General features: G+C 33.8%; 12 protein-coding genes, 3 non-coding genes and 3 pseudogenes across 24 annotated transcripts in view; 9 read left to right on the top strand and 9 right to left on the bottom strand.

The window, feature by feature from the left end:
- Window positions 1-1,168, bottom strand: part of LOC145620453 (wax ester synthase/diacylglycerol acyltransferase 6-like) — a 4,295-nt gene extending 3,127 nt beyond the window's left edge. Inside the window, exons 1-2 of the mRNA XM_081675129.1 lie at window positions 916-1,168; window positions 37-633 (exon numbers count right to left, since the gene is read on the bottom strand). Coding sequence (XP_081531255.1) covers window positions 37-633; window positions 916-1,143 — 825 coding nt within the window. The 5' untranslated portion in view covers window positions 1,144-1,168. The remainder of the gene's footprint in view (window positions 1-36; window positions 634-915) is intronic.
- A 7,057-nt stretch (window positions 1,169-8,225) lies between these two features.
- On the bottom strand, window positions 8,226-11,509 carry LOC145619866 (wax ester synthase/diacylglycerol acyltransferase 6-like). The gene is made up of 5 exons (XM_081674555.1): window positions 11,282-11,509; window positions 9,826-10,422; window positions 9,237-9,587; window positions 8,787-8,924; window positions 8,226-8,548 (listed from the first exon to the last, which is right to left on the bottom strand). The coding sequence occupies exons 1-5, from the start codon at window positions 11,507-11,509 to the stop codon at window positions 8,375-8,377; spliced, it is 1,488 nt and encodes a 495-aa protein (XP_081530681.1). The 3' UTR covers window positions 8,226-8,374.
- Window positions 11,510-19,704: 8,195 nt separating this feature from the next.
- Window positions 19,705-37,569, bottom strand: LOC145619865 (wax ester synthase/diacylglycerol acyltransferase 4-like; annotated as a pseudogene).
- A 21,430-nt stretch (window positions 37,570-58,999) lies between these two features.
- On the bottom strand, window positions 59,000-60,578 carry LOC145618917 (desmethylxanthohumol 6'-O-methyltransferase-like). The gene is made up of 2 exons (XM_081673532.1): window positions 59,805-60,578; window positions 59,000-59,344 (listed from the first exon to the last, which is right to left on the bottom strand). Exons 1-2 carry the CDS (start codon window positions 60,576-60,578, stop codon window positions 59,045-59,047), a joined length of 1,074 nt encoding a protein of 357 aa, XP_081529658.1. The 3' UTR covers window positions 59,000-59,044.
- Window positions 60,579-62,157: 1,579 nt separating this feature from the next.
- On the bottom strand, window positions 62,158-64,435 carry LOC145621350 (pentatricopeptide repeat-containing protein At3g49710 pseudogene; annotated as a pseudogene).
- Window positions 64,436-74,266: 9,831 nt separating this feature from the next.
- Window positions 74,267-86,674, top strand: LOC145619400 (uncharacterized). Its single transcript, XM_081674085.1, has 15 exons — window positions 74,267-75,037; window positions 75,225-75,280; window positions 75,975-76,033; window positions 76,271-76,342; window positions 76,618-76,701; window positions 76,927-77,034; window positions 77,946-78,008; window positions 78,822-78,902; window positions 79,665-79,730; window positions 80,860-81,015; window positions 81,587-81,661; window positions 82,822-82,860; window positions 85,411-85,493; window positions 85,872-85,944; window positions 86,222-86,674. The coding sequence occupies exons 1-15, from the start codon at window positions 74,367-74,369 to the stop codon at window positions 86,387-86,389; spliced, it is 1,854 nt and encodes a 617-aa protein (XP_081530211.1). The 5' UTR covers window positions 74,267-74,366; the 3' UTR covers window positions 86,390-86,674.
- Window positions 86,675-87,110: 436 nt separating this feature from the next.
- Window positions 87,111-92,471, bottom strand: LOC145621539 (ATP-dependent 6-phosphofructokinase 3-like). The gene is made up of 13 exons (XM_081676270.1): window positions 92,033-92,471; window positions 91,370-91,416; window positions 91,222-91,261; window positions 90,781-90,843; window positions 90,547-90,684; window positions 90,116-90,274; window positions 89,972-90,025; window positions 89,810-89,878; window positions 89,577-89,706; window positions 88,704-88,969; window positions 88,238-88,283; window positions 87,977-88,131; window positions 87,111-87,588 (listed from the first exon to the last, which is right to left on the bottom strand). Exons 1-13 carry the CDS (start codon window positions 92,213-92,215, stop codon window positions 87,451-87,453), a joined length of 1,488 nt encoding a protein of 495 aa, XP_081532396.1. The 5' UTR covers window positions 92,216-92,471; the 3' UTR covers window positions 87,111-87,450.
- Window positions 92,472-94,180: 1,709 nt separating this feature from the next.
- On the top strand, window positions 94,181-99,032 carry LOC145619524 (pentatricopeptide repeat-containing protein At1g51965, mitochondrial-like). Of its 10 annotated transcripts, none has more exons than XR_014108147.1 (4): window positions 94,181-94,936; window positions 96,454-97,716; window positions 98,001-98,061; window positions 98,293-99,032. XR_014108147.1 is itself a non-coding variant. In XM_081674235.1 (2 exons), exons 1-2 carry the CDS (start codon window positions 94,193-94,195, stop codon window positions 97,657-97,659), a joined length of 1,950 nt encoding a protein of 649 aa, XP_081530361.1. In that variant the 5' UTR covers window positions 94,181-94,192; the 3' UTR covers window positions 97,660-99,032. The 10 variants fall into 10 exon arrangements, 1 of the variants encoding a protein (XP_081530361.1); XR_014108144.1 differs by having other exon boundaries at window positions 96,454-98,061; window positions 98,293-98,384; window positions 98,489-99,032; XR_014108148.1 differs by having other exon boundaries at window positions 96,454-98,384; window positions 98,489-98,591; window positions 98,707-99,032.
- A 4,361-nt stretch (window positions 99,033-103,393) lies between these two features.
- Window positions 103,394-105,017, top strand: LOC145619053 (scarecrow-like protein 18). The gene has a single exon (XM_081673652.1). The coding sequence runs from the start codon at window positions 103,494-103,496 to the stop codon at window positions 105,015-105,017; it is 1,524 nt and encodes a 507-aa protein (XP_081529778.1). The 5' UTR covers window positions 103,394-103,493.
- Window positions 105,018-114,004: 8,987 nt separating this feature from the next.
- Window positions 114,005-116,337, bottom strand: LOC145621308 (acid phosphatase 1-like). The gene is made up of 3 exons (XM_081676048.1): window positions 115,925-116,337; window positions 114,386-114,595; window positions 114,005-114,182 (listed from the first exon to the last, which is right to left on the bottom strand). Exons 1-3 carry the CDS (start codon window positions 116,335-116,337, stop codon window positions 114,005-114,007), a joined length of 801 nt encoding a protein of 266 aa, XP_081532174.1.
- Window positions 116,338-121,408: 5,071 nt separating this feature from the next.
- LOC145620750 (acid phosphatase 1-like) lies at window positions 121,409-124,011 on the bottom strand. The gene is made up of 3 exons (XM_081675458.1): window positions 123,545-124,011; window positions 122,365-122,574; window positions 121,409-121,723 (listed from the first exon to the last, which is right to left on the bottom strand). Exons 1-3 carry the CDS (start codon window positions 123,958-123,960, stop codon window positions 121,546-121,548), a joined length of 804 nt encoding a protein of 267 aa, XP_081531584.1. The 5' UTR covers window positions 123,961-124,011; the 3' UTR covers window positions 121,409-121,545.
- A 2,886-nt stretch (window positions 124,012-126,897) lies between these two features.
- Window positions 126,898-127,044, top strand: LOC145621790 (small nucleolar RNA snoR135). Its single transcript, XR_014108587.1, has one exon. It is a non-coding gene; the product is annotated as a small nucleolar RNA snoR135 (small nucleolar RNA).
- Window positions 127,045-127,137: 93 nt separating this feature from the next.
- LOC145621774 (small nucleolar RNA Z103) lies at window positions 127,138-127,233 on the top strand. Its single transcript, XR_014108572.1, has one exon. It is a non-coding gene; the product is annotated as a small nucleolar RNA Z103 (small nucleolar RNA).
- A 257-nt stretch (window positions 127,234-127,490) lies between these two features.
- On the top strand, window positions 127,491-127,630 carry LOC145621792 (small nucleolar RNA snoR135). Its single transcript, XR_014108589.1, has one exon. It is a non-coding gene; the product is annotated as a small nucleolar RNA snoR135 (small nucleolar RNA).
- Window positions 127,631-127,683: 53 nt separating this feature from the next.
- Window positions 127,684-127,767, top strand: LOC145621775 (small nucleolar RNA Z103; annotated as a pseudogene).
- A 2,570-nt stretch (window positions 127,768-130,337) lies between these two features.
- On the top strand, window positions 130,338-132,737 carry LOC145619864 (uncharacterized). The gene has a single exon (XM_081674554.1). It carries the CDS (start codon window positions 130,338-130,340, stop codon window positions 132,735-132,737), a length of 2,400 nt encoding a protein of 799 aa, XP_081530680.1.
- A 1,097-nt stretch (window positions 132,738-133,834) lies between these two features.
- Window positions 133,835-134,460, top strand: LOC145619863 (heavy metal-associated isoprenylated plant protein 2-like). Its single transcript, XM_081674553.1, has 3 exons — window positions 133,835-133,846; window positions 133,963-134,038; window positions 134,129-134,460. The coding sequence occupies exons 1-3, from the start codon at window positions 133,835-133,837 to the stop codon at window positions 134,458-134,460; spliced, it is 420 nt and encodes a 139-aa protein (XP_081530679.1).
- Window positions 134,461-134,972: 512 nt separating this feature from the next.
- Window positions 134,973-140,291, bottom strand: LOC145620748 (uncharacterized). The gene is made up of 8 exons (XM_081675456.1): window positions 139,912-140,291; window positions 138,622-138,689; window positions 137,511-137,577; window positions 137,267-137,415; window positions 137,109-137,179; window positions 136,367-136,435; window positions 136,123-136,223; window positions 134,973-135,402 (listed from the first exon to the last, which is right to left on the bottom strand). Exons 1-8 carry the CDS (start codon window positions 140,179-140,181, stop codon window positions 135,103-135,105), a joined length of 1,095 nt encoding a protein of 364 aa, XP_081531582.1. The 5' UTR covers window positions 140,182-140,291; the 3' UTR covers window positions 134,973-135,102.
- Window positions 140,292-144,179: the final 3,888 nt, after the last annotated feature.

Raw genomic sequence — 144,179 nt, 5'->3', positions numbered from 1 at the left:
CATGCATAAGCAAAGGTTTTAACACAATTGTCTTACCACTCTGAGAAGTGATTTGATTCTCTTGACATCACTAAGAGGTAGAGTAACTGAACAAACTCTAGCCGAGCTTGGAAGAAGCATGTTGGTAGTCCCGGACCTAATCGGAGTACACTCGTCTTCAAACGACACCACCCTAAGAGTTTGTCCATAATCGTACACCGAAGTAAAAATAGAGGATAAAAACCTAGGCACAACGCTTAAGGTTTTCATCACATTGTGAATAGCCTTTTGTTTTTCTCTTGAAGTATTATTGCTAGTTTTAGTAGGGAAAGTGAGAGGAAGTGTAGGATCATCGACTCTCCGAAGGCAGGTGAAGACAACTCCCATTAGAGAGGTACCATCACCAACAGCATGGTGAAACTTAACAAACAAAGTTGAAGTTGCATTGTTTGTAGGGTAGTTGAATGTGTGAACTTCCCACAAAGGTTTGTTTAGTTGAAATGGTGTTGTAGCTATTTTGGACATGTAATCATCTAAATGCTTACTATAACTTTCTGTTGAAAGACCTTCTGGCAAAATTGGGCCTTTTATGATATGATCTTCAACATTTACTTCCACTTTCTTCCACATATTTCTACCTTTTTTTCCTTTAATCTGCATACACACACGAGTATATATTGGGCAATCAAGAACATTTGTTCAATTAACTATACGACAATTTGCTTTTTATGTGACTTAACTTCTAGATAAAGGTACAACTCTATTGATAACATTATTTTTAATGACAATATCAAAATCTTAAACCTATCATATATAGTACACACTTATTACTATACATCCATAGTCTAACTTAAACTATAGCAGTGACAACTTAATCCAGACAGAAGCAATTTTACTTGTAAATAAGGTTCAAAAATGATAAAGTAGGAGTGTTACCGGAATACAGGAAAAACGGGGATGACTATTGAGAAAAATGCCGTTGAAGAAAGCATAGATACACGAAGTATCAATAGGGATTTCCAATTCGAAAATGGAAAGAATATAGAGTGTCGCAACCTCACTCAAGAAGTATTCTGATGTTGGACTCGCAGGCTCTAACTCATCTAGCTTAGAGCTTGTTTTCTCTAATTTGGCTTTGGTCTTTACTTTCAAATTATTTTCCATATCTAGAAATTCTTTTGAAATATGATTATAGATGTTAACTATCAACTTATAGTTGCATGTATTTATATGCATGTCATGCGTTATTAGAATCACAAATACCATGCCATCGCTATCACGCCAAAAAAATTGTACTACGTAAATCATTCTAGTGCACATAACATAATATTGTATGATATACAATACAATAGCTTGTGGACTATAAGTCTATAACTTACTTTTGTGAAACCTTCTTTACTTCATTAATGGTAGTATATTGTACATATACCATGACTTATTTTACAGAATGGTCACTTAACACATACTTCCTCTGTTCTTTCTTATTTGACCTATTTCTTTTATCACGCATGTCAATACAAAACTTTATCGATCAATAACTTTGATTCTCCATAAGTAAAAATTATAAAAGTTGTATATTACTCGTATGATAGTATTGAGACGAATTTATAAAGATCCCATATGAATATATTTGTCTTTACATATCATTCACAAAAGACGGTCAAAGGAGGGTGAATAGTGTAAAAGTCAAAGCGGAGCAAGTAAAAAAGAACGGAGAAAGTAGTACTTATAACTGTAATATAATTATTACTTTATTAATACAATCACTCAAAAACTTAAACATGTAAACATGTGCATATGTACTCATTAAGGCTATGTTGTTTTGGACTTGGTGTGCACGCAGAAAGAGTGAATTTCGTTGATAAATAGTTCATAGCAATGGTCATAAAATTAACATTTTTTTAGGAGAGAAAAAAAAAAAAAAAAGGCAAATTGAGCCAACTATTGTTTTTCAAAAGTATTAATAGTTAGTTCAATTATTTCTTAATTAAATGAAAAAAAATAAGGGCTTTAACGTGTAATGAAAGTAATAGTTAAGTTTTGGAAGGCTCGTGAGCTCGCTTTCCATTTCATAAACTAAATGTAATTTTCATAATTTAGTTAGGTATCTTTATCATAACATTAATTTGGTGGCAACTGTCTTAAATTGATTAATGAGCTGTCAGCAAAATTAAGACCTAATATATGTATGATATATATATATATTTTGCAAATGTATAGGTGTCGATTCTTCTAAGTTTCAATGTTATCCAGCTTATCCCCTTCACTATTGATTTCCTATTCTTATTTTCACCTATTTCAAATCTAATTAATTCAAATAGTATAATAAGAAAAGATACCAATGCAAAGTACTTCATGAATCATATAAAGGTTAATAAGTTCCAATAAGCTCTAAAAACAACTTAATTAAAAAAGGCATAATAAGAGATGTATGCTATAATAGTAATGCAAAGTACTTCATACAAACAAGTACAAGATAAGGGATGTTAAGTTCACATAAAATAATATTAAGAAAATTGATCTGAATGACAGATTATACATGGTTACCTTTAATTGAACTGAATTAAACTAAAATTAACTAAACTGAAATGAATTTTTTTATGAGAGATGGAAATTAAGAACTAAACTGAACTAAACTAATTGGAGTTGAACTCAATTGAACTGGAATTAAGTTGTAGAGAACAGGCCCTAAGATGAACCCTTAATTTTGTATATACTTCCAAAGTGTCCTTTACTCAGACAGAGCAAAGCGAAGAGGTTCTTTAGCGTAGGCTAGTCAATTTACTTGGAGTAGCTTTCCTGCTGCCCTTGCAGTTGAAGTCATAAGGTAAGCAAGCCTCTCTAGTGAGAGTTCTTAAATTGAGAGTTGGGGGCTATTCATCCCAAATTCCACATGAAAGATATAAGAAAGGGATCACTTTTTTTTTTTTTTTTTTTTTTAAAGCAAGAAAGGGATCACTTCCTTATAAGCTTAAGCACACTCCTTTAGTATGAGGCCTTTTGAGAAGTGTCAAGCCGAAAAACAAATTTGTGCGAACTAAGCCCAAAGCGCACAATATCATAACTAATGTGGACTTAGGCCGACAAATGTGGGTGACCCAAGCCCAATACCCTTGTATTTGTATAATGGCCAATTTTGGTGCCTTATTGTTAGCTTTAGAGTTTATTAAAAAGAAATTTTTTTATTACCTTTTAGGTAAAGGTGAGTTGTTTTAAGTGGGTTGGCGGTGAGGTGGGTTGTTTTAAGGTTGGTGGGGGTGGTTTCAGGGTAGGATGGATTCAAGGCGCGGGGTTATTTGTTGGTTATGGGTGTGGGTGGGTGGGTGTGATTTTGGGAGTGGGATGGGTTCAAGGTGGGTGTGATTTTGGGAGTAGTATAAAAGTACGTTGAAGATATACTAATCTCCATTTCTTTTAGTTGACACATATTTTTTTTAGGAAGTTTATTTTTAGTTGACACGTTTCCTTTTTAGGTAAGTTTATACGACCTTACATTTACTAGTGTACCTATCATTCTCTCGCACTCTCTCTCCTCTCCTTCATATGTGTGTCTGAATTAAACACATCAACTAAATAGAAACGGAGAAAGACAGAAAGTAATACAAAAGCAAATGGTCCCTTTATATGGCCAAAAAAATTTATTCTACATAAATTTTGCAATAATTAGAGGCCATCAAAGAGAATGTCTCTAATTTCAAATAAGATAAGTTCAAATTAATGAGCTTACGCACATAAGTGAGACATACATCTCATATATATATATATATATATATATATATATATATATATATATATATATATATATATATTATATATAGATCATTTATTATTTATTATTTCTTATAACAGTGCGAGCTACAATAATGTATCAAATGTTAACATATAACTAAATTTGCAACCATTAAATTAATAATGTTACACTTGCAATTATAATGCAACAAATATTAATTTCGATGTTGTAGTCTGGAATAATATGGTTTTCAATGTTGAGAAAAGCTCCCTTAACCTTGATGCATTTTCCTTTTTTATTTATAAATATAGGACTTCTTGTCGAAAACTATCTAATAAATCACATATTTTGTGAGAAATTATCTACTAAAAAATGTTGTAATAAACTACCAAATATAGGTAAAATGTTGTAAAAAACTACATGAGAAAAGGTAAATGTTGTAATATACTACCTAGCTGGCTAGCTATACCGGATTTCCACCGTTGACCGACCTCAAAACACTCTCAAAACCACCATTTCATTCCCAAAACTAATACAACTTGCTTGAAAGCGCCTCCACCACACCTAAACCGCCTTTCAACCCTAAAACCACCACCTCTAACCCCTAAAACCACCATTCTGAAGCACTAATAATCTACCCTCACCAACTCGATTAGAATATCTATCCTTCAACCACCCCGAAAATAATCTTACCACCTTAAAAAATAACCCTCACGGTTGGGGGTGTTTGAAGGTGGATCAACGTCTTAAAATTAAGTCAACGGTGGAATTTTGTTCAAAAGTAGAATCTTGCAATATTTTACCTTTTTATTATATGGTAGTATCTTACAACATTTTTTTAATTTGGTAATTTCTCACAAAATTTCGATTTTATTAGGTAGTTTCTTACAAAAGTCCATAAAAATAATAAATTGCTACCTCTTCAATAATCTCTTGAAATAATTTCATACATGAGGTCCCCCTTTTATTTCCCAAATCCAACAATAATTTGGTGTTATATTCTCGGAATATTGACATCTCTCCCGTCTGTGCCCTATGTAATTCTTTCCCGAATCTCAAGACCATCTTTTTCTTTCGTGCTCCTTTGTTAGGGATGTTTGGTCTTCTATGGCCGTACGTAATTGGGTTGACTCCATTGTCTCTTCTTCGTCAGTCCAAGCCCTTTTTCGCTCTCTTAAAACTTCTTCTCACAGGGCTGTTCCTAAGATAGCCATTATGTTCTGGAGCATTTGGAAATGTCGAAATGCCCTTATCTTTAAGAGCTCTGCCCCTACCGCTGATACCATTTTTTGTCATGCTTTTACTCTTTTTCACGAATGGCAATCCCGCTCTCTCTTGGATAATCTACATCCTACTAGTCCACCTGTTCACTCCTCTCCGTCTCCTCCTACCCCTTCTTCTATATCCTGGTCCCCTCCCTCTCTGGGATTTTGTAAACTTAACTTTGATGGCTCTGCTTTCACTAATTCAGCTACGGCTGGTGTGGTCCTCCGTGACCACCTAGGTAACCACATAGCTAGCCGCACTTATAATTTAGGCTCTTGCTCGGCTTTTCTGGCTGAAGCTATTGCTCTTCGTAATGGTCTACTTTTAGCAAGAACCCATAACATCTCCCATATTTTCATTGAAAGAGATAATCTAACTGTTATTAATAATTTACAGGGAAAATTCAGGTGTCCCTGGAAACTGCATCTGCTCATGGACGACATTAAAAAGATTCTGGAGTCTTTCTCAGCTTTTGATTCTCAGCATATATATCGTGAAGGAAATCGAGCAATAGATTATGTTGCCTCTTTAGGCTATTCTACCTCGACACATCAAGATATTGACCCCTTCATAGATAGCAAGTTTTCTTATTTTTTACTTTTCGATAAATTAGGTTACAGTCTTGCGAGAAGACGTTCCTAATTTTCCTGTATCTTACCTTAAAAAAAAAAAAAATCAGAGTTCGTAGTCATGCTACTTTTGTACATTGAATTATTGAGACAAAATATTTAAAGTACATATGCTTCCTTGTTGCATTTTATTTTCACCTTTTCAAATTCTGACTAATAAAATGAGACAGAGAGAATATACCAATTTAACTAGAAAGGATCCTTCTCTTTCTTTATATCTTAATTGCTTTTTTAGATGTTAGTTTTTGGTAAAATTTCCAAAGAATAAATTAAAGACCATGGGAAGAAAGTAAAAGTAAGAAATATTGATCAAGTAATAATAGAGATTGGTGTGCATGTAAAAATATGAGTGAGGGTAAGTAAAGGTGGATAAAATAAGAAAGAACAGTGAGTGAAAATGCGTTAATACAATTACTTCGTAATGTTAAAGCAAATTATAAAATGGAGAAACATTATAAAAAGGTTGTAGGCCGGGTCTATTACTTCCCCCAATAGTTTAAAGGAAAAATTGTTTAGAATAATCCCACCTTTGACCCGTCCGTTCAAAATAATCCTACCTTTGGATTATATTTAAGTAATCCGACCTTTATATATAGCAACTTCGCTCCAAATGGTCCCTGGTGACTTGTAACCGGTTGAGTAGGTAATTTTTTTAATTAAGTTTAATTTACACGTGTCATCATGTGATTAGTCAAAATAATTTTCTATTTTAATTTTGTTTTAAGAAATGATTATTAATATTTAATATTAATTAATTATTTTTTCTTCAAAAAAAAATATTAATTAATTATTTATAATTTTTTAACAAAAAAAAACCTAAAATTAACCCCAGACCCTAGCCCCACCGCGACCTCAGCCAACTCGCCGCCCCTGCCACCAGCCAAACGAGGCCTAGAGCAGCCAGCATCACCGCGCCGTTCTCCTACTCGGAGCTGCTCTCCAAGCCTCCCCTACCCTTTTACCCACCACAACCCGAAATCAAGATGTGCGAAGAGGAGAAGGGCCAAAATTGAGAAGTTGGAAGGGGATAAGGGTCGAAATCGGAACGTGGGGAAGGGGAGGTAGCCGGAAAAGGGATTGGGGAAGGGGAAGGGGGTTGGGATCGGGACAAAGAAAGGATTTCGAGAGTTGGGGGATAGTTTTTACTGGGTTTCGTGGCGGTGGGGAGGGAGGTTCGTGGGGGGGGGGAGGGGAGGGAGGGTGTCAGCGAGAGAGCTTCTGGGTGGTCGGCGCCGCAGGAGAGCTTCTTGGCGGTCGTCGTCGGTGTTGTGGGACAATGGAATCCGGCAGCTCAGCCGGCGGGAACAACGGCGAGGAGGATGGTTTTGGCTAGTGCGGTTTTTTTGAAATAATTAATTAATTTTTCTGGTTTATTTTTTTAAAGAAAAAAAAACTTTTGTTAATTTTTTATTTTAATTTTTTTGACCAATCGTAGGCCAACATGTGTCAGGGCAACTTGTTATAACAGGTTAGTTGACCAGTTGGGACCATTGGGAGCGAAGAGGATGTAAAGGTCAGATTATTTAAAAATAATCTAAAGGTGGAATTATTTTAGGCGGACGGGCCAAAGGTGAGATTATTCTGGACACTTTTTCTTAGTTTAAATTCTTCCCATTTTCCTTTGACATGCCACACGTGCGTATGCCATGCACATTTTAGATTATTGTTAGTATTTTTAATTACATGTTAGCTTAATTAAAATTATAAAAGATATTTTGAAAGTAATTAATTAGTGAGACCAAAGAAACAATCAAGATTTTTAGATTAGGTAAAGTGTATGTTTGCAAATTTTGAGGTTCAAATGCACAATAAATGTACGCATAAAAAAGTTCGTGGTTCTTAAGTTTAATCAAAGCAATCCTAGGATCATCCCGTGTTGTACATAGGGACATAGGGTTAAATCAATTTTTGGTACAGCACATAATAATTATAGCACCTAACAACTACTTGTTGTTAGAGTGTTAGGAATGCTCTCTTTGATATTTATTGTCAATTATTACTCGTAGTTTTTCATTTGAATATGTATATACCTGGTACATAAAGATCACGTAGAAATAAAGTAATATAATTACTAGTTGTCACGAGTCTCCTGCCATTATTGGTCTCTTGATTGTAGTTTTTTCAGCATGAATAAATCAAAATACATTTCATTTTGATGCATAGTAAATGGGAAGTACATCGTAGATTAATTAGACTTTAGAGATGTTTGGATGTGCGATGTCCTAGAAAAGGCACTGCCTGAAAATGCATCTTGTCCGATATATATATATGGTCTCATACACTCATGTCAAGAGGGTGCGGGATTGAAGTTACGCAAGGTTCTGCTTAAGTGTGGAGAACAATTGATAATAATAAAACCTATTAAGACGTCTCTAACAACATTTCACATGTATATATTTATCTCAAATATAAATAAATTACAAAACATCGTTAAATGAGAATGTAGATAATGCAAAAGTCAAATTAAGTTTTCATATCTCAAATGTGTGAAATTTGATTGATCGGATAATAGAAATAAATAGAGCAAGTATGCAAGTACAAGCACTAAACAACAATAATGATTTAATAAGAGTACATTTTAGACAACGAGATAATTATGAACACATCATATTCTTGCACGACAAAAACAACTTGGATATAAATGCAAAAAGCAAAAACCAACAACCCCCTCAAAAAAATTAAAAATCTCGTACTAGTAATAATTTTGTGACAACATTCTCTACTCATGTAACATAGTACTGTAATATGAATGTAGTAAAATCTGAATTAATCATATCAATTTACAGTGCACGGTAGATTCTGAAGAAGAAGTGGCAGCTTGGAGAATTAAGTGATAAGCCTTTTCCACACAAGCAATTAATCTTTGGTGATCGATGAAGCCATTCTCAACTACTAAACCAATTCTTAGATGATCCATGTAGCTCATCACCGAAATAGTTAAACTCTGCAATAAAAACATCGATATTCGTAAATTGTTAATTAATCATGCGTATATACACATCATAAATAAAAAAAAAATAAAAAAAAAAAAAAATAACGTCCTATTAAGGCTCTGTTAGGCTACTTTGATGTTATTTATTTTATCTGAATTGAGCTTATTTTATTTTATGCCGCGTGAACATAATTTACATATCTTGTTTTAGCATTATAATATTTGAGAAGAGAATTAAGATGAAACTAACCAAGTTCATTCTGGTTGGTGCGAAGTAAAAGCCACATACAGGGTGATTGCCAATACTGATGTGCTGAGCTGGACCAGCCAAATTTGTGATTGTAAAGCTTGAATTTTTCCAGGTTTTTTCAAAGATCCGAGCTGCTGCCTACAAGGGTCATTAATTCATTATCACTTGTGTAATTAAAGTAACATATGTGTGTGACGAGAAACGAAAAGCAACTAAACATAAGTTAAGGCGTGAACAAACATGCATGAATTATTGAATTGTTGCAATGTTACTGGAACAAATGTAATAGACGTAAATAAACTAATAATAAGGCAATGGTATATAATTTATGTGACTATGTATGTATATTATGAAATTAGATATTAAAGGTCTAAGACATGGGTCAATGTATATTTAAGTATCTAACAATAGTATAGTAATCATAAACGTAGATGCATATAAATAACAAACCTTAAAGCCTCCGAATATCCTTATAGCATCAAGGGTCCATGCCGCAAGATAAATGGCACCAACACTTTTGACTTTTCTCTTCATAATTTTATGGACATTCATGACAAAATTGAGTGGATTTTTAAGATCATCCTCCTTAAATTTTGGGAGTGATAATTCAATAACAGAGATTTTATTTCCCCATGTATTACCCTTACGCATTTCTTCTGAAGTTGCATATCCCTTGATACTCCTAATGTTTAAAATTATTGATGCGGTCATGTTGCTATTATGTGTTCGTCCTTGGTCTACTTCTTGGATATACAACCGAGTTGCAAATGATATTATTCCGGTTATAACATCATTAACAGTCTGTAAAAAAAAGTCACAAATTAACATCAAAACAAATATATATGTCAATATCTAGTTATCTAATTCTGCTATATTCAATAAATATGTCGTACAAGACTTGCATAAAAAGTACGTAATAAATGTCAAAGTAAATATATTGGAAATAATAAAGCCACAAATTAAATATACGTTTAAAATCACTTATCTTTGGTGACTCTATAAAAATTATAAATTATAAATTAAACGTTAACTGTCTTACCACATTTAGAAGTGACTTAATTCTCTTGATACCACTGAGAGGTAGATTGACTGAACAAACCCTAGCCGAGTTTGGAAGAAGCATGTTGGAATGCCCAGACCTAATTGGAGTACACTCGTCTTCAAACAACACCACCCTAATAATTTGTCCAAAATCGTATATTGAAGTAACAATAGAAGATAGAAATCTAGGTACAATGGCCAATGTTTTCATTACATTGTAAGTAACACTATGTTTTCCTCCTAAAGAAGAAACGCTAGTTCTCGAGGGTATAGCAATAGGAAGCGTAGGATCATCGACTCTTCGACAGCAAGTGAGGAGAACTCCCATGAGTGAGACACCATCAGCAATAGCATGGTGAAACTTAAAGATCAAAGTTGAAGTTGCATTGTTTGTAGGGTAATTGAAAGTGTGAACTTCCCACAAAGGTTTGTTTACTTGATATTGTGTTGTAGCTAATTCAGACATGTAATCTTCTAAATGCTTACTATAAATATCTCGTGATAGACCTTCTGCCAAAATTGGGGATTTTATTATATGATCTTCCAAATCTACTTCCACTTTCTTCCAAAATTTTCTTCCATTTTTCCCTTCAATCTGCTCATAAAGTCATAAATGTACATTCAATATAACACATGCATGTAAAATTTAAATGTCCTACGGAAGTATAACTATGCAAAAAGAGATTTTTACATTACTTTTTTCCTAATTCCGAGCTCAATTTGGAATCTTATGGAACCAAATGACCATACCCATAAAATATAAACGGAACATTTTTCCACACACAAATCGAGAAATTTTTTTTAATGATTGGCCACTGACGGGAACAATTAAGTGGTAGCAAAATCTTTTTTTTTTTTTTTTTTTTTTTTGTGTTTTTAGTGATAGTAAAATAAAATAAATTTTAAATAGATAGCAAAAATCAAAATGTTGCTTTTTAGCAGTAGTAACAGTCAATTTTTTCTAATTTTTTTTTATTACGAGGATTGTTTCAAAATATAAATTCATCTAGGACTTGCAAATGGGAAAAAAATCTATAGACGTATGTTACATATCTTTGCAATTTACCATGAGTGCAACTTAAGTTAGTAATATGACTACTAAATTGGGCTAATAATAGTACAATAATATACGGAGTATCTATTATTAATAAATTAAATTAAAATTATAAAAAGTTGATATTTTGAAAATATAAATTATGACTATCTTTTTTTTTTTTTTTTTTGACAAAAAAATTATGACTATCTTAACAAGTAATAATTGCATGACTATTTAATCTTATCTAGTGTACCTATTAACATTGTCAAAGTGTTGTAATGTTGTATATGAATAGTACAAAAGTGAAATTAAAGTACTTTAAAAAAAAACAGAGGAAGTATTATGAGGAAACAAGATTGTAGAAAATGAGAGTGGTTATAGCAAGGGAGAGATATAAACTATAAAGTATGAGTATTACCGGAATACATGAAAAACGGGGATGACTGTCAAGATAGACACCCTTGAAGAAATCGTAGAAACTCGAAGTATCAATAGGGATCTCCAATTCAAAAATTGTAAGAACATAGAGTGTTGCAATCTCACTCAGGAAGTATCCTGATGTAGGACTTATTGGCTCTAACTCATCCATCTCAATGTTTTTTTCCTCTGTTTTGGCTTTGATTTTAACTTTCAGACTCTTTTCCATATTTACTATTTCTTTATACCAAATTGTATTTGGAAAGATTAATTGTTACCAAATTGTATGTTCTCAGACCAATTTATAGTTGCATAAATTTATATATGGGTGAAGATTAACGTGTTCATTAAAGCTGGGAGAGTAGCGTTGGATCACAATCATAAATGATTAAATTCCATGATCTCTCTGTAACATGAGCTAAAATTATTCTAGAGCACGATATAGATTCAATGATTACAGGTTACAGTGACGGATCTAGAATTTTCAAATAGAGTAGCACATTAAATTAATCATATAATGATCCTATATATACTTCGCATTAATTAACCAATGGAATGAAAATTGGGGATCAAGAAAGAAATATATAAACTAAACAAACTAGACGTTAATTCCCATAGTAGAGTTCTTACTATATTGGCACTAAAATCACCATTTGGCCAATGTTAGTATATCTTGTCTTAAAAAAACTAGTTTATAAGATGTTTGGTTTAGGTTAGTGCCTGTTTTGATTTGTTGAACTAAACTACTACGTAAATTGTTTATGAGAGAAGGAAATTAAGTGCTGAACTGAACGGAACTGAGCTGATTGGAGCTGAACTAAACTGAACTAAAATTAAGTTGAAGAGAACAAACCATTAATGTATAATTAGGGTGTTAATTGATGTTCAAAGTTTTACATAAGTCAAAGAGATCAATTACTCTGTAACTATTAAGTAATACTCCGGATGAAACAGATAGAGTATATAATTGCATTAAGGTATATATGAGGGAAATCCATCTGTAATGCTAGCTGCATCCGCCCATGCTTGATGTTGGTGTACAATTCAATAAATCAATGAACTTATTGCATGCCAACATTAATAACTCATTTTAGCATATCTAGTTATGCGCTTCTTTATGCTATTAATGCTAGCATTGCAAAACACAATTTACCATTATACATTTATACTACCTCCGTCCCTTATTGATAGTCCCTTATGACCAGTTTTAAGTCTCAAAATGATAGTCCCAAAATTCTCTCCAATTTACAAAAATATTTGTGCAAATTTAACTTTTCTATGTAAATTTTGATTTCTCATGTATTTTAATCACTTTCTCTGTCTACTTTTTTGTATACCCAATGTAAATTTTCTTTTTCAATGTACTTTTACTATTTCTTATTCATGTTTATTATTTCTCGTGAAAATTGCCCATAAAGAATTATCAATAAGGGACGGAGGGAGTAGTAAACTCCAACAAATTTTAGGCATGGAATTTAACATGGCAAAAGGTAATAACATTTCAAAGGCGTTGGATAAGTTAACTTAAAGTAAAAATATTACTCCCTTCGTCCCCTTTTGTTTGTCACTTTTGAAGGAAAATCACGGGAATTAAGGTGGAGAATTTGAAGTAATGAAAGTATATGGTAAAGTGAAATTCTCAATCAGTATGTTAATAAAAGTACATAGGAAAAAGACATTTTCAAATAAAAAGTACTCCCTCCGTCTTCTTTTGATAGTCCCTTAATGGGCAAATTTTAGTCCCAAAATGTTCACCCCATTTAATTATTCCAACAATCATTAATATTATTTTTTTTTACCAGAATTCCCTCTAATCTGCAACAATACTTGTGCAAATTTAAACTTCCCATGTAAATTTTGTTTTTCCATGTACTTCTATTACTTTATCTCTCTACTTTTTTTTGCATACCCAATGTCAATTTACTTTTTCAATGTACTTTTACTATTCTTATTTGTTTTTATTAATTCCCGTGAAAAATGCCCATAAGGGACTGTCAAAAGGGGATGGAGGGAATAATTAAATTACATGGCCGGGAAAGATAAATTGAGAGATTCAACAGTGTAAAACATTAAATTAGTCAAAAGTTGACACAAATTTTATGGAAAATGTTAGGGTAAAATAAAATAAGAAGAGGACTTAGGGCCTGTTCATATTTACTGAACTGAGCTGAACTGAACTGATTGGAACTGAACTGAACTGATTGGAACTGAACTGAACTGATTGGAACTGAACTGAACTGAACTGAATTGAGCTGAAATGAATATTTTATGTGAGAGGGAAATTAAGAGCTGAACTGAACTGAACTGATTGGAACTGAACTGAACTGAACTAATTGGAGCTGAACTGAACTGAAATTAAGTAAATGTGAACAGGCCCTTAATAAGGACAAAAAAAATTAAGGGTATAAAAGTCTTTTTATATATCTTAATAATTATGAAAATATGAAATGTGAGAAATATTTTGGGTCACCTAAAATGGCATAAGTGACAATCAAATGGGGACGGAGGGATTAAATTATAATGAACCTTAATTACACCGATTGACGCGTGATTTTAGCAAAAATTCATAGCTAAATCATTTAAAGCCATGTTTTTTTTTCCACCTTATTTTTTGCTGAAATGAAATTATTTCTATAATTTGAAATTATATTTGTTGAACTTAATTTTTTTTTAATAAATTGAAATTAGTTTAAAGATTCAAACTAATTTTTACTGTTTTTTTAAATTTACTTTTTCTTTAAATTTATTAATTTTTGTTGATTAAAACTTATTTTACTTCTTATTTTTATTTAAATTTATTAATTTTTATTGATTAAAACTTATTTTACTGAAATGAAAATATTTTTAAACAATAAGACTTTTTTTTTTTTACTAAATTTAATTTAATTTTACTTAATATTACTCCCTTCAATTCATTCCATAGTAATCGACACGCTGACTTTTTTAGATAACTTTGACCATCTTTTTTTTTGTTATTATATAAGTTAAAAGGTTCAAAAGTAAGTTGTTGGTTTTATGTAATGTATATTATTGGAATATTAAGTTTTTTTCTTTTACTAATATCAGGTTCGTTATTTAATTTGGGATTCTACTTTGAATCGAAAGGGCTTCTCAGAATCGAAGCATAAAATCGAATCATAGAATCGGACATATCAAGATGTCATATCCAAATTTAATTGAAAATATTAAAATTTTAAGTTTAAAACCTAATTATTAGTAGAAAATAGTTGTTTATTCACTGAGTAACCAATTATTGACAATATATATTTATAAATAAAGTTGTAAGCATGTTTTAAACTTGTAAGTTTTTCGCTACTTAAGAGAAATACGTAGAATCGTAAATCGAATCGTATGGCATACGTAAATCGTAAAATCGTAAGATCTAAGATTTAAATCGGGATTATAATAACTTAAAGATATTGATAGTCAAAATTGAAGAAGAAAAAAAGTCAGTTGTGTCAATTATTATGGAATGAAGGGAGTATCGTTTTCAAATGAAGAAAACAGCGGGGCTTTAGTTGAGCTTGCATTCTGATTGATTTATCTAAATTTAATGTGGTTTGCATGAATTAGACTTTGTTCTCTTCAACTTAATTAGACGGTGTTTAGTACTATAATATAATTTATTAAAAATAACTTTCAGCTCAGTAATATAATAATTAGGGCCTGTTCATATTCACTGAACTGAAGTGAACTGAACTGAACTGAATTGAATTGAGCTGAAATGAATATTTTATGTGAGAGGGAAATTAAGAGCTGAACTGAACTGAACTGAACTGATTGGAACTGAACTGAACTGATTGGAGCTGAACTGAACTGAACGGAACTGAAATTAAGTAAATGTGAACAGGCCCTTAGTTAGATTTAGAAAAAATAAGTCCCGTTTAGTAAAAAAAAAAATCATTAATGAATTTTAAAAATTACAAATATAATAGAAAATCAATAAAAGTAAGTATTAATTAGTAAATAAATTTAAAGTTTAATAATAATTAAAAAAAAAAAAAACAATAATCGTATAAGTTTACCAAAAATACTACTTATCATTCAGAGCCTTGCATGACACAATTCCCTTCACTTTAATTTTGCTGAAATATAATTAATTTATAGAAATTCCATTAATTTTTTAAACTTCAATTTTTTTTTTTTTTTTTTTTACTGAATTTAATTTTTTTTCCTGGTTTCTATTTTAATTGTTCTTTGAAGTTACTCATACGTGCCAATTAAAATATATCAAACTGAACTAGAATTTATCTTCACCTTATTTTAGCTAAAAAGAATTAATACAATGAATAATCAAAGGTGTTTTGTTAGGTTGACGATTTGTTGTACATAATTAGGGTGTTTATTAGTTGAAGACTTACGTTACTTATGTATTTCTCAATTACAAATTTTACAATTGACATGGATAAATTTAATTGTTGAAATTGTTTATCAATTGATATTTGAAGCTAGTATTTTTAGTGCGGATGGGAGTAGCAATTAACAAAAATTAGTTTATACTCCCTCCGTCCCTTATGGCCAATTTTAAGTCTCAAAATGATAGTCTCATTTGCTTCTTTCAAGTACCATTAATATTAATTAATTTTTTTTACCAAAATTCTCTCCAACTTGCAAAAATATTTGTGCAAATTTAACTTTTCCATGTAAATTTTGATTTCTCATGTACTTTAATTACTTTCTCTGTCTACTTTTTTGCATACCGAATATAAACTTACTTTTTCAATGTACTTTTACTACGGAGTACTTCTAATTCATGTTTATTAATTCCCATGAAAATTGCCCATAAAAGACTATCAATAAGACAATAAGGGACGAAGAGTATTTTTAATTTGATAAAATTGAAAATTGATTGATTGATTCAAGTCATTATAATTCAGCATAATTACATTTCTTTATCTAATTCAAATTGTGACTACTGAAAAGACAAATATATGAGAGAAATTTCAAAAAAAACAAAAAAATACAAAATTACTACATAGCATGAATGATAATGATATGACAAATTAATAACAAAACATGAAAATTTAAGAGCTATAACTCTCAATTAGTACTCCATCCGTTTCATAATGTTAGTCTCATATGGAATCAATCACATAAAATAAAAAAAGAAATATATTTGGAATCTAACATTAAAGTACAACATAATTCATAATTAGTTTACCTTATTTAACTTTTTAAATTTTTTATTAGGAAATCACAAGTCATAATTGCATAATTTAAGGTAAAGATTTCCTTACCTAGAATCATGTCATCAATCCACAACTTATTAATTAAAAAAAATAAAAAATCAAGTTATAAATGAAATATGTTAAATATGAGTATATCTTTTTGAAACGCCCAAATTTTTTTTTTTTTTTTTTTTTTTTTGGTGTTTAGAGAGCCACAAGGGCGGGGGTGACAATCAATCCCAGGATCTCCTGGAATCGGGAGGGAAACTCTAACCACTTGAGTTATCCCTCACTCTCAACACCCAAAATAATATATGAGACTAACATTATGAAACGAAGGGAGTAATATTTTTTATCCATGCAGTTATTATTGATTGATATGTGGTTGGTGACCGTTAATTGGTGACCCAGCGATTGTACATAAAACATACCAGATTATATATGTTGATCATGCACAATAAATGAGTAAGAAATTTGTGGTGTAGAAGTTTGATGAAAACAATCCTGGTTGAAAAGAAAGATCATGTTAGTTGGACCAGTTGTTCAATTAATTATCTTTGGTCGCACATACTTATTATAGCACCTAGCAAACTACTTGCTATTAGAGTATTAGGAGTGCTCTTTAATCCCATGCTGGCCATGCATATTAACATTTCAATGAAATAAAAGTACTATATACCAAATAAGAAGTTGAGAATATAGTGTTTTGTTCCAACTCAAGCCACACAATTAATGTCTAAGTTCAACGTACCGATTTTTGAAAAGGTTATAAGTCTGGCCTGGTTGATTATTGACAATTCGACTAGGTGATGGGTGCATCTATTATTAAGCATCGATCACCAAGGTCATATGTGATCATGCACGCTAAATTTGTATTAAACTTAGGTCTTAATTTGTTTAACTAAATTGATCTGAACTAGAATGAGTTGAAATAAACTGATCAGAATTGAACAAATAAAGTTGATAAGATTTATAATGATTTGATCTAGATCAAACTAATCCAGTCTAATATCAACTGCTGCGAATGGAATGAAATTGACAATATTTACCCTAACTTTTCCACCAACTTTTTTTTGTCCTTTCTTACAATAATCATGATTTACTAATGATATTATCCGGCTTTTATTTATGCTCACCCAATTTTTCCTATCTTTTAAAGAAAGTATTTTTTTTACAATTACCACCTACAATTGTTGCTGTTTTAGGAATTACCACCTATAATTTTTTTTTTTTTTTTTTTATTGAAATTTACCACCTACATTATTTTATGAAAATGATAAAGCTTCCCACCATTTTGAAAGATGATGTCATGGTATGGGGTCCAAAAACGGTCTTCCCCTTATTTTCCCTCCTTTTTCTTTCTTCCTCTTTCGATACTCAGTCTTTCTTCTATATCTCCTTTTAATTTTTCACAAATACTAAAATCAAATTGCTAAAATAAAAAATTAGGGTTTCAAAATTCATTGTTCTTGCTTCAAATCTTCAAAAATTATGGTTTCTAGCTAGTAATTCAATTTCAAGCTATGCCTCAATTTAGATGAAAGTGGAAGAAGAGGGAAGTGAAAATTGAATGAGAAATAAAGAAAAGGTAGGGAAATAACATGGATGACATCATCTTTGAGGGGTTGATCAAAGTGGTGGATGGAAAATTTTAGTGTTTTGGAAAAATATAGGTGGTAAATTTAAATTAAAAAAACTGTAGGTGATAATTCCTAAAACAACAATAATTTATTGTTAAAAAATCGTTATAGAAACAATGGTCAATGATTTACAATATCAATGCAAGTCAAACTTTCAAGAACAAGAGAAATATTTTAATGTCACACCATTAAAATATCTTTATGCATGTCATTATAAATCAGGTTAGTTGCATAATTTATACATTTCACTTACGTCTATGCGTAAGTTCACCCAGTGGCGGATCCAGGCCAGGAATTGGACCTAAGGGGGTTCGAACTTTATCAAACACCCGATATCCAAATGCACGGATATAAATCGGGTATACAAATATAAAATAGAGTGTTCAAATAAATATCAATACACAAGTAAACAACAAAATAAGTCTAAATTTCAATAAAATTGCAAAATAAAATGATCCGATACAACAATACATAACTTCAATTAAATGTCAAAATACAATACATAAAAAAGATACAAATTACAAAAGCATTGAGAAGTGAGAAAAAATGGAGAAGAAAGTTAGGGTTTTAGCAAGCAGCAGTGTATGAGAATTGAGAAAAGAAAGGGAACAATTGAATAAACAAAGAACGAAAGTTACAGGAAAAAAAAGGGAGAAAAGAAAAGAAAAAAAATGCAAAATTGCACTTCCTGGCCCTTGGGAGTCGAACCAGTGATTTGTTGTACAATTTGAGAGTCTCTAAACCAACTGAGCTAGCGCCTGACATAGTAAACATCTGTTTAAGATATTTTATTTTAAGGTTTTCTGTTTTTTTTTTTAACAAACTTTTAATTTTTTGTCCGGATCTAACGGGGTTCAGTTGAACCCCCTGAACCCCCGCTAGATCCGCCACTAAGTTCACCGCATGATGAGTACTATACTAGTTATATAATAAAAATTATAAAAAAAAAATTAATATGTTAATAATTTAATACGAACCTAACAAGCAAAATATTGCTCATATAATTAGTTTATTCTTTTTTTTTTGACAAGACAAGATAATTAGTATATTCTTAGAAGAAAATTACCACAATTAAAAAAGTATGCAGTAAGGGCCTGTTATCTTACGTTAAAATTCAGTTCAGTTCAATTTAATTCAGCTGAGTTCAGTTCAATTCAGCTCAGTTCAGTAGTTTAGTTCAGCTCCTAATTTCCTTCTCTTATAAAATATTCAGTTCAATTCTGTTCAGTTCAGTTCAGCTGAGTTCAGTGCAGTTCAGTTCAGCTGAGTTCAATTCAATTCAGTTCAGTTTAGCTGAGTTCAGTCAATGAGAACAGGCCCTAAGTAGTACAAAACGTAAAATTACAGGTAGCTACTATAAAAATGAGGAAGTATATATAGGTAAAAAAGAATTTGCTCATGCTCAACATACATAGGTTGACCGTTGACATATCTTAAAATTAGCCTTTCTATTATGGACTTGATGCAAACCAAATCTAATTTAGAAAGAAAAAAAAAAATTTAAAGACTTTCCATGAACTAAAAACAGTAAACAAGAATAAAACATCATTTTATTTCTTAAATTGTTGAATAATAGAGAGACAACATACGATAAAATGGTAAACATGAACACATGATTTGAGATTATGTTTTGGGTATCACTCTTAACAAATTAAATACGACACATTAAACAACACCATATAATTTTAGTATTCAATTTGCAACAGATTATGAAGTAGTTGTGGCAGCATCGAAAATCAGTTGAAAGGCTTTCTCCACGCAAGTGATTAATTTTTGGTGATTGATGAAGCCTTTTTCAACAGCTAAGCCAATTGTCAACATTTGCATATAACTCATCACAGTAACCGTCAAACTCTGAAATAAAAATTCACCAAGGATGCTAGTCATTATCATGTATTTAACTACATAATAACAATTATTAAATGCTATATCTACCAAATCAAATGCTATAAAAGCCTAAGTTAGATCATACTATGGAGTCAATGAGAGATAATTATTGTTGGATTAAGTGGCCAAAATTTGTGTGAGGGGGGTAAATTCATTGTAAGTCCGACCCTCATACAATACTTTCTTATCTTATAATGACTAGGGGTGAACATGGTCTGATTTGGTGCGGTTTGAGTCTAAACCAAACCAAACCGCAAAATACGGTTTGGTCAATTTTTCAAACCAAACCAAACCATATTAGAAACCAAACCAAACCAAACCGTAATAATGCGGTTTGGTTGCGGTTTATGATGAGACGACATTTTTTCCTAAAAAATTGTCAAATATTAATAAATTTATAATAAAGTTTAAATAATTAGCCCAAAGGGATTAAATTTTACTACAAAGTTATAATAAAAATAACAACCAACTAATCAAGTGCTAACACAATAAGAGCAATATGAGTTATATGACATATTGAATTTTAAGTATTGATATTTGACTATTTGAGAATGAGTATAGAGTATAGTAATATACTAACCGTATAGTTTTCTAATGATTTTTCATGTTTTTTAATTTTTTTATAATATATAATAACTATTTTAATTTAATTAAAAATTATACTACCTCCGTTTCATGTTTTTTGCAACTTTGCAATATTTTATATCTCACAAATAATGCTCAAAGTTGCAAAAAACATGAAACGGAGGTAGTATAAACATTAAAATGCGGTTTACTGGTTTACGGTTTAATTTGGTTTATAATTTTCGAAAAACCAAACCAAACCGCAAACCATATTTCCCCAAAAATCGAAACCAAACCATATTTTTCCAAACCGTAAACCAAACCAAACCGTTAAAATGCGGTTTGGTCTGGTTTGGTTACGGTCCAGACTAAACTATGTGCAGCCCTAATAATGACGGTGCTCATCTATAAATTGCAATATCAATCATAAAATTATTAGGCTGATAAGTGTTGACATAGATTTTTCTACGAACTTAGGGCCTATTCTGATTGACTGAACTGAACTTATTGGAGCTGAACTGAACTGAACTAATTAACTGATATGAACTTATTAGAGCTGAATTTAACTGAACTAAACTAAACTTAACTGAAAATAAGCTGAAGACAACAAGCCCTAATTCATTTACCTTCATACATCATCTATAAATTTTGTTGGGAAACATGTTGAAAGTGGTCCTCCATATGATCCTTCGAGGATCTAGCCTTATTTGGTTGACATCGTAAAATGGGGGAATGGGAAATTCATGGGAATTGAGAAAATGAGTAGTTGTTTGGTTGCATGGGAATTTCAATTTCCCACAAAATATGGGAAGTAAATTACCTAGCCCCCTTAAGTAAACCAAAATTCATGGGAATTTCAATTTCTCTTATTGCCAATCAAACACATTTAGAAAATTCCTAGGAATTTCATTAAAGAGTTAACTTTCCATGAATTATAAATTCCTATGGGAATTAAATTCACACATCAACCAAACAACACCAAATCTCTCGATTGTTTCAACTACTACACTACCATAGCCTTTTTTTTAGAGAATTTTTCCATACTAAAATTGTGTGTTCCTTTGTATTACCAGTATTTTTTTTTTGTCTTATTATAAATCTCTAATTATTTTATCCAATCTCTACAACTTTGATTCTGCTGCATTCATAACCTTATGTAAATCATAAGTCAAAAGACATTTGTTTTAATAATTTGTGACAACTAATTAGCATGCATATATAAAATCACAAACTTTTAAATAAATCGGATGTACAATAAATATTGTACATTCGTTATAAAATTACCCCTAAAATAAGCAAAAGTCACCCTAATATGGATAAATGTTACCCTAACATAAATAAATGTTACGAAGTATTTATACTTTATCGATAAAAGTTACCCAAAAAATTGTAAAAGTGACCCTAAATTTGATAAAAAGTGACCCCCGATGTACAGTAAATTACTGTACACCTGATGTATACAAAAGTTATTCATATAAAATATAACACAACCGAACAATGTTGGTGTGAAGAGAATATGACATGCAAGTTAATTTATTACAGTATATAATATTTGAATTGGTTACGCCACATAAAATATGTATTGGGCTATACAATTAAGGTTAGAAGCCATTAATTTGATTAAAAAAGCAAATATCAGAACATGAGAAAAGATATGAGGCACAATGCTAACCGATTTGACGCGAGTTGGCATGAAATAAAAGTTATTGACAGGATGACCAGCAAAACTCATTTTCTCAATTGGCCCAATCATATTTGTCATCAGAAAGCTACAATTCAACGACCTTTGCTCAAAAGTTTGTGTAGCTACCTGCAATTTGCAAACATAATATTTGAGTTAGTTGTGGTAACTGGTAATAGAACATATACATCCGATGTATAGTAATTTCTGTACATTGAAGGTCACTTTTATCAAATTTAGGATTACTTTTACAATTTTTTAGGTAACTTTTATGAATAAAACATAAATAGTTGTAACTTTTATTTATGTCAGGGTAACTTTTATTCATATTGGGTTAACTTTTGTTCATTTAAGGATAACTTTATAACGGATGTACAATATTTTATTGTACATCCGATTTGTTTAAAATTTTGTCTACATTTAGAAATACTTGTTTCAAAAACACTACATCACCAAAAACAAAAATATGTTGTATTATAAAGTTTATTTACTGTAATAAGAAATTTTCACTTTTTTTTTCGCTAATTAATCATCAAACTAAAGCTAATATTAATAAGAAATACGAAGTATAATTTAGTAATCACCGTGTACTGCATTAATCTAAACTAGTTGTAAAACATGAGTGACTTATCTACTTTGAGAGGTAATCTGTAATACTTTCTCTGTCCCTACATATAGTTCCCGTTTGAAGATTAAAATAACAAAAAGCAAAATGTAACATACCTTTAAGCCAATACATGTTCTCACAGCTCCAAGGCAGGATAATAAGAGAATTTGAGCAAAAGTAGTATTCCTCTTTCTCTTAATAATTTTGTGAGCTTTCAAGATAAACTTTAGAGGATTTTTAATATCATTCTCCTTTAAATTTGTGATTGGTATTTCGATACCTGAAAATCTATTTCCCCATGGTACCTTGGCATTGTCTTTGTGCATTTCTTCTGCGCGTGCATATCCTTTGTCACTTCTAATGTTAAGAGTTATCACTGCCGTGGATCGTGTGCTCTTTAGTTGTCCATTGTTGATTTCTTGCATATATAAGCGAGTTCCAAGAAAAAGTATCCCAACGACAACATCATTTACCGTCTATTCACCAAAAAAAAAAAAAAAAAACAACAAACATAAACAAAAATGAGCTAGTCATAGACGAAAAAATAATGTGGTAATCATCCTTAAAATGACAATAATTATACTAATTTCTTATTGGTTGATGTATGATTTAGTTTTTATGTCAAAATTAATTTTATAGGTTTTTTCTTTTTATTTGGAATTTTTTTTTTTTTTTTTATATTTTCATAACTTTTTTTTTAATCATTTGAGTAATAATAAAAATTAATTGAATTTTGTAAATTAATCAGGAAAATTAAAAAAAAAAAAGTTTTTCAAAAATCAAGAAATGAATTTTAACCATTAGATAAATAATTTATAATTAATTTTTAAATTAGAAAATAAATTAAATCAACCAATAAAAAATTAGTATAACAATAGTTATTTTTAAGGACAACTATCAAAATCATCCCTAAAGACGACTTAAACATGGCATATAATGTTATAACAAGTCGTGCCTTACCACTCCAAGAATAGTCTTGATTCTTTTGATATCGGTAAGAGATAAATTAAGGGTACAAATTCTACAATCTGGATTCATATTACCCGATCTGATTGGAGTCCGATCATCAGCTGAGAAAGATAACCTAATACTTTGTCCAAAATGTAGGAAGGTGTAAAAGATAGAAGCCATAAATTTAGGTACAATGTTGAAAACTTTCTTCTTAGAATGACTTTGTTTCTCCCTAGCTTGGAGTAGTTCTAGATGGGAAAGTGAGAGGTTTCGAAGGATCGTCTACTCGTTTAAAGCAAGAGTAGACGACTCCCATGAGCGAGGTGCCATCAGCAATGGCATGGTGAAACTTAAACATGAAAGTTGCAGTAGCATTCTTTGTAGGGTAATTGAAAATGTGAAGTTGCCACAAGGGTTTATCTTGTGGCATATGTGATGTAGATATTTTGGATGTGTAATCTTCAAAATGCTTACTGCATTCTTCTGGTGATAAACCTTCAGGATTGTTTCTGTCTGATCCTGACTTCCCCAAGAGTTCGGACCTGAGATCCTGATACTCCTATCGGCAAGCTGAGAACCTACACAATGAGAAGAAGTTAGCTAACCCCGGGGTGATCCGGGGATAACCACTCCGATGATAAAGTCAGAAAGTGTTTAAGAGAAGAAGATAAGTAAGAGAGAGAAAGTAGAGAGAGAGAAAAAGAGAGTGTAATTAATGCCCTCATTAATGAGGTCTTACCTACTATTTATAATGATCTACCCTGACAGGTGGCTCTCATCCATGCAGAACTTTCTGTGCCAAGTGTCGTGCTTCTGTTGCCACGTGTTGGATTCCGACAAGCCGACATGTCTTCTTTCTGGAACATATCGGCATCCTCTCATAACTGTTTAGAGCCTGGTCACGTGCTTTCACAAGATATCGGTCATACTCAGATATCATCCCATACAATTAGCCCCCCAAGTGAGGACGCATGATCATACATCATCGTTCTCAGTTAACATAGGCAACAAACTGAACTAAACAAACTTTGGGTTCCACTTCTCATTCTACAAATTTCACCTTATGTTGGAAATTTCATGCTACAACATTTTTCGTACTCTGTCAAGCACGGCACGTTAACAAAACTTTATTACTAACCTTGCCGTTGCCGCAGTTCGTTATACTTGCTTGGCTTATACTCAGACACATTATCAGACAAAGCTTGAGAATATTTCAGAGACTCACATCTTTTGCTCAAACAATTTGTTTCCATATTCTTTTAAGCTCTATATTCTTTTGCTGAGATGATGTATTCTTATTTATTATTTTTATTTCTATTTTGTTATTGTAAGAAGACAATCTTTGTACTATAATCCTGTACTGTATCCATTTGCACTGTTATTGGCTTTTAACCGTTCTATCTCCCCCCAAGTGACCTTGTATGCCGATAGCAGACAAGGTCTACTTGTTATAAAATACCTGGGAGCGAAAAACTCTGTTTTCCCCCTCAAGTGACCTTGTTTGCCGATAGCAGACAAGGTCTACTTATTATAAAATACCTGGGAGCGAAAAACTCCGTTTTCCCCCCCAAGTGACCTTGTTTGCCGATAGCAGACAAGGTCTACTTGTTATAAAATACCTGGGAGCGAAAAACTCCGTTTTCCCCCCCAAGTGACCTTGTTTGCCGATAGCAGACAAGGTCTACTTGTTATAATATGGAAGCGTAACCGTTGTTTTTTTTTTTTTTTTGAAGCGGGAAAATTAATACACGTGTCACAGATCTTGCCGCTACTTTTTGAAATTGGTTGTTGATTCAGGGCCGTTGGATTTCTGAACCGCCTTTCACCTCAACTGACTCTTCAGTTTTTTTCTTTTAGATCAAAAATTTCGCCATTTTTCATTTCACTTTCATTCTTCCAAAGCTTTTTCTCAATCTTTATTCTTCAATAAAAAGTTTATTTTCCTGACTCTTCCCGATTTCGGTCTACGCTTCTCAGTATATTCGGTGTGCTTTTCTTCTTCGTCACTTCTCACTTTAAGTTCATCGTATCAGCGACTTTTGTCGAAGGTATTGCCGCTCCTTAACCCCTTGATTTTGCATGTTTTGTTTTATTTTCTCATTTTTAAATTAAATGTCTGAAGATAGTGTCGAAGAGAATTTCCCTAACCTTAGTACTGCTAGGCGTCGTTTAATTAGACAATCCCTAGGCAAAGAAACTGGTAGTAACCAGGGTAATTCATCTTCCCTTTCCGATAATATTGATTATCCATTTGAGACGTTATCTTCTGAAGAAGAGAAACGCGCTTTTATGATACATAGGACTATTGCCCACCGCGAAAGTGCCTTTCACCCTACTAACCCTGATATCCCTGCCGATACCGAAATTCTTGACGTTGAGCCTGTTAGTGTTCGTTATCACTTACACAGCTTTACTGGGAAACGCTATTTTAATCAATACGGCACTAACGTTGGCAATATAGGTATAAACACCATGCCAAGGGTAAAGAGTACCAGTTATCAGCCTCGAGCTGCTGCTCGTGAAGCCACTGAGGCCGCCAAATCAGCTGAGGCCGCTAAGGCAGCTGAATCCAGCAAAAGACCTGGGCAAGGTCAGGTTGTAAGTTCTTCTGAAGAAGAACCAGTGGATGACATCCCTGCAAACCCTCTGGAAGGTCCGTCATCTCCAGTTCATGATTCAGCCGTCAACTCGGTTTTAGGAGATGACGAGACTCAAGAAGACAGTATCAACAATGAAAGTAGGGAAGATATTGTCGATATGACGGCTGAGGTTATTCAGGAAGAAAATCTGGATGAGGGTTACAACTCTGAGACTGATAGAGCTGAGTTCAGACAACCTATTACCCTTGCCAGAGATGGAAAAGTGGCCAAGGCGAAAATAAGTGATGATTTTAGGAAGACGGCAATTGAAAAAGATTATTGCCGCCGTGCTAAGAAATTCTTCAATTTACCTGACGGGTACGAGTTGTCAGTTCCCCCTTCTGGAGCCTCAGTATTAAATTGTCCAGCGGGTTCTGTGGCCGTTTATATGAAGCACTTAGACTTCGGCCTTCGCTTTCCCCTACATCCTTTTGTAGCAAAAATCCTAAAGGCCTGGAATGTCTGTTTAGTTCAGGTTACCCCTCCCACTATCCGGGCCGTTATTGCCACCATCTGGGTTATGCTATATCGAAACTATCCCTTAACCCTTAATGTTTTTAGACGACTAATTACCTTAAAGAGGGATGGTCAGTCAGATGGGTGGTGGTCCTTGTATACCCAACCTCACAAATATACCGTCCACCCCAAATTGACAAGTTGCAAGGGTTGGCAAGTGAGGTTCTTTTTCATGTCGGTTCCTGAGGATTTTCCTTTAAGGAGAACCTTTTACCAGCCTCATCCTCGTTTTGACTCGATTCCTGAGAGGGATCTTGGTAAACACGAAGAGAGAGTCGTCAACCATTTTGACGTCTCAGAATTTGACGAAGGTGATGGCAAGGTTCGTATAGTTCCTAAGGTGTGGGTGCCGAATGTGAGTTACATTTTGGGCAACGCGCCATTATCTCGTGTCGGTCTCTGTTGGACTGACAACTATGGTACTGTTTATTTTATTGAGTTTTTTTTTTTCCTCTCTTTTTTTTTTAATCATTTGTATCTAACTTGTTGAACGTACATTCCTTCTTCTCAGGTATTGACAATTTGGACAACAAGCAACTCGGCTTATCTTCCGACGGGAAAAGAGTTGTCAGACGTTGCCCTAAAGCTTCAAACCCCTACGACACTCTTGCTACCGTTTGCGGCCGCGCTCCAGCTATCAGTGCCAAAAGAAGAGCTGAGATCATGGCTGACGAAAATGCCAAGAAGAGAAAGACGACATCTCTGGCCAATCGGCGAGGTGGAATTGTGATCTCTAGCCCTAGACAACCTGAAGGGCGTGGTGGAAAGAAAAAGGACCAATCGGAGTCCGAGAAGACTCCGCCCACCAACAAAGCTAAGAGCCCTGAGGCCATTGTGAAGAAGGTTATTCAGGGTGTTGAGATCGAAGATCTCACCTCTGCTGAGTCCCCTCGTCAACCTCAAGCTACCACCACAATCGCCCCTACTACAGTTGGGTCAAATTCTAGCATTCCGGCCCTGACTTATCGGTCCAATCAATGGATTGAACGAGTCTCTAGAAGATTTCCAGATGAAGTTTTGAAGGGGTTTGCCGTCCCTCCTGGTCGCTCCGGAGACCGTTGGCAACCGGATATGGATGTCGGCCGGAATGAATCTATGATTACCGATGACCCAATGCAAGGTGGGAATCTCGGTTACCGGCTTCTGAGCAATCTTACTCTGCCGATGGACAGACCTGCTGGTCCAATCGGCCCCCTTGCTGCTGCTCATATGCATAACATGATGAAGGTATCTTTTCTTCTCTTTTTACATATTTTTTATGTTTTGTTCTCATCTTTATCATGTACTTATCCTGTTCGTTTTATTCTTAACTTTTATTTATTTATTTATTTATTTTTTATATATATATATATTTTTTTTTGCTTAGGCCGTCATGTCTGGTACAGAACTGGTTGAGATGTACCGTTACTACCAGGAAAAACATCATCAGGCCTCTTCCAGCCAAAGTGCCATGCAGGAAATCATCAGCAATGCTGAAAGAGCCTTGGATGATTTGAGGAAAATAAAGGAGAAAGACGACAAGGAGATGTCGGAGCTGAGGATTAAGGTGGAGAAGATTGCTGGCTTGGAATTGGAATTGCAGAATCTGAAGACTCAGATTGCCGAAAAGAACAAAGCCATTGAGCGCCTTCCTTTAGTTGAGAAGGATCTCAGCGATGCCAGAGCTAAAATAAAAAACCTTGAGGAGAAGGTTATGCAAATGGAAGCTGATAAGCCTTGGATTCGCCAAAGAGCTGTGGGTCGTTATCTAGCTTTAGATGAGTTCTGTTCCAAGCTCCAAGATCGTTTCGATGGAGGTTGGACTGCTGCTCAGAGATGTGTGGCCCGGGCTGCTGGTTGGAAGAAGGAAGACTGGGCAAAAGTTGAAAAAGCTTTCAATGAGGAAGCTTATAAGATCCCTTCTGGCTTCGAGACACAACAGTTCTCGGAGGAGGACTTGTACAACTTGGTGCCCAGTGCTGATGACGGCCCCAAAGATCCCAGCATTCTGGACTCCCCAGTGCCTGAGAATGCACAAGCTTGAAGGGGCGGGCAGTCATCACCGACATCCTCTTGTGGGTCTTGTATTATTGGGCCTTATCAGCTGTAATTCTTTTATTGTCTTTTGTATGTGTTAACATTTATTTTGACAATGCTGTTTTATCGGCATATACCCCTTTTTTGTGGTGATGCCTGTCGATTGTCAACTTTATCTGTCATGTAAACTTATTTTTATTTTCATTGTCTGCTAATTGTCTACGAACTTTTACGCCCCTTATCGTAACTGTGTTGTCTTTGCTTATCATTTTCTAAGTTGCCTTTTTTTTTTTTTTAACAATGTTATGATAACTGCTTTGTCTTGCAAATTATAATATGTAAAAAATTGCAAAAAATAAAGATTTACCTTGTGGCTTGTCTGATGTAGCTTGTCTGATACCCAACATCTTTCAACGTACTATGGATATCACAAATATCAGCTAACAATATACTATAGATATCACAAATATCATATCATTCCTTACTCCCCCCAGTGTACATAGTTCATGTTAGAGCTATGTACATTGAGCAGTAAATGCTCGTTGTTGGTTCAGATTATAACATCGGTCACCTACTGCTTTGCCATTTCAGCCAGTTAGGTACCCTCTCGGCGATCACTTTCTGAGCTACGCCTCATATCGGCGTATACTCGAATTGATTTGGCCGGTATTATATTTTGAACCAGCAACCTCGTGAGTTAACGTATACAACTGATCAGGTTGTATATCTATTAACTTCACGGAAGCGGTTTTGAGCTGTCCGTCCCATTTAACGGTGTTCTGTTAAATGGAGGATGCCTATTTCAACACACGTTGTCTGAATACCTCTTCATTCATCACCGATATCTTTGTTGACATCGGCTTCATATAAAAATTATATATTACACATAGTATTTCTTCAATACAGCTGAGTTCCATACATTCTTTAGGGGTGTCCCATCCAGGGTTTCCAGATAAAATGATCCTTGGATGACGACATCTCTAATTCGATAAGGCCCTTCCCAACTTGCAGTCAGCTTTCCATCTTCACCCCCCTTACCGGTTGCTGCTGTTCTTCGTAGTAACTGATTTAAATGCTCTTCTGGCCGATGAGATACTCTTCTGTTGTAGGCTCTGGACATTCTTTCCTTAAATGCAGCTGATTTAACTGCTGCTTTTTCTCTTAGTTCTGGCAAGAAATCTAACTGTTGTCGCAGGAGTAAATCATTTTGGTCTTCACAATAATGTTGAACCCTAAATGTTGGCAATCCGACTTCTGCTGGTATGACTGCCTCTGTTCCAAAAACTAAGGTGTAAGGTGATACACCTGTGGCTTCTCTTATTGTTGTCCTGTTTGCCCACAGTATCTCTGGTATCAAATCTGCCCACAAGCCCTTTGCATCTTCGATCTTCTTCTTAATTGCTGTCACAATTTGCTTATTTGCTGCTTCTGCCTGGCCGTTAGACTGTGGATGGCATACTGCTGCATAAGAAAATTTCACCTTGTACATTATCAAGAGATCTTTGACTGGCTTACAGTCAAATTGGGTTCCATGATCGAAAACCATCGCCATTGGCAACCTGAACCTTGTGAAAATGTTTTTCCATATAAACTTTTTCACTTCAGACGCTGTTATCTTCGCTACCGGTTCTGCTTCAATCCACTTTGTGAAGTAGTCAATTCCTACTATAAGAAATTTTCTTCCACCTGTGGCCGATGGGAACGGGCCTACTATATCCATTCCCCATTGGGCGAAAGGGATTGGATTTAATATCAGAGTCAGGTCATTTGGGGGCAAGTTGATAACTGGGGCAAACTTTTGACACTTCTCACATTTTTTAACGTAAGCCATTACGTCTGCATTCATTGTCGGCCAATAGTACCCCCTTCTCATTGCTTCTCTGGACAAGGCTCTTGCTCCGAGATGGTTACCACAACTTCCCTCATGCAATTCTTCTATCAATTTTATTGACTCAAAATCCGTTATACATCTTTGTAATGGCAGTGAAAACCCTCTTTTGTATAATTGGCCTTGATACATAACGAACCATACACTATCCCTCCGCAATCTTTTCAGCTCCCCTTTATCTGTCGGCCCTACACCATGAACGATGTATGCCAGTATTTTGTCATACCATTGATTCCTCACATTAACACATAAAACCTCTGCCGACATCCCATCTATGCTTCTCTGCTTTAAAACCTCCACCATAAATGTCCTTTCCAAGTCGTTAAAACTTGAACTTGCCAATCTTGCCAGCGCATCTGCTTGAGCATTTTTCAATCTCGGAACTAATTTGATCTCAAAGTACTGCAACTGAGCTGCTAATTGCTTCATCTTCTCCAAATATTTCACCATTGCCGGTTCTCGGGTCTCATACTCCCCACTAAATTGACTTGATACCAGCTGAGAATCAGTTGTTAAAACTAGCTATTTTGCTTCTGCTGCTATTGACAGTTGCATTCCGGCTACCGCGGCTTCGTACTCGGCTTCATTATTTGTTGCCTTGAACTTAAACTTCATGGCATATTCAAAAAATTTTCCATCCGGAGCCGTTATCACAATTCCAGCCCCTGCTCCCGTTGCTGTAGCTGATCCATCAACTGATACCTGCCATGTTCCCAATTCTTCCTCTTCATCGGTGTATGTGGTTTCAACAATAAAATCAGATAACGCTTAAGCCTTAATTGACGTTCTCGGCCTGTAGCTTATTTCATATTCCGACAACTCTACTGCCCATGCCAGTAACCTACCAGATGTATCCATTTTACGCAATGATTTTTCTAAGGGATGATTGGTGAGCACCTCTATTGGATGTGCATTGAAGTAAGGCCTCAACTTCCTGGCTGCCACTATTACTGCCAATGCCATTTTCTCTATCACTGGATATCTACGCTCTGCCGCATTTAAAACATGACTGACAAAGTATATCAGCTGTTGCTGCTTTTTCCTTTCTACTAACAAAGCGGCTGCTACCGTTTTCGGCGATGCTGAGATGTATAACTGCAACACTTCCCCCTTCTCGGGCCTGGCAATTGTGGGAAGAGATCTAAGATGATTCCTTACTACTTCTAGGGCATCACTTTGTTCTTTTCCCCACTCAAATGCCTTATTCTTTCTTAGTACCATAAAAAACGGAAGTGCCTTATCAGCTGATTTGCTGATAAATCTGGTTAACCCTGCCATCCTGCCAGTCAATCTCTGTATATCACGAATGGTTTTTGGTTGTTTCATTTGAAGTACCGCATTCACCTTATCTGGATTTGCATCTATTCCCCGTTCACTGACCATGAAGCCCAAGAACTTCCCTGATCTCACCCCAAAAACACACTTCTCCGGATTCAACTTCATTTGATATTTCCTCAAAGTCTCAAATGTTTCTCTCAGATCTGCTATATGGTCTCCTTTTTCCTTACTCTTCACTATCGTATCATCTACATACACCTCAACATTCCGTCCCTTCTGCTTCTCAAAAATCTTGTCTACCAACTTCTGGTAGGTTGCCCCTGCATTTTTCAACCCAAACGGCATTGCCTTATAACAATATACACCAACATCTGTTATAAAAGCCGTTTTATTCCTGTCAGCCTTATGCATGCTGACCTGATGATATCCTGAAAACGCATCTAGAAAACTAAGCATAGCATGACCAGAGGTTGAGTCTACTAGCCTGTCTATCCGGGGTAGTGGGTAGCAATCCTTAGGGAAGGCCTTATTTAGATCTGTAAAATCCACACACATTCGCCACTTCCCTGTTGGCTTTCTCACCATTACTACATTCGCCAACCACTCTGGGTATGTGCAAGGCTCAATGAACCCTGCTGCTAAGAGCTTATTTACTTCAGCCTGAATTGCTTCTATTTTCTCAGTTGAGAAATTGCGTTTCTTCTGCCTTATCGGCCTGAACTTTCTATCAACATTCAACTTGTGCTCCATCACTTCTAGATGTATTCCCGGCATCTCACTGGCCGAGAACGCAAAGACGTCGGCGTTCTCGCGCAACAAGCTTATCAGGTTACACCTAGTATCCACATCCATATCAGCCCCAACCTTCACTGTTCTACTCGGGTTGCCTGGTTGCAATTCAACTTGGACGGTTTCTCCCCCCGGTAACGGCCTTGGTGTTTCCTCAGGTCTTGCATCAAAGTTTTTCATGGTTAAATCCTGAGCTGTCGGCTCACCTTCTCTTTTTGGGTTACATGGCACCGTTGCACTACCAACCAGATTCTTCAAAGCTGTCACATAACAGGCTTTTGACATAACCTGACCTCCATACACCTTCTCTACAGCATCCAAATTCGACACATAGGCTATTGCCAAATGGTAAGTTGACACAACAGCTTGCATGTCATGTATTATCGGTCTGCCGATGATTGCGTTGTAAGCCGACTTAACATCCACCACCAGAAACTCTGCCATCAGATCTCTTGCCTGTAGCCCATCACCCATCCTTACCGGCAACACAATACTCCCTTCTGGCCTCACTGTCGACCCATTAAACCGGATCACAGGGTACGATACCGGCTTCAAATATTGTTTTCCTATATTCATCTCATTGAAAGCTTGCATAAATAACACATTTGCTGAACTGCCTCCATCCACCAGCACTCTTTTGATGTCAGCCCCATTAATCTTGGTTATCAGGACTAACGGATCGTCGTGTGGGAACACTATACCTCGTGCATCTTCTTCCGTGAACACAACTTGGGGTATTGACGCCGGCCGAGGACGGTTGTCTACATCCAAAGCACAGACTAGATGACGGTGCTCCGCCAAATGCTTCTTTGCCCCACTAACTGTCCCTCCATGAATCGGTCCTCCCGTTATCACATCTACCCTTCCAGTAGATAACGGTGGTATTCCTGCATCCCCTTGTCGGACTATCCTTCCCTGCGTCCTTTCGGGCCTTGCTTCTATCTGTTGCCTCTCAGCTGATTGTGCCGGTTGCTGATTCCTGCCTGCATTCAACTGGTATTATGTTAAGTGCCCTTTTCTGATCAACTCCTCAATGTTGTCCTTCAATTGTGTACATTCCTCCGTATAATGTCCCACATCCCTATGGAACATACAATACTTCTTCACATCCCTTGGCCTTGCCTTCATGGGAATCGGCCTTGACCAATCTTCTCTATTCTGATTTACTGAGTAGATTGCTGCCCTTGGTGTATTCAGGGGAGTGTAGGTGTTATATCTCATTGGCAGCCTTGTCGGTCTGGTATCTTGCCGGCTTCCTCCTCCCCTTCCTGGGGCAGGAGCTCTCGGCCTGCTTCCTCCAGACGATGTCCCTTCATACCGAGTTTGGCCCTTTCCGGCAACGACATGTCTACTACTTGTCCTCATTAACTCTTCACTCTTTATGTAATCATGAGCTTTGCTAAACGCCGCTATCAATGTCGGCATGCTTTTCCTTGTAAGATACCTTTTGAAATCAGAATCAACCAATCCATTCATTAAAGCCATTACAGCTATTTCCTGTTGCAATTTTGGAATGGTGTTTGCCTCATTGTTAAACCGCCTGATATAATCCCTCAAAGGTTCATCCGGTTTCTGCTCCACGGCCATCAATTCCCCAGAGGTTCTCTGCCTCACACTGTTACTGACATACTGGCCTACAAACATCTCGGTCAATCTTTCAAAGCTATCTACTGACCCAACTTCGAGGTTGTTGAACCAATCGGCTGCAGCCCCAATCAGAGTTGTTGGAAAGACTTTACACCAGACTGCGTCCGAGTTAGTGTACAGCATCATATGCCCCTCATAGGACGTTATGAATCTTGCCGGATCCCCTCTTCCATCGTACCTACAAGTCGGCATTTTCACCTTTTCCATTGGCTAATCCAAGATATGCTGGGCAAATGGGGATGCCCTTAACTGCACCACTGTGCGCACTGCTTGCCCCTCTACCTGCGAACTTCTCTGCTGCTGAGTTCTGGTACTCACAACGTGACTTGAGGATTGCTCAACCCGTCGTGATGTTGTATGCGATCTTACCGGCGACTCATGTCGGGGTCTCCTCAACGAGTTCTCCAACTGATTGTGTTGTTCTTCCTGGTGACGGTGCGATGTTCCTCTATCGGCCTTGGCAGCTTCTCTTTCGGCCCGTGCCGCCTCAGCCTCCTTCCTCTTCCTACTCATTGCACTCATCACCCTTGCGGCCGTTTCCAACTCATCTGGAGTGAATGCCGCCATAGGATCCTCTGCCTCCCCTCCTCCTGCAGGGGGGGTTATCGGCACATGAAACTGGTTACCCTCTAGGGTATGGGTTTCATCTACTACTTCCACCTGGGGTTGTTCTACTGGTATTCCATTGTTTCCGGCCATGGTTATCGTTGTTATATGTATGTTTTGTGTGAGGTTCTTAGGCGATAGAAGTGATCAACTGTCCCCTCCTTCTAGCGCCAAATTGTTTCTGTCTGATCCTGACTTCCCCAAGAATTCGGACCTGAGATCCTGATACTCCTATCGGCAAGCTGAGAACCTACACAATGAGAAGAAGTTAGCTAACCCCGGGGTGATGCGGGGATAACCACTCCGATGATAAAGTCAGAAAGTGTTTAAGAGAAGAAGATAAGTAAGAGAGAGAAAAAGAGAGTGTAATTAATGCCCTCATTAATGAGGTCTTTCCATGCAGAGCTTTCTGTGCCAAGTGTCGTGCTTCTGTTGCCACGTGTTGGATTCCGACAAGCCGACATGTCTTCTTTCTGGAACATATCGGCATCCTCTCATAACTGTTTAGAGCCTGGTCACGTGCTTTCACAAGATATCGGTCATACTCAGATATCATCCCATACAAGGATATACTGGAATCACAACTTGATCTTTGATATTCACTTCTACTCTTTTCCACTTTTTCTTGCCCCTTTTGTCTTCAACCTACTCATGTACATGTAATTATTATTAATTAGTCGTACTACATACGCAATAATATTTTATTTGGTGCGAATGAGCTATAAGAATGTTACACATTATGAATTACTAACGGGGAGGAGGATTACTAGATCCAGCATGTAACTTATTGTACATTTGTACATATATAAATCTTCGATTTTTGCCACCAGGCCAGGGTAAGACCTTAATCTAGATCACGTACAGTAATGTGAATAAACGTTAAAACATAATTAATTACTACAGTACATGTTATTGTTTGCTTGTATGGTATGAAAAAATGTTAAATTCACACTTTTTTTTTGTTTTTGTTGGTTGAGTAAACATATTTCTTACAAAGTGGTTATATTGACTAACATTAATTTTGCTTATTAATTCTGTGAATTAAAACTAGCCCACTAAAGTTGGTTTTAATGATGATAATCGATCTTTTTTTTTTTCTTTTGTGGATTCATTAGTTATTTCTTCATTGAGTACCAATATTATAGATTTATAGAAGTATCATTTAGTTTTTTTTTTTTTTTGAAAGAAGTATCATTTAGTTTTGTACTAGTGAAACGTGATACTACTTCCAAATCATTTATTGATAATTAAAACCAACGAGTTTAATATTTGTATTTATATATGTTTATTGGAGGGTAGTTCTGGCATGGTGAACGCAGTTTCAAGTAAGTTGTGTTGGTTTTGGGATGAAAATCGATGGTTTTGATTTTTGAAGGTATTTTGAGGTGGGTCTACAACGGAAAATTGTCAACAGTGGAAATCCGACCGGAGGTAGTATTTTACAATATTTTACCAATAATTAGGCAGTTTAATTTATTACAACAATTTTTTATTTGGTTATTTATCACAAAATCAAGATTATACAAGTATATATTAGGTAATTTCTTACATAACATCTTATACAAAATACAAAAATAAAAAAAACATTAAGATTATTGTATATGTATGTACGTGTGTGCGAGTTTGCATATGTATTACTAACACAAAAGGCATGTACGCAATCACCCACACATTCACATAATTAACATAATCATTAGCATCCGTACATGTACAAATAAGTATAATGAGATTATATTAGTACTAGGTTTTTGCCCGAGCATTGCTCGGATATTCAGGAAAAATTTATATTGATATATTCTTATAAGTTTGTATTTGTTTTATAAATCGTGTATGTATTTAATATTTTATTTATTGAAAGTTAGTTATTGTTATTGTAAAATTATTTAGGCTGCATATTCTCTTTTTTCATCAATTATCTAATTGTTTTTCAAGGAAAAAAGATTAAAAAACAAATAAATAAAAAGTTTTTGGCGGGAAATTTTTTAATGTAGACGTGACACGTGTAATTCTAAAATAATCCTGGTGATTACTTTAGTATATAGTATTGATAAGGTGTGTAGTATCACTAGTATATGATGATTTAACAAATACTTAACATTATCATTAGCATAATAATACACATTGTTAATGATCAATTCAATCTTGCATTACAGATTCATAAAAAGAGAAGCAAGATGATACCGGGATAGAGGAGAAACGAGGATGAGCCTTAATGAAGACATCGTTGAGGAAAGCATAAACAGATGGAAAATCAGTGGTTTTCGCCAATTCAAAGAAACAAAGAACGTAAATAGTTAGTCTCTCTGTTAGAAAGTATTCTGTTGTAGGACTCACTGGCTCTAACTCCTCATCAAACCTTAGATTTTTTTGTGCTTTTTCTTTGGTGCATACCCTTAACTTTGTAATTTCCATTTTTAATAGATAATTATCTATTTATTTGCCCTAGCTAGCTATAATAGCTAAATGATGAAACAACTAAATATGAAAAAGTATTTATACTTAAATCAATTCTAACTTGTACATCAAAGACTATATGTGATAAAATTCATCATAAATGCAAAACGAAAGCACCAACTAATTTCTTTATTTTTTAAATGCAAAAAATTGGTTGATATGTATGTTCTCATCAACATATAATTGAAATGATTTGCTATTTCGATCACCTCATTAATTAATTATGAAAAGATTTATTTTCAACTTTTAAATGTTTGTTGGACTTTCGCACATTACTGGAGATCTACAAGTTTACGCAAACGTGAAAACGGACATATGCTAATAATATCTATTATTTTAAGAAGAAAAAAGATTTCATCAACAACAATATACTAAAAGACACACCAACAATGATACGTGTCATCTTCTGATGTGTCCTTAGTAGAGTATATATTTTTAAAAAAAAATTAAACTTTTTAAAATTGATAGAAAATATATGCAAAGTTATTTACTTCCAGAATTTAGGAAAAAAATTGTAGAATAATATATTTATAAACTTAAATATCTAACCATATCTTTGTTTAAATAAATTTCTATATTAGTAATTACTTATTAATGTATAATGATTTATTTTAGTAAAAAAAACATGAATATATATTTTTCAAATTAACATAGTTGGCGAAAAAAATACAATATTTGAAATAAATAAAATGTCATCAAGGTTCAAAATAGAAGAAAGCAATATAATATGTATTTAAAAAAGAAGAAGAAAATTTTAAGTAGTTTGATTTGAGATAAAATAAAAGAAATAGATTATTTTAAATTGATACACCGTGACAAAGGGTCTGTTCACATTTACTGAATTGGGCTAAATTGATTGAAATGAACTGATTGGAGCTGAACTAAACTAAACTGAACTGATTGGAGCTTAACTAAACTAAACTGAACTGATTGGAGCTGAACTGAACTGTACTAAAAAGAGTTGAAATAAATATTTTATAAGAAAAGGAAATTAGGAGCTGAAATGAACTAAAATTAAGCTGAACTGAACATACCCAAAGATTGAAAAACCGTGCATGGCACGGGATCTAACCTAGTTAATAAAAGATAGCCAAACATCACATACAAACAATATTAAGAAAATCTAAAATTTTAGCTCTCACTAGTACGGGAGAAAATTATCTGTCCCATAATTTGTGTCCCATTGGTGTTCCACAAAATATGATTGGTTCTTAAAATATTTATTTGCCTTTTAAAATTTGAGAAGTGGGACCTTGTAATTATTACAACTAATAATATTAAGTGGAACACAAATGGAACATGAAAAATGAGACAGAGGATTTAAACCCCCTAGTACATATCACCTTAGGCTTAACTGCAATTTAGATTCGATCAACGATCGTCTTAATACCAAAAAAAACTTCATCCGAAACAATATACAATCTATGAGTTAGCACTGATTCGACTTGAAATCCATTGATGCATATTTGAGTGAAAATACTCATATGGTACAAGAGCCGTGATACCACTTATGTTCAAACTATATGATAAATCATCTATTTTCACATACACATAAGAATTTGAGTATTCCCTCCATCCAATAGTTAACATGTTTGATTGTATTACACTATTCATATACATCCTCCCTTCCTATTTAAATAAATGAAATATTTTGACTTTCATGGAGTTTTGGGAAAATTAGTTGAATTTATTAAATTAATAAATAGTGGGGTACTATAAGTTTGAGGAGAAAGAAGAAATATATGGATTTGGTGGACATCATAAGTTGGTAAAAAGTAAAGAGAATATTATTATAAAATAGAAAGAAGTTACCAAAAAAAAAAAAGAATATGTCATTTATTTAAAAACACCTCCAAAAGAAACAGTACAGTTTTATTTATTTAAACACGTGGAGAGTTGTAACTTTTGTTATAAATTTTATATTAAAAAATATTTGGCAAAAGCTAACGAACGCCCCCGGGATTGATTTAGAGAGTTAAAAAATGAAAATATTAATACCACTAAAGTAATGTACTGCTATGTACCACTAATTCTATTTATCTAATATACTATTTAATATTTGTAGTTTTAAACAAATTTTAAATCTAGCTAAGATGGTCAGGTGTTTCTTGGTTTCACTTAAAGGTACCAGGATCGATTCTTTTTCCAAATTAATTTTAGTTTTTTTTTTTCAATTATAGTGCTTATTATTTATTACAAAATATTTTTTTACATATTATTTAATGTTAATACCAACACTTAGCCTTTTTTTTTTAAGATTCTTTTTTGCCATCTCTTATTGTCAAAATATGATTAAACATTATTTTCGTTTTAATTGTCTTAATTATTGACTTATTGTGCCATATACCTTACAAAGAGGGACTAAATTTTCACAAAATAAGATAAATGAACATTTGATAATGGGACAGAGAGAATATTTATACAATTTATTTATTCTTTTTATTTCGACATGATAAACAAAACATGAGATCTATTAGTTTGAGCCATTAAGTCATCATCTTGACTAGAAAGGATGCGTAAAGCACCCTTTTGCTGCATCCAATTTATATGTAGTGTTATAATTATAGCTTATGTAGGATTTGAACCTACATCTATGTACGAAGGTACATTGCTCTATTATTTGAGTCAATAAGCTTTCAAATTCAAAATAAATAAGATATTCAATAGAAAATACAACACAATTTAAGAGTACAAAACTAAATGTATGTCCACATGATATGAAATTATTAAGCTAGTACAAACCATGTCACTTACTCGTACATAAGAGCAATTGAGCAAACACTTGATTTGGCAACACCACACTTACGTTCAAACCCCAAAGCTTTTGAATAATTATTAATTACCTAGCTATGATAATCATATAACACTTGATGATGAAGTGATCTATTATTATAAATGACAACAATTTTTTCAGATTATGACCTAAAGAGTTTCTAATCCGTATAAGACAAGTACATAATCAATCCCAAAAATATATACTCGGAATTCACACTTGTATCCCACAGTGGCACAGTGCCATTAGGTGACCTAATGTGGTACAAGCTCTTTGAAGTTTGAACATGAGAAAAACAACAAACATCAAACAAAACACGATCCACAACTTTCTATACCCAAACCATCTCTCTGAAAACAACACCAACACATGCCCAATTCCCAGCTGGAATATGAGCATCAACAGTAGCCTTGATGCAGCCACTAGTCGGGCACTTCCACACTGATCTGATGTCCCTAAGTGCAGCCCCTACAACGCCATGAAGCCCACATCAGATTTCAATTAATATTTTTATGTTTAAATCAATGCTATTATTTATTCTTTAATATTCGTTGATACAAAAATAATTAAATGAAATATGATTATTCAATGTTTGAAATATTAATCACGAACTCAATGAAGGTAATTGGTAATAATGGATTGATTCAATATTGGAAACACAAATTAGGGTTTTAGATATGTGTGGAAGATTTAAAATTGACAAAAAATCAAATTAGTTACCTCAATTGAATCTTCAATGAATCAATGCATGATATTGAGTGATTTTATTCCTTCCCATTATAATTTGCTCCAAGCTACATGAAATAATTAAAGTGCAAAGCAAAATTGGGAGGAGAAAGAATCGGCTTTTTATTTTTTTTGGCAGGAGGAATTAACTTTGTTTTTTTAAAAAAAAAAATTAAAGTTTTAATTTTAAAAATCTATATATCTAATTTAGTAGTACATAGCAGTACATATTGTTTATAATACGGTGTACATAACAGTGTATGTCATGTACTGTAGACTCTCCCTTAAATTAAACATTTATTACACTGACAGATACGTGATTTTAGCATACATTCCAAATTTAATACTATTTTAGGTAATATATTAATTTGCTCTCAAAAAAGGTAACATATTAATTAGTTATCTACCGCCCCAGTTGCTTGTTAACAAAATCCATATTGTATGTTTTTCATGAGCCAATATAAAAGCATTCTACATTTGTCACACATATTTTATAATTTAAAATAATATAATTTAATATAAATACTCCATATTTCACTTTTGAATTGAAAAAAAATAAAATAAAAAATAAATAAATAACAGAGCTTATAGAGATGTGCAGACAATGCAGAGACTTAAATATTGTTACAGACTTGTAGTAAAGGCGAGGTTATAAATACTAACATTGAAAGTAGCCCAGTGCAATTTTGTTGAATTGAGCCCTAAAATCAATTTTTGGAGATAAAAAAATGTTACTAAATTTAAAAATTGAGGCACTTTTATAGTATTTTCACTTAGAGCTCTACGGACCGACCGCCCTACACATGCTTAGAACCTCCCCTGACTTTTAGTAGTAACTCAAAACAGAAATTAATTTTATTGAGTTCAAATGTGAACAAGGGAGTGGGAGCTAAGCTTGCGTCGGCGTTGGAGGTAATATTGGCCGATTCTCATAAGAAGTGTCATCCTTTTCTTACACACCAAAATTAGGCCAGCAACTTATTGGTCCAGATCAGTAAATATTTAAGATTAATGGCCCAGATCATAAGACTTTATAGATTAGTGGCTATTATTGGCCCAGATCAGTAAATATTCTCAGCCCATCAAGATGGGAATAGCTTAAGCTCAGCATTGCACATTTGCACGGGATACTATGGAATATTAGAATATTAGGTTAGAACCCGTGCGATGCACGGTTTATATAAAGCCTATTTTTAATTTACAAATATTTACCTAGACTCTACGGCAGGGAACACTGCCTGCACCCCCCATCCCTCCGCGCGTGCCCCGCCCCCGCCCCTTTTCATTTATGAATAATCTGTAAATTTTTATAATTTGTTCATTTCTATATTGGTAAATGTTCATTTATAAATCATTAGATGTTCATTTTAATAATAAGGAGTTTTTGTTCAAACTAATACGAAGTACATTTTATGAATTGCATTTTAAGAATTTTTTTATCAATAAAAATGAGTGCAAATTTATTTATTTATATGGATTGCTCCGTTCAAATCATTTTTATTATTAGAAGTTTGCATCATCCAATGTACATTTTTGTTTATTCGTATTTCAACATATGTTCATTTTTGTATCATTAAATGTTCATTTCAAGAGTTATGTGTAAGTTTTATAGTAAGATGTATGCAAATACATACGTCTTAGAATTGTATTTATATAAATAAAGAGTTGTTAAAAATAATTTCCAATATAAAATAAATTCAATTTAATTACAATAATACTGCATTTCCATATAGATATACTATTACATGTAATTGTTTCATAAACACAAAAGTGAACATTTCCATCATCCAATGTTCATTTATGTTTAATGTATGTTTTCAGTAGTTAACTATAGGTTTATTGTAGTTGCATTTATATATAAATGTCATGTTGTACACGTGATTTTCAATGATTCTTATTTTTTTAAAGATGCTCATACATATTTTAACTAGTGAACATATTTTAAAATTTGTTATTTGTCTATTTATAATAATGTTCAATTATGCAATTATAAATGTTCATATAAATATACTTATCTATTCACCTGATTTTCACTGATCTGAACTTATCTAAACTTTTTAGACCTTATTCAAACTTATTTTCACTTATCTGAACTTACCTAAACTTATATGAACTTTTTAGAGCTTATTAGTCCTTATTAAAACTTATTTTAGTTGTTATTTGTACTTGGGTAGCCCTTATTAGAACTTATTAAATTTAAATTGAACTTAACTGAACTTACCTGAACTTATTTGAACTTATTAGACCTTATTAAAACTTATTTAATTGTAATTTGTACTTGGACAACCCTTATCAGAACTTATTAAACTTGAACTAAACTTATCTGAACTTAACTGAACTTATCTAAACTTATTACACCTGAAATAAGTAAAAATAAGGTGAACAAAACAGACTAGATCAAATAAGAAAATTTCAGACCAAACCACATCATATCATATCTTCTTAATTTTGTTCGCTTATTGTCATAGACGAAGTATCTACAATCAAATCAAAAGTTCAATACAAATTAGTTTAGTCAAAAATTTAGTTAAATCAGACAATATAGTCCAAAATATCTTGTTTCAAGCAAAGATCTTCCGGTTCTAGAATAAATGGTGCAGTCAAAATAGGGCCAAATTTAGCAGCTTGTTCTAGTTCAAGTCTTAGCAGAAATGGTGCAGTCTCGAGTCTCAACTCTAGACAATGAACAACTCTAGGAGGAACTGAGGAAGCACATTCTAATTATAGTTACTTCTAGGTATATATATGGATTTGAGCATTTGACATTTTTAAGTTGACTGTTGGAAATTTTAATGTGACAATGAAAAAAGTTTTTTCTTCTTCTTCTTTTTTGTTTTTTTTAATAAAAGAAAGAAAGAAAGAAATAAGAAGAAAAGTTTTTTCTTTTCTTTTTAGGTAAAACAAAAGTGTTTTTTTTTTTAATTATTTTTTTTTATTTTGAAGCAAAACAAAAGCATTACTTATTTATCTAACTTTTACGTGAACTATTAAATCATTATTTTTTTTAATGAAAAGTTACTTTAATTTGAATATATATTTTTTTAAAAAAAAGGTTTAAAAAGGACTCACATATATTTGTTTTTGTTTTTTGTTTTTAATTTTTTGTTTTTTTGTTTGTTTATGTTTTTTTTTTTAAATTTTTTTTTATTGTTAAATATTGAAATAGACCATATAAACTCTATAAATTTATAGATTGTACTCTCACGTGAAACCAAATCCATCAAGTGGATTAAATCAATAAGAGTGTAGTTATATTTGGTCTTTTTATAATATACAAGTACTTTTTAAGCACGAGGCATATTGACATAACACAATAACTATATTTTGGCTATTCCATACATATATAACCTTCTTAAGTATAATAAATGCTGACACAACAGTACACCAGCGTAAGTTTATATAAATCAGTTCATTCCTAGCTCTATAGATGTATTTAAGTATTTAATTTAGTAAATTGTGACTTATTATTCAAATAAATTATAATTATCTTTAAACAATATTTTTTATTTATAATTCCTTGTCGTACTTTGGAAGTTTTATCCACATACGTCAAATCTAGATAGTTAAAAATAACTTTATTTGTTCCATTGTCCTTGCAACAATTTGAAATCTGCAACTATTCACATTCACATATCTATGTTTGATCATTTTAAGTGAATAGTAATTGATAAATAAGGTAAAATACACTTTAATGAGACCTTGTCAAATTTGACTCAATGTATATTTACATAAAATCAACTTTTTTATAATTAACTAAATCATAATTAAAGAAAATTTACTATATTAATGATTGAAGTTATGAATCGGTAAACGTAAAGCTAGGTCTAATTATTATTGCAAGTAAAATAAAATGGCAGAAGTAGCAAGTAAGATTCTTTAATTAGGTAAATGCAAAAAGTAAATTTGTAAGTAAAAGTGAATTAATTCACTTACAGGATTCATTTTGTTTGTTTTGTGCTAGCTCGGAATCCTGTTTTTTTTGTTTTTGGCCTTAATACAATTTTAATACAAATATGGGCCGCACCTATCACAATTAGTAAAGTTTCCCTTTCCCAGTTTCTCCCTAAAAAAATGGAATAATAATAAAAAAAAAATTAAATTAAAAAAAAAAAAAAGAACAACAACAAAGTGACATTATTATAAACAATGTAGGTATTGTGTTAAAAATAACTAGATGTAGTAGGAAGGTAGCCATGTATGATAACTAGTATTAGTTCTTGAATTAGTAATGTTAGTTTGATTCGCAGCTCTAAGTAGGGAGAGGCATGGAAGATGTGCAATACTTGTTCAATTGCTATCATTTCATTATTTTAGGTAAGATTACAAGCTTAGATGATGCGTCATTATCCCATCCCAATAATTGAAAAAATTTACGCCATTTAAACAACATAATGCTTGATTTGGTTACGTACGTAGAATTTAGGATCACACTCTTTATACATGCCATGGTTGATTTTTAAGAATATATATGCGAATTTTTCATTTACTAGAGTTGATTGCCTAATTTATACGTATTTAATTTTTGAAAAATAGAAAAAGCAAAGAAAAATGACATAGTGAGCAATTATGTGTAACTTACAAACAATCACGAGATATATTATGATGTTTATGAAGTGATATAGATGTTGACCATAATTTCTCAGTTCTTTAGAAGCAAACTCATTTTTACGATAGAAAAAGGTACATCGGTTTTTATTTCCTAGCCTACGGTTTTTGTTACGCAAATAAATTTACGAACTAATCATGCATGCACATGCACATCCATGCATGACTTTTACAATACTTAACTAGCTACTAACTGATCCAATTATAATCGAAGGATTACATATTGAAGACTTCTAATGATAAGCAATAGCTCATGAAACTCCACCTTAATAACCACCACCTCCATATCCTCCTCCATGTCCTCCACCATAACCACCTCCGGCTCCTCCACCATAGCCACCTCCATAGCCACCTCCACCTCCGGCTCCTCCACCAACACCACTGCCAGCTCCACCTCCGTAGCCACCTCCATGTCCTCCTCCATAGCCACCTCCAATGCCTCCTTCATGGCCACTTCCATAGCCACCACCTACACCTCCTCCGTGGCCATATCCACCACCAATTCCTCCTCCCACTCCACTTCCATGGCCTCCTCCATAGCCACCACCTGCACCTCCACCGGCACCACCTCCAACACCCCCTCCGTAGCCACCACCAACACCGCCTCCATGGCCTCCACCAATACCACCTTCATGGCCACCTCCATAACCACCGCCAACACCGCCTCCATGGCCACCTCCATAACCACCACCAACACCACCTTCATGGCCACCTCCTACTCCTCCTCCAACACCTCCACCTTTGCCTCCATAACCACCACCAACTCCTCCTCCATAACCACCACCTACTCCTCCACTGTGACTTCCTCCGTAGCCACCACCTGTACCGCCTCCTATGCCAACTCCATGTCCACCTCCAACACCTCCACCCTTGCCTCCTCCAGAACCATATCCACCACCTAAACCACTTCCGTGGCCACCTCCAATACCTCCTCCATAACCACCACCAACTCCACCTCCATGACCGCCTCCAATGCCTCCACCATAACCACCACCAACACCACCACCTTCATGTCCTCCATAACCTCCACCAGCACCTCCTCCTGCACCACCTCCTTCATGGCCACCTCCATATCCACCACCAACACCCCCTCCTGCACCACCTCCATATCCTCCTCCTACACCACCACCTTCATGTCCTCCTCCATAGCCGCCACCAGCTCCATGACCTCCTCCGATACCACCTCCATATCCACCACCAATGCCGCCTCCTTTACCACCTCCAATGCCTCCCCCATAACCCACGCCACCTTCCCCTCCTTCACAACCCTCCTTACCCAATTTGTTTTTCTCCTCCAATTGTCTTCCCTCAGCTAACCCAACAAACACCACTACAAGTGATAACACTAAAAACGACATTCCTAAAGCTCTCACAATCTTCCCCATGGTTTTAGCTCTCTTACTCAATGACACTTTTATTTTCGTTGAGTGATTGCAATACAATTTGTAAAGTTGCATGGCCTATTTATAGGAAAATTAGGACTTGGAAAACGACATGGTAACCCCACTTAGTACGTAGTAGGAGTGGTAGTAGTAGTAGTCGACTAGTAGTAGTTTAATAGTGGACTCTAAAGAGTGCATACGTGGTATTGTGTGTGGCAAACAGGCAATGTTGTTTTTTCAAAGTTGCTTGACCTTGGGTAATTAAAACATTTAATGACGGTGCTTATTTTAGTGGAAGTTGATTAAGAAATATTAACAACTACCTACTTTCTACCCACTCAGTAAACAATTTGATATTAACTACTACTACTACGTAGAATCATGCATTATCCTGATTCATGATTTTATATTTATCATGTTAACGTAATAACGTCTTATTGTGCATTATGATTACAAGATTTTGTATGAAAACAAAAGTATATATACGAAGTATAACTTTTCAATCTTATTTGATAATTCTTTAATTAAATCTTTGAAAGACTGAAAATGAAGATGTAGTTGTATTGCATCATTTGCATGTCTTGTTTTTTATACTTCTGAGTATCTGTTGTCAGCAAATCTCATAAAACTACAGTCATTTTTCACTAACTTTGTTTCAAAATCCACTTATTATATTGTAGAGCAGTTACCACTTCATTCTAAGTTCTAACAAAGTAACAAAACTACAAAATTTAACATACATAGAATTATCAAAACATAATTATAGAAACATATAATCAAGTAAAACAAAAAATCTAGTTACAGTATATACAAAAATATAGAGTACAACATGGAGTTTTACATTATAATTTAGGGTGATCGATTATAATCTCTTATATGAGACAACTTACATGTGCCAATATAAGTTTCATATCAATAGCTTCATTTACATGTTAAGAATTTTGACACTGTTTACAAAATGGAGGAATTTTCTAATTGTTCTCAATATACAAGATAAAACATATACAGTCAAGTGTAGTCTTGAATACTTCCTCCGTTAATGGTTATTTGCAACAAAGGAATATTTTATATCTCATAAATAATACCCCTTTGTTGCAAATAACCATTAACGGAGGAAGTATATTGATTCATCACAATGAATATTAAGTACTACGTATAAGAAAATCCAATATTTATTTATACAAAATGCATTGACAAACATGTAAATTTAAAACAAGAAGAACAAAAGAAATGGATGGAGTGGTTTCCAAAAAAAAAAAAAAAAAAAAGAAAAAGAAATGGATGGAGTACTATAATAAAAGTGGCTCATAATATTAATCTAGTGGCTCTTATTTTTAATCAGAGCTACTTCATAATTCATATTGTGATAGTATTAGTGACTTTAGTTAAAAAAAATCCAACTTGCAAAAAATATATCTTGGTTTTGTAAAAGTATTATTAATCCATTAATAACATAATTATATAATACAGAGTATGTACAAATGTACAATATAAACCAAATTGTGATACGACTTTAATGAATACTCCGTATTCTGTTTCACATCATTGTTTTGATACAACCTTTTATGAAGGGTCTTTCGATCGATTATAATTTTTATATAATCTATCACTCTCCCTCACATGAAATGCCCTTTGGGTTTGAAATGTGGATGCAGCTCAGACCCTCTCATACTTGGTGGTGGGGGGGGGGGGGGGGGATGAGATTCAAACCCGTGACCTCTATGCCACGTTGGCTCTGATACCATACGTTACATATCAACCAAAAGCTTAAGCCGATGATTAATGCCTTAAAATATGCTATATACTCTATCAAACTAAATATGTAAATTTAATCAACACTGAAGACAATTGATTTAATTAAACCAATAATTGAAAGAAAAAAGTAGGACGCATAAAGAGCTTATTAGATTAACTTCAAAATTATTTAAAGAATAGCAGATTTTGCGGACGAGAAAATCTAATGCTTCAACTGCCTCCACCCTTTCAAATGTTCCAATATTATTTCTAACTTTAATTACTTTATAAGATTTTTCATTCAACCTAACCTTCTGCCATATTTCATAAAAAATATGTTTAAATAAACAACCAAACATATTGGAATGCCACGCAAATGTTTGGCTCTAATTATTTTTAGAATTATTAGTTGAGTTAGTATCTAAAAAGTGGTTCCATTTTAGTCAATTTTGTCGATTTCTGATTAATTGAAATTGACCTTATTAATCTTATTCTAAATTAGTAGCTTGGTCCCTAACAAACCCATTAATTTCAAGTACCGTGTATTTACGCAAATATTTTTTTACAATGACAATAATTAACTACGACAAGTCTTTGCTAATTAAGGGGATGGTAAATTAATTATTTACTACAAGTAGATTATCATCTTACCATTGATTTGACTCAATGCTTGATTTTAATTATTTTCCTTATGGGCTAGTTGTTTAGCTTGTTGGAGTTGATATAGTGGTTGATGAGCATATGCAATTCGGCAAAGTGATGTTATAGATTTGTAGATCTTAGAGTAGCTAACTATTCTCTCAATTTTTGTTTATTAGTTACATACGAAGTATAATTTTAGGAAGGTTAATTAGGGTGTTGCGATTTGGTTGATTAAAAGTGAATCAAGATAGTTGGCTAGGATGATTATAAGTAAATTAAAAAATAAAGAGAGAGGTGTACCGATGTATGATTGATTAATCCAAATAAAAAAGTACCAAATATTAGAGAGAAGGTTTAAGATGAAATAAAACTTTTTTTTTCTTTTTTTGAGAAACAAATAAAACTTTTTTTTTTTGAGGGAAAATAAAACTTTTATTTGGAGATGAAAGAAACAGCTAAAGTTTTTGGATGTTCACATATCACCCTATTGATATCGTTAAAAATGAACATCAACATGAACAAAAATAGAGTTATTTTAATTGGCTTTTGTTTTTACTTGTTGGCTTTTGTTTGTTATTGTAGTTAAATTGTTATCAAATTTCTTTGGTAAATAACTTTTTCATCAGCTAAAAATTTAGCTTTGAACCGTAAATGGAAATAACTCACTGGTGTACAATTTTAATTATTTACTCCGTACTAGATTAGGCTCCTGCGATGCATGATTTAAACATTATTTTACAATTTTAACAATATTACTTAGCTTATTTGTGTGTAATATGTACGTAGTACAAATAATTTAATCAACATCTAATAAATTGAGAAATTATGAGTAATAAAGAGCTAGTGGAAACCCAAGTTTATATAATCTATATAAAATATACGGAGTAGGAGAAAAAAAATGTCTATAAAAAAATGAAATAGTGTCACCATCCTTTAATTTTTCCAATCAAAATTGCATAATTACTCAATTTAAATATAAAATGTGTAGTTAGGAAAATGTATAATTAATTTATCATTTTTAAATTTTTATTTATGTTGAAAAAAATAATAATGAAGTCATTATTAGTTTTGGCGGGAATTTTTTTTATAAGAGTTTGACATGTAGAAAGTAGTGACATCAGCGGTAATTACTTTAGTTATATTTATAGATTTTTTTTTTTTGCTTGGTTAAGTTATTGGTGTGTGAGTAGTATTTTTTTTTTTTTTTTTTGGTATGATCAAATTTCAAGCATCATGGTTTTATGGGTTCAATTTTCGCAGATCAGATATTTAAAAGTAATGGGAAAGTGTTAAATTGATCACCATTCATCAAATATTCACTATATTTCTCATTACTCTTCACGGCCACAATACATGTATATATAATACTAGGTAACAATACCCACAATATTCTATCATATCTTTACATAAGATATGTTTCCTAAATATATCACAATAATATCTTAGAGTATCTAGAATATCTCCAATACCTCCCCTCAAATTGGAGCATACGGATCACAGATGCCCAACTTGCGGAGTAAAAATTCAAACTTGACTTTTCCCAAAGCCTTTGTGAAAATGTCAGCCAACTGATGCGTCGTAAATACATATGAAGGTTTGATGAGCCCGTCTGTAATAGCATCTCGCACAAACTGACAGTGAGCTTCAATATGTTTCGTCCGCTCATGAAACACTGGTTCCACGCAATGTATAATGCCGATTGAGTATCACAATAAAGGTGCATGCCACTCTCATGTCGCACACCTAAATCTCCCAAAAGCCGCTTTAGCCACTTCAACTCACAAGTCGCTGCAGACATTGATCTATATTCTGCCTCGGTGGAACTTTTAGCTACCGTGGGTTATTTCTTGGTCTTCCAAGACACAGGAGATAGACTAAGGAACACGAACCAGCACGTCAAGGAATATCGGATAATGAACAACTTGCCCAATCCGAATCACACCATCCCTCCAATTGTAGAGCATTATCAGATCGCATCAATATTCCCTGACCTGCACTTTTCTTCAGATATCTCACAGCCCGCAACGCTGCATCCCAATGCTCAACCCTCGGACTCTACATATGCACAGAATAGGCCAGGTCCGTCCTAGTGACAGATAAATAGATCAAATGTCCTATAAGACGTCTATACCTCTCCGCATCATGAAAAACTTCACCATCTGCCAACGCTAGCCTGTGGTTTTTCTCCATGGGAAAATCTGCGGGTTTTGCTTCAAGCATCCCTGTCTCTGTAATAATATCCAAGGCATACTTTCTCTAACACATGAAAATTCCCTATTTGTTTCGGGCTATTTCAAGCCCCAAAAAAATATTTAAGAACTCCCAAGTCATTCATCTTAAAACAATTTCCTAATATGCTTTGAATGACAACATGGCGGATTTATCATTCCTTGCAACAATTGAATCATCTACATAGACTAGTACATTAAGCTGCATTTTCCCTCTTGTTAGAGTAAAAAGAGAATAATCATAATATGACTGTTTAAAGCCATAGTTTTTCAAAGTCGTTGTCAATTTTGTAAACCAGCAACGAGGAGCTTGCTTCAAGCCATACAATGACTTCTTCATCTTGCACACTTTCCCAGAATTATCATTGTTAAAACCAGGGGGAATATAATTTTCATGTATACTTCTTCCTCCAAGTCACCATGTAAAAAGGCATTGTGAACGTCAATTTGATGAACTTCCCCATTCTTCACTGCTGCAACTACAAGAAACGTTCTAATAATCACCATCTTTTTCACGGGAGAAAATGCATGTCCTCATTGTAATCTAGACCTTCAACCTAATGATGGCCAAATATCACTAGTCGAGCTTTCAACCTTTACAAGTTGACATGTTTGTCGTACTTCTCTTTATAGTCCCATTTACTCCCGAACGCCTTTTTACCAGGTGGTAAAGTTTCTAGCACCCACGTGCCTTATTCTTCAAGTGCTTGAATCTCATCGGCCATCGCTTTTCTCCATCCTTCATGCCTCATTGCTTCTTTAAAATTTTTTGGCTCATTGCCACCTCTAATTGCTGCAATGTATTTTCTATCTTTCATAGAAAAACCGGTCGGAAACAACAAAATGTACGTTATGGGATAAACACTACTTGAGGAAGATGTCGCAAATGAACTGTGAGACGTGAATGGTCTTTTATTTCTGATAGTGTGGGTCACATAATCTCAGAGCTTAACCGAAGGAAACTTGGGTCGCTTTCCTTTACCAATACTATCAAGATTGCCGGCTTGTTCGAACCTCTCATCATCACTCAAAGTATGTTGCACTACCCCCTACGCGTCCCTAGGAGGCTCGGTGCTGCTATGTGGCTGTCCATCAGGCGCTGGAAACCCATCAGCCCAGGCAGAAGGGATGTTAGGCTCCCTTGTTGCTGTACCAGCGTGCGCTGGAGACCCAACGACCACGTCTGTGGTGCTGCTGAGAGTAGCCACGGGTGTGCTGTGGTTGTCATCATCATGTGGGTTTTTCTTTAATTTTCAATTAAGTATGTGGGTTGATTTATTTTGGATTCTTCAAAATCGATAGATGATATGTTTGATGTTGTTGCTGTTATTTTATTTTATTTATTTATTTAAATTTTTTTTTTTGGGCAGAAGGTAGATCAATATATGAGGGTGTATGGGTCACAAATGCTATGCAATAATAATAATAATAATAATAATAATAATAAAAGTACAAGTCACAATTTAAGACAAAAAATATGAACAAATCAAAATTTGCTTAAATTTACTCTGCACAATTTTTTGGATTATTTTTTTTTTTTAAAATTTTGGGGTTTTGTAAAAAAATTTTGATCTTGCTTTTTTATTATAGTAATTTTATATATTTATTTTTTAAAATATTAATGAAGTTTACCCTGTATAATTGAACTGATTTTTTTTTTGGTATTTCGGAATTGAAGTACAAATTTTGTGTTTTGCTTTAATTTTGATAGCCTTGATTGATTGTCTTAATGGTTTTTATTTTAAGATTAGAGCTTGTTAACCTATCCTTTCATCTTGTTCAATTAGATTTTAATTTGGTTGCTGGTATGAATATGAAATGGGGTGAAATTGTTATTCTTCGTTGAACATCTTGTAGTTCTTTGTTGTGATTGCTCTGTTCTTTAGCTTCATGCGTCATGCTCAGCATCATCATCAATCCCAAAACTCAATAAAATCAATGGTGGAGGGGGAAAATGTTGAAACCGGTGGCAAATTGCTGATTGGGGGTTGCGGATTGGTGGTAAATGGTGGCGTTGGCTGTGATTTGGTGCGCAATTGAGGAATTGGTGATGTGGGGTTGCTATTTATGGTGCATGGAGATGGAGCAACAATAGGGCGCCAGGGATGTTGGTTGCTGTTGTTTGTGAGGGAGAAGGGAGTTGTGGTTGGGTAAGGTGGGGGATTCTGGCTCGTTGGTGGTTGTGTGGGAGTTTTTGGTGGTGAGGGTTGGCTGCGGTGGTCGGGAATTGGTGAAATTAGGGCTGTAGAAGGGTGGGGGTGGAATAGAGACTTGTTGGTGGGTTGTGTGGGAGTTTTAGCCTGTTGGGTGGGGGGGAGGTTGGCAGCGGTAGTCGGGAAGGGAAAGGGGTGGTTCTGGTGGTGGGAGGATAGGACTGGAGTGGTGTAGTGGTGGTGTGGATGGAGAGAGGGGGTGGAGCAGTGGTGGTGTTTGGAGAAGGAGAGACAAAAGAACAAAAATTATTCAAGGAGCAGTAGGATTGTGGAGAAGAGTAGGGTTGGGGATTCGGGGGTTGGCGAGTAGGTAGGCTCGGGGTAGGGGAGGTGGGCTGGTCACCGGCGACTAATTCACATCTCATCTAACTTTCTCTCCTATTTCTCTTATCCATTTTCTTTTTTTTTTTTTGGAAACTTTGATTTAATGTTTGATCTTAACCTTTTGATAGCGTTATTGATGTTAATTTTTGATAGCGTAATAGAAACTGGGTTTGTTGCAAGGTGATGATTCTGAATATTTATTGCAAGACGTTGTTCTTTATTATTGAAAATTTATCCGATCAAATAGGTCCGAGAATTATGGGATTGGAGGGAGTATTGATTTTAGGAATTTAGGAAGTAGAAGACAGTGATACATAAGCAAAATTGAGTGATATCGGGTCTTAAGATCAATGAAATTCAGCTCATGGATATTTGCAGTAGAAATTCATAAGCAAAATCGAGTGATATTTACGTGAAAACTGTATTGGTGATATGTACATTGATCATTCTTTCACATGATATAGGTTTCATTTTTGCAATCATGTTGATGAATGGGAAGAGCTATTGCTTAAAATTAGCGTGCATAATTTTTTTTTTAATTTTTTACTGAATTTTTCATTTAGGCAGTCCTACAATGTTTCTTTTAAGTGATTAGGCTAAAGAGAGAAATGCTCTTTGGTTATTAAAATTTTAATTGACATTTTTTTTAGTAAACATAAATCAATGTTAGTGAAGCTCACTTTCTATTGGTACTCATCAGAAAACGGGCATAATATAACTCAAATTAGACATGCATAAATATGTGTATAGAAGCTATACACCATCGACAATGGATGAGATAGAATAAAATAGTTCAAAAGAGCAAATATTGGACCAAAAAACAGTATATTTAGGGATAATGGCTGAGTAGCATACCTTTCTGCCAAGCTAATTTATGCGACAAAAAAAAAAACCCTTTGATTGTGTTATTTGGGTGTATCTTCAATTTGATGACCCAATTGCTTGATCTTATCCGATTTGGTTTATTTAAGTTGATTTATTAAATGGGGTTTGTTTGATGTTTGAGGCACCCATTTTTTTATTTTTTTTGGATTGAATTTTAGTTTAAAATTGATCGGATTTATGTGGGTTTGGGAATTTTGGATTCGGTTGTGATGATTTGTTGATAATTTATCATGCTTTATAGGGTTTTGGAAATTTGAGAAGCTAATCTGTTGACTAAATTGAGGAGTAAGAGGCTGATTGTGTGTTTAAAGGTGAACAATTGTTCTACTTTATTGAAAAATATTCTATTTGTTTGTAAATTGGATTTTACTAGAAAATATATGTAAAGCAAAAAAACTCAACCGTATGGTAGAATCGTCATAGAAAGGAGGGAGGGGAGAGAGAGAGAGAGAAAGAGAGATGGGGGGGGGGAAAGGAGGGAGAGGTGGAAAAAGGGAATAAAGGGCAGGCTAGGAGAGGAGAGGAAGGGGCACACCAAGAGAATAGAGGGATTAGGACTTGGGAGCGAGATATAGAGTGAGAAAAAGGGCTCGGGAGTGAGGAGCCGGAAAAAGAGAGAGTGAGAAAGAAGGAGGAATTGGGAGAAAAAGCAAGTGAAATAAAGAGAGAATGAGAAAGAGGGCCACAAGAGAGCAATAAGGATCGAAAGAGGAAGAAAAAGAGCAATAGGGAAAGTGGGGATAGGATTTACTTTATTCTTTTATAATACTCCCTCCGTTTCATAATTAGAAGCATGTTTTCCTTTTTTGGGTGTTCACTAACCAAGTAACCCCTATAATACTAACTGAGTTATATTATGCTAATTTTTTTTTATCAGCACCAATAGAAAATGAGCTTCACTCTACTACTATAATTTTTTTAGCTTAGATAGATCATGTTTACTGTATTCATCATAACCTAAATCAAATTTCTATAAAATTGTAAGAAAATCTCTAATTTACTTTAATTGGCTTTATAATGTTTTGGATTGATGCAAAGTCACGGCATTAAGTGAGAGTTTATATTCATTGAATTTATAGATTTTATTACTCAAGCTCCCTGAATACATATAATTATATATGGTAATGAGTTTATTTTCATTGAATTCTAATTTTTCAATATGTTTGGCAAGAAAGTGGTCGTGTTTATTTGCTTATTTTATTTGATGTTGAAGGTTGATGGTCATGTTAGTGTAAAACAATACTGAGGATTTGAAGTCAGTGAAGGATACCGACCATATGAATATTGCTTGATCTCAAAATTTGAAATTGGAACCAATTAAGCAAGAAGAATTGTGACGTGCAACAGAGGATATTGCTTTTTTACGTAGTATAATTAATCAAAGGTAGCTTTTATTTCAACAAAGAATATGCGGTACAAGAAGCAGCCTTCGATAATGTATACAATTTTTTAAGGATGAACAAATTATTTAGGCATGAGCAAACTATACGGAGGTGAACAAACTGTTTTAGGGTAATGTAATTTGAATATGATTTTCAGGAGTGAGAAATTCTTTGGAGGTGAACAAATTATTTAAAGATGAGAAAATTCTGTACGGGTAAGCAATTTATTTAGGAGATAAATTGTATGATTTTTAGAGGTGGACAAACTATTTTGAAGTGAGGTAATTGTATATGACATTTAGAGGGTGAGAAAACTATTTAAAATGGGTAATTTTGTATGATTTTTAGGGTTTAATAAATTCTATAAGGATAAGCAAATACTTTAAGGATGAGTAATTTTTATAAAGGTGAGGTAATTGTATATAATATTAATATACTTATAGAAAATATGAATAATAACATCTCTATACTTAATTAGAAAACGCTTTATTACTCTTACATTTTCCATCAAACGTCAAATTATAACCTAACAAAACAATTACAATTATTTCTACTCTTAACGATAAAAACAACAATTAGTATTATTCAATTACGCTACCACATTATCGACACTTAATATTAGTTTATTGGGGTATCGCGCGCGATAGCTCAGCTAGTATTATCCAAAAAGCGGTAATTGATTAAATAATTAAATGAGAATAGATGGAGGTTTGAAAAATTATAATATTTTAAATTTATAAATTATATAGTATAAAATGAAATACAAAACAAGTAAAAAAGGAAAAAAATTATAAACAAGAAAAAGTAGTCCATAAAGAGATAAATAAAAAATGTATGAGTGAAGAATTGAACCTAGGACAAGAGGAGAAAAAAAAGCCTTAGTCAAGACCCAACAACCACTAGACCATCTTATAACTTTGTGATACAAGTTGTTTATGTATTGTAGATAACCTTATTCACTGTATCTTTTTATGCTTATGAAAATCATTTTTTTTTTCCCTAAAAATGGGGGGACAGCTGTCCCCTCATGTTCCTATAGTGGCTCCGCCACTGCTTCCAATCGGAAGTGAGCTGCTTGCTCCTCAAACCAATGTAGCCAAAGCAATTTTTCACCATTGGGTTGGTTAGGTTGTGGTTTGGTGGTCTTGAGGAGAGAGAAAGTAATTGGAGAAAAAAGGGGGAAGAAGAAAGGAAGGGTGTCGGCACGTGACATTCAAACACCCTCTTATGGTATGTGACTATGGGTTAGTTAGTTACGAGTGCACCAACAATCGCCGGCAAACACCATAAACTAAAGAAGCCGCTTTGAATGCCCAGAAATCAGCCCCAAAATTGCAAACTTTTCACATTTAGCGGTCGTTGGTTTCGGTGGTTTCGACTGGTGGTTGCATAGTGGAATTGGTTTCGGTTGGTGGGCTGGGTAAGGGAGGTGGTTTCGGCGGTGGATCTGCCGGAGAGATCGAGGGTGGCCATTGATTTTTTTTCTCTTTTTTTTATTTTTTTTATTTTTTATTTTTCTATAATTTGTTTTTATTATTTTTTTGATTATATTTTAAATTTTATTGGATTAGACCAATCACGCGATGACATGTGTGAAAATAATCCCACGTCACAAATGGTAACCTATCTAGCCGGTTTCAAGTCACTTGGGACCATTGGGAGCGTATTGTATACAAAGGTCGGATTATTTAAAAATCATCGAAAGGTGGGATTATTTTGGGCGGATGAGCCAAAGGTGGGATTATTCCGGGCAATTTTTCCATTAAAATATATATTATGAATTTAAGTATGATTCAATTTTGTTTAGTATACATAAGTCTTGTCTGATTTTACTCCGTTCTTTGTATGTATACATGATCTAATCAAAATTTAACAGTGTTTTTACATTAATATATCAATCAATCAAAGCCTTAATCCCATACAATTTACTTCAAAAATTTTCATTAATTATTAAACTCCGAAATAAACAAATACTCCGAATTATTTATTTTGAAAATTTTACCAAATACTAGCTTATGTACGTTACTGCGTTACATGCTAGCTGTACACTTAATTCCTTAGCACATCAAACATTTGAACTACACTTGTACAGTTAATTGATAACGCAATACTACGTATATATCTATGAATAACAATCTAGGATATTAGACCACCTTATGTCGAGTTTTGAACAATACTAGTATGATTTTGGTAAAATGTTGTACTTAAGAAAACAGTGAAGATTAGAACGAAGACGTACCACAACTAACAACAGTAATCAAAAGAGGAGAAGTTTTTTAAAAAGAAATTCTCTATCACAAAACAATATGGAGTACATCACATTTCATTAATTTACTCAAATGCAGTTTATTTCAATGTGAAGCTGGGCAGAATTTTTTGTGAAGTTTATTAGAAACCTGTCGTAGAAAATTAGAAATCACTAATCAATACATTAGAGAAATGTTTCTAAGAAAAATCATGTAGTAAATGAAGCCTTTTATATTATGAAAATATATATGGTTTGCCCATTATTCTCTAACACTAAAGAGTTGGTACTTACTTATTCTACAAAAGCTTCAATGATAGATGGCATTCCAGGGTTACTGAGTAGTCTGTAACGAGGAAATCCTGCAGTTTGTAGCAAAGATTTGTATTCAGGCTCTGTCCTTTCCTTACCCCCGCCAGTATGCGCGATCATTATTAAGTCTGATGCAAGTAATATGCTTTCCATTGACTCTTCCCCTTCTTTGTGAAGTATTAATTCAAACAGTATCAGCTTTCCTGTCTTTTCTGGTACTGCTTTTCGACAGTTCTTCAGGATCTTTACACAATCTTTATCGTTCCAATCATGCAGAATTGACTGCACCACCAGAATGACAGAATAGAGATTGTTAAACATACTTGATAATGAACCTATTCATAAATACACCCAATTACATGTTTTGAGATTATACGAATTTATACAGATGAGCACACCTCAATCAGTAGATGCTCACCTGTCAGGTACACTGAACATCTGCTGATTCTGCTACCAAACAAATAAAAAAAGGTAGCAATTTGGGTGATTCACAAGCGCCATTTCAACAGCAATTAATAGAATGAACAACATACTGTGAGATTTATTTAATTTAGTTTGTAGAAGTCTGTAATTTTGTATTGGTGTCATGAAGTGAAACTGATGTAGAACAGCTACTACTTTGGATCAAAATGACAAATATATTGCATTGGAAGCAGGACCGTGAGCCTTCTTGAACACTATACAATCCTCAAATTATAGAAAAAATAAATATTGATATACAAATATAGTTTTAGTTAATTACCTTCAAGATTGCAACATCAGCATCAGGAACGGCCTCAAACATATCACCTTCAACATGAGCAACTCCATCATACTTGGGAGCAATGGCAATAACATGAGGCAGATCAAAGTTGATGCCTTTGATGTTAGGAAAGGCCTTCACAACCTCATTGACAGCTGCACCAATTCCCCCTCCTACATCTACAACTGATTTAACATCTGCAAATACATCTTTATACACTGACGTGATAGCCCTAAACCCAATCTTTGCTGTACATGCCAACCCATCATGGAACACCCTATTAACTTCTTGATCTCTAGATAAAAATTCCCAAATATGATGTCCATGAGCCATCTCAAACGCTATTCCACCCTCTTTGATGGCAGAGCTGAGATGGTGCATTGCGGCTAATAATTGAGGATGATTCTGCATAAGAATCATAGGAGCATAGCTTATCTCATCATCATGTCGTAACAGTATCCTAGAGGCCGGTGTTAACCAATAAAGAATGTCATCTTCACTATATTCGGTGGGGTTAACATTAACTGTGGTGAAGATGTCTCTACGAACCAAAATCTGCATGACACGTTTCAGGCACCTGAAGTTGGGAGGGTGGGATTTAAAATGGGCACAAATTTCAGATACACTGATTGGATGGCCATGGGCATGGATGATGTCAGCAATGCCAAGCTCCACAATACATTTAAGGGCCATGGAATCCACAAATGCAAAAGTAATTCTGACTAATGTCTCCAGAGGTCCTTCGCCTACAACAGGATTATGCTCCTGGGACATATTCTCCTACCGTCTGAAAGGATTTATCAATACCTTATTTCGTTTTCATAAAACTCAATATCCATCAACTAAATTCGTACTTTCATAAAACTCAAAATTCACAGCAAAATTCGTTCAATTTCGAAGCACACAAGTTACTTCCTCTTTAACAAAATTAATTAAAGATAAGCACAGAAGTTACTAGTTAGCTTAAATGTGCCAATATCAGTAACATTTTACAATACGTAACCTATTAATTAGTGAAGACTTTCAAACATTCATTCAATTCTAATATATGTACTTATTTTGCGTAGACCACCAGTAACTACACCTGACAGGCTGACATAATCAGGGTTTTCATTGTTCTAAAAAGAAGGAAAAAAAAAAAAATCAGGTTTTTGATTTCTATCCAAGATAATGCAAACTGAAGAACCTCGTTTTGAATTCATTTATTCTTCTATGTAGAATTGAGAGTTTCAGTGATCTCTAAAAATACATATAACATATAACATATTCACAGGTTTCATGGGTAACACACTAACACACCACTGAACTTAGCAAGCAATTTGAGGATAAAATATTTTTTCTACTTGGTAAACACACCGGAGTGCTAAGGAACTAACCAGGGTAGACTTCGTATATTGTTACAATAAGCCTGCTTCACTTCCCCTTCTGCTGTAAACATGAGTGTAGGCATGCAGCTCCTGTTAATATCTCCAACAATGCTATAATGCTATCATAGTGATTGAACTTGCTAGAAATATGAGAATTAACTCATCTCCAAGTACAACACACAGAAGTTCCCGTTAGCTTTTTGCTCCCCAATCTCCATATATCTGTCAACACAAAACTACGTCAAGAATGTTTGCCACACCGCAAAAATAACTGAATACGAAGATAGCAGGAATCTTTCTTATCAATTCTCGAGGGCTAATCCTCAAAAACCTATATGTCATGACTTCATTCATCAAGTATTCTACTTATGATTATCTTTTAACAAAATTAATGTTCACATAATCAGCTAATTTATAGGAGGCTATGGGTCATTGAAGAGTTGCCAACTGGAAGTAAAATAAGAAGAATTTGGTTATAAAGCACTGAAATTCTCAGTACAACCTCGGACCATGTTAGCATATAAAAGTAGAGCAAACTGACAGAAACGAAGTCTTGAATTGCATGACAGTGCTCATTATAATTAATCCCACTTGAATTGATGTTGGTCAGCCAAGGAAACTCACACTCCAAAGGCTAGGAAGATGGACAACAAGAAAAAAGAAAATGCAAGCCGAGGCAAGCTAAAAACATATTTATATTTTTCTTTTTTGAATGTCTGCAAGAAAGGGTCTGCATTTCAACTTAAATGAAACAGAGTTAAAGCTTGTGTCCCCTATATGTGTCAAAACTATCTGCTTATGTAAAATTTCAAATAAATTATGTTACTGGTTAACAATCTTTACCTTAAATCAGTAACCGGCAGTCCGGCACAATATCAGCCAATATGAGAAGATTCTCCTTATAATCCAATATTAATGTTGCTGTAGAAATTTCAAATTAAGTGCCACCATACTAAACAACAAGAAGGTAACAATATTGGCAAGTGCTACCAGTAATCCTTGCATGTGCACTTTCCATCCTTGAAGCAATGAAATCTTCGGGTATCTCTGACAGTTATCTCCCTTCCGGTGACTGCAGAAATAAGCTTAATAGCATTATGACAATCACCGCATATTCTTAGGTTCTTTCCTACAAGTACAGGATCTCCGTCTTTAGTTGACAGAAGCCCAAATGCAACTGCTAGTTTTTCGCTGTGATGAAACAACATCCTCTCCTTTTCTGCATCTCCTGCCCCATCATCCTTCACCAATGCCCATCGTAGATCTGGCACATAACCAGCATGCTTTATCTTTAATAGTATCTCCTCTAAGTAATCATATATTTCTCTTATCATAGGGTGTGAAGCATCTTCAGCAACAAAAGTGTGAATCTTTTTATCTATTTCAATCCAACTACAACCTGGTTTCTTTCTAAGATTTTTATCTCGCATAAGCTTCCTGACCTTTGCATAATCCTCCCATCTTTCAGCATCAGCATACATGTTTGCTAGCATGACATATGGAGTAGAATTTGAAGGATCCATCAGAAGGTATTGATTGGCTGCCTTAATAGCTAAGTTGATGTTGCCATATTTTCTGGAGGCCCCAAGCAAAGCTGCCCAGCCAATAGAACCTGGGTTATACGGCATTGACTCAATCAGCTGCTCAGCTTCACATAGTTTCCCAGCCCGACCCAGCATGTCAATCATGCAAGAGTAATGCTCTGCTTCAGGAACAATCCCATATTTCTCCTTCATCATGTCAAAATATTTCTGGCCTTCCTCCACTTTCCCTGTGTGTGCACATGCTGAAAGAACAGATATGAAGGTTATATTCGTGGGTGTATAATCAGTTTCAAGCATCCAAATGAAAAGCTGCAATGCATCGCTTCCAAACCCATGCTGAGCATAACCATCAATTATGGTGTTTATAGAGACAACATTATGCTCTGGCATCTTATCAAACAATCGCCTTGCATCATGTAGATTTCCACATTTCGCATACATTGCTACCAAAGCATTGTTTACAGCTATTCGATTTGATGGTATGTCAGACTTCAAAGCTAATGAGTGAATCTGTTTTCCATGTGAAGGGGAACGCGAGGTTGAGCATGCGCTAATGACACAAACAAAGCTGCAATCATCTGGGTGATGACCAATTCGCAGCATGTCTCTAAAACACGCAACAGCCTCTTCAGATAATTCATCAAACTGAGAATATCCAGAGATAATAGTGTTCCACAGAACCAAATCAGGCTCTGGGATTTCCTCAAATATTCTCCTGCATTCTGACGTACTTCCCCCACATTTAGAATACAAGTCAATCAGCCCACTCCCAACATGTGGGTTCGAACAAAAACCCATTTTGATCAGCTGAGCATGAAACTGAAGACCACCAAACTGATCCTCTAAGCTCGTAAATGCAGTCAGTACACTAGCTAAAGTATACATATCAACATACATATTCCTCTTCACCATCTCCTGAAACATCTCAAGAGCTTTCTTTCCTTCCTTATGCTGTCCATACGCAACGATCATAGCATTCCACGAAACCTCGTCTTCCCTCCCACTCATCTCACAAAACACCCTCTTAGCCTCCTCCAAAAACCCATTTTTACTATAACAACTAACAAGAGAATTATTAACAGACGCATAAAAAACATCATACCCTCCTTTAACAACCAAACAATGCAACCCTCTAATCAATAAAAGATCATTACACGAAGCCGAAATCATGGAAGATAAACTAAACCCATCCATATCAACACCCATTTCCCTAATCTTATCAAAAAGTCTAAATGCAGACCATGTATCCCCTCGTTCAGCATAGGCAGCAATAAGGGTGTTAAAAGACACAATATCTGGTTCAGGAATTTCGTCGAACAGTTGGTGGGCAATCCGAGTTTGACCCTCTTTAACATATGCAGCAATAATGGCATTGTAGGAGAAGACATTTGGGTATGGTGTTGCGTCGAAAACGTTGCGCGCTGCAGAAATGCGTCGGCATTTTGAGTAAAGAATGATCAAGTGATTGGAAAGATAGATTGAAGGTGGGATTATAGATTTTATGTAAAGGGTATGAAGAGATTTGCCTGTTAATAGATTTCTTTGAGCAATGCATGATTTCAGAAGTTGGCAAAAGTTGTAGAGATTATTCCATGAACTTTGGTTCATCTAGAATTGAATTTTGATTGATTTTGATTATAATAATAGTGATAGTTAAGGTCCAAGTTTTTTAAAACCAAGCTTGAGAAGACTAGCATGTGTACGTTTTGAAATTGAGTTGCTTTTGTAAACTCTCAAAGTCAACAAACATTGACTCATTGAGTTATCAAGATTACAAAGTGTTAGACTTTTTTTTTTTTTTTTTTTTTTTTTTGAGGGAAAGTGTTAGACTGTTAGACATGATCACGAGACGGGTTAATAAAGTTGGTCGGTTTTAGGGTTTCAAGCCAAATACATTCGAGCTGAGCGTAAGTTCGGGCCATAATTTTATGTTTAAAGTTTAAACATGTTATTTTATGTCAAAAAAAGCACGATTTTCAATTTATTTTAGTTTGATTAAAAAAATAACTATACAAATAATTGAACATAATTATCAAATTAAAGAAGTAGAAAGTACAAATTAGCAATTCGGGGCACACACTAGTTTACTAAAAAGATGGAAAAGTTCATATAAGTTGATAGTTCTAGCTTGTATAGTAATATTTTCATTCGATGGATTGATATATTGAGTGTATAATTTTGTGCCATTAGAAAAAATAACGTTTAAAGTAATTTAGTGGTTGTGACTCAAAAATTTTAGATTAATACTTTTTATAATGGTTAGGTAAGATTTTTTGGAAAAATTGAGCTAAAAATAAAAGGTATAAAGAATATTGCATGATTTAACTGACATTTCTTAAATTAATACAAATTTTCATATCTTTGTTAAATCTAAAATTGCATAATTTATTTATTTCACTTTCTCGAAGGTATATAGACAATATAGTCATCATCTCGATTTAAAATAAAATATAGACATAATAGTATATAACCCAACTACTACTTGTTTGTTATCAAAAGTGAGTCAACTATAAAGTTAAGTATAATATTACTTACTATTAAGTATTACTTGTTAAAAAAATTGCATAATTTATATTAATTGACCTTTCTTATCTTTGTTAAGTCTTTTTTTTTTGAAGGGTACCTTTGTTAAGTCTAAGATTGTTTTTTTTAAGGGTAAATTCGTTAAATCAAAGATTGTTTTTTAAAGGGAAGATTGCATAATTATATATCATCGTAATATATATGTTAGGACAATCATGGTATATTTAGTAATACTTGGTGATTATTGTTGTTTCCTTAATTTTAGGAGATAATAAATTGATGGTGGGAATATATATTTGACATTATTGTATCTTTGTCATATAATTTCTCCATAGACCGTAAGGTTTTTTTTTTATATTTTTTATTTAGATATATGCAAAATATTTGTTTCTTTAAATAAATTATTTTTTTTAAAAAAAATATACTAAGGACACACCAGAAGATGACATGTGTCATGACTGGTGTGTCTTTTAGTATATAATAACTAGTTTTATTCCCGTGCAAATGCACGGATTTATAATAATAATACTTGAAAATAATAAAAGTCAATAAAATTGGAGTTAGTTTAAATGAAATGGCTTATATATATCATTTTTTTTTATTTTTGAATTTGAATTCATATCATTTCTATCCTTAAAATTCTCTTGTTAGATACATTATTTAAAATATTTTATAAATTATTGTAAGTTTTTATTCATTAAATTTTTTTTTATCATGTTATTTTTTAAGGGAAAAAAAAGAAATTAAAAAAAAACTAAAAAATATTTGGGCGGAAAAATTTTTGTTGTGAATGTGACATGTGTACTTAAGGGATAACTCTGGTGATTACTTTAGTATATAGTATAGATAGATAGATAGTGTGTCACCCGGGCGTTGCCCCGGGATGTTATTTTGAGTAATTTCTTTTCGGTTTTTTTTTTAATAAAGTGTTTGAAGTATTACTAATTTGTAATGTAATGTTGAATATTGAAGAGAATATAAAGAATAATATGTGTCTCTTTGTTTTTTAGTTTGGATCGATGCAGTTTTGTATTCTGCATTTAAATACATTTATGTGGAAGAATAGAATATAAATAAGTTACTCCTAAAGGAAACGTGTCAACTAAAAAAAAACTTCCTAAAAAGGAATACGTGTCAACTAAAAAGAAACGAAGGTAGTATATAAATTTGAAACTAACAAAAGTTAACACACCTTCCATTTCACAAGATAACAATAACACATATAATTTCCAAGAAAACTTATTTTATGGAAATTCAAATTTAATAAAATCTATCTTGAATGAAGATTAAAGAAGAGAATGATATTTGTTGACGTTACATTCACTAAGAGAGGAAAAGGAAATGACATTTAAAATTGCCCATTCAATTAAATCAAAAGCCAAAGCCACCAAGGATGCCGCCAAGGAAACTGCACAAATTCACACCAAAATTTCATGTTAGCATGTATATATAGGCTTATTCGTTTAGGACATTGTAGTTACATAATATAAATGTTTACTTAACGTACAATATATTTTTTTCCAAGTGGTGACGATAGAAGGATCCTTAAGTAGTTAAGTCATGTGTAATCTGATTTATTAAGTAAGACCGTCCATCTCATAGTAGGTAAAACTTAATTGAACTGACTAAGGGTATGTTTATTTTAGTTAAATTTCAGTTCAGTTCAATTCAGCTCCTAATTTCCTTCTCTTATAAAATATTTATTTCAGCTCTATTTAGTTTAGTTTAGTTTAGTTTAGTTCAGTTCACTTCAGTTTAGTTTCAATCAGTTCAATTCAGTTCAGCTCAGTAAATATAAACAGGACCTAAGATAACCTAAACACCAATAATGTAATATGCTCTCTTACGTGTGCTCAGATTATTTGTTTATTTAACTCATAAAATAAAAGAATTTTAGACATATAACTATGTCTTGGGAAATTAAGATGGAATTTATGGGAATTTTTTTTAATTAGGTACTCCCTCCATCCCTAAATTATATTCCTCTTTCTAGCATTAATTCCTCACATAATAGAGAGAAAGAGGAATGTAATTTAGGGACGGAGGGAGTATAGTTTAAAAATACTTATGTAGAAAAATTAATGCAAATCATGTATACATCTATCAATGCATGTGCCTCTAGAGAAAACTAAAGCATGTTGTTGATAATTTTTTGAGATGTAATCCCTCTGTCCCTTATTTTTGCCCCATTACAAATAATTGGGTCAAACTTATAAAAATTTTAAACATGAATTCTCGTTAATATATAAGTGATAATATATTCATGATTTTGTTAGAAATCATCTCATTGTATATTTTTATATAGTAATCTCAAAAAAAATTTCAATTTTTTTGCATATGGATCGGATATATATACGTGTGAACATGTGTTTTAGAGATCGTGAGAAGTTAAAAGGATAAAATATAAGGGATAGAGGAGTATAAAACTTTAAGCAATAATAATGCAAATAATCAAATAGATTAGCTTTTTCAAAAAAAATAAAAAAATAAATTACCTGAGGGCGCTAAAACCTTCACTTCCAAAACCAGTGGCTCCGATCCCTCCGATGGCGGCGGCACTTCCAGTTAGTCCACCGGTACCATTATTCCCCATCATCTCAAGCATCATCTTCACCGTATTTGCGACTGTTGAAGTCGTGCCACCATTTTGAGGCCCATTAATTATGTTACTGCTGTAACTTGGGTAAGGATTACCATAATAATTAGGACTTATTCCAGGCATTGTTCCTGTTACTCCTAACATACTCGTGTAGTATTGTTGCATCACTTGAGCCTGATGAGCTTGAGCTTGAGCTTGAGCCACCTGAAGTTGATCACTTATCATCTGTTGAAAACTAGCAAGATAATTATTGTAAAGCTCTTGTTGGCTGCTAATAAATAAGTTATTATTATTGTTAGGAAAAGTGTAACTATTAGTATTAGCCGTATTAGTATTAGTAGTAGTAGAAGAACCATCCGATCCTTGAGAATTATTTTGAGTAGAGTTAAAAGATATATTCGGGTACATCTTTTTTAACTCTTGTTTGATTTGTTTCAATATTTCTGGAGGAAATCCCTCGGTTTTCTCTAGTTTTTGTACGGCTTCAACAATCAATTTGATCGTTGCTTCATCGTTTTTAGTTTGTTTGGTGGTCGAGGAATGGGAAGGAGTAGTAGAAGGAGTGGCCGAGGAGGAGGCGGCGGGGAAGCCATATGGGGATGGAAAATTGTTAGAGAAAGGGAACCCTGTGAATCCTGCCATTATTGGTATATGCACAATAATTATTTCAAGGTTTGAAGAGATTAATATGTTTAGAGTGTTTGAATAAGTAAATGTTTGAAATTGTAATTTATTTGTTTTAATTTTATTTTATGGAAAAATGGGAAGACTTGCATGAAAGTCAAGTTGACTTTTTTGTGTAAGGAGATCGTGGGAGGATGTTGACTTTGTGGCAACGACTATTTAATGATATGGAATACTAATAATAGATTGTAGAGCTCATTAGTGGGATGCATTACACATATTGTGAACATAAACTACTCAATTTGGAGTTTTATTTAATAAACTATTGTTGACCTTTACGTGGTCGTTCTTGACTTTTATAGCCTTAGGCAAAATCAGAATCAAGGACCTTTAAAAAAATAAAAAAAATTTGACATTTGCTATCAGCGAAAACACCTTGCTTCACATTTATTATCGCTTTAATTTTTTATTTTTATTTTACTACCATTCAAAACCCAAAATTATAGATATTGCTACCATTTAGGACCCATTTATGTCATTAAATAATAATTTAATTTATTAAAAAAGAAGTAAAAAACAAAACTTTTTGAAAAAACTTCCCAGCCACCTCCCCTTCCCCATCAACCACCATCCCCCCTCCGTGTCCCGGTTTTCGTCCTTCGTGCCGATGCCCAAAGTAAAAGGGGAGATGAGAATCCAAATAGGAATGAGAAATGTGAGGGAAATAGGGAGAAAAGAGAAAGAATGGACCCAAAATGACGTCACGTGGTAGTTGGGGGCAAGAAGGTGGTAACTTTTGATATTTTTGAAAATAGAAGGTGGTAATTTTCAAAAAAAAAAATAGAAGGTGGTAATTGCTAAAATAGATCAGATATAACAGAAGGTGGTAATTGTCAAAATTTCCTAATTTTGATGAAAATTTTAAATTTTAAATTACAAAATAGATGTAATTTTTATTTATATTCATGTATAATAGCGATTTATTTTTAAAATGTACAAATATAAAATAGGTTTTATATAAACCGTGCATTGTACGAGTTCTAACCTAGTTCTAAAGTAATGTCTAACTAACGTAATGGGCCTTAGTTGAATAAGTTAGTGGGATCAATTTGTTTAAACGAATTACAAAAAAAAAGTATTATTAATTAACTATATATCTTATTATAATTAATTATTATCTTAGTTCTTTACGCATAATATATGGAATTGTTATCTCATATTATATATGTAACCGTTCTACTCTAAAATTAATCTTAATTAACTACTCCCTCCGTTTTTAAATACTTGCTCCACCTTCCTTTTTCGGCCGTTTTTAAATACTTGTTTCATTTCCTTATTTGAAAAGCTTTTACAATATTTAATTCATTTTTCTCACCTAGTGGACCCAACAACTATCATATTTTATTAATTCCATATTCTCTCTCCTCCAATTTCTCCACTACTTTTGCATTTACAATTTTTTATTCTTCCACCAACCCCACTACCTCCATATTTTATTTCTTTCTCCTAAAACTCCGCGCATGGAGAAATGGAACAGGTATTTAAAAACGGAGAGAGTATTATAATAAGAAATAAGTTAGTTAACCTTGAAAATAAAATGATACTCCCTCCGTTTCATAATGTCAGTCCCATATAGAATCAATCACATAAAATAAGAAAAGAAATATATTTGGAATCTAACATTAAAGTACAACATAATTTATAATTAGTTTGCCTTATTTAACTTTTAAAAATTTTTATTAGGAAATCACAAGTCATAATTGCATAATTTAAGATAAAGATTTCTTTAGTTTTTTTTTTTTTTTTTGAAGAAAGATTTCTTTAGTTAGAGTCATGTCATCAATCCACAATTTATTAATTACAAAAAAATCAAGTTATAAATGAAATATATTCAATATGTGTATATCTTTTTGAAACGCTCAAAATTGTATATGGGACTAACATTATGAAATGGAGGGAGTATAGTTTTATGTGCTAATTATTTAGTTAACAACTCAACCTTACGAAATTCAAATGCTATCAACATAAACTTAATAATTACGAATGTAGGAGCATAAGTTTCATGTGTTTTAGCATGTAAATGAAGAAAAATAACAATAATAGGTTAAACTATCACTTAGCATTATCAATAGCACATGACCCTAAATTGTTTAAAACGACCACGTTTAGAGCCTCTATCCCTTCCATCCCAGCAACAATACAACTACATCCAACAACAACTTGATGGTTCAGTTGTATCATATAAATCCTCCATGAAATCATCATAACCCGAAACATGATACTTCCTAGTAACGAGAGAGTAGAACACGATACCATTTCTTCGAAGCCTGGGGAGGTAAATTCTATTCCTTATCGTGTGATCTCTCGATAGTATTGAAAAAGATGACACTCGACTAATAAAGAAGCAATGTCTTTGTAAAGAATCAACTTCAACCCAAATTTTCGCCATGTTATCAAATCTAAATACTCGAACCCAGCTTCCCATCTTCTCAATGAAGACGGAATATAAGTCTCCTAAACATTCTAGTAGATAAAATGAATAGACACGACTTTGAAAGGTCAGTGGCTTTCCATACACATCCCATTGTGAATCTGGTTCTCCGTCTATTAATCGAAAAACTCCGAGATGTCCTTGTTCGTCTAAGAAATAAACAGCTCCATCAAGAAAGATGGGAGTACTAATTACAGTACCAAATTGGGCACAGTCAAATTCTCGACGATGCCAGTTTTTGTATTTGGTTATATGGTAGTAGATGCGCACTTGAGAATCTGTATTATTGATTCCAACACTCAAACAATTAGGATAAGTTGGATCGGTTGAGAAGCCAATGCTATATCCAAAATGACCACGCGTCAAATCCTGTTTTTCCCCAGTAATGAGATTGATAAATTGGAAAGACCGTTGATTAGAATAGGTGAGGAGCCAACCATTTTTGGAATAAAACAGGGTAAAAGGGTGTGGAAATAGTTGGAGAGTACTCGAGTACGAAGTACCCCGGCATGGATCAGTTAGTCCCCATGATCCGCCTTTGCTCGTAAATAACATGTCCATAGGGAACACGGCGTTATTGGTGTGACTTCTCCATTGACGCGGAGGACATACTGATCGAAAAGATGTGCAACTAGCTCGGAAATTCCAATAATCAAATAAGTGCATATGCTTTGAAATCAACTCTATCAAGTGTAGAGGAAGGTTAGATACTCTGCTTTCGTGCTGTATCATTTGATGATGCGACAACTCAGGGTCTTCGTTTTTCTTCAATTCTTTTTCTGTTGATAACCTGGAAAAAAAAAATTAAAATTAAAATCCAAACATCAGCATATATAGCAAAATTTCATCAATTCAAGATTCGATTAATCAATTATCGTGTAACACTAACCTTTGATTCCGTGGAATAAGCCATACAGGGTGGCTGCTAGGCCTTATTGAGCTCGAACAAGGCCGGAGTGTCATAAAACTATTATCAAGTAAGTTGTACATGTACGTGTAAAATTGTTGATCCTTTATAGATTGATGGCAAAAGTAGATACAATTCCCCTGTATACCTCCTCCTGATTTAGGCGCGTTTGTTCTTCCCCAACACCAAGTACAACAACTAGGGCCGAGGAAAAAAGCTCTGCCATCCAAAGAATTAATCTGCCTCCAGTTCTTTCCGTCTAAATCCAGCTCGAATACTTTAACTTCCGTAACTTCACTGTCAAATGCACAGATTGAATGCAAGGAAATATGGTAAAGACGTTGACAAGATTCGATCAAATACTCTACAGGATAGACAAGACCCAGAACCTCTAAGTTTAGCTTAGGAATTCGCGACTGCTCAAAGATTAGTGTATTTGTAACATCATCTATCTCCCGGAATAAAATTTCAGTAAATATCCTAGAAGAACATTTAGCAGAGACGTACATGACCTTGTTATAGACAAACACATCACTATACCCGAATGGTCGTAATGAGACCCAAGTACAGTTAGGGTGTGCAGGGCGGCAGGAAAACATAAAACTTGGGCACATTTCGCTCAAATAAAAACACAACATCAACACACAATCATCACAATCAGGGGGTGATTTGAGGGTGCACTTGACTTGGAAAAGCTTACTACGAGGTGCAGCTTGTAACGGAGGGAGATTTATGGTGTTACAGGTAAATAAATTAAAGATAGAAAAGTTTGCTTCATTACTCAATTCATCGCGTAGAAACAACCATTCATTGTAAAAACGACCAAGTATAGATTTGCCGCGTAATTGAGGGATACTTTTGACACAAGATCTGTTGTTGTCATCTTCAACTGATGGCCCCGATATGGAGTGAAAGATCTGGACATGGTTGTTAGATTCATGTGTGTACAAAAGGCATGGTGTTTTTATGAGTGACGAAAGGCTAAGATGCTCAACCTTTTCCTCCATTGATAAATTGGAATAATCTATCTAGCTGCCCACTAATAAGAATTGTGTTACTATTAATTATTATCAGTATTTCTCTATAAGATGTTCACTCTTTTCTTCTTGTGCTCAAAGATAGGATTAGTGAGAATTGAAGACGAGATTTAAGGAAGTTTTGTTGTGTTTAGGAAACAAATAGTTTTGTTCATATCTTGTTTCCTAGTCTCGTGTTATTAGGATTTGTTAGATTTCGGGAAAACTCCTTTCGTTGGAGTGTGTACCATTGAATAATATATATAGTGTTACAATACTAGTCCTAATCATGTTAGGAAACCTAGTACGATAAGAATACAAACTATATCACAAATATATACAAATATATCCTACTCTGCGACAAATATTATAATAATCCTATAATATCTATCAGGATTCTTATTAGCTTGTATTTGACTTATTTCCCAAGGCTTTCCACTAGTTTATTAAAGTTAATTAACAATATTTTCCAAAACTTTTTCGATTAGATTGTATGGTATTGGCAAAGCATTAGAAATTGAAGGTATAATAAAATTTGGCATCATTTTTGGTTTTCAGTTTCCTGTTTTTTTGAAAACTAAAAACCAAAAACAGGAAACAAGAAAAAGGTGTTTTCACTTTTTTGTTGTCAATTTTCAAAATTATTATGATTTTAATAAGTCTAAATATTTTTTGATCCATTACGTAACATATGTAATATACTTTTAAAAAACAAAAAACCAAAAAACAGAAAACCACAGCGATGCCAAACGGACCCTTAGTAGTTCGTTTTTTTTTTGTTTTTTTTGTTTTTTTTGAAAAAAAAAGTATTTTATTAGATTGTTATGCATACAAAAAAAGAAACTCCTTACGGCACACCATTAATAATAAGATAACTTAAACTAAATTACAATAACCTAATTATATAATGATAACACCAAATTAACCACGACAATTTCTTATTTAATTGCAACATACTCATGAGTCATGACACACAACTTCAAGACGTTAAAATAGACAAACCGACAAATTAATTGAAAGAAATTTTATCACTATTAATAAACTTATTAAAAACAGAGTAGTTACAGTTTAAAATTGAAAGTTGTATAATTAATTTGTCCGTTTACTCTTTTGAATCACTCAACTATAGGTTAGTGACTACTGGCTAGTAATAAAATATTCCGTATAATTTACGTGTCACGTGACACTTAGGACCTGTTCTAATAGAATGAAATCAGCTGAGCTGAACTGAGCTGAAATAAATATTTTATAAGAGAAGGAAATTAAGAGTTGAACTGAGCAAAGTGAACTGAAAATAAACGTATGAGAACACGTCCTTAAACTTATTTAGGAATTATTGTAGACCTGTAGTAGTACCACAACTCCATAAGTGAGTAGTTGAGTACTAACAACCTAACTCCTTTCGGCAGTTTCGCGCGTTTCCCCTTTTCAACAACACAAACCTCAAAACCTCCATTTTCTCTCTCTTCCTTCTGCATGAAAGCTTGAGACATGGCTACTTTCCGCTTACTTCGTTCTCAATTTCAGAATCTCAATTTTAATGGCTTCCATTTTTATTCTCCTCCAACTAACTGCAGAGTCTTCCACATTCGTTTTCCCCAAAACCATCAATTTTCCCGCCATTTTCAACCTCCTTTGAATTCTCGGTTAATTCACTCAGTTAACCGTCGACTATCCCCTGAATCTCCTCTTCTCTCCTTCAATGGTCGAACCGAAGAAACCCCATCAAACTCCCAAAATTCTGAACCCGCTAGGGTTTGGTCCATGTTTGGCCCCGATTCAATTAACCCTAAAACGAGTGATTCTGAAGAAGAATCGGTTGAAAATCGAGTGAATTCGGTTTCGAATTACTCGGATGGTCCGATTACGGGTGGTTATGTGGTGAAAGGGAAGAAGGGGAAGAGTAAGGAGTATTGGGTATGTACTGATTGTGGGCATACTGAAGCCAAATGGTGGGGGGCTTGTAATGCTTGCAAAAATTTTGGTACTTTGAAGTCGTTTGTAGTGAAAGAAGGTGTGGATGGAGGGAAGGTTAGTGGGATCGAGGTTTCCGAGAATGCAATCAAGTCTTGGTTGCCTGAGCAGAATGATAGGCAGGGTGGTCCGGTGAGGTTGGCGGATGTCAACCGCGGTGTTAATCCTTCCGAATGGAGGATTCAATTGTAAGCTTGTAAATGTTTGATATAATGATAATGCTGGAATTTATTCATATATTTATGCATTGCAAAACCCTTAAACCCCTATTGAAAGATTTTTTTACAGAATCGTGAATTGATTGCTTTGGGGTTCATTAGACTGTAGATTGGTTCCTTTTGAGCATTGGTTATGCTATTTGATTTTTGTTTGTAGGTACGGTACATTCGGAGGTGAATTTGCTAGAGTGATTGGTGGTGGTGTTGTGCCAGGTATATAATAGACTATTTTTGCAGTCTTTTATTGTGATTCGTTCTATACGTTCACGAGTTTTAGTTGTAATCTAGTTTCATAATCGAGATTAGTTATGAGCTGGTGAATGAGGGGGTTTGTGAAGGGAGTGGAATGCCCTATGAGGAAACTGAGATTAAGCAAAAGGATATCATTTTTTTAAAAAGGTTTCAACATATGAGCTGAAATGTTACATGTAAAAAAAAATGTCCTTAATGCTGTTAACTCTGTCTAATCAATTGTTATCTACCTAAAGAACATCCGAATTATTCCTAATGCATACATCAATTGAGCAAGCGTCACACTTTCTGTTTTTTTTTTTTAAGAATGATTGGATGTGGAACTCCAACCTCTAGAGTCAAGATGGTAGCCTGAAATTTGTACAGCTGAAATTATTGAATACATGCAACTTCAGAAGTATCCTCAAACTTGGTCTTATATTAGGAGTAAATTTTGCATTTTGTTTCTGCTCACAAATTTAATCTCTTACTATGATTTTCATAAGCAACACTACTATATGGTACATTATTTTTGTTTATCAAGAGTCAATCGTTGTCTTCATGTTTTCATCCTCTCTCGCTTCATTTTAATATTAATGGATATTCGGAGTGAGATAATCCTTGTTTTTGCTAGTATGTGTAAAGTGTAGTGCAGTCACAAATCTTATCTTTCTAGGTTCACTGATTCTGATTGGTGGTGATCCTGGCATTGGCAAGAGCACCCTGTTATTACAGGTAAGGCATTTTGAAGATGAAATTAGCAATCCTTGTGTTCGTTTTGTATGGGTTGGAGGAAAAGAGAAGGGGGGGGGGGGGGGGGGTATTATACCCTTCCTTTTCTTTGTGGTTACATATTTTATTTTAGTTTTTGGCTTTGCTTTCCTTTTTTTTTTTTTTTTTTTTTTTTGCTTTCCTTATTCTTGAAGGTTACAATACTTGAAGTTTCCCTGACAAACTATATTCTAAATGAAGATTGCTGCCTTAATAGCAGAAAGTCCTGATAATTCTGAAAGCGCACCGGTGGTATACATCTCTGGTGAAGAGGTTAGTGTTTGTGAAAAGACTGAAAACAGCATGATTTTGCGCTTATATTACTTATGTTTCATGAATGGAAAATGGGAAGAAGAGGGAGACTTACTATATCCAAGCTTAACTCTTGCTCCCAGTATGATGACAACATTCATGAAAGTCAAATGAAGTAATCTAGACAGAAAGAATAAAACATTTCAGTACTTATAAGCTACAGGCTAATCAATCTTGCTATAAGGATTTCGATTTCTTTTTGCACCAATCATTATATGTTGCATATTTGTTTGTAGAGTATTGAGCAAATTGGAAACAGAGCAGATCGGCTGAGCATTAATGCAGAGGACTTGTTTCTGTATTCAAGCACTGATGTTGAGGTTTATTTATATTTCCCTTAAGTTTAAAGCCTTAAATAATGATCTCTATAGTTTACTTTGACTCTCATAGTTTTATTGTTTGTCATAAACCTTGTACCTTGTACGTCGTATATATTTTCATTTATTTTTTAATTTGATATTGGAGTTAAAGTGGGTGTTTTCTAACCTTGCTTTGGGGTTACAGCTATGAAGTCCAAAAAGATTGATTTTACTTCATTTTTTTAGGACATTTTGAAAAAGGTGTCACTTCTTTGCCCACGGGCCGTGGTCATCGACTCTGTTCAGACTATATATTTGCAAGGAGTGACAGGAAGTCCAGGAGGAATGTCACAGGTATTTATTGGGTGTACTTTAATAATTCTGTGCTTGAGCTAGAAATGTGCTTTAGAAACTTCCCAGTACCTAATCTGCTGATAATAACTAGATTGTTTAAGTTCTTGCTTGTTTTGTCCTACACTCCTAATGCCTCTGGTTTTTCCCATAATTGACCCCGAATGAGGTTGAAGCATGTAATACTCTATGATGCTAATGAAATTCTCTCCTAATTTCATAGCCACCTTGTCATTACTATTACTCAAAATAAACTATCTTTTCAGAAACTTCAGTAGCCTTTGCCACTTCCTAGTTTTACGGCATCTTAAAGCTAGAAAGCGGAGTGTATGGCTGTATGCTATTTCTCTATGTTTGCATGTGGACACAAAAATTTTCATAAATGCTACTCCCTCCGTCCCAAAAAGAACGACCCATTTGGGTTGATTATGCGGGTATTAAGGAAGTTAAGTAAAAAGAAGTAAAAGTATATTGGAAAGATAAATTTACATGGGGTTTGTAAAAAAATAGAGAGAGAAAGTAACAAAATAACATGGAAAATCAAATTTTTATATGGGGATGCTAATTTTGCACAAATATTGTAGCAAATTGGTGGGTGTTTTAATGCAAATGGGTCATTCTTTTTGGGACAAAGTTTTGGCCGAATGGGTCGTTCTTTTTGGGACGGAGGGAGTAGTATCATTAATTCATGTGCTGCAACTGAAAAAAAGAAAAAGAGAACCACACAATATTATCCCCCCCCCCCCCCCCCCCCCAAAAAAAAAAAAAAAAAAAAAAAAGAAAAAGGAATAAGAAAAGAAAGAAAGATGCAGTTGTTTTATCCAGCGTTACTAATATTTCTTAAAGTTACATCAGTATTTGACCAACCCTGGGTAGCTGTAGGTAGAATCCTGATACTAATGTTGTGATGACAGTTGAAGGAATGTACGGCAGCATTGCTTCGATTTTCAAAGAAGACAGGCATCCCTGTTCTGCTGGTAAGTATGGATCGTAATAACATCAGGCAGAAATTTGTCTTATTTATTTGCTTTGACAACCTATCTTCCTTTGGCACGGTGATACTTGTCATGTCCACAATGCATATTGTGATATGAGGGCATTGATATTTGTCTATTCATGCATAATAGTAAGGAATTACTTTTTAAAGAAGTTACTTGTTGCTTTCTGGATGGGTCAGGTAGTCGGTAGTCCTCCTACTGTTTGGGATCTTTTGCAAGTGTATTACAAATTTTCAATGTCTGGTGGGTAGGTGCAAGAGTGAAAGTTTGTGAGGGTTAGCTTTTACACCTGATGTGGGTAATATGTTTGGAAAGAAACAATAGGGTCTTTTGGGATTCCATGTCTGGTTATGTGCATGCCACTTCACCACAGGATTGCAGCAGTTAGACTGTGCTGAATTCAAATAGCCTAGGATTTCTTGCTTTTGATTATGACATTCTCCTTTCCCCCTCTCACTCTGGGGGCATGGTGGGACCCACCTGTTTCTGGATTATAGTCAATGTAGCTTGTGCTTACCCTGTCCTTTACTGCACTGGAAGCTGGAAATAATGTAAGATACATGTATAGAGTCTAGACTCTAGAGACAGGAAAACAAAGGGCCTGGTGTCTGGTGTGAATTATTAGACCTCTGATCAGATTACAAATGTTGGCCAGGATCGGCCTTGCTGCTAATGGCGGCTAGCTTGGAGTGAGCCTATCTTCATCTAATCATCTTAAACTGTTTTTCGTGTTATGTGAGAATACCGCAGGTCCTTTTGTTTCCCTGACATTTATATTTCTGTTTATGACAGATTGGACATGTGAACAAGATTGGAGACATTGCAGGTCCTCGTGTTTTGGAGCACATTGTAGATACTGTGTTATATATGGAGGTACCTTTTGCCCTGTGTAATTACGTTTTGATGGAAATTTACTGGTGCCATCATCTTTGTTGCCATTCTCATTTTTCTTCTGCCATAGGTTTGTTTAATGAGACAGTTATAAGTAGACCGTGGTAGTTGTTTCTCTTTCTCTTCCCATACTGATCCTTAAGAACAAAGGATAAAACACATTTTTTGTTATCCACAGCTTGTTTCATGACTTTAATAGTCCAATTTAATGTATCTACTTAGAGCATATAAGGCTTTAAAATACTAAGTTAAAATGACACTGTCGGTTGTGTTATTGCACCACTTGCTACATGTTTCAATTGGAGCTTGCTTATTCACCATGTATAAGGATCCCTGCACAGCACCACCTGTTACATTGTTATTCCATTTGCAAGCCTAAGGAACTTGTTAAGGATTCAACAGGTTTCACACTGATTTGTCACTGGAGGCTGATTTTACTTGTGTAATGTTGTTATTGAAGGCTTATTTAAAGTATTAAGAATGTTGTATAAGGCTGATTTTACATGTGTAATGTTGTATAACACACACACACGCACACCCGCACACTCACACTCTCTCTGTATTGTTAGAGGCAAATCATGCAACTATGCAAGGTTTTCATGTATGCTTTTGCCTTTACTGAATGTGACTAGTTTCACAATACTTCTTAGAACAGAGTATTTTATTTTTTGTGATATACCATCAAATAATATAGTAGCCTATTTTTCTGCATCTAATGACGTGGTTGTATCACCCGAGTTTCAGGGTGAAAAGCATTCAACTTACCGCTTACTTCGTTCTGTGAAAAACCGCTTTGGATCTACTGATGAGGTATCATGATATTACTTACTCTTGATTATGCCCTACCTGAGATACTTATGCTCTCAAATCTGATTGCAGTTTGATTATTTTCCTAATTTATTGGAATATTATTCAGGGTCTTATTGGTGTTTTTACTTGTGCTTGTTTCCTTTTCTTTTAAGCTTATGCTTAGAGCCACATTAAGCTGCTCCATTGTGAAATCTAGATTGATCCTTAATTGAGCATGTGGTTTAAAGGATTTTTATTTTGAAAAGGTTGTCGCCCAATCATATGGGTTTTTAAACCCTTCGAAAAATCAATTCAAAACCTCCACTTCATCCAGTACAGTTTTTTCTCTTTTTATTCATTTTGTTCTGGAAGTGACATGGAAGAAGCACGTATATTGTAAGGATACATTTGGTTCATATATAGGAATGGGATACCGGGAAAGGAATCACAAAAGGTATTTGAGTAAATAGGTTAAAGAGCATGATTGATTTATTTGAAAAAATGAATTTGTTTGGTTTTCTCTATCCATAAACATCTCTGTCCAATACTTCTATGGTCCTCTATAACCATCACCATCGTCGTTCGCCCACTTCCTTTTTTCCAAACGCAGTCATTTTCATCATTGCAAGGCTGACAAAGTGACAAATCACTTTCACTCTCTGTCATCCCCAAACTCGAAACTTATCTTTGGTGGTCCAATTCGAGGGGATTCTAGTCTGGGAGATAGATGAAGGTAATGGGCAATTCCATTCTAAATAATCAAAGAAAGAGAATAAAAAGTGAACCAAAATCCAACAGAAGGAAGGACATCCCCGTATTTTGCACTTAATACCTGACAGCCTTTAAATATTCCCTATTTTTGTAGACTATTGTGCATTGACTGATGTTGGTTCCCATATATTAGGCTGCAATTTATTTTAGAGATTCCCAATATTACAAAAGATGTTGTCTTACAGTCTTATTGATCTTTATGTCACATTTGATGCACCAAAGTACCAAACTTTTGGGGATCCCCTAAACTTCATGTGTATGGTTTCTCTTCATTTTGTTGAATAAGAAAATTTTCCTTGTTTCTTTGTTTATAAGAGTTGGTTGCTTTTTATTTTTTATGTATCTGTTTATTTTATTTTGATTTGAACTTCTGTTGCAGCTGGGAGTATTTGAAATGGCAGAATCTGGACTGCAAGCTGTTTTGAATCCTAGTGAAATGTTCATGAGTGAGGAGCATTCAGAGTCAGACCATTTAGCTGGAGTTGCTGTTGCTGTAATCATTGATGGCTCTCGAACTTTTCTTATTGAAGTTCAGGTATAAATCTTGTTTTAAGAAGCTTATCCCTACAAGCTGTTCCCCCACTCCCCCCTCCCCCCCTTTTCCATTCACCTAGAGCCCTATTACTACTGTAATCCTCTTTCAAAAAGACAAAAGAAAATATACTAGTCTAAGTCAAACTCGGTTTTGAACTATGCTAGATGCTAGATTGAGTTCCCGTTTGAATCTGATTGGAATCTGATGAAAGTTTTTTGTTTTTGCACCAGAAAATAGTGTTCAAATCGATGTCTTCCCCCACAATCATACACTTTGCTGATCAGCATTTTTGTCTTCTTATGAGTTTCGTCTAGTGGTCTTACAGTTCCTTCCTATAAGTCTCTCTTCGCATGTAACCAAGCCTAAGTGTTGTTGCAAGGCTGCTATATAAATTCTTAATTAGTATCACTGGACTGAAAACTTAGTTGTAAAGTAGAGACAACCAAGTGGATCAAGACTAAGTAGCATCTTGAGTCATCCTTCTGACATCGACTCAAATTAATTGATTTTCTGTTGCCTGCTATTTGTTTTTCTTGATTTTGCAACACTCTAATGTCACTTCTACTTACAGGCATTATGTGTAGCTGACTCTGTTGGCAAGCATCTTAATGGGGTTTCGACAAACAGAGCTGATATGATTATTTCAGTATGTCTTTTGGTTGAGATCTTCCTTAGCTTTTATATTTGTTAACAGCAATTTTGATTCTTCATTTGCTGCTTCAATACATGTCTAGTTCCTGGGTATCTTTCCTTTGATAATAAATATAGTTATTTGTTATGGTACGTTGGTTAATGGTTAGAATAACTACCCCCTGTTACTTGCAACATTTGCCTTTGGGTGTCAAGCTTTGGAAATTTTGACTATATAATATCAACTTTCATTATATAGTAATACTTTTGGTTAAAGAATTACTAGTCAAAGTTGTGCATTGGAGACCATGAAAAGGCAAGCGATAAAACGGAGGAAGTATTTGTTTTATCCAATAATCATCATGATGGTGTTAGCTTGTTGCTTGATTTTGCTTTGGCAGTTATTAGCGATGTATTGGATCAAGAAAAGCTTCATTTTTTTAAAAAAAAAAAAAAAAAAAAAAAATTAAAACAAGGGGTACCTCATTAAACGTTGGACCACAGTTCTATATTTCTATCAAGTGTTGAATATGCTGGATTTTGTTTGGCTATAGCTGTTACAGAATGTTCTGTGAAAATATTACGATGAGTTCCCTAAAAAGCTTTCAACTGGTACCATGTACCTCAAGACTTACTACTTGAAAATTATTGGAATTTGTACCCCTAGGCCTTAGGGTAGTGTTTAACATACGTTACTTTCACAGTTGGATTAATACAGTTTAGTTCACTGTACAGTTCTTGAAAAATGCTTCAGTGAAGCATTAATTTCGGAAAGGACTATATTGTTTTCTTAAAAACAAGGTGTAAAGCATAAATAACAACTGTTACTAGTTTGTTTACAGATCACAATTTTTTGCTGGTGTTATTTTAGGAATTGAATGTTTCTTAGATGAGTATTTTTTTTTTTCCACTATCTTAATCTAACCAATGATAATATCAGTTTGTTTTATTGCTTTGAGAGCTATTAGTTGATGATTATTTGGAAACTTCATCAAAGAATTTCATAGTGACTTGGTTAGGACAGGCATGATAAAAGTAGGATTTATGTAGAAGACTGCATGTTTCACACATAATGGCGTAGAAAGTTGATAGCACCGCACATTAGGGTAGTTTAATGTTTTCATTTTTATTAAGTGCAATGGATGAACTATTTATGCTTCCATTGTTTGTTTACAGGTTCTTAAAAAGCAAGCGGGACTGAAAATGCAAGACTATGTAAATCATTCTTTCCTTGTGCTTCATGCTGTAGCTCCTGTGTTAATTTTATCATAAAGTGTCTTAGTCTCATGTTTAGTCTGTCTTCTTTTTAAATGCTTTTTTATGTTCTCTAAAAAAAAAAAAATTGTTGGGGTAAGGCTAAATATATCTTCAACCATTCATAGCTCAGTCAGGAGCCATACTGCATCAATAAAATTCTCAGTTATAAATTATACTTCGTATGATACAGTGGGATATTAAATAGTGGGTTGCAGGATAACGTTAAGATGATGTCAATCAGAAGGAGAATATAATATCCTGTTATATAATTATAAAAAATGCAGCTGGATCCTGTCAATGGTTCATTATGTTTCAAGAACATGCTGTGTCCCAAAACATAATTCATTGCATGTTGTGAAAAGTTCTTGTGCCTACTTCATTTTGCATCTATGTTAATCTAATCAATTAGTGATGTTGGACATGAGTATATGCCCAGGTATTAGACTCGATTATTTTAGGGAAACTATGCATGTTTTTGTTCGTATATAGGAAATGTCCGGTGTTCATATCCATATCAGAGTGTTGAGTATCAAACATTGGTACTAGTGGTGAATTGTAGCGGCATGATAAATAGTTATACATTACTGTTCATTGGCTTCAGCATCTTCTTTTTAAGAGTATAAGTTCTATATTAATTGATTACTTAATATTAGGGTTTTCTTCAATTGGTCAGTTCATAAAAGTTGCTTCAGGAGAATTTTGTTTCATACATTGAACAACTGTCATCAGTGTCTTTGAATTGGTTTAGCTGCTTTTTTGATGGAGTAGAATGGATGGTAAATAATGGAAAAGTTTTGTTTCATTATGTAGGAATCAGTAGGCAATGAATTTCAAAAAAAAAAAAAAAAAAAAAAAAAAAAAAAAAAAAAAAAACACTATTCTGAAACGTACTTCCTTTTAGTCCCCTAGTGGGAAGTACTTCAAAGTATCTTGTTTTTATTTTCAAAATCTATTACTAGTATAATTAATGAACCAAGCAAAGAAACACTCTCTGTTAATACAAATTAAACCGAACAACCTAAAGCACTGTTTCCCTCCTTTTCCTTTATGATCATTTCCAAATGCCAAAACGCTCTAGGCTATCAGCAATATGTATATTTGAAAAGATTACTATGCGTCTTTAGATTTCTGGATTCTTGCAAGGAGTGTTGGACTTCTTAATTCCTCTCCTTGGTTAGGAAATGTAGCCTAAAAGCCTATACCTCTGTTGAGCAGTTGATCTTCAAGTTAGAAGCATTTCAGGAAGCACCCTACTTGTACTATATGTGCACAAGCACATACTATCTGTATACAAGATTCATCAACTACTGAAGAGACTTGTTAAGAGTTTTATATTTTTAACAAATAGTATCAATCCCATTGTATAATTAGAAAACCACTAGGATAACAAGGATCAGGAAAAAGTCAAAAACAGGGTGTTAGTCAGATAAATACAATAACCCATATTAACTTTTAAAAGACTTTTTTATGCTTGCTCATTAGTGACAGTAGATAGAGAACAATAAGTAGGGCTTTCAAAAGCTGACACAACACGAAATAAGCGGATTTGGGTCAACTATTCTCAACCCGTTTACATAAATGGGTCGACACGAACCTGACATGAAATTAAACGGGTTAGGTTTGGGTTGAAATTTTCAACCCGAAACCGACATGCATAACCCAATTATATAAATGGGTTGAACGACAACCCACTAACTCGAATTCGACACGCTTAACCTATTAATAAAGTAGTAACAAAAACCGAAAATTTTGTTCTAAACTTGTAATTTTGTAAATTGCCTTGGCACCGTGTATACATTTGGGTAATTTTTGGCAGTTAATTTGGCGGATAAAATAAATTTCAACTTTTGTAAATTTAAATTTGGCTGTTAAATTGGGACAATACTTATGTATGGTTGTGCTGCTAAAGCAACCAACTTTAAATTCTTGTAGTACTTTTGCTATAATTACTAACTTTAAACTCTTGTAGTATTATTAATGAATTAATGGATGTATGTCTTTTTAATTTTTATATTGAATATTATAGTTTATTACATACTATATGGGTAAAAGGTTACATGGGTAACCCGTTTAATAAGCGGGTTAGGTTTGGGTCAAGGGTTTTCAACCCGTTTAATAAATGGGTTAGGTTTGGGTCAAGGGTTTTTCAACCCATTTAACATCGACACGAACACGAATCCGACACGACACGACCCGTTTGACAACCCTAACAATAAGCCCATGATGTCCAATTTAATTGTTTCTAAATTTTTACAAGTCATTGTTCCATGTTAAACAACATACATGATGCGAATATTTAGCATCCTGTACCTGATGATTAATGTATAACTTATTTTACTATGTGCTGGTTATGGATATCATTTCCAAGCTAGAGTCTGGTACTCTGGTTGATATAGTTTTGTTATGATTCATTTTTGTTTTTTAACTGTTCTAAGTTCATTGTAATTGTAGCCTGTTGGAATTTCATCTCTGTATGTGCTATATGCTAATGTAACTTCTCTTTTGTAGAGTGTTTTTCTTAATGTTGTTAGTGGAGTATCTCTCACTGAAACTGCAGGAGATCTTGCTGTGGCAGCGGCAATTTGCAGCAGGCATGTTTCCTTTTTATGTTGGCTCATTTGTCTCACCAAATTTTCTGGCTTTTAGAAAGAAATTATGTTACTAGGTTTGATATGACCGCAGTAGTGTACTGATATCTTGATTCTGTGCTCTTATCCATCCATTTCTCTTCGTTTTTCTCCACTACACTTCTAGAGACTTAAGTTGTCCAACCGTTTCATATTCTTTCTCTAGAGTCTTCTTAATTTTCTTGTCATATTGGTGAGGGAGTCTTGGTTTTTGGTTGGTGTCCTTGGTGATATATGCCTTACTCGTGAGTTCTGTGATGTGTATATTGCTCACATTATAGTTATCCTTTTCTTTCTATATTATCAAATTCAAAGTAACATATCTACATTTGCCTTCTTCAGTCTTCTGGAGTTCCCTCTACCAAATAATGTAGCATTTATTGGAGAAATTGGCCTTGGTGGTGAACTTCGAATGGTAAGTATGCCCCATATTCATATAGTGAGCTCTTGCCAAATCAAATTTTTGCCAATGTAAATATGCAACTGAATTAAATTTCCAACAATTTATTAAAAATGTTTGTCCTATTGGGGAAGTGACATAATCTCACATTAATCTATTTCTCTATGACCAATTCACCACTGATTTTTATAAGCCGGTATATAATGCTCTACAAATTGTCTGTTTATTCACACCCCCTTCTTGACTAAGATTGTTATGTTAGTCTATATTTTGACTGAAAACTTCTTTGCAGGTTTCAAGAATTGAAAAAAGGGTTACTACTTTAGCTAAACTTGGATATAAAACATGCATTGTTCCAAAGTTGGCTGAAAAAGCCATAGCAGCTCTCGGCTTTGAAGGGTTACAGGTAGTGGGATGCAAGAACCTGAAAGAAGTCATTGATAAAGTATTCAGTCCTTGAGAAGAGAAACCATAAACTTTTCTCATTTTTTTGGCATCTTATAAGCATGTAACATTGTTTTATATTATGCTGTATTGTTGTGTTAAGAATCTGATGGAATGTAAATATGACATAGATACTAGATAGATGATTAGATGTGCGCATGTATATACTTCTATTTAAGGACGAAGCTCACTAGAGTGTGGTTTGTTCATGTACTGAACAAGCACATGGTTGAAACACACGTGCAATTTTGCCCAGTGTTGATGCTGATATAATATATTGGAGCCCTATGGGCAGTTTATATCTTAACTTTGTTAATACTTTGCCTAGATTATTGAATGAAGAGACTCATAGTTGATTTCGGGGATCAATAAAACAATCCAATCTCAAGTTTTTGTGGTACATAAAAAGGTGTTGTAGGAATTCAATTTTTTGTGATGATACAAATCTTTGGTGACATTGTGGAGAGCTGCAGGAATTTCATATACACACTGATTGTGGAGTTTGCGGTGGAAATTTTGGTGGTTTTTACAAGCTTTTTAATTGGTTAGCATTCTTGATTTTACACACTGATTGGCTTTCAATGAAATGTAAAATTTCAATGCTTTCTTAACAGTTGGCACAGGCAAGGAGAGAAGAAGGGGCATCATCTACAATAGCTTATGTAATATTTCCATATTTTTGATGCAAAATTTGGCACTATGAAGTATGAACCAATTATGGGTTAGAAAGATTCATCTGCAAAGCACAACTGGAACTGTCTGAATTTTATACAAGGCCATCTCAAAGAACAAATCACCTAATTAAAGAAAAAAAAATCAGAAACAAAATTGTATACATAAAACATCTCACTGACTCATGCATTTTTCAAAACTTGATGAATCCCAATGGTGAAGTGTTAGCAAAGTCATATAGCTTCCGCCATCCAATCAGTTAGATCTTTCTCAGTTACTGCATAAAAAACCTCAACAACCCACTCATGGTATATGTTTAACAGGATATCAAGGCATATTGAAATGTACAGAAAATGTAGTCTTCTTCGCTTCAAGGAAATTCATCAGCTTCTCTTACTCAAGCTATTATGTCTGCTTGTGCTCTTCTTTCTTCAATCCTTCAATGGTCTCAGGGTCCAAAAAGCTTGGCTGGTTGGTGGAGGACAAGAGCCTAGCCCACATCCTGTCAGTTATTATAACCTTGTTTTGCTTCTCGGTAATTCGCTGCAAAAGAAGGCAGATATATAAATCAGAGGTAAGAAAACCATCAGGTATATAGGAATTTCACAAAGCTCATATATGCTTCAATCACCCAGACATCACCAATGGCATGTGAAATTTGTACCCTACTACTTAAAACTGCCAAATTACCTTACTCTCTAGGAAGACAAATGTACAATCAATATATATTAAAATATCACAAAAAATGTAGAAGGCAATCAGACGAGTATACTTCTAACATTTAATTAATGAGGACAGTAAGGGGTGCATTCTAGAACTTGTACAAAAAAAAAATACATACTCCTTAGTATTTTTATAATGAAAATGTACCATAATTAGGTGCAACAACAACAATGCTTTGATCAAAACATTAAAGGATAAATGGCAATACCTGGAACGGTATGTATGCATGTCGACTGTTAACTGGCCCAACAGTGAACCCTGTGAACCCTGCCATTGCACCATGAACTGCACTCTGTGCAAGTAGTGTACAGTAAACATTATCTGAAGCATTCGCAGGAACTGCACGGATCATATACGTGGGATCTGCCAAAGAGAACATAACAGTCAAATGAAAGAGTCAGTATAGCTATCAGGCAGAGTTCTGGCTCTTCTAGGTGGGTGAGGGTTTAAAGAGGATTTGAGAACAAACCAATGTATTTGAGATTTATCACCCAATCGATCTGCTTGAAATGATCCTACAAAAGCAAAAAATTATAAATACTTGCATTAAAAATTTTGATTGTGACATAAAGAATCAAACGAAAGTTTGTGGAGTATAACTTAACATCAACAGCGAAGATAAAGAAAATGAAATTGAGAACCAGCAAGCCTTGGCTATATGGAAATGATAACAGATCCATGTCTTAAAAGAAAATCCTCTAGCATTCTGGACATATTTCTAGATTCTCAATGCAGGTAACATATGAAAAACTCATTTCAAAAATTTGAATCTTCATAATTGCAAATAAATCATTATGCCGCGCAAGAAGTAGCTAATAAAATGATTGCAAGACCACCAAGACAAATCAAACGCACAGTGAGCTATGAGATAATGTAGCCTATAATTACGCACCTATATCCCAAAGAGTTAAGATACTATATTCAACAATGCTAACCTTTATTTTCTGTGATATCCACAATCCAACATCTTGGTACAGCTTGTTCCCAGAGGCATCCTTTGCATCCGTATTAGGCATGCATTCTGAAAGAAGATTCTGTCCTGCACCCTCAGCTATGACAATGACCATATGCCCATTTTCTTTGAGCCTTTTCTCCATGTATTCAAAGAGTCCACCAGGTCCTTCAAGATAAAATGGTGATTCTGGGATCAAGCAACAGTCCACGTCTCGGCTGGCAAGAGTTGCATACAGAGCTATAAATCCTGCACAAGTTTATCAAATAGTGTTTAATTGTAGAATAACAGAATAATAGAGTAAAAGAACTGCCCAACAATCTAAAAATAGTTACTGACATAACAGTCACACTATATCAATACTCGTTCCTATCCACCAGCAGCATATTAGAATATAGATACAGCCTTGCTTGGTACTTTTTATGGAAGAAAACTTAGAAGCAACAATATACTTATGTAGATTCTGCACAATAGTTAGTCACCACTTAAGAAAGTCAACATCCACCCCCTCTAATAACACTAACCAAGCTATTGAATATTTAAATTGGTAAAAGACAAAAAAAAAATGAACAGGGGCAAGTTCCAAGCTTTCCAAAATTACCAAGATGCATAAATACCTATTTGAAACATAATTAAAAGTTGGGGAGGTGGATATCTCAAACATAGCATTTACATTATATATACTCTTAACTGTTTAAAAGGTCTCTCATGACCTTGATCTAAATCTTCTAGTTGAAGAAGGCCCGAGCAATTCTTATCAACCCACCCAACAATAAAGTAAATCAACATAAACTAGTGAAATATAAAATGTTCATCCGTCATTAGTCACAGTAAGATAGGGAAGCCAGAAACTTACCACAATCACGCCCCATTAGCTTAACAACACCCACACCATGTTCTGCACTCATAGCTTCCACATGAGCTGCATCGATTGCTCTTTGCGCCTCCTCCACAGCAGTGTCAAAACCAAAGGACTTGTCTATAACCTGAAATGATGAATAAAAGTCAGAAACTCTCGCAGCTGAATCTTAAATTTTAAATAGAAACACACTTCCAAGCACACAACAAAAGAATGAAATATGTAAATACCGGAATATCATTGTCAATGGTCTTGGGGATCCCAATAACAGAAACTTTTAGTCCTCGTCTTCTGACTTCCTGAAAGATTTGATCAGAAGAGCTAAGAACAATGAGAGTTGCTGTCCATAAGTCTGTGAGCTTTAAAAAGCAGATATTGACAAATTGCTATACCTCATAAATCACAGATGCCCCTCTTTGAGTACCATCACCTCCAATTATGTATACCTGTAACACAAAAGTAATAAATCTCATATCATTAAAGATGCGAAACATGCTACATTGTGAAGTATGTACTGGTAGTGTACTAGTGTGTACCTGATTAATCCCTCGATCCTCTATGCTGTCAACTATCTTTGTGGTATCATGGCCTCCTCGTGAAGTACCAAGGACTGTTCCACCACGTTTGTGGATGTCATTAACAGATTTAGGAGTTAATGATACAGTATTTCGAGCATAGAAACCTCTGTAGCCTCCCTGCATGCCTCAAAAAACACTCATGTAAGATGCAAATCCAATTCACGATCAAATATGACTCTCTGAAGTTGCATGTATCAGTATTGTTTGGACTAATTAATGGAAAAATCCTAAGACATTCTCACAAACAGAAAACATACAGTGAACATTGAATTAGATATATTATTGCATATGTAAACAGAACCTCGTTTCTAAGAAAGGGAAAGGAACTATTTTTAGTGGAATCACTCTAATTAAATGGAGATGAAAAATTATTAAACATGGCGACTTACCTCAATACCAAGTACTCTAGTGATGCCATACATATGGTATAAACCACATACTAATTCTCGGACAACTGTGTTCAAACCAGGACATAGACCACCACATGTCACAATGCAAGCTTGCACTTCATCAGCTTCAAAATAAACCTGTAACACAACAAAGTTCAGAATACATAATTAGAAAACAACACTGATAAAGAGCAAATTATATAAAACACAGGAGAAACAGGAAATGTTCATCACCCTCTGCTGAGGTCCAGCACGCCTAAAATGTATCCCTCTTGGACTATCTTCATGGACAACAATCTGCAAAAAAAATAAAACAAAGCAATCAAAATTCAGAAACTCGGACCATTTGAGACGTGATTCAACTATATCAGAATGTATTAGGAATAATTTGATTCAAATTTACATTTAAATTGTAATTAGAGCATCTAAAATTTAATCAGATAAATGAAGTTCAAATTTACTCTTTATTTTCAACAATACCTACAAAAAAAGCTTAAAAAACAGCCATCTAAATTCAAATGCACATTACATTTATACTACAAGCATAAGTATCTCAAAATCCAATAATAAAAATATAGGTACAAGATGCATTCTTCTAAATCAACAACATAAATGGTACTAATCATTCACTACATTATGCAATTGAAGCAACAAAAAGAGGGTATAAGCCATTACCGTCTGAGCGACTGTATCTTCCTCATTTACAAAATGCCGCCTATAAACCAAGAAGAATTACAATTTAGCAGATTACCTAAAACCATTAGCATGTTCAAAAATCACATTTACAAAAAGAAATAAACAAATTATGCTTAGAAAACTTTACTTGACAACAGAATACGAAGGATTGTCTTGCAACGGATTATGATAGGTCTGCAAAACCCAATTATCAAATTGTCACAAAATTAACAAAACCAAATAATTCATATATTGCACGCACTAAAGAATTACTCCTCCGTTCAGAATTAACAAACAAACTTTCGATTTTTGTAGCGAAAGTAACATTACTCCATGACTACCACTAAAGAATTACTCGTTTCGTCCCAAAATAATAATCTACATTTGATTTTCGTGGCAATATTACCTCTAAGTACAATAACTACCAAAACAATAATAATCTTGGCGAATTTTAGCCGAAATTTTTTTTTTTCACTAAACAAATGAATGCATATTTGATCAAATATTACCAATAATATTAGTTATGTAACAATATGCAAAATTCACAATACTAAGAATTATTCCAACAAAATTGTCCAATATCATCCTTTTTCTTGAAAATGACAGACAACAAAAATTAAACCTAGTATTACATTAAATGTCCATAAATTAATAAATAGTATTGGACCCATTTGCAAAATATCCGGACCCCCATATTTAGCAAAAACAAATTATTATTCATTTAACCAAATAAAACCAAAATTATGCAATAAAATATTATAATTAATCATTAAAATTAAGATTAATTAAAAAGTAAAGGGAAGAAAATTACAGGGAGATTAGAGAGGTAATCAGACAAATGAGGAACATCTTCAAGAACAAACCCACACTGTCCTTGAACAATCTTGGGCATGAGATGTGTCGAAGAATCACAGCCGTCGAAACTAATCACGCCATTGTTGGAAGATCCAACGGTGGGATTTGAGGGTGCAACGGAAGTATTGGAGGATTCCATAGCATAGAAAAACCCAAGAAATTGAAACTGTGATTGGGATTTGATCTAGTGCAGTGAGGTACAGAGTAAGGGATGATCAGACGGTGGGGATTGAATGGAAATGGGGAGGTGGGGTGGAATGGACGGTGGAGAAGGTGACAGATGGCGGGTGGTGGTGAGGAGAGAGAAAGCGGTGTGTCGGAGAAATGAGAAGGGTGGAGAAATGGAAGAGTGATAGCAGTAGAAGTAGAAGAAGAAGAAGTAAGAGAGAAGAAAGCGGAGGAATAAAGGTGACTCAAATAAACCAGGGGAGCACAAACGGTTTTGGTCTTTTTGACACTTGGTTTTTCATTTTCTTGTTTTTCATTTGGATTCTTCGACAAAAATAAATACACGAGGTCAGGTTTATGTAATATAAACAGATAGATTATTCATTATAATTTTTACAAATGATACTTAACCCTATTCTAATCTTCGTGTAAAATTATATTTATAAAATCGCTCGTTTACCCTCACTAATCATCTCCTATAACTGCGTGCCTAAAAGGTGTGTTGCAAGTAAAAATAATTTTAGTCAATAAAAAATAATTTTAGTCAATAAAAAATAATTTCAGTTCTGTAAAAATAAGTTCAGTTTAGTAAAATTCGGTTTTCTTAAAAAAGAATTATACTAAAATCAATAAAAAAAAATAATTTCAGTTCAGCAAAAATGATTTCAGTTCAATAAAATTAATTTATGTTCAGCAAATATAATTTTAGTTCAGCAAAAATAAGGTGAAGTGAACAGGGCCTTATAGGTTAAATTAGTTCAACACTTGAGTATAAAAATATAGGTAAGGAAATCTCTCTAATCCCAAATAAATTAGTAAAAACAATAGTAAAGTAGTAAAAAAAATTTAAGTTTAGTAAAAATAATTTAATTTGATGATATATCAGGGGAGGAAATTATTGTATAGTAGTAAATTAAGATGTCACTTAAGAAAATGAAATTGATAGAAGATGACAAAAAAGATGAAGATAATTGTATTTGAGTTAGACAATGAGAAAAGTTTGGCCTCTTCCTCCTCTAAATGTGAGGATGGAATTGGGGTATAGTTTATCCTTGTTAATATTTACATATTGCCAAAATAATTTTAAGTCAAAGTTGTTTCAATAGAATTAAGCCTCACATTTGTCACATTCGCAAAATATATATGGCCATTTACTAGACTACTGTGCGTGCATGATAGATTCCCCTTTTAACTCTTCATAAAGTACTCAAACCATTTCTAATTGTCACCATGTCTATATTCAAGTTAACATAAAGTACTCAAACCAATTCTAATTGTCACCATGTCCATATTCAAGCTAATTAAATTTTTGGGTGAGTGAATCAATAAGAAGAAAAGTTGTAGGAAATAAAGGGAATCAATTAGATTGAATTAGAAAAAATTAAGTACGGAGTAAGGTCCATGTTCAACTCACCTTAAAAAAAATAATATTCCCTCCGTTTTTAAATACTTGCTTCACTTTTCATTTTCGGCCGTTTTTAAATACTTGCTCCATTTCCTTATTTGGAAAGCTTTTATATGAAGTAATACTTAATTAATTTCTCCTACCTAGCTAGTATTAAGTGAAAATAATTTCACTTCAACAAAAAATAATTTTAGTTTAGTAAAAATAAATTCAGTTCAGTAAAATTCAATAGCTATAAAGTGAAAATATTATAGAAAATTAGTAAAAATAATTTCACTTCAATAAAAATAATTTCAATTCAGCAAAAAAATAAGGTGAAATGAACGGAGTCTACAAGATAAACTAAGGGCCAATCTCTTCAGCTTATTTTCAGTTCACTTCTTAATTTCTTTCTCTCATAAAATATTCGGTTCATTTCAGATCCAATAAATTCAGTTCAGTCCAATTCGGTCCAGATCAGCCCTAAACTAGACCTAACAATTGTGACTTTGTGAGGGTGTAGTCTATAGTGTACCATATTTGAAAATTTTCTAATTCCAAAAAATGAAGCTCCCTCTTCACTTCCACCACCACCACCACCGTCAAATCCGACACTACGCCACAAAATACACCGCAAAAATAACCTCAACAACCACCGACGGCCGCACACTCTCCGCCGAAGTCCACTCCCCATCTCTCCCCTCCGACGCCCGCGGCTTCCCTCTTCCTCGCCGCGACCTAATCTGCAAAATCACCCAAATCCTTAAATCCCCAATTTCCGACCCCTTTTCTGACCTCTCCAATTACCTTCAAACCCTAACCCTAACCCTAACTCCTTCCGAAGCCTCCTTAATACTCAAATCCCTCAACAATTCCCCTCTTCTTTCCCTCAAATTCTTCCATTTTTGCCCCTCTTTTTTCCCCAATTTCCGCCATGACACCTTCTCTTACAATCGGTTGCTTCATATCTTGTCGATTGCGGCGTCGTGTGGTGGGTCTGATTGGGTTGAGAAATGCCGTGAAGTGGTGGTGGAAATGGAGAGGGATGGGGTTTATGGGAATATTTCTACTGTGAATATTTTGATTGGGGTTTTGGGTGCTCCGGGTGTTGATTGGTCTTTAGGGTTGGTGAAGAAATGGGGTTTGCAGTTGAATTCGTATACGTATAAGTGTATTTTGCAGGCTTATTTGAGGTCGTATGAAATTGAAAAGGCGTTCGAGGTTTTTAAGGTGATGAGGAGGAAAGGGTATACGCTTGATGTTGTTGCTTATAATATGCTCTTGCATGGTCTTGCTAAAATCAATAAGGTAAATTACATTTTGGGTCATTTTTTTTTTTATCAATTTAATGTTAATCTTGTGATTTTTTCCAATTCAATGTTGATGAATGTTTTTGGATATACATTTATACATACATAATGTGAAAGCTGTATTAAAGTTAAATTTATTTTCTATTTGGAGAGGTGATGGAGTAATTTAGCTGGTTAATTTGAATTTGTGGGTTATGAAGATTGTTTGTCAATGCCATGAGTAAAAGATAAAGTTTTGATAGCTACTGGTGGATATATATCTAATATATGCAAGTGCGGAATTGTTTAACAAATACTGATATGTAATGATGTATGTTACATTGCTACATATGAAAGCTTTTAGGCATGGTTAATACCGTAATATGTTGTTTGCTCTACACTGTGGGACTAGACTATTGAAATTGTGTGGTACATTTGTTTTGGAAGAAGTCTATGTATATCAATGTATGTATTTGATGCAAAAGCTTTGAGCTTTCTATGTGCATGCTTATATTCAAACTCTGCCTTCCATATTGGGTGTAATTGGCAAAGTTTGACAACAGTTTTAAGGTCTTTCTACATTCTTTTGATCTCTTTCATGCTCCCTGCTATTATTTCTGTGCAATACATTGATAATTTATGCTATGCTTGTGGTGTTGGGGTGGTTGTTTCATGTTGATCTCTGCTTGTAAGGACTTTATTAGCTTAAAGGAAACCTGGATCTGATATTAGTCTCTCAGAATTAGACAACACTTGCTATTGAATTTCTAGCTGTTCAGATAGTAGAGAATTCATTAATAATTGCTGTCACTGGCTAATTTTTTTGGGGAGGTATATATAAGGTGAGAGGGTGGGTTGAAGGTTTGGCTTCTACTTGAATTTTTTCATACTGATGAATATTGCACTAGTACATTGGCAGAATATGGAAGCAGTACTCAAATGTGTTAAGAATCTCTTTCAACGTTCTGAAGTACTATCTGATTCATTTTTTTTCGACAAAGCTCAGACCTTTTGCTTGAGCTTAAAACAAGTAGCATCTCATTAATTTGGACTCATATAACTTCAAAATTATAAGCTAATTTTCTGTCTTTGTAAAGTGGTTGATTTGCTGCATGTTGCTATCTATGCATAACAGAAATAAAAGTATTCTCAGTGACAAATGGTTGCTTTTGTAGGTGATTAGTTTCTGTCAATTTGGGCCCTGTGACAAATGGTTGATTTGCTTTTGTTGCTATCTTTATTGCTCATAATGTGCAGTGGACATGTAAAATTCTGCTTGTGAAAAATTCAGTCTGTATGTTTAGCACCAGGTCTCCTTGTTCTTTGGCTATTTAAAGATGTGCAGTGGCTGTCCCTTCCAGCCTTCCTGCTTTTTACATAAGAAATCATGAAATTTCTTTTGCCTTTTGTTTAGTTGTCTGTGCATGGATGGAGCTGCTAGTTACTTTCAATATCTAATCTCTTTTGAAAGTGCACACCTGTCTTCTGCCCATCTCATGCATAAATCCTAATGATCTGATATACAGTTTTCTATAGGTTGATCAGGCCTACATGGTTTTTGAGGACATGAAGAAGAAGATTTGTGAGCCTGATGAATATACGTACACCATCATGGTCAGAATGACTGGTAAGTTGGGGAAGCCTGATGAAGCCTTAGCATTATTCCAGGAAATGCTAGGGAAGGGCTTAGCCCCTAATTTAATGGCTTATAATACGATGATTGAGGCACTTGTTAAGAATCGAATGGTCGAGAAGACAATATTTCTCTTCTCTAAGATGATAGAAGGCAATTGTCGCCCCAATGAGTTTACATACAGTTTGATTCTGACTGTTCTTGTTGCGGAAGGACAACTTGGTAAACTAGATGAAGTTGTGGAGTTATCAAATAAATATATAACTAAGTCAATATATGCATATCTTGTGAGGACTCTCAGCAAGTTGGGGCATGCAAATGAAGCCCATCGTCTATTTTGTAATATGTGGACGGTTCATGATAAAGGAGACAGGGATGCTTGCATGTCCATGCTAGAAAGTTTATGTACCGCAGGCAAAACAGTTGAGGCCATTGATCTACTGGACAAGATTCATGAGAAGGGGATAAACACTGATATCATGATGTATAACACAGTATTGTCGGCTCTTGGCAGGTCAAAGCAGATAAGCCATCTTCATGATCTCTTTGAGAAGATGAAAAGGGATGGACCGCCGCCAGATATCTATTCTTATAATATTTTGATATCAAGTTTTGGTAGGGTAGGGAAGGTTGATGAAGCAGTTAAAATATTTGAGCAGCTTGAGGAAATTGATTTTAAACCTGATATTGTTTCATACAATTCTTTGATTAATTGCTTGGGAAAGAATGGTGATCTTGACGAAGCTCACATGAGATTCAGGGAGATGGTAGAGAAGGGATTGAATCCTGATGTAGTTACTTATAGTACACTCATTGAATGCTTTGGTAAGACTGACAAAGTGGAGATGGCTAGCAGGCTGTTTGATGATATGGTTGCTCAAGGATGCAGTCCTAATATTGTTACATTTAATATCCTACTTGATTGTTTTGAGAGGAGTGGGAAAACTGCTGAAGCAGTAGATTTGTATGCTAAACTCAAGGAACAGGGTTTGACTCCTGATTCCATAACTTATGCTATTCTGGAGAGGCTGCAAAGTGGTTCACACCGGACCAGCAGGATTCGCAAGCAAAACCCAATCACTGGTTGGGTTGTTAGTCCTCTAAGGTGATGAGTTACTTGTGCGCCATGTGCGGTCTTGCTGATGCATTAAAGGCCTGCTAATCTGGTATGAACTAACTTGATGTTAGACAAGCATTTAATTGCCATTTCCCTCCTTTTGCTACCTCTTGACTGACATGACTGTATGTTTGTTGAGAACAAGTTGCCTCTCGAGTTTAAAAGATTGGGACGGAGGATGTTGATTATACGATTCTGCATTCCCTTCCCACTGTTACCTAAAATTAGATTTTTTTTTTTTTTTTTTTTTTTTTTTTTTTTTTTTTTTTTGTGAGTGAACTGGTTCGTATTCTGACTAATTTTGAATTATTTATTAAATTCTTCCCCTTGGAGCTCATGTGCTGCCACAATTTTGAGTGAAAGAACAAGGATTCACCTGTGGGCTGCTACATCGGTAAGCTATACACTACTTCTGTTTGATAAGGTTTCACTTACAGCCATTTATTTGTGGGACATGGATTTGCTGAATGCACATGAGTGCAGGGTACCTATTAACATTGCTATAGAATGATTTGGTCCTTGACTTTTTTGCTCTTTGAATTAAAGTGGGAAAAGTGGGAATGCTAATTTGACGCCCAAGTTTCTATTTCCATTAGCTAATCTTACCTGGCATTACTGGAAGCAGGGCCTTTTTTTCGCCATCTCATGCTCAAGTATGCTCTTATGATCTTATCATTCAGCTCATAATGCATCTTTCATTGATGTGGAAATTAAGGGGTAAGAGCATAAGATGTGTTGTTTGTACTTAAATATTTACTTGGAGAGGCGCAGCAAGTGATGAATTGTATTAAATCGTGGTCGTGATGTTGCTTTGGCAAAAGGGTATTCATAGGAGGTGCTACGCGGTGCTACGCGCCTACGCATGTGAAGCTCGAAACCTGATTATAGGCAATGATATGAATCTATGATGCTATGACATCTGAGGTATTGACTCTCAGAGTTGCTTTATATAGGCTCTAGTTAATCTTCTCTCTTTCTTTGCTTAAGCTTGGTCAAATTTGGTATTGATGATCTGATATGGATTTTGCTGAAAGCTAAGGAATGTGAAGGTCCAAAATTTCAAATGCACACAACTTCGATCTCATACCAATCCAAAGATGTGTTCACTGAGGACTTGCAAAGAATATATTATCTTCCGGAGGGAGTATCCTGCAAGAAACTCAGTGTTGTGTAACTGTTACCCTAGAAATTTTACAGATTTCTAAGGGAGCACTTTTTGTTGTAAATCTTAAGAGTACCTGTGGAATGTAGGTGTTTGCCTGTCTAGAGTATGTTAGTGGGAAGTTGGCCAAAACTGTATCTGTGGATATAAATCCTTAATAAATACTCCTTTCGTTTGGAATAAATGATCAAATTTTCTTATAATTATGAATATACACAAATCTACCAAATAGGAATTTAGACTACACGGAATAATCAAATTTGGTTCATGTTAGCCGACCCCACTTATGGGATTAAGGCTTTGATTGATTGATTGATTACCAAATAGAAATTCAAAATTGTTGCTCTATCTATGTACTCTGTAGAATATACTTTTTCCTGTTATTAATCTAAATTAATATGAATGGTATGCTCTTATTGACATGAACATATCGGGGATGGACCCTTTTCAATTTGCGATTCAAGTCATTTTGATCGATGTGTTTCTAATACATGTACTCCAACCGAGTTTTGCCCAAGTATATTCGCTCCAGTGAACGTTTTTTGCTCATCAGATCACGAGAATATACTTCGTATATGGTATTCCGAAGACACATGAATCAGTCCAAGGGAAGGGAACAACTTGGAGGCATCTTTGAAATGGTAGGGGCTCTAATGAACTACATTTATCATAGCTAGAAACTTGAGCAGTTGAGCTTCATATGTACAGATTTGAATTGAGGACAACGAAATTTGGTGAATTTAATGCGATGACTAACTTTATTTATGTGCACAGTTTGAGCAAAATGGCAATCAACAAGCAATCAAACGCACTGTTTGTTTAGCGTGCTGATTCTCTTTCTCTGTCCTGCAGTTTGCAGTTTATGTAATGTTCTCTCTCTATTCTGAGCTTTTCTATAATTGTATGTGGCTGGGGATTTTCTGGAGGCCCTTATCTCTCGCTCTCTCTATAAATTTTGTGCAGAGGCCACAGCTCAAGATACGCTATCTCATGTACTCCAAATCCAACAATAATCCAAACTTGACCCACGTGGGTTAACCAGTGAGAAAATTGGTGGGACTCGAAATAAAAAGGTTGTGATAGTAAAATACATATTGTTATTTTCTTATGAAGTTATGATATGCGGCAAGTTTTTTTAAAATAAAGGGACGAAGGGAGTAAAAGTTTAATTTTTAATTTTCTTCCTTATAACACCCTATATTCATATAATCTGACTTTATTGGCCTGTATTTTTATACATTTGTTGTTTTGTGAATTTTCTCCTAACAAGAATATCCCAATTTAGTTCATGAATACAAGACCGTAAGAGAGTGATAAAAGTGGCGAGGATCATTTACAAGGAACTTTGTTTTATAATTTTTGTTGTCGATTTTTTTTAATATATAATTACATTCATGTGAGCATTTATGCTACTAACTACTACGGAGTACTAGCTAACGAACGTTTTGTCAATTGTAGTTGTAGTACTACATTTACTTGATTTTGTTATTGTTGAAACTCTAATTTCATTCGCATATAAGTTGTTCCACATTTTAGATAGAGGAGAAAAGATACCAATCTACCATATTATAGTCGAAGGAGATGTGTGCATTCACATCATACGCAATTGCATGAAAGCTCTTGGCAAATACGAGTACAAATTAATTGGAAAGTGATAGAGGTCGAGAATTGCTACATAAAGAGGGTAATCATGCAACTAGTTGGCTTGTCAATCAAGGCGTAGAACAACAAACTATAGTTGATTTAATCCCCCCTTTAGTGCCCTTACATAATTGTGATATGTATAATCAATGATCCATGATCTAATATAATTTAGGGCCTGTTCTTTTTAGATTAATTTCAATTCAGTTCAGCTCTGCTCTTAATTTCCATCTCTCAAAAAATGTTCAGTTTAGTTCAATTCAGTTCAGCTCCAACAATTTCAGTTCAGCTCAATTCAGTTAATTAGAACGGGCCCTTAGATAATTTTGACATTTAGAAATTTAGTTAAGTTTAATCAAGAGATTCTTATTTTTAGTTGGCTCATAATAAATGTTGTTAGTTTGCAAATGAAACCATAATCTCAACATTGATGCAAGGATTTAGTTTTTGATTCAAAATATCAAAAACTCCAATCCAAAACAACATGGATTTTCTCAAGTATACAAACCTCTAAATTACTCACATAGTCACATGACTTAAGGTGCAATTATATTCATCTTATTTTAACTTAATTGCAAGCTAAGATAAGTTCACTAAACAACATCAAATTTAGGTAAATTCATACAAAATCAGTTTATCGCATGTAATACATTGTGAATGTTAATTATGCACAATTTGCACAAACACCGACTCCAGCAACACTCTCATAATAAATGCATGGTGTAAGTTATGACCAACATCTATTCCCTTTCGCAAAGGTGACATCCAACTTAATTTATTTTCTATTTTGTTTCTATATTTATTATTTTTCAATGCATGATTGAATTGTTTATTCTAAATACATCCTCCTCTCGTCACCCAAAAATAAGCTAAGGATGTTTCTTAGTGGAGGGAAAGTAATAGAAAAGCAAAGAGGATAAATGGAAAGGAGAGTGTCACGTCAAATTTAATGATAATATTAATAGATCTTAAGTCACTTAGTATCAATTAATAAAAAATGAAATTGTTTTTTTTTTTTTTAGAAAAATGAAATTAATAAATTTGATAACTTATTAGACTAATCTGAAGTTCTTGTAATTAATTAAATCCGGACTCTCAAAATTCGAAGTTTATCTCAAAATTCGAAGTTTATAACTTAATACTGTAGTTTTTCCATATATATATATCAAGAAATAATGGTCAATTTTTTTTATTTCTTGAAAACTTAGAAAAGTCAAATATATAAAAAGTTAGTTAACTCTGTACTTTTAAATTGATACTCGTATAGTTTTATTAGGATATCGTTAATAAAAGGAGTGGTATAGTTAATGCCCCTTTCTTCGATAAGTTAATAGTTACATTATCTACCCCCTTAAGCCTTGATGATTGACTTCATTTATCTTTACGCCTTTACCCCAATTCTTTTCTTTTATCAAAAAGCTATCAATTCGTTAGAGGAGTATAATTTCAAACCAAAAACGTTATCCAATCTTTAGAAAGCATTTGATAAAGTAATTCTATGATTAAGCTTTACATATGTAATGTGTCCAATCGTAGTGTTAACAACAAATAACATAAAACACTATCAACATCACCTACAAGTATTTACTTTAACACGAACACAATAATTTGTGTATATACTTGGATGAAATGAATTTCACTAAAACAAATGGTACTAACTAGTAACTACTCACAAGCTAAGCTAGCAACATAGCCGAAATCATAGAAATGAAAAAAGGCATAAATTAGCAAAGAAATACGAAGTAGATAGAGAGTGTTGTACTATGTAGTAGTGATAGTAGGGCATATATAGGTGCGGGCATAGGGACATGTATGTCTCAGGTACCAAACGATGTGACCGTGCGATAGATGGTACTCGTACTATGGTAGTAAGTGAAGCTATCAGACCACTTCTCTCCTATATAAAATAAACAAATTAAGCAAATATACTGATCCCTAAATCCACCCAAATTTTGAACGAAACATTTTTAAGTATCACACGTGCGGGTTACTCGTTTAGTGTTATAGGGAGTATTCTGTTACGATTATAGACTTACGTGCTAAGTTAACCAAATAGGAATTACTCTATTCGTATTATAGGGATTAATTTACTATTTAAGGGTTGATCTAATAAGAAATAACTATGTCAATGTTATAAAATTACTCTGTTTTTACAAGCGGTCATACTGTGGTATGTTTAGTCGCACAGAATAAACGTTGTAGACATTATACCCCTCCATTTGATTGATTGGAGCACCTTTTCAGGGTTTTTTTTAATGCAACACTTAACTCAAATGTTCATATTTTGTTAATGCATCATTCTTCTAAATGAAAATAATCTAGCTACAATACTTTATTATCTATCTCCTCTCATGATCTTATTCGTACATTGTATTATTCTCTTTTCTCACATATATTTCTTAATTCTAAATAAATTACTCACAGCCTACATTTTTCTATCTATAATTTCTAATTCTTCGAGAAATCACACTTACAAATATTTTAACAAATTTAACTCAATCACCTAAAACTATGTATATACCGATCAAACTGTTGCATTAAATAAAAGGGTATGGAGTAATCACCTAGTCACCCTTTTTCCCCAATTCGTGTGTGAAAAAGAAAGGAAACCAAAACTTGTATGAGCTGCTTTACTTGCTCTCTTCATTCTCTTCTTTCTGCCATATCATCATCTTCAGGCGCACCTACCCTAAGCTAAGCTACTACTACCCCTACCCAATAATAACTCTCTATTATTCCTTTTGCTATTTCATTGCTCTCTTATTTTTGGACTAACTTACATCTTTCTCTTTTGCATTTATTTTGTTTATATTACTTGTTCTAAGATATTTTACTCCTTTCTTCTTGCATTTATTATATTTGTACTAGCTTGGTAGTTTTAGCATCTTATCTTTTGCCTTCTTTTTACATTTACCTTGCTTTTTGTGTCACACCCCTCCTCAAAATCAAAAATTAAAATAAGTGTTAGTTCTAGGGCTTTTGAGTTCATCTTTCATTCATTATTCTCCATTGTTATTCATAATATGCTAGGATCTTCCTCATATAGCTCTGAGGAAGATCGAGATCACGAACGATCTTCACCGTTAGATCTACCTCAACCACAACCACAACCACAACCGCGACCACCACTAAGGTTATTAGATTATCAACGCTTGTTGATTAGTAGTAGTAGTAGTAATATAACTACTACTATTACTTCTGCTGCTCTTCTTCCATCATCATCTTCAGTTGTACTATCTTCGACACCGCCTACGTTGTTATCAACATCACCACAATCATCAGTTATTCATCCACGGCAGTTGTTGGTAACTTGTGCTGAGCTAATATCTCGGTCCGAGTTCTTATCAGCTAACCGTCTACTCTCCCTAATATCCACTGATTTCGCCTTACAATTTGGCGACTCCACTGAAAGGCTAGTGTATTATTTTTGTAAAGCCTTAAGAGAGCGTATCAATCGTCATTTATTATCAACTACAACTTGTGTTATGAACCCTAGTATTAATATTCCTATTACACTAGCTCATCAACAACGTCCCATTTTTTCATCATCTCCTCAAATAATAATACCTAGTCAAATCCCAAGATCATCTAGAGTCGTAGAACAAGATGTTACAATGAGATATTCATCTTATCTTTCACTTAATCAAGTTACTCCGTTTATCCGATTCACCCACTTGACCGCTAACCAAGCGATCCTAGAAGCCGTGGAGGGTTACTCGTTAATCCATATCCTTGACATGGATGTCATGCACGGCGTTCAATGGCCTCCGTTGTTGCAAGCCATCATGGAGCGGTCGAGTACCCTAGGTCGGTCGTGTCCTACGATACGGATCACGGGTGCTGCCCGTGATCCAACTCTCCTAGACCGAACTGGGGACCGACTTAGGAGATTTGCCGAATCCCTAGGAATTGAGTTTGAGTTTTGTGATTTGGTACTTTATGATTCTGAAGTAGTTGATCACTCTGAGGCGGTGATCCATGCTTTGATGGATCACCGCCTCAGGTTTGATCAGGTGGAGGAAGCCCTCGCAATTAATTGTGGGGACTACCTCCACCGCCTCCTGAGGGAATACGATACACGATCTCTCAGGAGGTTTCTCCACAAGGTCAAGACCTTAAACCCTAAGGTCTTGACCTTAGGAGAACGAGAGGCTGATCATAACCACCCTCTCTTTTTGCGGAGGTTTGTAGAGGCATTGGATCACTATGGAGCAGTGTTCGACTCCCTAGAGGCCACCCTACCTCCGCAAAGTCGAGAGAGGGTGGCGGTTGAGGAAGCATGGTTTGGGGAGGAGATAAAAGACGTCGTGGGGGAGGACGGGGAGAGGAGAAAAGATAGACACCAACGGTTCGAGTCATGGGAAATGGTGATGCGGAGTTCCGGGTTCAAGAGTCTAGCCTTGAGTCCGTTTTCGTTGTCTCAAGCTAAGCTGTTGCTTAGGCTTCATTATCCTTCGGAAGGATATCAACTTCAGGTTGTTAAAAAAAATTGTTTGTTTCTTGGCTGGAAAAATCGCCCTCTTTATTCTGTATCTTCTTGGCAATAATTAGGTATTCATTTTTCTTTCATATATTTTCTTCAATTTTTTGTTAATTTTGAACTTTATTTGGTAATGGTGATATATATACATTCCATATGATTTTCTAATTAAAACAGGTTTGTATATATGGGGTAATCATCACCTCAAAATTACAAAAAGGTTAGCTAACTTGGCCTTGTGATCATCTTGAATTTTGCTAGGGTTTTTTTTTTTCTCAATTATTGTTATTATTAAATTTTGTATATTTAATATTACAGTATTATTTATATTCTCCTTTAATTTTGTTCATGGCTTATATATTTTTTATATTCTAAATTAAAAATTTCTCCAAAATTCACCTATGTTGATGTGTATTTGTTGAATTTTATTTATTTATTTGTTTATTTATGTAGGGGGGTGAAAGAAGTATATATTGAAAATGAGAAGTATGTCAAAATAATTAAGAATATTCCATATTGACTATTAGGGCATCAACTTATAGATTTGTCAATTTTGATTCCATAGAAAGTCGTTTTGTCTTTATTGTATTAATCACTTCACTCGTGTGCCTTTTGCTAAATCTAATTACACAATTAACAAATAATTAATTATTGTCTTTATTAAACCAAAGTGCTTTTTGTCTCTCTTATATACCAAGCACTAGTAATCCATAACCGGATAATGAGGCATATTGTCTTCTTAATTAACTTAAAAAGAAATTCTTTTGTCTCCTTAAATTGGTGTATAATAACACCTTAAATAAGAATGTACTTTAATTTTATAACTAAACATAGTTAAATTAATTAAAAATTTCCCTCAAAATATGGCTAATTGTCTCCTAAACAGAAATATGGAAGTTCTCAAAAAAAGATGGTAATGTTGCCCACTTTGCCTCCAAAGCAAGCCTTTTCTTCTTTGATAAACTCCCCAATAAGGGATCTTCCCTGTCTTGTGGTTTTCCAAGGACATCATATCATTCCTCCTACCCAAATCTGTTTTCCTATGATACCCTTTTTTATTAATTAATAATTAATTGTTTGCCCTAGGCCTAGATTAATTTATTATTATTAGTTAGCTTAATTAATTTTAATAATCTTTGAGGTCAACTATTTCCCTAATATGAGCATAATGCTGGCACATCATTAAGTATAGTTTGAGTTAGTTGGCATCTTTTCATCCCTAGTGTAGGGGATAATGAGGTTTAAAGTCTTTAAAGTACACATAATTAATTTGGTGCAAGAAATTAATAATGTTCTCATATAGGTTATCTAGTTGATTAGATTAGTTATGTGCTATGTTAATTTCATTGTTATTTTTAATGAAGTGCAAGAATTATTATTGTGATAGAAAAATTTATAGAGAATTGTGGACATTAACATGAAAATAATATTCCGTACTTTCTAATTAAAAAGTGTATGTTATATCTTTCCTCATCCAACTGTACAAATAGCTAGTAGATAACAAAATATTCTTATGCATTGATAAAAAGTAAAACTTCGAAAAACAATGGAAGATATCGACCATGATGGCACCACTTACATATGAAGAACTTAAAGTACGATAAATAGTTTATAGTTGGTATCTTTAAGGCCTAAATCGAGGGAGCCTTATTAAGAAGGCTTTGGAACTTTTGGAGGGCATGCCCTTTCGTGTCTTGTATAGTCATATTGTAATTAAATAATTCATCAAAATAAAAACTTTTGAAATTTTGAAAGGAGTGGTATCAGTAAATGTATTATTGATCTATATATATTTTAAATTTTAAAACGGCGCAGAAAAAATAAATTACGTATCATTTTGTAAGTGCATGCAAAGCTCTTTATTTGACCCCTACCTATTCCCCTCTCTTATCACTTCATCAAGTGCATTTATGCATCAATTACAATCACCAAATACTCACCAATTACAATCAAGAACTAAGCAATGATTTGAAAAAAATAGGGTGACCAACTCATCTTAACCTGGCTAATTAAGGTCATGATAAGATTGATAACCTAGCTAGTAAAATGTCTTTAAATCATCTAGCTAGGACAAAGATTATCCTAGTATAGTAGTCACTTTAATGTGTCCGTGCGGTTTAGGCTACATACCATACAACCTTGAACCAATTATTTGAAAGGAAACTTCTGCCCTACCTTTTATTCCACTAAATTTATCAATGGAGTATAGAATCCAATGGTAGTCAATGGAGTGACACTCATATTAAAGGTTGATAGGACTCCTTTTATAATATATATTTATATTATGGTACTTCTTTCATATAGGTTTTGTTGCATCATTTTTACAATATTTCATATATCATGTTTTAGGCCTGTTCTCTTATGTTGAAATTCAGCTCAGCTCAGCTCAGCTCAGTTTAGCTCAGTTTAGTTCAGCTCAGCTCCTAATTTTCTTCTCTTATAAAATATTCAGTTCAGCTTAGCTCAATTCAGTTCACCTCAGCTCAGTTTAGTTCAGTTCAGTTCAGTTGAGTTCAGTCAATGAGAACAGGCCCTTAGTTATCTTTAATCTGATAATAAATTCAGTAAAACTAGTCATGTGAGTACGTATTATTAGATTCATCTCAATGTATATAAATTTTTAATTACTTAATGGTGTTTAAAGTTATTAATGATTAAAGTCATAAATTGACAAGCCTAAGAATAAAATATATTGTAAAAGTTAAAAATATAATGAGGAAGTATATGGCTATTTTAATGTGTATGTTTAAATATGTGAGTTTTATACGTTTCAGATTTTTGAACCGAGAACGATGATTATATAAAGTGCTAGAGTTATATTGTACTATGTTATGCTCACTTAAGTTGTATGACAAGTGACTAGTTAATTTTTTGTACTAAATTTTTTATTTTCCACATAAAAATACTTTATTAATCTAAAACTAAATCCAAAGTTCAAAACTTTTTTAGCTAGATAAATTAATACAAAGTACGTACTTCATATAAAATAGTTGTATAAAATAGTTACCTTTTAAGTTAAGTTAAAAGAGAAAATTGTTATTGTTATTGTTATTATTGATTAATGATTTTTTTTTCTTTGGGTATAGAGCGATCGGACTTCAAATGATTAGTTCAATTTGATCGCATGTACGATGTACCTTATAGGGCTTATACCTCCTCTTAAACTTATACCTGAGTATGAATCACTATGTAGTTAACTAAGTTTGTTGTCATTCAACCCTATTGCCTCTTGATGTTGCATTAATCCTAAGACTTCCAAGTGCTACAAGTGTACACATTTCCTCAATTGTGGATATGGTAACTCAAACCTAATTTGCAAATATTGAAAAGCAGCAAATGAAAGGTTGAGAAAGAAATGTGATGCATTTATGCTTTAGACAAGGAGGGAGAATGAACGAGGCACTTACAAAACTTTTTACTTGTTTATTCTTGTTTGGTAGCTAGAAAAGCTTGTGCTAATTCGGATATATGAAACTTGAGCAGAAAAGTGATGTAAAAAGTTGTGAAAAGTAGGCAAGGATTAAAAGTTTGGAGAATTATGGTTAAACTTTTTAAAAATATTGAAAAAACATTCTAATTACGTAGTATATGATAGGATAGGATAGGGTGGCAAGATTAACTTTTTATTTTGGCAGTTTATTTCATGATTTGTAGCATAAAAGAACATTAATTAAAATGTTTGATGATCTATAACTATATACTTGTAGTTTGAATCAAAGCATTCAATTCATAAGACTTGATCATGCTCAATACACATATGATGTACAAAATTTTACCTTTTATTATAATTAAGCTACCTACAAGCTTAATAGTTTACAAATCATTATTTTGGATACGAATCACATCTAGTCTATATCATTGTTTTTAGTGGCGGCTATCCTATATACTAAGACAATGCCTAGTACGTAGCTATTCTTATTATATCATTTAAAGTTAAACTTTTATACGACGATCTTTGATAAACATAGTACAATAATAGAGGGTGAATTAATTGAACAAAAACTTAGGGCCTGTTTTGATTTACTAAACTGAGCTGAACTGATTGAATTATTTTTGAGTGAAGGAAATTAGAAACTGAACTGAACTAAGCTAAGCTAAGCTGAATTGAAATTAAACTGAAGATATGGTACTTAGTTAAACATACAGTACGTTTAGATTAATAAGTCATCACCTTGCTCAATCTAGTAAAAACAAATAAATTTCGTTCCTATATATCTTTGACAATGATTTTCATTTATGTGAAACCTTCTTTATACTAGTATGTGAATTGTTTCATTAAAAATAGTTAAGTGTGAGAACATCATTGTTCCTGCTTCATTACTTTGAGTAGATATATACTGTACAATGTAAAGTTAGCATATTTTGCATATTTACAATATTGATCAAATTATACGCTATGTCCTATCAATCTATCACATAATAATGTCATAACTGCAACATGACAATTATCAATATAATCATTAGACTCCATGACTTATCTAGTTTAATGACATCTCATACAATATAGCATATAAACAACCAAAAAAACTAAAAAGTACATAAGAATAATGTGTATTTGATACCATATTATTGTAATAAGATTCCTTCAGAATTGCAAAAAAATAGGAACTGCGCTCAAATAATATGCAAATAGACTACATACAATCGTAATTACTATTTAATACTGTGAACTATACTTGTATAATTTATAACTTATAAATGTCAACATTATTGCTTTGCTTTTGACACGAAAAAGATCCTCCTTATATCGTTCTGTCGATGCCTTTTTTTTTTTTTTTTTTTTTTTTTTTACTTTTTAGGGAAAAAAATGTGGGAAAATTTATTGGTCATTAGTTGGTTAGATATGGTATCGAAAACCGAGTGCAACTAGGCACATAGCTCCTATTTGTGTAGGATGCATATAGGAGGATTAGGGCCTGTTCTCATACGTTGAAATTCAATACAATTCAGTTCAGTTCAATTCAGCTCAACTCCTAATTTCCTTCCCTTATAAAATATTCAGTTCAGTTCAGTTCAGTCAATGAGAACAGGTCCTTAATTGCATAAATTCACTTAATTTTTGTGATTTTTTATTGCAACGGTGGTATTTTTAATGTACCATTATATTTACAGTGGAATTTTTAATATACTATTAGAGTATAAACTATTTTAGTAGTACTATTTATAGCTATTATAAGTATCAGTAGTACAAATATTGTACCACTAGAAAAAAAAAAATCACCATTCTTTTTGTCGTATAGCTGCTAAAAAAAATAGCAGCTATACGCCAATACTTAACCCTGAAATGTAAGAGGTGATTAACCAAGGCCCGACCTATTAGCTTGACCCGAAAAAAGGACGGGTTTGATAAGTTAAAAAAAACACATGTTTAGTTAAAAATCCGAACCCGATCTAAAAAAGTACAAAAGCCTGCCTCAGCCCGATAAGCCCGTCAGTTTATTGAGATTTTGGGCATGACATTTGATGTTAAGGACGACCGGCCTGAATTATTTATCACCTCTTCGAGATATTGAAACAGATTAACAAAAGGCCATGTTGATAGATTTTATGTGGTTAACTAACAATAATTTTAGCTCATGGATAGAGGTGAGAGGAGATTTAGGGCATGTTCTGTTCAGCCTGATTTCAGTTCAGTTTAGTTCAATTCCTAATTACTTTATCTCATAAACAATTCATTTCAGCTCTATTCAGTTCAGTTCAATTCAGTTGTTTTCAATAAATCGGAACAAACCCAAAATAATAGTTAGGTTAAACCCTAGCAAATTTATAATGTATTCTTAAAACATATTATGAATAAACCAAACATATATGGCCCAAAACAAAAAGCCTTAGCCAACATATATAATCGGCACCTAAACAAGACACTCAAAAATCTATTATACAATCTTATAATAATTTTAATGGGGCTAAGTGGTTCAAGGCCAATTCAAACACGTCACAACACTAGTATGCACCTTTTAATGTTGCAACATTTGTTTTTATTATTATATATACAATGAAACGCATCATGCAAAATGTTGTAAGTTTATTTGTTTTTATTATTATATATGCAATAAAGCACATCATGCAAAATCTTGTAAAAGTTTATCATATATATCATGTATGCAACTTTATTTGGAGGATCAAAAGAACAAGTATATATAATTATATAAATAATGCTCTTAATTAAGACTTTAATTTGCAAGCATTTGGCAATTGAATGTGAGTGGCACATTAAACCCTTTCAAGAAAAAGGTGGTTGTGCTTTACATGGTGCCTTTTGGAGGATTAAATGCTTACTATTACTCCATATTTGTTTGGTACCTCACCATTGTCTTACTAACATATATGTATCAATCCACAATTTTAACCTTTAATCTATCATCATTAATAAAAATTAGTCTTGACAATTCCAATACAATGGAGAATTATTCTCTTTAAATCCTTTTTTTTTTACAAATTTACAACAACACCCATTATGTTTCAAAATAGCAAGTCCACTAGCTATCTGGTACAACGCTCAAGCCACACGCTAGTTATCACTTAGACCAAAGACATAGGTCGGTTTTTAAGTGTTTATTACTGAGGAAATAATTGAACTACCAAATATTTAATTCTTATTTCACAACTCTCAAGCCAAAAGTTAATGAAATTTTTTTCGATGATGGAAAGTGAAAATAACTCTTACGCTTCTTGGAGTGGAGTTAACCCTGGTTTCACAAATATTATAATCTTACTTTCACTTTTTTTTATTTTTTTTCTTACGTGATATAAGATCATTATTATTTATTTGCTTTCTTATCATCTTATTGATTTTGTGCTTTTAAATACAATTTTTTTTAATAAATATAAATTAAACATTATAATACATATTTGAAATCTTGTAATTGTTTTATATTTTAAATTATAATTGAATATCTAAACCGTAAATATTTGTTATTGTAAACTAATGAAAGAGAAGATATTGTTATAGGGTATATGGTTATATATAGTACTTACGAAATTGGATAATGAGGAGCATATATAACTACTATATGAATTGAACGGACAAGAAATTGGGAAGAAAAAAAAAAGATGAAATTATAAAGGAATTGAAAAATCTTAAGATTACAAAAGAAAATAAAGAGAAGACACATAACCTAAAAAATCATTGTTTAAAAATTAAACCAAAGTAGAAACTAGCTAGCTAGTCGTAGACTTTTTAAAAGTATGTCTAGATAGCAAATGAAAAAAAAAAAAAAAAAAAAAAAAAAAAAAAAAAAAAAACTACATTGTTAAATTGAAGATTAAAACAAGTTGTTAATTGATTTGTGGAGAAGATCGAGAAAATATAAAAGTTGGAAAACATTGTGGTTCTAACGAAAATACAAAAAACTATTGGTATATATAAAATTTTAGTTGGAACAAATTTGGTTTCAAAAGTTGCCACTTAAACCAAAGTCATAGGTTGGGGAGAGATTTTTACATACACTTGGTGTATACTATATCTATATCTATACTTAGTCTATACTTAGTATTTAAAAAGCGAAACCACAATCTCCTATATGACACATGTCATCATAATTCACCCATATGCCACATAACACAACAATTAATATTACCTCTTTATACTCCCTTTTAAAGTAAAAGATAAAATAAAATGTTATTGAATGCTAAAGTCTTTATGCATTCCTAACTTGCAAATGTGAGTAAGAAATGGAGTGTTCCATTAGTGTTTCATTTTCACTATAATAAAAAGTTGTACTCCACTTTATACCCCTTTTAATATAAAAGTTAAAATAAAAAATTATTTAATGTTAAAATCTTTATGTATTCCTAACTTGCAAATTATAAGTAAGAAAATTAACCAAATTATTATAAAAAAATCACCGACACATACAACAAAAATAAGTAACACATTTCAAGAAAAATAAAAGGAGCTTCAACCCGTTCGTTGAACGGGCCAAAATGCTATTTAGCTTTAAAGTGTTTCATGTTAAAACATAATCCTCATGAATAATACATGTGGATGTCTCATATTTATATTGTGATGATAAAGAACTCTACATATTGTAATAAAGAGGTGCGTGTAACTGTGTAAATTCAAAGAAAGATGCATTCAAGTGTACATAAGAAATTTTAGTCGTTCTACTAGTGACGAAAAAATTAAACTATTAGTTTTAGTAATACATAAAGTAGATATGTGTTTGGCCCAATAATAACGGAGTGTGGACATTATTATCTACAGCACCAACCATGCAAGATCCAGTCCAGCGATTTTTAGACAACGGTTCTTGGCCCAACACTAGTTATTCGTAAGGTATTTCAATGCCTCAAACTGGTTACACCTTACACCATCAATTTTGCAGTCAAACCATCTAGCAATGGGAAGACTAGAGCGAGCTTTATGATGCTAAAAATTGTAATTTTCAGACCAACCAATACCAAGATATTGAAGCGACCCAAAATTGGGTCGGGCTGGGACTGAGTATAAAATCCCGTGCACCCGTGTCCAAACACGATTATTGTTGATTACCTCCACACGAAACATTTTTTTTTTTTTAGAAAAAGATTTACTCGTACTACATATGTATACTTTTTTAAAAAGAAAAAAAAAACTAAGGGTGTGTTCTCTTTAGCTTATTTTTAGTTGAGTTTAGCTCCAATAAGTTCAGTTCATTTCAGCTCAGTTCAGTCAATCAAAATAGGCCCTAAGCTAAGTTCAATTCAGCTCCAATAAGATCAGTTCAGTTCAGTTCTTATCTTAATTTCCATCTCTCATAAAATATTTAGTTCAGTTCAGCTCAGCTCAGCTCAATTAATCAGAACAGGCCTTAAGTCTTGAGGGTGCTTAAAGATGCTTGTTGATCACATCAGTTGATATGAAGTGGAGTTGAAGTTGAAGTAAAACAGAGGGAGTAAAACCGTAAACTAATATTAGAAATAAGAAACAATTACATTGATAACATACATAGACTTTTGCAACTCATAAGAAAATACTTGTTGTAAACTACCTAGGCTAAATATCATGACAAGAAGATATAAAAGGCACAACATATGACAATTAATCATTCTATTTTAATTTCATAATAATAATCAACCGATGTAGTACATAGGGTCAGGCAACTTGAAGGTCCTCTTGCCGGGGTTGGCTCCTATTAAATCACTCCATTGGTCACCAATGTTTCCAACGATTGTATACCCCATCTCTTCTAGCTTTGTTCTGTGCGTTGATTTGTACTCCACCGATTTTAAATGTTTTTCACTTGGTTGCCTATCGTGTTAAAAATAAATAAAATCAGTAATAATTATACGATTACATAAGATCCTATTTTTAACGCATCCGTGAGATTATTTTTTAACGAATAATCTATATCGTAAATTGACTAAAAAAATTATATTGAATTATTTAATTTGTGTAACGTTTTCTATTATCCAATACAAAGTATTCCGTAATAATTAATAAACTATACTTACTTTAAGATCATCTTTTCCCACTTGTAGTAGCCAATATTCTTCATGTTACGCTCTTTAGGCTCCCTGAACTCCTCATGAGCTCCCGTAAGAAAAACTACTTTGATACCAAGACGAACCAATTTTTTGTAGAAGCTTAGCCCCGCGGGTATTGCTGGTGCTCTTGCTTCCTTTTGCCATTCATCGAATGATGTTGCATTGTATGGTTGTACCCTGCATATTTCACATTTAATCACCATTCATGTTAGAAGAATGTTAATATTAAATTCAATTCATCTCAATTTTTAGTTTCAAATTATTATTTGTAGATGCATTTTACAGATATTGATCCACATGTACCTTGAAAGTTATGTTAAATGAGAAAAGAGTATATACATGTATCTATTTTAATATTCCTAAACTGTATTTATTAATACTAAGGTCCCGTTCATTTCACCTTATTTTTGCTGAACTGAAATTATTTTTACTGAAACAAAATTATATTTGTGTTTAAGAGGTGTTAAATTTTGAGAAAATATTAAATGAGTTTGGGCAACCCAAATAAGGAGGATGAGACTTTGGTCCACAAACAAGGCTTAGGAGCTTCGATACTAAAACCAATTGGTAATAGTAGGAGTAACTCCTTTACCTTATAAAGTAAAATCATCTCCTCTTTCAATGTGTGACACTCACAAAAGGGATACGATGGGTTTCAACATGAGGTAAGTTCTTTGTTATTTAAAATTTCATCAGTTAGTTGATTGCACTGATAGACCTTTATTATTGTATTAAAACATCAAAAACTCTATGTAGTTTTTTTTATATGTGTATAATAAAATAAGAGCACGTCACTCTTAAAGTCTTACTAAGCGTATCAATAATTCATAACAAAATATATACTACCTCCGTTTCGTATTAGTTGCAACTTTGGAATATTATATATCTCACAAATAATACCCCAAAGTTGCAACTAATACGAAACGGAGGTAGTATTATTATTACAGAAATCGTCATTCACTATTAAAGAAAATGAGAACTGACCAAATTAAACTTGAATAAGTTTGATTTATGAATCTTAATATTTGTTAATTAATTAGTATACATATGTTTAAAAACACGTTACTTGTTATGCTTTTTCTTCCCAAAATGATTACACAAGATACAACTAATAATAATATTGCAAAATTTTGAGATCAGAAAGCTTAAATTAAATGGAGGGAACAAAAACATCAAAACGATTAGTTCCATGATAGTAAGGTTAATATTCTATCACGCCCTTCATATGAGATTGATGAGCTAGAGCCCTTGATTAGGAGGGAATGCATGAGTACATTGTGGAACACTTGATTTGGGTTATTTATAACACTAGCTACATAAATACTAACGTGTCTCAATATTTTAAACAAATACGAATTTTTAAAAATTTGATATTGATGAAGGTTAATAGAAAAAATTACTATGTATGGATATATAGTACGTACTCCATTAAAATAAAACTATTGTGCATGGAAAAGTACATATAGAAGAAGTAATGATATACTTCGTATAAGTTAAGATTCTTACCCAAAACCAACATCGGCATAGTAGGGCGTATTAGAGAGGGAAGTCTCATCAATATCGAATACCCAAACGTAGTTGCCATCTTTCTTGAGTGAGAGAGTCTTAACATAGTCATAAGCAGCAGAAGTAACAGCCAAACAATCTTTCCGATATTGAGCACCCATCATGTAATGTCCCATGTACCCCTCACATTCTTCCGGGACTGTCTTCCAGTCCCGGAGATTGTTCGTCTCCACGGCCAGCCTCCAACTCAAGCAATTTAGGCCATCGATTTTGTGGCCGGCTGAGCCGGAATGAGGCATGAGGAGATGTATAGAGTGGTGTGGATATACATGAGCTTTAGCATTACTAAAGAATGAAGAAGCCACTAGAACTCCTAGGAAAAATATCAAAGAAAACCCTCTTAAGAAGCTCATATTGTTGTAAACTTGCATGGCTTAGTTAAGTATGTTATGTAAGTCTAAGGGAATGTTTCCCTTATTTATAAGAACTTAAAGTGACCCTTAGCTTGTTTTTTGTAAAGTTAATAATTGTTGTCACTAATTAATTCGAACTTTGCCCTTCAATTATTTGTTTAGACGTAGCCCAACATAATTCACGTGAGGTCGTGAGTGTTAATGTTTATTATAAAAAAAAATGAGTAGGTATTGCTTGATTACAAAGTTAAAGCTGTAAAAACAAGATTTCGTGTTCGCACCCCAAATAAAATAAAAAAATTGAAAAGGAATAATTCCGCGTTCAATTTTATTTATATATTGTATGGGGTGACATGCATGCAACATGCTACATGCATTATATTAATTCTTCATCAGTCAAACACCAATAAAAGTAGTCATAATATAGCTATACATATTCTCTGAAATAGAATCAATGTCTCTATGAAATGGCCTTTTATTAAATTGCTATGGAGTAGTATGTGATTTTATTTTAACTCCCTCCGGCCTCCGGGCTCCGTCCCATAATATATATAGTACTGTATTAAATTCTATTTTCATAGTCAAATCTTAAAAACATTGACCACAAATTCTCATCTATACTTCTATACTTTATTAGTATTAAAAAAGTGAAACCACAATCATCTATATGACACATGTCATCATAATTCACCCATAAGCCACATAGCACAACAATTAATATTTCCTCTTTATACTCCCTTTTAATGTAAAAGATAAAATAAAATGTTATTGAATGCTAAAGTCTTTATGCATTCCTAACTTGCAAATTTGAGTAAGAAATGGAGTGTTCCATTAGTGTTCCATTTTCACTATAAAAAAAAGTTGTACTCCTCTTTATACCCCTTTTAATATAAAAGTTAAAATAACAAATTATTTAATGTTAAAATCTTTATGTATTCCTAACTTGCAAATTATAAGTAAAAAAATTAAGCAAATTATTATAAAAAAATCACCGACACATACAACACAAATAAGTAACACATTTCAAGAAAAATAAAATGAACTTCAACCCGTTCGTTGAACGGGCCAAAATGCTAGTTTATACAAAAAAACATAATCATGTGAGTGCAAAACTAAAAATAAAACATGGCATAAAGATCGCAATAAATGAAATAAGCATTCGTAGAAATACAAGTTTGGGAAATAACAAACATATGCAAATTTATTTTAATAGTTGTAGTATTGGAATTATATTATCTAGATTTACTTGTATCTTATTATATGAGCCTAATATGCCTTATCTTATCTTATCATAGGAAGCCTGGCTGGAAGAATACGCAGGGGGGTGGGATTTATGCTTGATGATGAGAATCGAACCTTGCATCTCAAGGATTCGAGGCGACCTCTAGGCCACTGCTACAAGAGATCTTTCTCTTATTGGACCTTAAATAATGTCTTATTAGCTAGACCTTATCTATACCTAGTCTATACCTAGCGAAACCACAATCACCTATATGACATATGTCATCATAATTCACCCATATGCCACATAACACAACAATTAATATTTCCTCTTTATACTCCCTTTAAAGTAAAAGACAAAATAAAATGTTATTGAATGCTAAAGTCTTTATGCATTCCTAACTAGCAAATTTGAGTAAGAAATGGAGTGTTTCATTAGTGTTTCATTTTCACTATAAAAAAAAGTTGTACTCCTCTTTATACCCCTTTTAATGTAAAAGTTTAAATAACAAATTAATTAATGTTAAAATCTTTATGTATTCCTAACTTGCAAATTATAAGTAAGAAAATTAAGCAAATTGTTATAAAAAAATCACCGACACATACAACACAAATAAGTAACACATTTCAAGAAAAATAAAATGAGCTTCAACCCGTTCGTTGAACGGGCCAAAATGCTAGTTATATATAACTAACTAACAAAGTTAATCACATACTTCTTAATCACATAGCTAACAAAGGATCAAGTTTGTATCTTGAAACGTAACATTATTAAACAATAATTAACATACACCAATTATACCGATTTTTTTACAAAATTTACTTACATTTCTAATCAATTACTCTGTTCCTTTTTATCTAGCAAGATTTTGCTATTTTTTTTTTTAAAACCCTCTGTTGTAATTTATATGTAAGGAATAATAGTCATTTAAAATCTCTTATTTAGAGACATAGAACAACGAAGCATTAAACTTGAAATATTGGAATTTATTGTAATAGTATAATTTTTCATTATTACAAATCTAGATTCTCAAATTAAACAAAGTCTTTTAAATTCAGAATTCGATTATGAATACGAGTATACCAAATAACAAGTGGATGGGTCAATGCAGACCATAACGTTTACTCTATCATACATAGATCGATGTCGTTTTCCATGAAATCTTGTATGTCGTCTGTCAAAGATTTGAGTATTTGAGCAGTTAGCTTATACAATAACTATTTTACGGTGTATAAATGTATAATCATGTGATCAACTTCTAGATAATGCTACTCTAGATCTATTTGAGGTAAAGTTAAAAAGGTAGATTAGCTAAATTACAACCAATTATAACGCATATATTTTTTTTGGTGCACTATTATAACGCATATATAGCCATATATGTTAATTAGTTTCAGACTGTTTACATTACTTTTTTAGTGAAACTATACAGATTTGGTAGCAATAATGCAAAATTATATGTAACACTTTAACATAAAATATATATTGAGATGGAACAAAATAAAAAAGTGTTAAAGAGGCCAATTATATAGCTTTGATGCATGTAATTGGTTTGCAAATATAATGTTGATTTGCTTTAGATACATGTAACAATAATGTTGTGTATTAAGTTGTTTTATATTTAAGTATAGTTTATTGATTGATTGATTAGAGAGATTTAACTACGTCTAAAGATAAGAATATTTTATTTTACTCCGTACTTAGATTTTTGAGGTTAGGAAAAAATAAAAATTGTTCAACGTTAATATATTGTGTTTTCAGTTTTTCACTAATGTAGCTAGTGATTATTTATTTAGACTTCATGACAATTTAATTAATTTTTTTTCATCTTAGCATCCTATGTTAAATAATTCCTTTATAGTTTTGTTTTAAATTTTGAAAATGGGTAAACGTAACCTTAAGGACTATATGTAAGAATGAAGATGAAAAAGAAAATAATGAAAATATTTATGACTGTTTTTGCTATTATATCCCAAATCGTACTTCAATTAGAAAACCCATTTTAGATGCTATATTGCCTATAGATAACTCTCAAACTTTTGGTTTATATTATAAATTATATATTTTGAGGTTATTTAGTACAGTTGCATTTATTTAAGAATAATCAAAGCATTTACTCCATTTTTTACATGGATTTACTTAATTAATCAGTCCTCCATCGACTTGCATTTAATTTGTCTTATCTATGTTAAACTTGTTTTTGGGTTCCTAAATCCTACTCCCTCCCTTTCTTATCTATAGTTAGTTACATATATTTGGGATTCTTCTTGGGTATCGAGAAAATGGATTGTTAGAGGACCATCTCAACCAAAAGCTTAAGCCTATGGTTGAGGCCCAAGAATATGTTTTATACTCTATCACTCCCCCTCACATGAAAGGCCCTTTGGGCTTGAAATATGGATGCAACACAGGCCCACCCATACCTGGTGCGAATTAATTCCACTTCGAAGGAGGGGCGGATGAGATTCGAACCCGTGACCTTTGTGTCACGCTGGCTCTGATACCATGTTAGTGGACCAACTCAACCAAAAGCTTAAGCTGATGGTTGAAGCCCAGAAATATGTTTTATACTCTATCATGGATATATTTAGTGGATGCTCATAAATCATGATTAATCTACCCATGTTTTTAGAAATAATTTAGGGTGGCTAACGTGCAAGATGCGTGTTCCATAGCTATCATGTTCTAGGAGTTCTTTCAGTTTGGCCTTGTTTCACAACTATATTTATTGGTAGCATTAATGAGGTAAAATATGTAAACAATATTTTTAGGGGTTCGGGTTTACATGTCTGCACACCTTTTTTTTTTTTTGACAAGGTCTGCTCACTATTTTTAAAAGCTCTAGAAAAGAGGCATTAACATTAATGAGGGGCAAATTAGTAAATAAATATTTTAGAGGATATAATTATCCAAAGACTCCCCAAATACTAATTATAAGCGTTATCTCAAACTCTTTAAAAGGTAGAGATACCATTAGGGGGCCGTTTGATTGGGGATATATATTCATCAAATGGTAAAGGATAATTAAAGGGTATCAAATGCCCTTAATTCCAATCCATTGATATTGTTTCTTAAACCTTTTTCCCCATTTCCTATATCCTCCATATTATCCCAAACTTTTCCAAATTAAATTGATTCCCTACCCCTCACTAGGTTTTTCCATTCCCGGCCCTTTCCTAAGCTACCAACACATACCACCACCCTTCTACTCTACCTCTACCACTAAACCACCCCACTACATCACCTTGTTGCCCCTCCCTCACCCTTACTCTGCTGCCCTTCCCTTTCCATCAAACAACCCTCACCTTCTTAAAACCCTCCCCCGAAAACCCTTAAAAAACCACCCCCACCTCTAAACCCCCACCACTAGGGTTTCAGGGTGGGAGCGGTTGGGGGTTTTGGGGGATGTGGTGGGATGTTCAAGGTGGCCGGAGGAAGAGGTATAAAGAAGTGAATTGGTGGGTTTATGGTGGTTGTGTGGTGACTTTGATTTCTTTTCTTGTTTAAAACAAACAACATTGTGAATCAAAGGGATTAGAGTTACATTCTATTTTCTCCTTTTTCTTTGTTGAAGTCATTCCCTTTCTCTTAGATGAACTAAACAATCTCTAATTACACTGATCTATGCATGTGTGTTGTCATGATTTCCTAAATTCATACAATTTTAAAAGTGTATTTAATGCTTACATACAAGTGATACAACTCTATTGCACGCATTACCTTTTTTTTTACAAAAAAAAAAATTACTCCGTAATTTGTAATATTAAACACATCTTACAAATAAAAAAAAAAATGCAATAGTCCAAAACAAAAACAAACAATATAAAGAATGGCAATAAACTTAATTACAAGGAGTGCTAAAAAAGATGCCCAAAGAAGTTTAGATATTTATTTATTGGAATGGACAGTGAGATCATAGCTAAGATAGTAACATCACAACGTTTTTCAACCATCATATTTATTTGAACATAAAATTAGAAGTAATATTAGCCAATGTAGTACATCGGATCAGGCAACTTAAAGGTCCTCAAGCCAGGGTGTGATCCTAATAGATCGCTCCATTGGTCACCCATGTTGCCAATTATAGTGTATCCCAATTCTTCTAGCTTTGTCCTATGCATTGATTTGTACTCCACTGCTTTCATGTGTGACTCACTTAATCCCCTTTTGTATCATCAATTCCAAAATAAATAAACATAATCAATTTCCATACCAAGATTAAATCGATATATTTGGAAAATGTGATATGGATTTTTTGTTTAAAAAAAAAAAAAAAATCTACTTCAATACATTAATTAAGTAGAAAATTCCTTAATATGTAATGCAATTCAACTTGCCACTTCTAAAGTGACTTCACTAGAAATTTCAAATTTGTGACCATGACTTTTGAAAGTTTTTATATAAATATCTTGTATTTATAAATTATTGGAGAAAATAAGTACGCAATATATTATAGAGTAATTGATGTATTGGGGCATGTTCTGATTGACTGAAATGAGCTAAACTAAACTGGACTGAACTGAATATTTTATGAGAGGAGGATTTTAGGAACTGAATATGTTGTATCAGTTTGAATCGTACTCTATAATTCATGCGTAATGGAAAATATCCTTCTAAATGAAAATATAATTGAAAAAATTTAGATTTACTGTTTAAATAAATAAATAATCTTCTAAAAATGATTTGCTCAAAGTTGTTTTTCAAAAAATGATTACTCTTATAAGAATGTTGTTCCTTTTAAAGTGATCAAAGATTACAATTTGGATTTTAACTAAAATTAAATACTAATTGCAATGTTAACTTACTTTAAGATCATCTTATCCCAAGTATGATAGCCAATGTTCTTCATGTTGCGCTCTTTGGGCTCTCTTAACTCGGCTTGAGCTCCTGAAAGGAAAACAACTTTGACACCAAGCCGAACTAATTTCTTGTAGAAGCTTAGCACTGCGGGTATTGCTGGTGCAGTTGCTTCCTTTTGCCAATTGTAGAATGCTGTAGCATTGTATGGGTATACCCTGTACATTTTGCATTTAATCCAATTACATTAGAAATAATGTAGTACTATAGTATGAGGTATTAGACCATCGTGTTGGTCCATCGTATTTTTAGGGTTTGGGTTCAAAGATATGAGACTTATTCGATTTAAGATTATTCGGGATCAAGATGTTAAAAGTTAATTGGTTTTGGATTTGAGGCCAACATGTTTTGATCCGGTTCAGTTTTGAAATAATATGAAATGGATCTGGACAACCCAAACAAAGAGGGGAAGTCGGGGAGAGTTTGATCCACAATTGGTAGTGATAGTAGGAGTAGTAATTTCTCTACCTTATAAAATAGAATAATCTTTTCTCTTTCTCCAATATAGCAGATCCAAACCTTATGAGTCTAGGTCTACATCAGATTGTTGGGTAAGGTTAGGGTTATGGTCCTACTACACCCAACGTCCCAACCCATGCCTCTCTCGAGCGTGGAGTATTTTGATTGTTATGCTTATGCATTGTGAAATTTGCCTAATAAGGGACCACTATTCTTAGTTAATTCCAATATATACTTTCATTTTCATAAGCGGAAATGACAAATGACCCATTATTATTTTTTTAATTTTTTTCCATACCTGCTTAAGAAATAAGAAATTAAACCAATAGATTTGGCACTTTCAATTCGAAGGAAAAAAAAAAAAAATCCTCACACTTCTTAAAAATTAAACGGCCCATTTTCGGCCACTAAAATAAATCCACTATTTGCTTAAAAACAAAGTGAATTAATTTGTCTAAAATCATGTTGGTGTAAAATAAGTGATGTGAATAATGCGACCAATAAGGAGTACATAATTAAGATAAGCTAAGTGAATGATTTAAAGTCATAGGGCAGGTAATTAACTTTAAAGATGGTATGATCAAAAGAAGCTGCAACTCATCTTACTTAAAATTTAAAAGAATTTAAATGAATTTCAAGGAATTAAGGTATAAAAGGTAAGGAACTCACCCAAATCCAACTTCCGGCCTAGCATAGTAAGGCAAATTAGAGAGGGAAGTCTCATCAATGTCAAATACCCAAGTATTGTTACGACCATTTTTAAGAGGTAGGCTTTTAAGATAGCCATAAGCTGCAGAAGTAACAGCCAAACAATCTTTATGATATTGAGCACCCATCATGTAGTGTCCTACATAACCTTGACATTCTTTGGAGACCATCCAATCTTGGAGATTGTTCGTCTCCACGGCCAGCCGCCAACTCAAGCAATTTAGGCCCTCGATTTGGTGGCCTGCCGAGCCAGAATGGGGCATGAGGAGATGTATTGGGTGTGGATATTCATGAGCATAAACATTATTATCAAAGAAGAGAGAGGTCACTACAACCCCTAGGAGGAATATCATAGAGAACCCTCTTAAGAAGCTCATAATGTTGTATGGCTTTTTATGATAAGAGTTTTTTTGTTCATGTGAACTTAAGAGTTAAGAGTACATTGCTTATTATTTATAAAGGATTTTGGTGCAAAAATGACCCTTGTTATGTTAGCAATTTACTACTGTGAGCCTATTCATTAATGTGATTTAAGCTTTGCCCTTCAATTATTTGTGGGGTTGAACATTTTTCACGTGTAAATAGTGTAACGCTTGAGGACAAAATATAGCACGGTGAAAACGTAATATATTTTACACTTTTACAGATATATGATTGGTCTAACTAATTATCACCTAGTTCGTGTCAAAATTTATAAAATTATGTAGTAAATAATATTGTCACCTAGTTTAAATTTGTCCAAGGCTTGAAGAGCATGTTAAATGAGGCTCAATTGCTCAAGTTAGATTTAAGATCGAGAAGTGAAAGTATTGCAAAAGATAAAGTCCACTTCAAACAATTAATAAGATTTAATAAAAGGATAAAAGAATCTCCATCCTTAAAGTATCTCTAATCTAGTAAAGATTTAACTCCAACCTCGAAGGTGGAGGTTTCTTTCTTATAATTAGGTCAATATTGTGTAGGTAATATAAAAAATTATGCAAGATACATCATACTTGGAATAAAAAGTGTGAATGATCCTACTACAAGAAAGGGCAAAGAGATCCGTTATAAATAACACAAGAGACGACCTGTTTAGAGGAGGTATCTAGCTCACATTTTATTTGATAAAGAGCCATGGGCTCCTCATCAATTGAACAAGTCTCTTAATAATCAATAAGAGACCTGTTAAGTAAGGCAACAAGTCTCTCTCCATGTAATTAAATTCTATATTTAGAAAGATAAACAAAATTATTAACATACTAGGAAATAAATCAAATCATAAACACAAATGACACAACATGACAACAATATCGCCAAAATGACACAACATTATCACCAAAATTGTACACAAAACATAACAAAAATTAAACAGCCAAAGAAATCAAATCATGCAACCCACCATGATGTTTGTGTTCTTGTAATTATTTGCATGATATTTGTGATTGTAATCCTCTGGTTGGAGAAATGTTTGTATAAGGCCCCGTTCACTTCACTTTATTTTTGTTGAATTGAAATTATTTTCACTAAACATAAATTATTTTTGGTGAACTTCAATTATTTTTGAGGAATTGAAATTATTTTTACTGATCTCTATTATATTTTTTCTTTAAAGTTACTGATTTTTACTGAATTGAATTTAGTTTTGCTGAACTTAAATTATTTTTACTGAATATTGTTTTTTTAAGGTAAAGTGAACAAAGCCTAAGGACTTGTTCTGATTTACTGAACTGAACTGAATATTTTATGAGAGGAGGAAATTAGGAACTGAACTGAAAATAAGTTGGAGAGAATAGGCACTAAGACTGTTTTGTTATTATAAGACTAATTTTATGAGTCATTGCAAGTATGTGATCCTATTTCTGTTTCTTTCTTTACTTAAGAGCTTAGTCCAATGCATCTATAAAGTGGTCTTATGATCTTATGACATTTTTTTTAAAGTGTACTTCTAGTAAGCCTTTTCGGTATGCTATGTGTGTGAATTTATTTATAATGCATAATCTATATTGTAATATAAATTGATGTATAAAATGGTTTTTTGTGAAAGTAGTCTAACCAAAAGGGAACAATTATAGATAAAAATAATCACGTAAATGAGTAAAAGATCTAGAGTAGTTCAACAATGTGAATTTTGTCCACAAACAAAAATTTTAATAGTACGTTATCAATTAACTTATTTTTCATGATTAAGTAGTTTTATAATGGCCAAAATGAAAAAAAATTTGAGACATGAAAGTATTGTTGGTAAAAAGGAAGAAAATAAAATGTTGACCTTGGCGCATATGCTCGGTTGATAATTAAAATATTTTAGTGGTCAAAGTTCCTCATTAGTGAATTGGATGTGCTAATCAAAATAAAGCACTTACAAAAACACTAACGCATATCTACTAAAATGATTGTCAATAAGAGTAGTACAACTTACAAACATATTAAATGAACAATTAAAGTTTAAAAATGACCTAGACACCAAATCATCTTGCTATAAGTCTATAACCACCTTTCAATTTTCCATCTCCGCCCAAAGTGCAAGAAACTAGGAGAGATTGTTATATACACTTGGATGTAAGGTGCACCCGTGAGTATTTTATTCTCATTTTGATGATTATTTTTCATTTAATCATCAAATGAAAAACAAAAATTAATTTTGGTTTAGTTGGGTGCACGACACACCCAAACGTGTATAAAATACTTCAACCAGGAGAAGTGATAGATTTAGCCAACCTTGGAAATTGGCAGATTTGAGCTGAATATTTGGGCTCTGGGCACGAAATTCAGTTTATTGAGTTCAGGCCAACTAAGCTCAATTTTTAAAATGTTTGAAATTTGAAGATCCTAAAAAAATTAATTTTTTGGCCTAACTTGGGAGATAGCGGATTTAATTATAACCATTTTTCAGCTCAAACTTGGTCCCTCATAAAGGTTCGACTCAAAATGAGCTACCTTATTAGTCTAGACCCGAACTGGCCTGACCCATGATTAGTTCTACGAGAAATACTACCAACATCTTCATTGCAAACTTTATTTGTCAACATTTTTTTTTTTTTTTTTTTTTTTTTTTTAGGAAATTTGTTAACAAAAATAGAAAAACGATAAGAGGTAGACCAAACCCAAAGAAACCATGATAATGGGCCAAAATAGTAACTTGTATGCAGTAGCCCATCAAATTAAAACCATCGCCCCAATAACAAACCCTAATATTTTCCCATCTTCTTTAAATACTCAAAATCGTTCTCAATGTTCTTAAGCTTGTATTTTAGTCGCCGTTTTCAATTCTTCTTTTACTCTCTCCTAATTTTTTCAATAAATTTTATGGTTTTCTCAATTAGGCTAAAAAATTAGCAGGAATTGTGTGTATCGACGTAGTGCATTATATGCATTAATTAGTCGAAAGATTTTCCTGCAATATCTAATTTCAGGGGAGGATGGGCAGTTGTGTTTCATCCTTTTGTTGATTCTTTTCAACAATCGTCTTCCCTATATTTTTAATTTAATTTAAATGAATAATTTTTGTTATTCTGGGTATAATTTGTTGAATTAATTTGTTGTTTTAATTGGTTTATTACAATGAATGAAGGATGGGGTGTGATGATTATTTCCCCAGATGATCGAAGCTGATTAAACTGTGCTAATTTAATTCTCTTTTGAGAATTCAAGCCAGAATTCTGATCCATCTTTTTTAAATAGTTATTATGAATTTAAAGGATTTGATTATGGTTAAATTGAGAATTCTTGTGCAAAACTAAATGTACTAGTAAAAAGAACAGTAAAATATCCATAAAAATTGAACATAAATTATGCATTTGAAATCACTCATACAATAATCTTAACAAAATTCAATTAAGATAATATCGAGTAAAGTTCGACATTTAAGGCTTTAATCAGGACACCCGGTGTATATAACAAATTTTACGGAAATATGTCCATTAGTTTAGCAGGAATTGAATGTATTGACATAGTGCATTTTATGCACTAATTAGTCGAAGATTTTCCTGCAATATTTAGGGGAGGATGGGCAGTTGTGTTTCATTCTTTTGTTGATTCTTTTCAACAATCATCTTCCCTACATTTTTTTTATTATTTTCAACAATTTTATGTTATGAATTTCTGGAAAAGTTTATGAGATGGATTTGACGATTATTTTCCCTGATGATCAAATGTGCTAATCTTATTCTCTTTTGAAAATTCAAGCCAAATTTCTGATCCATGAAGAAAATTTAGGAAAATGATGTAATGAGAGCCTAAAATAGCTACGAGTTAAACTAATTGCATCTAAAATGATGTAACTATTCATTTTGTTGTAAATTAGAATGAACAAATTGTTGTCTTGGACAAGTTATGTTCATTTATGGTGGTCTCTATTTTGATAATTGTGAATTTTCTTGGGCGAATTATGTCTTGATAAGGGCCTGTTTTGATTGATAGAATTGAACTAAACTGAACTAAATATTTTATAAGAGAAGAAAATTAAAATAAGAATTGAAATGAGAACGACTCTAAAGCTCTTGCACAAATACTATCCCTTATGATTTTGACCTTGCTAAAATTCCTAGACGAGGAGTAACGTAGCCACTATCAAAGTTTATTGTTTGAGGCCGGTTTAACTCGAACTTTTGAACCATGAAATTAAGATAAAAGAAATGGAATATAAACCAAGTTGATTAAATCATCTAATAATGGAGATAGATCAGATCTGTATATCAGTTTTGAGACTTTTGACTAGTTCTTCCTCAATCCTCACATTGCAATTACATATGACTGACATTGCAATTTGACGTGATTATAGTATTATACACTACTATCTACTCCGTATATGAATATCTTATCAAATAGAATACTCCCTCTGTCCCTGTTTACTTGCAACATTTTGACTGACACGCTTGTCGATGCACATGTTTGACCGTTAATATCTTTTATTATATAATTATATAAGATATAAAAGTTTATATTAAGAAACTATACATTAAAAAAGACCCAACAACATATTACATGATTACATTGGCTTTTATATAAAAGCTAAAAAAGATGGTCAGAGTGAGATGTGTGAATAGTGCAAAAAGTCAAAACGTTGCAAGTAATTTGGGACGGAGGGAGTATCACAAACTGATATTGGTTTATTTTTTATCGACCTTACTTTAACTAATCTTGAGGTGGATATCTGAAGATCACACTGCATGAAATTAGACTACTACATCCGTTAACTTTTAGTTGCAACTTTGAGGTATTAATTGTGACTTTTGTGAGATATAAAATATTCCAAAGTTACAACTAAAAGTCAATGGAGATAATATATGTTACTCAGGCATGGACACAAGCTCAAAAAATGGCTGCTTAAACCAAGTATGAAGGTTATGATGATCAGATCTACAAGAGTATTACTTCCTCAGTCTGTCAAATATGTGCATCATTTTGAATTTTTGAAAGTTTGCACTATTTAAACACTAACTTGACATGATTGTCTTACTATTATGCAAGCAAAACTATTATGCAAGCAAATATGAAATATGTCATCATTATAATTGTCTTAAGTTAATCTGTTTACAACTGTAATACACGGAGTATAATCGAAGTCATTAATGGTGAAAAATTCTACGTTGATAAATGTAAAAGTCAATTGAATCATGCATTGAGAACGGATGTAGTAAATTATTAGATACAATCATAATTAGGATCTTGTTCAGTGTTCACTATCTAGTGCAAATAAAATAAAGCCTGCATGTGATGGTTTGGCTTGATTTCAATCATAATTCACAAGTCAACGGTATACCAGCTAGCAAGTAGCCAACTTGGGAATTCGGAAACTAAAACATGGAAGTTGAAGCACAAACTCACTTGTTTTCTTTCAAAAATCAAAAGTTTTGAGTCATTTTCTAAACCTCTGCATATACAAGACAATATAAACTCACTAAAAACTCCCAACAAAAGGTCAGTCACTCACTTTATTTCATTTTTGTTAGAGAATGAAATATCGGAAAATACATTTATTCTTTTTCACTTTATAGTCCTGCTTAATTTTTTTTCCCTTGATTATATTCCCATTTCATTTTTGTGACTTATTACTTATTGAAAAAAACTTACTCGTGCATGTGGGATATTGTTTGATTCGTTTAGTTGCTCGTTTCAACATATCAACTTTTTTCTAAGGGGGATATTGGGTGAAACAAGGCTGTGAATAGATATATAAATGAAGATACAGTATGTGGTTTTTGGACTTTGGAACATTCTACTTTTCTGTCATTTGTTCAATTTTGCATTTGCCTCTGAGGATTACTATACAGACTATGCTGATGATCCGCCTTTAGTCTTTGTATACAAGCGGTTTCCTGAAATCGAAAGGCACTGCAGTAGTATTCTGTCTTCAGGATCTAAACTGATACTGAATGATGCTAAGGTTGAAAGTATCATCAATGAACTTTCTTTCTATAATGGTGATTGGGATCAAGAGAACAATGGATTATACCCTCTAATGCCTTTTGATACAACTGATTTGCCCCCTGGTACAGGCTCAGCCTCCTTAAGTCTGATAAATTTCGAGGTCAAGGATGTAAAGTCACTGGATGATGTGCAAAATGGAGTTGGTTTAGGTGGAGTTATGTCTATAGGAATAACAAGGAGTAAGTCTTTTAATGCTGATCACAGAACAATGTTCTCTATGAATCCCGGTATGTCTGTTCTGACAATAGTCTTTGAGGGTGTGTATGTTGAAACAAATGAGAATGCAGGGGAGAGATTGCTGTGTATGTTGGGGAATACAATATTGCCTACTCGAAGATGACTCATGGACTGGCAGAACGCGTATTGGAACTGGGGACATGAAAATTGTTGCCCTGACCTTGTGCAAGATGATCAGTTGGTGCTTGTTCTTAAGTACCCGAAGATATCTAATTTGACTGCACGGGGCATTCAGGGAGAGATGATAAGTATGCACAAAAGATCGAGTCTTAAATTTTTCGATAAGGTCCTCATATCTTCCCAGGTGGGTTGGTTCTCAGAGTATCAGTTCAGTCCAAGCCAATCAAGTTCTTGTAATGCGCATGCTCATCAGGAGGAGCTTATGGATACAAACAATTTCAGTGGCTCGAAGTTCTGTAGAATATTCAGGGAAATGTCGAACGAGGTTTTCAAGATCTTGCCTGATCATTACACAAACTATAGCTCCTCTGACAATGGGAAACTAGGCCCCTTTGTGCTAGGGAAAGAGGTTGAGTTTGTTGACAAGAATTATAAAAATGTAAAGCTTATGATACGGAATGTCAAGTGCAAGAACGCGAGTTCTGATGGAAAAACAAGTAATGCAAAGGTGTCAGCAGTATTCAGATTGGTTCCAACACAAGTAAACCGTGAGACAGCATCATCTAGGACTGGTTTTTCAGGCATGACACTATCAGCTGAGGGCACATGGGATGCCTCCACAGGAAGGCTTTGTATGGTTGGATCGGTTCCAAAAGGAATGGAAGCTAAAGTTTCTATGTATTTTCCTCGAGCACTAACCATTAGGCAGAGAAGTATTGTGTATGGAAGCATAGAAGGTTTATTCTCACCTTTGCATTTAAATTTTATTCCGGAACCCAGCCATCTGGAATTTAGATATGGCTGGTATGCTGGCTCTTATTTGTCATACAATTACTCAATAATGAAGCAGGCTGATGAGTTTCGGAAGAGAAGCCAGTCATTCAGCATCACTCGTTTTTCTCAGCAGTCTGTTTTAAGGTATCCAACAATTCAAGAAGCAGGAGGCTTCTTCGCTCTCTCTCAAATCTACGATCTCACAGATGAATTATACATTGATACAGAAGTTGCTTTTGTATCTGGTGTATCAATCAAGCTGGAAGTGCTATCTGTAGGTTCATATATTGCACGATATGACTTCCTGTATAAAGTTAACCATGGAAGGATTCTGGCAGATGCTAAAACATTATTCAATAATGATGGTCTCATGAATGTTTCAGTGCAGCTGACAGTTTTTGAAAATCCCCCTGCATCTTCAAGCACAAGACGAAGATCTACCACTACTATGTTCGCAGAAGGGCTCTATGATCCTCATACTGGGATGATGTATTTGATTGGGTGTGGGCAGGCTAACACAGGTGTTCATGTTGAGCAGGGTTTAGACTGCTTGATGGAAACAACAGTTCAGTACCCACCAAATAATCTTCGATGGTTGAGGGATCCAACAATTGAAATTAATGTACAAAGCCAAAGAAATGCTGATGATCCCCTCTACTTCCTTCCAATGAAAATCAATAGCAAAACAATTGCATATGACATATTTAAACAGGACAGTCATGAAGGAGATGTGGCATTCCGGAAGATATTTGAAGGAGTACTTCAGGTTACAGTCCTTTTAGTGGAGATTGGCATAATATGGAGTCAACAGATTTACATGGACCAAAATACAGGTCTTGCTTCTTCTGTATCTCCTTACTTGTTTGCCTTGCGAATTTTTAGCTATTGTATTCTGCTAATCGTTGGTAAAGAGATTCTATTGCCCTCAAAGGAAGCCGTCTCCTATCATCCATATGATCTTCTTGCATATCAACCAGTGTTAAAAGGGCTAGACTATGCGGAAAAGCTTCTTGCATTAACAGCTCTTTTTCTCACCACAAGGCTTTTTTGCAATGTTACTAAATCCAGAAAGAGGCTAAATGAAGAGGAACCTTCCAACACATCGCTTACCTTTGGTGATTGGCGCTACTTTCTCACCTTAATCCGGCGATTTATTTTTGTATATTTAGTTTTTCTTGCATTCGTCTTGCTGTCTCCACTAAGGGAAGGAAAACACATTATGGAGGTTGCCCAAGGCCTGCTAGTTGGTTTGCTGACAGTATTTGGAATCTGTTCTCGTAACCTGCCCCTCTCAGCCCACATTCTTGAAAGCTCGCATTGGAAGCATCAGGCCAAGTCTCTCCGAAAAATTTACTATATCGGACTCCCATTGCTGCAGCTTATGCTTAAAACCTATGATCATATCAGAAGCCCTATCTCTGACCCTTACATAGCCAGAGAACCTGAATCTGAATACCTGAGCTTACTTTCTGTTGACAGAACGGTTTTGATAAGCCAAGTGATATTAGTCCATGTTCAACAGAACTTCAATTACTTTTGGCTTATCGACTACTTCAAAGTTTTCCATCCTCAGACACCGAAACAGCTGCTATTCATATCAAGACATCAATGACAGCTTTCTCTTTTCAAGCCTACCGGTAGCTGGTGTGCTTCCTTCCTCGAGCAACTTATTGAGACCTGTCTTAAGATTGTAGTTGAATAAACTCAACTAGGCCTTTTAGAGACTTCTGTTTTCTTATATCATTGATATTTTGTACTTCGTATTACTTTTTTCTGAGCATAATGAGAAGTCACACAGACTACATTCTGTTTTTAAGATGGGTCAAGGGAGGCTCAACCGAGTAACGAACACAGGTTCCAACTGTCAACTTTCTTTGTAACTGTCAGAGACTGAATAACAGCAAATTTGTAACAACTTAAAAGCAACATCTTTGAAAATTAGTACATTCATGCCCTGAATAAAGAAAGAAAACTATAAGAAGAATATTCTAATTGTCACATATGTCTTCATTTGATGACGGAAACATCTGATAGTAAGGTTGGTGAGTAGCTTTCCATATATTTAGAAAATATTTTCACGCAAACACGAAGAACTTGTCGAAATTTCCAATGTCACATATTGCCTTATAGTCAGCTCTAAGCCTTTCTTTACATCAATTTACAGAATTGTAAATTCAACCCATTGTTTTCCTCCAAAATAATTGTAAACTTCGAGTTCCTTTCGGATGCATTATATTTATTTTTCTAAAGAGAGAAAAGGAAAGAAGTAGGAATGATCTTTTATCATTTTATGATTGTTTTATGTATCCCTTTCAGGCAACTTCATTCTTTACTATACACATTAGAACCATTCAAAGAAGCTATTAATTAACACTCCACTTGGTATAATTCTATCATATTATAACTCTAGGTAGATTTAGCTTACGCAAGAAATTAGACATTGTATATTCTTTGAGACTGCCTACATTATATAATGATCACATACCGTGTATTAGTTTATACTCAGGAACAAAAAGAAATGAAGCCATTCATCTACTTTTCTCTTTAATAATTCATTAACCTTCTTGAAGAAGTCACCAAGAATTTATATAAATTGACCTAAAAGAAAGACCATGTATCAATTCCACAGCTAAGTTCATGCTCTTCTCCGGATTCACAAGGCACCAAAAAGATTAGGGTTGATTTCTGCCTGGTTCTTAACAGGGAGAAATGGCCAAAAAGGTATTACATACTGTATTTAGTATTTACATATACATTGAAAGTCTTGCAATAATGTTTTTCTTACTAAAGTTATTTTCCTTCTAATGATTTAAGTCTTTTCCGACTTACTGATGCAGAAAACTGTTCTGAAAGTGGACAACGGCAGCAAGAAAAGCCGGAAAGAGATACTTAAAGCAGTGGCCAAAGTTGAAGGTAAAAAACAAACAAATACTATGTTGTGACATTTGAAGCTTAAAACTTTAAATACAATCTGATATCAAAATCTGTATATGTTTATAACAGGCGTAGAAAAACTGGAAATGGATGTCAGTAAAGGTACACTTACAGTTGTAGGGGAGGTTGAGCCAGTGCCACTTTTCAAGGCACTCAAGAAGATTGGACAGAGCCCAGAAATCATGAATGTAGGCCCGCCAAAACCGCAAAGATGTGGGCCATACTGCTACTGCAGCTCATGTCGATCATCATCCGGTGATCAACAGCAGAAAGAAGGGTGGAACTACCCTGCATATCCGTGCTCAGTACCCTGCAACAGATCTTGGTGCAAACACTGCGAGTTGGTTGCTGTAGAGTATCCTCCCTACTCTAATGATTCAGGGATGTGCTCAATTCAATGAGATATTCCCTGTTTCATGTAAAAACTCAGTATTTCTAATTCGTTGTTTCTTTCATTTCGGAAGTATGTGTGGTAGTAGGGTGTACATATTTATATATTCGGAAATGTCGTAAAGAAACATATAATACATTCAGCATTTGAAAGTATTCTTATTTCTCATCTCTCATCTTGAAAATATACATGGAGACACATGATACAATGTATGCTGATTTTGGTAATGTCGTTAACCTATGGTATTAAGCAGTGCGCATTAAGCAACCTACCCTACTAAGTAGCATGATTTTCATCTTTTGTCTACCAAACAACCCCAATTCCTCATAATCCTTGATTTAATTATATCTAGTTTAAAATTCGAAGGCTCACACGAATGAAACGTACCAAACAATGAATATATACAGAGCTGGGATCTGCTACAGAGCTTATTTCCGATAAGATGGTTACTTCTCGGTGCTGTAATCTGCAGTCAGAAATAAATGATGCCAAAAAACACTCCTACATTCCATACCGTTAGAATATAGTGGTAACCTGAATCATTGACTATAGCAGAGACCTTTGAATATAACAAAGAATGGAAATCAAGTGTGACAAACAAATAGTGAAAGGTCAAAATTATTATATTACAACATACAAGTTGCCAATTAACCTAAAGACGGGTCATCTCTGTATAGGGTGCATCTCTCCGCATGGAGACTCGATTTACCACATAAACAGACAAACAGAAAGCAACCACTGAGAATAGGAGAGAGAAGGCAACAGCTGCATCCCAGGAGCTTTGTGTTGCAGTCCTGGTTCCAGTAAGTGTAGATCCTCCAGATATAAAATCCAATGGTAGCCAATCACAGCTTATCGTGTAATGTCCTGAGCCATGCCATGGTTTGCCGTCCTCTGGGTACCAAAAAGCTGCTGAGAACTTGCTCGTATCACCAATCTTAAATTGAGCATCCTGCCATCACAGGAGGAATTTTTCGTTAAGTTTTGAGGGACATTTAATTTCACCTGTTGGCTTGTTGCCACTTTTAAGCAAAATTACCAATTCTCATCAGTTTAATTGGACCCTAAATTCACATAACTTTAGTAGAAATAGTAGAAAAGGATCAAATGGCTGCAAAGATGCTAGCAGTCCTAGCAATTATGTAGCACAAATGGGATGAAGAAATTATAACACACGGTGGGAAACACAATAAATGTTTGCTACAAGAGGCATAACAGCATTAGTACTCAAACTAAGCTCCATAGCCACAACATCAACATACATTAGCCTCAATAAAGGTTCCATCATGACAGGATAGGGGAGTTGATTGCATATTGGCATAAGTATACTAAAAAAGAGGTTGTTTCCAACTACCCCTTGATCTGAAGCAAATGATCGACACTCTAATGCGGCAATGCGCGCATCAACATTATCAATAATAATCCAAAGCCAAATTATTAAGCCTCGAATATTCATACATGTTACAGCAGTTACGTTATATAAGGATCAGAGAATTCAAACCAATTCAACAGGCATGAGCAACAGAGCAAAAAATAGCCAACTAAAAGTAACCTTGTGGTTTGGAATACTTCAGTTATGGTCTGTACTACAAAAGAAGTTCCTTGTGGTTTAAAATACTTCAGTTATGGTCTGTACTAAAAATAGCCAGCTATAAAAAGAATGATAAAATACCTGTTGAAACCGATCCATGGTCCTCAAAGGCCTTGAAAATTCAAAGTAATAAGTTCCTTTCTTTCCATTTGATGCATATGGACTGTCTTCATCCACAAACCCTATCAATGCAAGATCAAGTAATGGTTACAACATCATCATACGCAAAAGTTCAAACTTATATTAAAAATTATCTAATGAGCAAATAAATTTAATTTAAATTACTTGAAATTTCTGAGAAGATAACTGAAAGATAGAATGAAACCTGAGTGAACATTGAGGCTGCTGTGCCACCAAGCTCCTTTCCAGTCATTCTGAGCAGTGTTATTAGTTCCTGAAGAGATGTCAGCATTGAAAAACATGTTCAAGAAACGCTATTAAAGTGGAACAGATGGAGATCACAGAGAAGCAGAGGCCATGGGAATTGGAACGTAAATAGAGACTATATAGCAGGTAGACGCAAGTCAATGAACATCTTCAATAAAATGCACTCAACATGACTTTTATGTGGAATAATAATTTTAGTAAAAAAGAAAAAAGGCAAGCATGAAAAACATTATCACCCAGCTGAAGAATTTAAATCTAGGAGCATGTGATAGAATGAAGGAATTCTGTCTCCTATCTTTTCAGTAACCAAAAAGGCAAAAAGGGCTATTCAACCAAATACAGCACCTAGGAGTTGCTAAGGGATTCAACATAATTCCTTTCCTCTACCCCCCCCCCCCCCCCCCCCCTCACCCCCTTTGTCAGTAAAAGATAATTTTCAGCTTTTCAAGTTTTGCACAAGCTTCCTATAAATATGATCGGAAGAAGAAAAAAAAAACCCATAACTGATCACTGACAAAACATAAACTAAGAAATTTTCACACAGAACCTCAGAAGAGAATCCACATTCCACAAGACAACAAGTCCGTACCATTATAAAAAATAAAAAAAAATAAAAAAAAGAAAGCATCTTGCATAGTCATATCTCAAATGCAGAGAATTTATTAAGTTGAATATCCAACCTGAAGGCCCAAGTCCATCAAGGTATCGACAGTGTGGGTTCCAGGAATAAACATCAACCAAATGACCAAATCTACACAAGAGAAATTTTAAAAGGTTCATTATGAGGTCCATCAAATAGCTTAGTTACTCACAATGAACACAAATATAAATACTACACCTGTCACCGCCAGTTCCAACATCAACCAAGTTTCCACCATATAAACGTCCGGGAATAGCAGTTCCTATTGAGAAGTGCATAAGGTCAACTTCATAGCCGCGGCAAGTCTTATTGGTACAGGAATCAGGAGACTCTTTGCAACCACCCATCTGATATACAAAGACATATTTGGTGGTTACACTAACATGTTAAAAGGAAAAAAAAAAAAAAAAATGGAAAACAGCAAGTCAATAGAGATCCTCACATTATGATAGGTAGCATTCTCACCAATCTGAAACATGAGGGCAACAGATGGACATTTGTTATTATTGCTGCATTAACGTAAGTAAGCAGTCAACAAACAGGTTAATAAAAGTCAATAACTGAAAAACTAACAATTGAACTTTAACCCACTATACAGTTTTTGCTTTACAATTCATTTCAATCAGACAGCGAACATCACTAAATTTATGCTGACTTAACAGGTCAAGATTAGTTTAAAGGACAAAAAACCAGTAGACTTCCTGAAATAATTAAAAATTAAGAACACACTTCCTACCATCAAGATTATAACAAAACAAAACCCTGAAATTAGTAATGTAACATTTTAGGAGATATTATTAAGCACCAACATCAAACAAGACTAGCCTCTATCATTGTCCAATACTATGCATCTAGATATCAAATGGCTGTAGTGTTAAATCCCATTGTAGCCCACTTATGAGTGTCCCACATTGGAAAAAGAGGAGAGGTGGTTCCACTTTATAAAGTAGAGGAGTAACTCCTACTATTGTCAATTGGTTTTAGTATGGAAGCTCCAAAGCCTTGTTTGTGGCCCAAACTCTCCTCCTCCTTGTTCGGGTTGCCCAGGCCCATTTCATAATGTTTCGAAATTTAACATGTACAAATTATACAAGTGAGTGAAACGACCAAATTCCAAGCCTTTTCCAAGGAACTAAAGAAGCAATTTCAAGTTTAAAATATATTGAACATATTTCTTAAGTAACTAAGCTCAGGGTGTGGCCGTGTGGGAAAAACCTACCACATATATCAAAATTCCTATTTACCAGCATCTCCAAATCAAATCGTTCCCATGAAATAAAGCGCATCTAAAATGGTGCAAGTCTTATGCTAATGCACTCCATTAAAAAAAATAGAACTTAAGCCCTATTCAATTTACCTAGTTTCACTTATTTCAGCAAATAGTAGTTCAGGAAAGATAAGTTCTCATAAGAATTTATAAGGTTACCCAAGTTCATTCAACAGCTAAAATATGTTCTAATAAAGTCATTTACTAGTAAGTGATAATCAGTTGAATAATATAATACACCCTTACTCTAGAAATGACAATTAGAACATAATAATGAATAGTTTACCCTTGGGAGTAAGTATATTCTCCATCAACTTGCAACAAAAACAACACATCTTTGCCATCATGTAGTGCCTGCAAAATATAAATCAGAGATAGATCACTACCATCACTCAAAACTCGAACAACACAGCTCGAAAATCGAAATTCAACTCAAAATACAATTCAAATCAATATTACTTTGTATGAAACAAACCCAAGAACCCAGAATTCATATACCGTCAAACTTCAAATCAAATACCCAGGAAAAACATACCAAAATTTTCAAGACTCAATGACAACAACAACCCAGAGGTCTAGAGGGTTTAAGCTAAGTCGGAGTAAGACTGAATATTTGGTTTGTCGTTTTGGCACTCAGAGGGGGACAAGCAATGAAGTGGTGAGTTTGGATGGAAAGGATTTGACCATGAGTGAATGTTTTAAGTACCTAGGGTCGATCATCCAGAAGAATGGTGACATTGATCAAGACGTGACCCACAGGATTAAGTCAGGGTGGCTTAAATGGAGAGCGGCCACGGGAGTGTTATGCGACCGCAGCATTCCCTTAAAGTTGAAGGGAAAATTCTACAGGACTGCCATAAGACCAGTGTTGCTCTATGGTACAGAATGTTGGGCTTCTAAGAAAGAGCATATTAAAAAGATGGAGGTTACGGAAATGCGCATGTTAAGGTGGATGTGTGGAAACACTTTAAGAGATAGAATCAGAAATGAGGTTATTCGCAAGAAAGTAGGTGTGGCGGGCATTGTAGATAAATTAAGGGAAAATCGTCTGCGTTGGTTTGGACATGTAAGACGGAGACCCGAGGGTGCACCGGTGCGAAGAGTGGAAGAGTGGGACCATGGAGGGATTAAACGAGGAAGAGGGAGACCAAAGATGACTTGGTTGGAAGGAGTGAGGAAGGATATGAAGTGCATGGATTTACGTGAGGATGAAGTTTTGGATCGTAAGGGATGGAGGAGAAAGATTTATGTTGATGACTACACGGAATAATCAAATTTGGTTCATGTTAGCCGACCCCACTTTTGGGATTAAGGCTTTGATTGATTGATTGATTGAATGACAACAACAACCCACAATATACAAATCATCAAAGCTCAAATTAAATTCCCAATTTCTTAATTCTTGGCAATTTTCATAACTCTAAGCAGCATTAAAATCCTAAATTGACAACAAAAACCCAAATCATTCAAAACCCCAGAAACCAAAATCAACCCACAATGCAAAAACAATCATACTCCAATCAAAAACCCCAAAACAAATTACAAAATTACAAAAAATTTCCAAATCAAGATATACCTTAACAGTCATTTTACCACCCTTATAAGCATCATCTTCATGTGGGTCAAGAGCAAGCAATAGAGGGAAATCAAACCCACCAATGTCCTTCCATTCATCAGGGTGCCCATCAATAGTGACAACACCGGGTCGATACTCAGCGACTAGTTGGGTGCCCGAGTCAGATGACTCGCAACTCCACTCGCCAGATTTGTTGTGCGAGTTAGCAAGTTGAAATGAGAGGGTATGAATAACTAGAAGAAATAGAAAAAAGGGTCGAAACATTAACATTCTTTTTCTGTGAAAAAAGTAGCACAAAAATGAAGGAGATCTTTGAGTGCGATGAGAATCAGGTGATGATAGTTGGTTAGTTGAGAATGGCGTAGGCAACTTTTGTTGACTAATGTTGTCTTTTAATCTCAACTTTTACTCTTTATTTTGACTTTTCTTTCTTCTTAAGCATTTTAGCAGTCTAATAGTGCAAATTACTACTTGTATTGTTTTGAATGAAATTAATATGAAATTGATTGAATTAAATAAGGTGGAATTGTAAATTTGTAATGAATTAAACTGGATTAGACCATTGGAGTGGATATATATCTCATACTCATTTCTTACTCCGTTTTAAACAAATTGTTACTTTATATTTTATGTGTGTAGTTGCCAGAAATTTTTTAAACGGTTGTTTCTTTTGAATGAAATTTATATGAATTGAATAAAGTGAATTGTAATGAATTAAAGTGATTGGATATGATACTATTTCTCTTCATCTATTAAAATTCTTTTATTCGTTATTCTGTTCTAAGCAAAGTGTTAATTTATTATTAGAAATTTTTTAAAAGGTTCTCTTAGAAAAAGTGATTTTAAAAGGTCTATTTTGACAATATGCAGATTTATAAGTGAACTTAAATTATTTTTATTGAACTTAAATTAATTTTAGTGAACTGAAATTATTTTTGCTGAAATGAAATTATTTTTACTGATTTTCTATTATAATTCTTCTTTAAGAAAACTGAATTTTACTGAATTAAACTTATATTTATTGAACTAAAATTATTTTTATTGAACTAAACTTAATTTTACTAAACTGAACTTATTTTACTGAAATGAAATTATTTTTACTTAATATTATTTTTTTTAAGGCGAAGAGAACAAGGCCTAAGTTAAAATGTCATCTCATATATTTTTTTTTCCTAAAATATACGTTGTAAAATTTTTTGTCATTTTTAGTGTGCGAAACATGTTCTTTATAGGTTTAGGGGGACATTTTAATCCTTTAGATCCAATTTGAGGTCATAATTGACAAAAAAAATGATCGAAAATGCCTCATTTTGCATATTTTACGCAAATCGAAAAAGTTAAAACTCCATTGGGTTTACTAGTTTTTTTTAATACATGTAGTGGCCTGGTAAAAAACTTTTTTTTTTTTTTTTTTTTTTTTGTAAAATAAAACTTTTAAATAACTAAGAATAAGTTTTACTTTTATAGAATAAGTTTTAATTAAAAAAAAAAAAAAAAGTGAGTATATATCAAATACTCAAAATAAGCTAACCTTTACTTGATAGCTTTAGGGCATGTTCATATTTACTGAATTGAGCTGAACTGAACTGAACTGATTGGAACTGAACTGAACTGATTGGAGCTGAACTGAACTAAACTGAACTGAAATTAAGTAAATGTGAACAGGCCCTAAATAAGTCAAATTGTTAATTAACTAAGAATAAGTTTTACTTTTATAGAGTATGTTTTTAACATGAGTCTTGACCGGTTGGAAACAGGTTGAACAAATTATTGTGACACGTGTTGCAATTTTATTGGTTCGGCTTAATTTTTTTTTTTTTACTTATTATTTTATAAAATGTATTTTTTTTACTCCTTTCTTTCATCTCCTTCTACTGTCGGTCTGTCGCCGATCCCCCCACTAGGCCACTACCACCTTTGTCTCTCCTACCATCGTCACCTTCCGTCCTCCCCCATCACAATCCATTTCTCTATTCTCGATTCCTCGTCACCTTTCACATCCCTTCCTCTCTCCTCCCTAAAGACTTCATCAACCACACTTCAATCTCGCGGCTAAACACTGCCTAGCCTAGCTAACCACCGCAACCGAACTCCTTCTCCACCTAAAAATTAATTGAGGAGACAAGGATAGACAATCAGTAGCTCATAGGGGTGTCAATTGGGTTTTCGGTTCGGTTCACGGTTTGTAAAGGGCTGGTTTTTAACGGGTTGGAATTGAATTATTATCGGGTCAGTTCGGGTCGTTTTTAAATAAGTTCGGGGCGGTTTGGTTTGGTTTATTTTTATCACAATTTCTTTTCGGGTTGGATTCTAATCGGGTCGGGTTATAATTGGTTCAGGTGATAATCGGTTCGGGTTAAATTCGATCAGTTTAAAAACGGGGTTGATCAGTTTAAAGCGGGTTTTTGGTCAAAACATATCAGGTCCTAATCGGATCGAGTTGTAATCGGTTCAGGTCATAATCGGTTCGAGTTGAACGCAGTCGGTTTGACAACTTATTTTGCCAGTTTTAAACGGGTTTTGTTAATGTATATCTTCTGGTATATCCTCAACATTCTTTAATTAGTTATTCAAGTAGATCATACGGAGGATTAATTAGTTGTTTAGCTTTATGTCCCTTTTTTAAATAATGATTTTCAGGATCAAATGATAATAACAAATCTAGATTTACCTTTTGATTTAGATTTATCTAATACTATATAGTGTTCCATAAGCCATTACTCATATGTGTACGATAATATTTTAGCATAAGAGTTTCATTGACATAAAAATTCCAAACCTATTCTATATAAGTACTTCGTATTTCAAATTAAACCCTTTTGTTTTACTATCGATAAAATATACCAAAAAAAAAAAAAAACTCTACGGTCATAACGATTAACACACTTAAGGGTTACAAACGATTTGGTTATAACCGGTTACGGGTTGTAAACTATTCGGTCATAATTTATTACAGGTTATAAACGGTTCAGTCCTAACCAGTTATAGGTTGTAAGCGATTTGGGTTTATTGGGTTTTTGTCGGGTTCAAACGGTTTCGATTTACAATGGGCCGAGTTGCTATCGGGTTCGAAAGTACTCAGTGCGGGTTGTTCTTGATTTCGAGTTGTATCAGTTAGCCTTGATAACGAGTACAGTTCATTAATGGTTCTCAAACATTCGGATCAGTTCAGTTTCAGGTTTTGAAAAATCGGGTCAAGTCGATTTACGATTTTTAAAATAACAGGTTCTTATCGGTTCGATTCCTTTTTAAACCAGTTCGAAACGATTTGGATTTACCAGTTCGGGTCGGTTTTTGACAGCTCTAGACCTCTAGTAGCTCACTAATTAAATCTTAAAATAGCTATTTTGACCAATTTAACATAATAAAATTAAACAAAAACAAAAACAAAAATATAAATATTCATAATTTATTTTTATCTATAAGTAGACACCCATTTTGTTACTCCCACCGTTTCATAATGTTAGTCTCATTTACGTATATCGATGCAAATCTTTGCTCGCAATTATCTTTAATCTCACACTGGCAAAAATTATAAAAATTAGATGGTAATAAAGTACTTATCGAGACGAATAAAACTAGATCTCACATGATTATGTTTGTTATTATAAAAAAAAGAGAAATTTAGAAGATTCACTCTAATTTTTTTTTTTTTTAAAAAACCGAAGATTCACTCTAATTTTTAAGAGTTAAAAATTCCAAATTGGACTAGCATTATAAAACGGAGGGAGTATATTTTTGTGCACTTCACAATCTTTTACTTAATTCGTTATTACTACCTCCAGTCTAAGTTAGTTGCAACTTTGGAATATTTTATATCTCACAAATCAATCATTTTTGTATACACTCGGTTTTCAGTAATTTACTATATATCGAGTATTTCCTTTTTTTCTCTTTTAGTTAATGTAATGTCAACAAATCTCTTTCTCTTGTTTAGTTTTCAATCAATATTGATAATACTTTTTGAATTTCCATAATGAGTTTTCTTGGAAATTATACAATATTATTGTTATCTTTCGAAATAGAATGTGTGTTAACTTTTGTTAGTCTCTGTAGGGCCCGGGTCACCCACCTTGATGGGTCGCACGCACACTCCAATCCACATTAGTATGATATTGTCCGCTTTGGACCTAGCCCGCACGGATTTGTTTTTGGGCACCTTCCCAAAAGGCCTCATACTATTTGGAGTGTGCTTCTACATATAAGGAGCTGCTCACTTCCTTAATCTTTCCATGTGGGACTTGGGATGAACACCCTAACAGTCTCAA

Source organism: Chenopodium album, chromosome 27, assembly GCF_948465745.1.
Source record: "Chenopodium album chromosome 27, dcCheAlbu1.1, whole genome shotgun sequence".
NCBI classification, from domain to species: domain Eukaryota; kingdom Viridiplantae; phylum Streptophyta; class Magnoliopsida; order Caryophyllales; family Amaranthaceae; genus Chenopodium; species Chenopodium album.
The sequence above is the reverse complement of the archived record's forward strand: the minus strand, read 5'-3'. Positions and strand labels throughout refer to the sequence as shown.

Bases quoted from the DNA above. Each gene is read 5' to 3' on its own strand.
- LOC145621539 (XM_081676270.1), bottom strand. From the start codon at position 92,215: ATGGAATCCTCCAATACTTCCGTTGCACCCTCAAATCCCACCGTTGGA. The intron at 88,970-89,576 runs GTAAGTTTCTGG...AAACTTGTGCAG, and splicing joins GCTAATGGGGCGTGATTGTG to GATTTATAGCTCTGTATGCA. The intron at 88,132-88,237 runs GTTTGTTCTCAA...TCTCTTTGGCAG, and splicing joins GATAAATCTCAAATACATTG to ATCCCACGTATATGATCCGT.
- LOC145620748 (XM_081675456.1), bottom strand. From the start codon at position 140,181: ATGTTAATGTTTCGACCCTTTTTTCTATTTCTTCTAGTTATTCATACC. The intron at 137,180-137,266 runs GTGTAGTATTTA...TCTCTTGTGTAG, and splicing joins GTTGGAACTGGCGGTGACAG to ATTTGGTCATTTGGTTGATG. The intron at 136,224-136,366 runs GTTTCATTCTAT...TTGCATTGATAG, and splicing joins CAGCCTCAATGTTCACTCAG to GGTTTGTGGATGAAGACAGT.
- LOC145619864 (XM_081674554.1), top strand. From the start codon at position 130,338: ATGGACTGGCAGAACGCGTATTGGAACTGGGGACATGAAAATTGTTGC.
- LOC145619400 (XM_081674085.1), top strand. From the start codon at position 74,367: ATGGCTACTTTCCGCTTACTTCGTTCTCAATTTCAGAATCTCAATTTT. The intron at 78,009-78,821 runs GTAAGTATGGAT...TGTTTATGACAG, and splicing joins CAGGCATCCCTGTTCTGCTG to ATTGGACATGTGAACAAGAT. The intron at 85,494-85,871 runs GCATGTTTCCTT...TGCCTTCTTCAG, and splicing joins GCAGCGGCAATTTGCAGCAG to TCTTCTGGAGTTCCCTCTAC.
- LOC145621308 (XM_081676048.1), bottom strand. From the start codon at position 116,337: ATGAGCTTCTTAAGAGGGTTTTCTTTGATATTTTTCCTAGGAGTTCTA. The intron at 114,596-115,924 runs GTAAGAATCTTA...TGAAATATGCAG, and splicing joins TATGCCGATGTTGGTTTTGG to GGTACAACCATACAATGCAA. The intron at 114,183-114,385 runs GTAAGTATAGTT...TTAACACGATAG, and splicing joins TGGGAAAAGATGATCTTAAA to GCAACCAAGTGAAAAACATT.
- LOC145618917 (XM_081673532.1), bottom strand. From the start codon at position 60,578: ATGTCCCAGGAGCATAATCCTGTTGTAGGCGAAGGACCTCTGGAGACA. The intron at 59,345-59,804 runs GTAATTAACTAA...CTGGTGGTGCAG, and splicing joins CTGATGTTGCAATCTTGAAG to TCAATTCTGCATGATTGGAA.
- LOC145619863 (XM_081674553.1), top strand. The intron at 134,039-134,128 runs GTAAAAAACAAA...TGTTTATAACAG, and splicing joins AGCAGTGGCCAAAGTTGAAG to GCGTAGAAAAACTGGAAATG.
- LOC145620750 (XM_081675458.1), bottom strand. From the start codon at position 123,960: ATGAGCTTCTTAAGAGGGTTCTCTATGATATTCCTCCTAGGGGTTGTA. The intron at 122,575-123,544 runs GTGAGTTCCTTA...CAAAATGTACAG, and splicing joins AGGCCGGAAGTTGGATTTGG to GGTATACCCATACAATGCTA. The intron at 121,724-122,364 runs GTAAGTTAACAT...ATGATACAAAAG, and splicing joins TGGGATAAGATGATCTTAAA to GGGATTAAGTGAGTCACACA.
- LOC145619524 (XM_081674235.1), top strand. From the start codon at position 94,193: ATGAAGCTCCCTCTTCACTTCCACCACCACCACCACCGTCAAATCCGA. The intron at 94,937-96,453 runs GTAAATTACATT...AGTTTTCTATAG, and splicing joins GTCTTGCTAAAATCAATAAG to GTTGATCAGGCCTACATGGT.
- LOC145619053 (XM_081673652.1), top strand. From the start codon at position 103,494: ATGCTAGGATCTTCCTCATATAGCTCTGAGGAAGATCGAGATCACGAA.
- LOC145619866 (XM_081674555.1), bottom strand. From the start codon at position 11,509: ATGGAAAAGAGTCTGAAAGTTAAAATCAAAGCCAAAACAGAGGAAAAA. The intron at 10,423-11,281 runs GTAATACTCATA...CTTTATGAGCAG, and splicing joins CCCGTTTTTCATGTATTCCG to ATTGAAGGGAAAAATGGAAG. The intron at 9,588-9,825 runs GTAAGACAGTTA...TTTTTTTTACAG, and splicing joins TTAAGTCACTTCTAAATGTG to ACTGTTAATGATGTTATAAC.